Genomic DNA, 115,112 nt, shown 5'->3' with positions numbered 1-115,112 from the left:
AAAACAGCAGGAAAAGATTAGAATCTCAGACTGTGGTCGAGAATAAGCCTTGAAATGTTAGCAACGCTACCTAATCAGCTTTGTTGAATCATCATCATAATTCTGTGAAAGGATATTTCAGGAGCAAAGAAAAATACAATTTGCTACATCATTATTATATAAAGTACGTAAACAGCTTTTAAAACCTGCTGCGACCGCCTAGAACACTTGATGCAACTGGAATTTCGTGCAAAGCCCCCAAAATAGAGCAACTAATGAGGCAGGATAAACAAAATATCCACAGTGTTGAAAGTGTTAAGTAATGATAACAGAGCCAAATTCAATGAAGGAGAGGTTGATGTGTGGCTCTAGAGCTGAGTAATGTTACAGGCTCTGGGCACTACAAATTACAGTTGAAAATGTTTAACATAAATACGTAGTACATCGATATTCATGAAGAGCAGCAACTGTCTCTCTCATTGGACAACCTTGGACAACATCAAGCCTGTTGCAAGGAATCTTGGTGTCTGGTTTGGCAGTAACTTGAGTTTTGAGCAGCATACCACACAACTGGTGCAATCATGTTTTTATCATCTTAAAAAATATATAAAAAATACGACCCATGTTAACTTTTAAAAGACACAGAGACTATTTTACATGCTTTTATCTCATCACGCCTTAATTATTGCAACAGCCATTTTACTGGTTTGAACCATAAATCTGTTAATCAACTCCAGACTGTGCAGAACTCAGCTGCCAGGCTTTAACCAGAACCAAGAGACGTGATCACATCACTTCTGTTTTAGCCTCGCTACACTGGCTCCCAGTATTTTTTAGAATAGATTTTAAGATTTTACTGATCACTTTTAGGGCTCTTCATGGCCAGCTGAGTCAGTGATCTCTTTTAAGTCACTCCCTTCTTAAAAACTACTTTTCTACTTTACCTTTCCTGATTTTATTTGAGCTTGAACCTCCTTGAACTGTCTTTTATTCTTTTAAAATTGTTCTTTTATTTTCTTACCTACACTGTACAGTTTTTTTTTTACACACCAAATTAGGTTTTATTTGTTGTTTTATAAACTCTGTTGTTTTTATGACTGGCTTGTTTTCATTTTTTGTGACGCACTTTGTTTGAGTTTGAAAAGTGCTCTATAAATAACGATTATTATTATTATTATTATTATTATTATTATTATTATTATTATCAGAAACCTGAGGAATATGGCTTGGAGCTGTGATGATCTTTAGACAATGAACTACAGTAAAATGTAGGTTCTGTTGGAATTTGAGTGTTTGAGTCCATCTTATGATGTGGCTTAAATCCTCCCACAAGTTGTTTAGATTTTATCAAGTGTTGGTCATTTATAATTGGTTGCAGTGACATGGAGCCATTTAGCCAGAACCAGATTCTATACAATTCTGTCTTGTGGTTAGTTACCTTATTGGGCTGTCTTGTAGTTAGTTGGGCTTCAAAAGTGTATTTGAAATGTATTTTGTCTAAAAATATATATTCAAAATGCTTAAACCTGTAATAACTACAGTAGGTTGTCAACACACGCTGACATATCCTTTTAAATTGATGTGGCGACCATGTTGGCAAACACATCCAATAGTTACAGATAGGCCTGTAACGATAGTCAATAAATCAATTAATTGCACGATAAAAAAAAATTAGCTCGATAATTTTTTCGGCCGCGATAATTACCATTTGCATGCTTGTTTGTTTTCCTTGTCTCTCTCTCTCTACCAAAGAGACTGGAGGACCACTCTTGGTCCCTTAGCGTAACGAGGAGTGAACCATCTTGTCAGTCGCATGGTCTTTGTGTGGGCGGGACTCCAGGCGGAGAGAGAGAGACAGAAAACGCTAGTTGAGAGTTGGAGCAGGGTTATCTATGGGGTTTCCCGCAGCACTTTGCAGTTAAGGCGCCGTCAAAAAACATAAAAGTATATGAGCGATATCCGCCGTGTTACTCGGCGTCCCGTTTTCTCCCTTTCATTCCAAAGCACAACCTGCTTTTTTGCAGTTGACAACCTGCAGGTGGAAGCGGTGGAGACAGGCTCGGACATACACACCGCTGCGGACTTGTCAGTCTCGCAAGCGGTTTAAGGAAAGTGGCTGCATGTGTCCGACAATGCACAGAACATTAACGGTACAAGCCTACAGCCGTCCGCAGACAGTGCGGAAAGTGTGTGTGTGTGTGTGTGTGTGTGTGTGTGTGTGTGTGTGTGTGTGTGTGTGTGTGTGTCGGCCCGCCCCCACGAAGCTCCGACCTGAAGAGAAGCAGAAGCTGCACCTTCGCCAAAATGAAGACTGAAAAACAGAACTATTTCACTACAAACATTTACTCGCCATGTGGCAGATAGCCATATAGATAGATTTAATTTATTAATTATATATTATTTAAATTTAATATTTAGTGTTAAATAATTGTTAAATGTAGTACAGAGTCTGTAGTCTATCGCACAAACACTCGAGGAATGCTGCAAACGTTTGACAGCCAGTAGGCTAGGAATTGCCTGGGAGAACATACGTGTCACAAACGGCAATTCCACAACTGTACAACAGCGTGAAAGACGACATACTAAAGGAGATCAAAGACATATTGTGGATATTTAAAATGTCTTCCAGTTCCAGTGTTAAATATTCTTTAGAAATAAAAGTGTATTGATCTTTGAAAAGGTGTACCTGCATTATTATGCCATTATCATTATATTAGATGAAAATGGTCTCGGAACGACAATATTATCGTTAATCACAATAATTTCCGGGACAATTTATCAATTTGTTATCGTGACAGGCCTAGTTACAGAGCATCATTCTCATTAATTCCGAGTTGTGTTTCACTCTCTTTTAGCTCTGGTTTTGGTCTCTACCAACACCTGAGGTAAATATATGTGGCTTTTTAGCTACTAAATGCTCCACTATGTTCACCGGCTAGTCTCTCTGTCTGCTGCATGCTGCTGAGCACCTAACGTACAGTGGGTTTTAAGAGCTTTTTTGCTTAAAACAGCTGCCTGCTGCATCTGGAAAAAAACACTATGAGAGCTTGAGAGTAAAAAAACAGTAAACTTGTGATCCGAATAGCTAAATAATTAGCTGAAGCTGATTAGAAAGCACCGTTAAGCCAAGCTGCAGCTTCAGTTGATAATTCTCTAGGTTCATCACTACATCATGCAACCCCTGTCACACTGTCATTTGATACATTGTTATTATAAAACTATAATTTATAGCCGCTTTAACATATCGTTGTACTACTTTTTAACCCTAGTACCCAGAACTACACATATCACACAAATGCTGCTCTATTGAGCTTTAAAGGTATAATATGTAGGAGGTACAGCGTTCAAAGTTGGCCCCCTTCTCCCGGGCGGTACCTGATAATGAGAACGGGCTGCACAACCTGAACGCTGTTATTGGCTGGGGGTTACACACCCACGTGGGGCCCAAAGAGCAGGGTCTCTGCAGATAAAGACACCGCCACACACTTAGTGGGTCAGTGATGATTGAGAGGAATTTTTGTATTAGTCTTTACATTGTTTTTTTAGTAAAATACTGCATATTATACCTTTAAATGAGCTGGAGGTTTAAATATGCACGGGCACGTGTGTGCATTGATTTTGTGCTCAGTAGAGGTCAATTCAAGGTCAAGTCATTTTTGTTCACATACAGTATTTAGTATGACAATAAAACAAATGATTAAATTCTGTAGTTTTCATTTAAACAAAAAATGGAAAGCAAAAGGTCTTCCTCCAGCTATACTGCGGACTGCTTACTACATATTAATCCTATCCTTTCATCCTTGATTTTGTCTAGCCTATGTCTTAAAAATATTACAGCGTTTTCTAACATGAGCTTTATTTGTTAATTCTCCACAGTGGGCTTGTAAATCTGTGCAGTTGTTTTGCAAATACATCAAAAACAGCAGCAGATACACCAGTGATATCAACAACAACCACTGCACCCGATGATGGTGGACTGCCAGCACCAACACAGATTTATTTTGTGAACTAATTTCAAAAAGAGAAAGCTTTACTGGCTGATAAAAGGTTGGGTACCTGGCTATTTAACAGCAGTATCACAGCACTCGACAGTATCAGCATTCCTACCAATACCTCTGTTAAATGTCAACTCCAAGACAGAAATCACACCCAGCATTGAATGCACACCAGAACCACCAATGACCAGCACATGTGGTTCCATCCACTAATTCCCTCCCAGCCTATGCAAACTAATAGGGGTTCTATTACAAAATAGGACGAAGAGGAAGAGGAAGAAGAAGAAGAAGAAGAGAATGTGTAATTTGCTTTGAGACACGTTTACATAGACCTGCAAAGAATCATGCCCAGAAAACTAAATTAGCCTTGTTTAATGTGCATGGACTTAGTATCTTCTTTAGAAACACAAAATCTCTTTCCTCCATGACCAATTTCATTATGTTTAAGAGCACAGAGTGAAACATTAAGCAGAAAGGTGGCCTAAAACAAACTCAAGATGAATCTTCAGAAGCTAAATGGATCCTTGCAATGTCAGGAAGGCATTTGCAGAGGAAGTTTTTCCTCATTTTGATGAGACTGCACATATGATTTTACCAAGAGAGCCATGCTCTGCTAGTGACCAGTGCCTGAGGCGATGGCTCTAAATGATCACTGGTTAAACACAAACTTAGGTCAGATCAAGCTGAGGTCAGATGGCAATGGGACAAAGCAAACAACAGATGGCTGTATTGTATTGAGGAAATGAGTAGAAACCAACATGCACACCACTTGCTTTTTTTCCTTTGTGGTGCAGGGAATTAATTCCCCCAAAGATCCTGCACACTTGTCACCTGCATTGGTGTTTTGGTCATGAACGTTTCGGTCACAAGGAACATTCTCAAGACATGAATGCAGAGGTGTAGGTATTGAGGCTCATACAATTCGGTCGTTTTTAACGTTTCTCTGCACTTTAGAAAGCTCCCTCCAGAGCCACAGAGGACATTATATAACTGTTTTCATATGCAGGCTGAGTCGTACTGCTCATGAATAGTGCCAATTCTAAGTAAATGTTGTGGCTGTAAGGTGGTAGTATAGCAGCTGTTTTCTGCCTTCTTTAGGCAGAGTGCAGTGCATATTTGTTTGATAAATAGGCCAGCTCACTAATTAATAACTAACAGTATCAAACAACCAGTCAGTAAGCAGCTCTGAGGTCACTGCCTTCATTTAAATGAACCCATATAAGTATTTCTTACACCTGGGTTAGGCAGTTTGTTTATGGCGTCATTGGGCAAAAATTCCATAATAATCATTCAGCATATTGTAATTCAAGTGGTTTGAGAGAAAAATAGACTTTTGCAACTCATCCTTGGCTCGGTTTTCAGGCTTTAGAAAATCTAGCCCATGACGGGAGACTTTGGCCAATTACAGGTCATTTCAGAGAAAAAGAGCGTTCCTATTGGCTGTTCTACTAATGCAGATGCATGTTAGCCTTTAGCCTAAATTGGCTCGTTTTCCATGTTTAGGTTTCCTCTCACACCGCCTCAGGTGTCTTTTCGTTTGGATGGCAGCAGTAGGCGGTACCGTGGCTTCGGCCTCTGGTCCTCATTGCCATCCAAACAAGAAGACACCGGAGGCGATGTGTAGTTTAGCCTTCTGCTAACCATAGACAGAGAGAGAGCTGCAGGAGAAAGAGGTCTCACTCTACTTTAAATTTACTTTACATGTTTTGCATTCTGCCTCCCACAGCTATAACTGATCATTTTACTGAGAAATCTTTCACTCTAATGAGCCTTAAACTTCACTCTAATAGCCACACGACCAGAGTCGGTGGAATCTGTTTTCAGTACTGCATGGGGAAAAAAAGGCCAGTACACATTGTCAGCAACACAACATATAGTCTGCAATGGTGGAGCGGGGGGGATGGCTTCGGAGGCATAGTAAAACAAAAATAGGTTTCAAGATTATAAATGCTGTTGATGCCAAATTCCTACCCTATGTTATGCAACTTAAAAACTTAAAAAAACATCAATTTTGTCTCTCTTTAGGTGACAATAAGAGTGAAAATAAGTAATCTTCAACATTTGTTGTGTTCTGGTTTCAGAATGATGAAGACAGTTCTAGAATTTTTTTATATAAAATAGGATGTAGGCTCTACAGGATTATTATTATTATTATTTTTCCTTGGCAACTATCATGTTTTTTTTTTACTAAACTATGTACAGGTTTTTAAATAGTAATTGTATATAGTGCATATAGCTGCACTGTGAGCATTGGGTGGATGCCCCCTGGACCTCTCCTGGATGTTTACAACATCTGGCCCTGCTCCTGATTGTATGTGCTCTATATGTATTCTTCCTTGTGTTCTCAGTCATAAACAGAATATCATACAAAACTGCAATTTCAAAGCAGCACATTCCCAATCCTACACAATCAGAACAAAAGCAACATAATGCAGTGTAAGAAGAACTAGTGTCTTTCATAGTCAGTGCAACAATGCCATGTTGAACCGTATGCTATTAGCCACAGGAAACATAATTGCTTAAGATGCAAAATATGCTTTAAAAGACTCCCTGTATGCCCAGAATTTGTCACCCTATCCTAAATAGACCAGGAGGACCACTGAATAAAGGCAGTCTCAATATCTTAATAAAGATTCCCATCTCCCCATGTTCACCTGCTTTACTTCACTGGTCCAACCTTCATTCAACTGGATTCATTCACAACATGCAATCCTGCGGTTCAGCCTGGCCAAATGGATTAGAGAATATTTTGTGGAGAGGGAAACATTTATTTGAGCTTTCTAGCGAAATTAGTTTGAACCAGGAAATAAATCTCAATACCCAGAAAATGGCCCTGGATCCTGTAAGTGCCCGAGAGTCGATTTATTATCAGTCAGACAGCTTACAGCAGAATTAACAAGAAAACATCGCAGATTAAAGTATTGTTGGGGTTGCTTCTAGTGTTGGAGGAGCTACAAATCTCGGCTCAACTGTCCAGATCCACAGAGAGACAATCTTCACAATGAGGACCCTATATTTGACTATTATTTGTTTATCAGCTTTTTGATTTCATTCTGAGCTGAACACAAGAGAAAGACTTTTAGACCTGATGATAAATAGGCATCCCTTGGTATGCATGCTTGACTTTCAGGTAGTCATGTGCCAAGTTAAAGGAGTGGTGTGGAAAACTAAGATTTCAGTATTATATATATTTTTATATATATATTTTTTTAACACCAGCAACATTAGGACTATATCTCCAAAGGCCCATTGAAGATATTGATTGAAGTGGCAGCAGCAGCTACAGGCAGGACTTTATTTTATCTCTCTCCCTACTGACAACTACAAACATATGAACAATATGTCATTCTTTCTGTAAAACATTTTTGAAAATACATTTTGGTTGTCATTAGGCTTCATTTTCTACCAATCTGTCATAGACCAATGTGTTAATGTGATTGTTGCAGTCCTGACACCAAGACCTAGCCTGACATCATCATACGTTTATCTGTGTTTTTTTGCCCCCAACGGCTCCTTCCAGGCAGCGCTGCCTGGAAGGCACTAGGATTAGGCACTGGTTATGGTTATGGTTAGGGTTAAGGTTAGGGTTAGGGTTAAGGTTAGGGTTAAGGTTAGGTGTCTTGAAGGCAGCGGTCGCAGTGCTGCCTGGAAGGAGCAGTTGGGGGCAAAAAACACAATCGAGCATCGTCATACTCAGATTCCAGTCAGAATATGAGTCTGATACCGCTCCACTGGGCTGTTATTATGGGGCGTGTTTCAACCGAACCAGGAAAGAAAATGCCTCTGCACTCAACTGGATATAGCTACAACCAATCAGAGCAACGGAGACAGACGTCACAGAAGCTGCAAGTCAAAGGCAGGCTTTGACAGAGCAAAGGCAGAGGTTTCCGTGTCGTGTGGACGGGTGTGGCAATGTGTATACATACGTGATCGTGGTTCTCTGTTCCTCTTTTAAAATGAATGCGCTGTTGATATCTTCTATAACAGACGCGATGGCGAAATCTACACATCTTAATTCTCCAGCGGCAGCCACCTTTGTTGTAAACGAATTCAACCCAAGCGCTCTTTGGTGACGTGGTTGATTACGTTACTGTTGCTAATCTGTCCATCATCGTATAAAGCCCACCCTGACAATTTGATTGGTCCGAACAGCTCTGGTTCGAGCATAGTTGCTCCACAACGGATCAAGTCCAGACCGAACTCTCCAACCTCAAATGTTGTGGGCGGGGCTAAATTCGGCTGGCATCCAGGCTAACCAAGACCACATCGGCTGATCAAATGAAAATGTTTATGAAAATGAAGAACTGCAGTTCTTTCTAGCTACAGAGACACATTTCCAAATATAAAACATTACGCAGGACAATGGTGAGTCAGCATCTTGTAATTCTCACACAATTCTTAAAAAATATCATAAAAACGGCATAGAAAAAGGCAGACTTGCAGATGCAATCTTGGGATTATTCTCAATACTGACTTTATACATTCTGTCGCTCTCTAATCCCATTATGCTTTCAGATGTATGTTTTGGGGATACAACTAGTGATTCTTACAAATGAGCAACACCATAGGGTTAAACAGAAATGTACATAGAGCGCACATGTTCAATGAATGGCACAACATTTAAAGATTAAAGTAAAATGTTTATTGTTCTTAACAGATGTATGTTGCTTTCGCTTCTTCCCGATACACTGTGCGATAACAGCAGTGTTGCAGATTCATTGCATGTCACACTGTATGAGATGGTTTTCATAAAATATTTGTCACAATCTGTATCAGACTGTAAGAAACAAATTTTGAGGCATGCCAAATTAATGTCTGGTGAATTGTTGCGCTGATTTAATTTGTTTTAGAGAATATGCAAGCAGAGAAGCTGATCATCAACTCGCATCATCTATCTGCACTGGTCATGTTTTAGTAAAAGTAAGTTTTATTTTACACAGAGTGCTTAGCTACATTGTTGCACCGGCCAGCCTATTCTACATCATTTTATGGCATATTTGAATTGCTCAGTTTGTAGATGTGGTTTATAGCAGCAAGTCACTTCATGAGGAATTTAGTCCTACATTTATGACATTATCAGAATTTTGACACAAGCCATTTTCGGTTGCCAAATCTTTTTAAGAAAGAACAGAGTCAAGAAAACAAGAAACGCATTGAATCACAAATTAGTTTAAATGCCCTTGCAAAGTGTTGTAAAAATCCTACTGCATAAATAAATCAGGTTTGTTACATGACTGTAGCCCACAGAACTGCAGCTTTCACCGTATGAGTCAGTGCAGCTGAAGCCCAATCCTAAGTTTCTTACTGTGTGCTCCATTTCCTCTCCTCTCGAGCCCTGTGGGACGTCAGAAAACTCTGTATCGCAGTGCTGCGAAGAAGCGGATGAACAGCACAGCACACTTGTATCTCTACTCTGTTACCTGCTTTAGTCACACACCCCTGGGATGAGATCGAGAGAAGCAGTATGTTATGTGACCCATATTCACTTACAGCAGAGAGAGCAAGAGGATGAGAGGGTGGAGCAGCAGAGCAATAGGTGGAGTATAAGAAGCAGAGAAAGGAGACATTTACAGCTTTATGTACATATCTATCGACAGTATCTATCTATCTATCTATAGTATCTATCTATCTATCTACAGTATATATATATATATCTCTATCTATCCATCCATCTATAGTATATATCTATCTATCTATCTATTTACAGTATCTATCTACAGTATATATCTATCTATCTACAGTATCTATCTATCGTATCAATCCATCCATCTAGCACTATAGTCTTCTAAATATTCTGTTTATATACAACTAATTTGCAATAGCAAGTATGTGTTGTGGGACACATAATGCTGTCCGTATCACGTTTTTAGCCATGCAAGCAGCCTGGCTCTAGGGATGGAAATGTTGGTCTCTCTACCACTTTGGTCCAGGCTGTCATATCTCAACAACTACTGGCTGGATTGACATGAAACGTTGTACAGACACTCATATCCCCCAGAGGAGGAATCCTACTGCCTTTGGTGATCCTCTGACTTTTCTTTAAGCCCCACTATGAGGTTCACATTTGTGGTTTTAAATGAAAAGTCTCAACAACTGTTGAATAGGTTGACATGAATTGTGTTTAGACATCCATGTCATTTCATTTATTTCCATACAACTAAAGTGTGATTCACATTTTTATAGTTATATATTTATGCAACTCAAAGCATTAAGCTAGTGGAAGGGAAAGACCATGTTTGGGTTAGTCTGGCTCAACAGATGTGCCTTGCTGGGATAAAGCCTGACATCCAGTGCATTTTTCACGTGCCGGATGTCCCTCCCCTTTCGCTATCTCCGCTATCTATTTTGCAAGGGCACCGTTACTGCAGCCCAGGACGTTTGTGATTGGTTAAAAGAAAAACAAGCCAGAAAGTTTTTTCCCTATCCCTGAATAGATAAGCAGTGTAGCCAGACCATACTCCAGCGCCGACACAGCGCTGTGGAGACAGGTCAGGTAATGCAAGACTACATTTGGTTAAATGTTTTAAAAAAGCCAACACTGGTTGAAACTGAAGACTTTTTGAATATTCAACCAAAAACAAGTAATGCTAAAACAATTAGTAGATTAATTGGTTAGTCGATCATGGGGAAACTAATCGACAGCAGCCAACAAAATTTTCAAAAAGTTAAAGCAAAAGTGGAAAAAAATGTGAGGATCTGCTTCTCCTCTCTGTTTTGGATCATTGTAAATTGATTAGATTTGGGTTTTGGTCTGTTGACCCCACAAAACAAGACATTTGAAACCCAAACCCTAACCCATTGGACTTTTCTTTTTTGTGCTGTTTTCTACTTTTTTACTAAGCTTCGCATAGTCAGACCTCCACTGTCAGCGCTGTCTATGGAGGTCTGGCTACACCACATATCTATTCTGGGATAGGGCTCTGGCTTGTTTGTATTTCTTTAAACCAATCACAACCGTTCTGGGCGATGCTAAGCCCCAATAGCGGAGATAGTGAGAGGGTTGGAGGCTAATCCATTGGTTCTCAAACGTTTTCTGTAACGCCTTCATTTAAAGCTAAAAGCAAGCGAACATTATCTTAATATAACATTGTCTAGAACATGAACTAAGTGTGGGAAAACTCCAACCTACGGTGTCATAGTCCTGCTCTGTGTCTGAATGTCACACATCCTAAATTAGAAAAAAAAAAGCATTGCCAGCAAATCTAATCAAGGCAGCAATTACATTTTCTTCCACAACATACTTGAAGAGCAATTCATTAGTATATAAACATATTATGTAGGAGACAGGGTTGCTATCTATCTATCTATCTATCTATCTATCTATCTCTCTGCAGAGACAGAATGCAACGGACAGAGTCAAGACTAAAGGGGCGGGAGTGAAAAAGGCGAAGTGAGAGAGGGCGAAGGGAATAAATCCTCACTGCTGCAGTATTAATTCTTAATTGGAAAGAGATGCTGTTCTACAGCGTAGAGATTCTGCTTCATTTAGCTTACATGAAGAGACCCAGGGCAGAGGGCTATGTAGCTGTTTCAAAGCACTCAGCAGAAAAATCTACAGGAAAGGAGGAGGAGGTGGAGAAAACAACGGCTATACCCTACTTGAAATAATCTAATTCATCATAAAACACTCACATTCACACACCTCCCTGATTCATAGATCCCTTTTCTAATTGGTAAATACACCTCGAATCTCCAGTTGTGATTGGCCAGAAATCCCTCACTGTGAGCCCTGAAGATGAGTGGACCATCTGGCCTGTTCCTCCCTCCAGAGCAGCCTGATTGCAGAGCCTGGAGGTGGGCCCAGATAACTGTAGTCTCAAGTTAAGTGCCAGCTGTACTTAACAGCAACGAGTTAAAGGTTACTAATTAAGAACTAAGCATGGGATTGATTAAAAGAGAGAGAAAATGCTCATTTTAAAGCCACTCTCACAGTAAAACCACACCTTTCTTCTTCTATGCAACATGGTAGGCCTACTGCTACTGAACATGCTGTACTATTACTAGAAGCTGTTACTGCACTGTTGATTTTCTCAGGGGGTAGCGAGAGAAGCGACTGTTTCACAAAATAAATAAACTTGAAAGCCTGCATGGAAAATTCTAGCACTGGCGCACAAGAACAGCTGGGGGAAAGCTGGGTGGGGGGGGGAGAATCGCCTTTTCAGTTTCACAACTGCACACTTAATGTTGCCTGTCAAATACATGAGCCTCTGGCCGCTTTAACTAATAAAAGCAATGACCAGCCTCACCTATAACTTCACTGGCATTACAAGCGTCACCATTACCATTGTTTGTGTTAAAAAAAACGAGTAATGAGATTCATTTTACATTAAATTAACAATCACATTACATTAACATTAATCTGATTTGAGGCAATATGTCAATATATCTATAGCGTTGAGTGTTCAGACAATTTAGGCATAACTTATCATTAATAATGGAGAGACTACATTATTGTTGAAAAAGTACATATTTATCTCATGTGATAAAAAGGCCAACTTGATTAAAAAAAAACAACAACATTGAGGTATTCTGTTTAACTGAGACACTGATGTGATTGTTCACATATAAATATATCCCTGTAAATGATCTGAATAGCTTTCCCATAGATAAGAGCTTTCCTATGTATGCCCAGCCAGACAGTGAACTACACCTTACACAGCAATGAGCTTTAAGGTTTACATGGATGTAATCGCCAACACTGTCAAATTATATAACAGCAGAAAATAAAACAGGATGACTGAAGTATCTCTTGACACCAGAGCTGAGTGGACAAGCCCAAAGTTGCCTCCCATCAAAAGCCCCGGTATGTTTTCAATCAGGGTAAGCGTCACTTACGTGTATTGCTGGGGGAATGTGAGACCCGTTGCTCCAGGCCACGATGCGCTGGAAATCAAGATAATCTGGATAGATACCAAGCAGACGATGCTGCAAGACCCTTTGCCTATCGCCATTTTCCATTAACAATTCTCGTCACGGGGTTTCTGTGCTTGGATGAAGCGCTCCGGGGCATATAGCTAGCTAGCGAGTGTGAGTCCGGCTCAGTTTCCCAACGAGTTCATATCGGTTTCTGTTGTCAAGTGGACGCGGAGGAGGCAGGCATTGGCCGCGGAGGCATCGCGGACGGTGGGAGATGCTCTAATGCAGCTGCCAAGACACTGCAGAGTCTCTCCTCCTGCTCCTACATATACACCACCACCAACACACAGGCCGGCGCGTCCACAACAGCTCTCTCTCTCTCTCTCTCTCTCTCTCTCTCTCTCTCTCTCTCTCTCTCTCTCTCTCTCATCAGCAGCGCGTGGAGACAGGCGCGTTCACGCTCACCAGGCAACAGAGGAGCAGAAGAAGAATCTAGTTTAGGCTTTATTTATCTCTGCAGAGCCACGTGGGATTTGTCATCGGCATAAATTTTGTCTTTATACAAGACTGACCGCTGCTCTTCTGTGTGGTGTACTGTAAGACAGGAGGATGCAACAGTTAAGTACTAAAAGGGTCCCTGAATGCAACAAAATAAAGAAACTGTTATATATGCTTTCACTACCCCTCAAGGCTGCATTAGGCCTACACACCGTGCCCCGAACCCCAGAGGCCCCACGAAGGCAAGTCAAGTGGTTTTGGTAATTTCATTGATATAGTTACTTTAAAACCTAAGATTTGGCATTAAAATCATATGATAAGCTTATAAAATACAATGCAGTGATAGGCTATCAAACCTGCTTGGTTTGTGACCCTACAAAAAAAAAGCTTTGTCTAGTTGGGGCCCCTGTTGGCTGTGTACTGAACAAAATGCAGTAAAAGCTTACCAGACAAATCAAAAATATATATCAATAAATAATATTGATAATTAAACAATTAGTTTACTATTAGAGTGTAAAAATAAATGTAAAGCTTCATTCTTTTCCCTTAAACTTCTCAGACAGATCAGTTGATAAAATACATTAAACTATTTATCTTTCATTACCACATTTTATATTTCAGCTCCAGTCAGCAAATATTATTTATTGATGTATTCAGTATTCATTATTTTTGACTTGTCTGATAAACCTTTAGACCATTTAGCCAGTTTTGGGGTTACCACATCCCCAAGGGACCCAAAAGTCTTAGTCTCACCACCTAATTTGAATAATTATAATGTGTACTACTAAAGTAGCTACAACTGTCATAACAAATTATACTACACACAAATGCTAAGCAGGGTCTGAGTATAATGTGTTCACATTGGAATCGTGACAAAATAAAATATACTAAAGTATAATTTTATTGAAGTATGATGTTGCACATACTGATAATTTCCTGTTTGTATAAAATAGTAAATGTATTATACCTGCTAAAATAGTAAACCATGACAATTAGTGGTACATACTGCATAAAATTAGTATGAAGTAGTGTGGATTTCAGACATATGCCTTTTTCAGATTTTAACTTAAAACACAAGTGTGACTTATAACATTAATGATGTATCTTCTCCATTTAAATGCCCAGAGAGCCAGGGCCATGAAACTGGGACACCTAAAACTGAAAGCAGTCATTGTTGTTGTTCCATTTGTGCTTCTCCTACAATGACATGTCAACATGTCTGCTGTAAAAAAAAAAGACCTATTGAAACTGCTATGAATAGTCTGCTGTGGGCATTGTACAGTAAATGGGAACTTGGAGGCGACAGGTACATATGTGGTAGGTAGGGTGTCAACAGGGGGCCCAACAGCAAATTATTCTCCTGGGGCTCCCTAACAGGTTATTCCACCATGTACTCCCCAGAGGTGAGCATGTAAAGCAGTAAATTATGGAGACCCAGATGTGAAAAATGTGGCAATATAAGGTAAAAAAAGTATTAGTGAATACATAAGTGCATATACCTGTATATTGCTTTTCAGTCCAGTATGGTTCTGGGAGTGTGTAGATGAATTGGTTCACCTGCATCTGGCCTAAATATAGGATGAAAAGTGCACACACCTACCCTTTTGCATTCTTACATATACATACATGATAGATTGTGTTAAATTATTTAAGGAGATTCAAAAAAAAAAAAAAAAAAAGTCAAGTTAATAGTCAATAGCCCCAAATCAAAGTGCTGAAAGACAAAAATATATAAATAAACGACGGCCTGCATAAAAAAAATAGCACTAGATAAAAATATCAAATTGATTTCTTCCTTTAATTTTCTATCATTTAAAAATAATTTACATTTTCTCTCCTGTTTACCTTTTACTGGGTCTTTTTATTTGTCCCCTCCTTACTATTAATAGCATACATTTAATCAGTAGACATTTTGGACTTGTTAAACACAGGTGTAACTAATAACACCAATAACATCCATTTAGCTGCGACAGTGCTTCGGCGCTGGTGTTGAGCAGGTTGGCTCTACACCTAAATGGAACAGAGGCATTGTGAATGTTATTCGTGTGAAATAAGTCAGTTATCTATTTCTCATTTTGCCTACATAGTATTATATTATAAAATATTTAATAATAAGGACATGTCTAAGTATCATCGGAGAATCGGCACAGCAGGTGCGGTATTACATTCAATTTATCGCACCGTTGTGACGAAAAGAGAGCTGAGCCAGAAGGCAAAGCTCTCAATCTACCGGTCAGTTTTTGTTCCTACCCTCACCTATGGTCATGAAGGCTGGGTCATGACCGAAAGAACAAGATCCAGGGTACAAGCGGCCGAAATGGGTTTCCTCAGGAGGGTAGCTGGCGTCTCCCTTAGAGATAGGGTGAGAAGCTCAGTTATCCGTGAGGAGCTCGGAGTAGAGCCGCTGCTCCTTCGCGTCGAAAGGAGCCAGTTCAGGTGGTTCAGGCATCTGGTAAGGATGCCCCCTGGGCGCCTCCCTAGGGAGGTGTTCCAGGCACGTCCAGCTGGGAGGAGGCCTCGGGGGAGACCCAGGACTAGGTGGAGGGATTATATCTCTAACCTGGCCTGGGAACACCTCGGGATCCCCCAGTCGGAGCTGGTTAATGTGGCTCGGGAAAGGGAAGTTTGGGGTCCCCTGCTGGAGCTGCTACCCCCGCGACCCGACCCCGGATAAGCGGATGAAGATGGATGGATGGATGGATGGATGTCTAAGTATGTCTCCCATGTCCAGCCTGTTATAGTCAAACATCAGTACAGAATACAGATTAAAGCAATTGCAAGGGTGATGAAAGTGGTAGACGACATTTGGTTGAATATTTATAATATCACTCACCTCTACGACTAATAATAATAGTGGCTCTGATCGTTGTACCAATGATCTCACTGCTGTGCAGGAACAACACAGAGTATAGAGATACGTCTGGCAATGGGAGATCTCAAAATAACCTAACACATACTGCATTTGTCAGACATTTTAGACATGCTATGCAAAAAAGAAATTGAGAACTGTTGCATGGAAAATAAAAAATGAATAAAATGTGTAGTAGGACAAAAAACATAGGAAACAGAGGAGTTGAAAATAAAAACAAGTGTGTGAACATGAGAATGCCATTTATTTAATCAACGGCTAGGAGGCAATAGAAAAATATAAATGTTTTTAATTCTTTCACAACCCATTTAATTATTTCAACTAATGTACTTAATTATTGACATATTTAGGCTATCTATGGCAATCTATTTCTCTATCTTTATCTATTTTTCTACTGTAAACTTTCAGATTATGTGAAATAATTCTTAACTAAAACAATGATGAAAAATGGTGTAACAGGACAACATATTGACCACAATAGTGATGGTGGAACTGCAATCGCTGACAGACTACAATTAATTCCCCCTTCAGGGAAAATCTTTGGTTGTAATTACCTCCAGATGACAGTAGTTGCACAGCAGGAGAGCACAGTAGAGAGAAATGCCATTCAGCTGAAGATTTACAATATGCATGTTTCTTCCTTCATACACTGTAGCATCTGTAAAACATAAACAGCTCTCCCCAGTAGCAAGAAAACCAGGAAGCTGAGACTCAACACTGTAATGTTAAAGATGTAAAATATAGCTGCTGTAAGGACAGCGACATTGAGATTGATTTTTGTGGATTCGGATTGTTTCTGCCACTTCTATGTATATGATCTGTTTTATTTCACATTAGTGTAAAGAAAGTACCCCTTTTTCTCCCTTGTGCTTTCTTACCTTCTCATTTCATCCCTATAGTCACAGCCATTTTAGGCACAAGTCAGACCTTTGTTGCCATATGTCTTTGAGAGCTGTTTGTTTGTAAATTATAATATTGATGCTGATGAGACCACAGTAGGGTATATGTGGAGACTGCAGGAGTCTGGATAAATCTCTCCATGTGGGTAAGCCCCCTGCTCAGGCATCCTCGACCAAGACTTGAATCCCCACCTCCCCTTGCCTCAGAGTTGCTGTTATTGAATGTGATCCTGACCCCTGACCGAGGCAGCGAGAGTAAGAGGGAGCAACTGTCAAGGGAATTTTATTTCCTGAGAAATCACATGCATATTTAATCACTTTGGCCTAAAACCAGGACCTGGCGGCAATTTTGCAGTGGAGATGCTTGTACCAAATTCATGAAAAGCCCTCCTGAAACAGTGACTTTTTCTTTGATGAACTGTATAACAGCACCTCTGTTTTCCGCAGCCAGGCATTGAGATGCTCGACAGCTCACCCGACAGGATGACTGCACCTATTCCTGCCTCCTCTGGGAGGAAGGATGTGGGTTCAGCTTTTAGTCGTCTCTCTGATGGCCCCATGTGCTAATACTGCTGTCATGTCCTGGGGAGAGAGAAGACTAATTACTGACTACACAGTCTTCCTGCCAGTCCCCCTTGGAGAGCCATACACTGTTAATTGGACGACAACTCCAAAGGGAGCTGAACTGTAGAGTATGACCTTTTCCTCATGTAAACAGCATTACATATGAGACATTTACAATTTCTCATTTCCCTTATTGCACCTCCATTACACAACATCCTTGTTTACAACAACTCTCCATTTTATCTACATAATTTAAGGCACGTTCTCTCGAATAAATGTAAATAACCTTTTGTTTAGAGGATTTGATGTAGAAACTGTTTTAGCTGTAAGCAGCAGAGAGCATTTTCTACTAAATATTGGATATTTGACTGCATTAATATTAGTATAGTCTTAGTCTGGCATTGCCAGATCTATCTCAACAGCGCTGTGGAGAATGACAAGACGAGAGTCTGAAACTGCAGGCACAGCAGTGCTTTTAGCTAAATGCTAACATTAACATGCTAACATTTTCAAAATGGCAATGCTAGCATGCTGATTTTTAGCAGGTATAATGTTTTCCATGTTCAAAATCTTAGTTTAGCGTGTTAGCATGCAAACATTTGCTAAATAGCACTAAAAGTACAACTTAGCGTGATCGGGATGTTGGTAGTTTTGCAGTTTTTTGGTTATAAACCAAAGAGAAATGAAAATTGGGCCCAGATGATGGTGCTAGATGAAAAGTTAAAAGATGTCACCAAAGTGATTAGAATTCATGATAAATGTCTGTCAAAGTTTGTGTTAATCCATCAGGTAGATGTAGAGAAATTTCACTTAAAGCCAAAAATGTCAACCTGCTGGCAGTAGAGAAAAAGTCAGTGGATCACCAGTTAGTAGGATTCATCCTCTGGGGAGCTGATCCATCCAATAGTTTAAATATTTCACTCTGGTGGTGGAGCAACCAACATTGTCATCCATGGAGCCATGTTGCTGCCATGGCTAAAATTGTATTTTATAACGTTGTATTCAGCCTCTCTGCTTCCGTTAGGACACTTTGTGTAATACTTACTAGCTAGCTTTAAAAGGCATACTATGTAACTTTTCCCTCTTCCGTTTCCCTACAGGTTGTCTCATTGGAACTACAGCTCGCGCGACTGTAGTTCAATAACACTACCTGTAGGGGGCCCAAAGAGGGAACGTTACATAGAATGCCTTTAATTACGACTTGCTCTTTGTTAACAGCTGGTACATAATGCTGAAAGTCATTTTGGTGCATAGGCTGAACTCTCCATCACAACACACAACATGGAAGTAATGAACAAAAATAGTTATTCAATTCCAGTTTATTAAATAAAAATATCTGTGGAATGAGTTTCAAAATCAAGCTAAATTTAAAAAAGCGGCAACTAAATGACGTTTGATCTAAGAGTTGATCAAAGTCGTCTTCACATTTTAGTAAGATGATTTTTCCATATGGAGAAAACATTGTTTACACAATAGGTGATATATTTTTAAGACTGCATAGACACAGGCAAACTAAATCAACAATGTTGACATGCAGTAAGTATGTTAAAATTCTGCCGCAATACTGAGTAATGCAAAGCTTACTGCGCCTATATCCTGAGATTCATCAAATAAAAGAAAAAAAAAGGCTAGGTGCTCAGTTTGGCCTAATGATATACATGTTATCATTCTTTGGTAATCTCTGCAAAATAGCAAAGTAAAATATTCAAATCATCATTGACATACATTTTAGAGAGGATTAAAATTAAGATCTGTCTAGGCCTCATCAGGAAAGGCAGGAACACTGGTGAGAGCTGAAATGAGCCTCTCGAACACGCTGATGCCTTTCAGGAAAACATGCTCGTTCAGATACTCGTTGTGATCGTGCAGCAGAATTGGCGTCCGGTTCATTGGGGAAAAGCCGATAGCAGGGATGCCCACCTAGATTCAACAAAGAAACCTATTACCAGGCACAGAACTGCAGGAGCGATATGTCATGATAAATCCTGAATAAAAAGTCAAACTGATTCCCTTCTGTCATATCCAGTTCTTATACTCACCGCTCGAATAAAACGGCTATCTGTAGCAGCTGGAAATATCTCCTTTTCCAGAGTAATGTTCCTACAATGGAGATATTGATGTAGTATTGATATTGAAGTTTTCATGATACAAGGACAGATTCAGCACAGTCCTTTGCTAGAATTATCTGGATAATAATTTCAAAAACATATCCTAAAAGTGCTACAGCCTTTGTTAGACAGGCATGACCAAAATATCCTATATACATTTACAGTAGAATACATATTAAATGAAAAAAGAAAATCAGCTTTTCTTCAGATGCTAAGACAAGTCACTGTTGACAGGACAGACGGCGCAGTTCTTTCTAAACTAAAAGAATTACCGCCTCACAGTTGTATGCCTCAGCCCACCAGTCAAGTTGCAGTTTACATCCATGTCTGTCCAGACTCATATAATGTATGTAGTGAAGACTCTGAAGCAATTCAATAAAAAGTATTATTAACGTGGATGCTTCACACACATCTTTAACCAGCAACACAGAAGATCTATACAATCACCACAGTTTCAAGATTTGTGTTGCCAATTCAGTATCCAACCAAATGTCTCCCCTTCTGTTCCTGAATATAGTGCTGAATAATGGCCAGAAAAGTAGACAGATTTTATTCTTAAGAAATCTGAGTATTTCTACTACTGTCTACTATCTACTGTAAAAAGATGTAAAATTACTCAGCAAGACTCAACAGAAAATGCACATACACACTGATGAGGACTGTCGAATTAGATACATTGGTAGGTGTAGATGGAGCCTTAATTAAGATGTTACAATGTATTGTAGCTTTTACTAACTTTTATAGTAGATAGTGTCAATAGAAAATTATATTGTAAGTTTTTTTGCACAAGATCGAACATTTGCACTCTAACGTGCAAAAGAAAAGTTGAAATCACATTCAGATGTATGGTGTACTCACATTGCCTTGCAGGCTGCACTGAAGGCGCTCCACCAAGGATCATTCTCCTCTGTAGAAGTCAAGTTCTGGTTCATATGTTTCTGCAATGGATGGCGGCTAATTTAATCTCTTTGACAACAGGAACAAGGCAACAGCTATTTTATAATTGAGTGGGCGCTCACTGACCTGAGCAAATTCGTAAGTGACATCTTCTCCTGCTTCTTTACACCACTCTTTGATCTGTCTTTCAAACTCCTGGTAGGATTATAATAATTTAGAGTTAACATTGAGCTGTAGGTCATTTCACATGGACACATCTGCCTGAGATCAGATGTCTGAGACACACACACACACATACACACACACACACACACACACACACACACACACCTGTAGGTTTACTGTAGGTGGTATTCTTAGGTCAAAGCTGACGTCCATTTCAGCTGGGATGACGTTGTAGGCCACGCCTCCTTTGACCATGGTCATATTCACTGTGGTGACATCACCAAGAGTGAAACACTCGCTGGTATTTAACCTGAAAAAAAAAAATAAAAATCACACACACACACACACACACACGTAAGGACATTACTGCAATTAAAGCTAAAGCAGTATTGCATTTTTTGCAAGGCCAACACTAAAATTGAACTTGACTTTTAATCAAAGAAATCTACATCAAATCTGTTATTCTTTGTACCAAAGAATTTACACACAATTTACACACACTAGCACACACACACACACACACACACAACCTGCATAACATAATCACTATTTCATGAGTGTCACTTCATTTTTTGTGTCATTATTCTGTTAAATGGGTTTTCCTACATTCTTCAGCTTTGAATGTGGCATTTTACTGTACACATTGTTCATTAAAACATCTCGGTAGCATTACTCTTGGGAGGAACAAGCCATAAACAGGCACAAAAGCCATTCAGAGCAACTCTTGCATAAATAGAATAGTCAAAAAGACAATATGTTTACAGCCATTAAGAGATGCTTTCAGCATATCATTTGTATCTACTATATGAAAAGCAGCATAGAGGACTTTTGATACTGGGACTTCATGTAGGTAGTCAAACCTTAAAGCACACATTTGGAGAATAACTGCACCATGCAGATCCAATGTTAGTAAATATGCTTATGATTGAAGAGAAAATACACTCACCTAAAGGATTATTAGGAACACCATACTAATACCGTGTTTGACCCCATTTCACCTTCAGAACTGCCTTTATTCTTTGTGGCACTGATTCAACAAAGTGCTGGAAGCATTCTTTAGAAATGTTGGCCCATATTGATAGGATAGCATCCCCACACTATTACACCACCACCAGCAGCAGCAGCCTGCACAGTGGTAACAAGGCATCCGGATCCATGTTCTCATTCTGTTTACGCCAAATTCTGACTCTACCATCTGAATGTCTCAACAGAAATCGAGACTCATCAGACCAGGCAACATTTTTCCAGTCTTCAACTGTCCAATTTTGGTGAGCACGTGCAAATTGTAGCCTCATTTTCCTATTTTTAGTGGCGATGAGTGGTACCCGGTGGGGTCTTCTGCTGGTGTAGCCCATCCGCCTCAAGGCTGTGCGTGTTGTGGCTTCACAAATGCTTTGCTGCATACCTCGGTGGTAACGAGTGGTTATTTGAGTCAAAGTTGATCTTCTATCAGCATGAATCAGTCGGCCCATTCTCCTCTGACCTCTAGCGTCATCAAGGCATTTTCGCAGAAGTGGTTGTGGGTGAAAATCCCAGTAACTGAGCAGATTGTGAAATACTCAGACCAGCACGTCTGGCACCTACAACCATGCCACGCTCAAAGTTGCTTAGATCACCTTTCGTTCCCATTCTGACATTCAGTTTGGAGTTCAGGAGATTGTCTTGACCTGGACGACACCCCTAAATGCATTGAAGCAGCTGCCATGTGATTGATTGATTGGATAATTGCATTAACGAGAAATTTTACAGGTGTTCCTAATAATCCTTTAGGTGAGTGTATGTCTCGCCATAAACATTATGTGATAAGTCGAGATGAAAAACAGTTCAATCTCACCTGTGTTTCTCCTTCTGTCTGAAGTCCAGGAAGGAGTTTATGACATGGCGCTGAGAAGTATAAGGCAGTATGGTCACTGATACTGTTCTACTTAGTCCTTGTAACAACAGATTTTATGATTAAACAGTTTTATTAACTGGTTGCATAACATTGACACTTACCAGCTTCTCAGCAGCTGTGTTCTCCACAAACCTCGACCCATGGCCTGGACTGCCTGGGCAGTGGATTGTAATCCCTGGAAAGATTAAGTAATTCTGCTTGATTCATGTTCGATTTTATCAACCTTTCACAAATCCTTAAATCTGATAAGATGGTGGAAGTTTTTTTACTGTATGTGTTTTATACTCACACCAGGGGTTCCTCTCTCCATAAAACACAGTGAAGGCATCGCCAGGGTTGGCCAGACCTACAGAACACATGCAGACACATAAAACACTTAACATTTAACATTAGTCTAGTGCATAAAGATAACTACAAAAAGGAAAACTCTGGGGTAAAGGACAGAAGATGATGATGTACAGATTAGCAACTAAACCACAGGAGGATTTACGAATCTCCACAAGCAGGGACTGAATTTCAGCACACATTTGCCATTGGCTTCAAAATCAATAAGGGTCATTTGGCACAGTCTGTAACATAATAACTTCTAAATATTTGGTTGTCAGACTTTGACCCCGACGACCATAGCACATCCAACATCTGACTTTGTGCACATCAGAACAAATTATATACTGGCTCGGAATCAATACCAATATGTGGACAGCTTCATTTTGGACACGTCAAACATTCGCCTAGGGATGCACAATAAATACATTAATCAAATTAATGATATTATAGATTTCTCACAGACCTAAATGTATTCCTATTGCAATGTTTTAATACATTTTCTCAAAGACATCCAACCAAAATTCTAACCATCCAATTACCTCCTCCTTTATCTGATCATACTGTAATTCATTAGGATTGACATCACAAGTAAACTCTCAAGGAAATAAAAGCATCTCTAAAAAAAAATAAAAAATAAAAATGATCAAGGGGTCAAGCTGCTAACTATGAGCTAATGTTCCCAGTTCAAGTCCAGCTGGGGACCTGTGTTGCATCTCTCTCTACCTCATTTGCTATGCTCTTTCTACTGTCTTTAATAAATGCCCCAAAACACTTTAAAAAAGGTTAATTATTATGTTTAATTTATTTTATAAATTATGGTTTTATAGATTTAAAATCATATCATCCAGCCCTAGTTTAGTCTGTATGAATAACCCATAAGAAAGTGATAATGGCTTTTTATCTCCTTTATTTATTTATATTTTATTTCTTCTTTCTTTTGTATATGTATCTGTATGTATACAGATGCACATATGTGCGTACATGTGTCATATATATTCATCTTATTGCATTATGTGTACAGACATATGTAGGAGTACAAATAATTCCCCTGTTGTTATACTGGCAAAATGATATGTGGGACTTGGGGTTGGGGGTGAAAATGCAAGAAAAAAAGGCCTTTATGTTTATTGTAACATTTCCTGTGGAATCAATAAAAACATTAAAAAGGGAAGGAAAAAAAAAAAAATGATAATGCCTGACAAGATGTCTTGATATGGGAATATGACTGATGAACGTTAAGGATGCCACAACAATAAGTGAAGTAAAGTTTCCTTCTTTGAATCCTTCATTTTACCTTGGAGGGCAATAAACCAAATAGTCCTACCAAAGGAAAAAAAAAAAGAGGTTTAAATGTAGTCACTTCATTTCACCAGTGACTGGTAATGTAGCATAAAGCAAATGTGTTGCTACTAATAACCTGCAGTTTAATAAACTGTACCTTGCCCAATGACCTAAAGTGATCATTCAATATTGGCAGGAATGTTTGAGGTGTCAAGACATACAATTTTAAACAGACAACTGCCGACTAAACAGAAAACTGAATTTTCCATGGTCATAGTAGAAACGCAATAACTCCACCCGGTTTCAACTTATTAAGTAACTAAGTGACCTGCAGAGTCCAGACCCTTATTCATCACATTTTGAAAAGATGTTGCAAACAGTTATTTATTTACCTTCATCAAGCGCAAAGCCAATGTTTAATTTTTGGAACTCCGGATGCTTCACAAATGTTTCCATTCCCTTGTGACCTCCAACTTCTTCATCTAAAAAGAAAGAAAATATATTTTAGTTGTTAATGTCATATTTTCATTTGCCAAAATGCTATAAAAGGATATACAGTAGCTTGACTTCTGCTTAACCTATAGTAGTAGTAGTAGTAGTAGTAGTAGTTTTGGAGAACAAATTATATTTTAATTAAAGGCTCTGAATACCTACACAGGTGTTTTCAATTATTCTGGCTGATTAGACCTCTCCTCAGGTTGGGAATTACATAAAGTCACCAAACTCCACATACCAATAGGTGCGCTCTAAGCCCAACTCACACAGTGCTGGTTTGTGCCGGTTGTCTACTTCAATTGGGCAGGCAAAACAGCACATGTTGCTTATACACATGAATCAAAGGCTTTGTGCAGTAAATAGACAAAAAGATCACATGTACCAACAGCCTTAAAAGCAATATAGACTATTAAACACATATTTAACATGGCTGTAGTGGCTGAATCTAAATGGAAAGGGTCCTGTACTGTATTTAACAATTCAAACGAATTGTAAAAAGATTAAAGTTCATATATATCTCCACCCCCGGCTGTGGTTTGATTATCAGCTGATAGAGGAGGAATGCAATCAAATACCTTACCAGGAACAAACATTAAGTGCACAGTGCGCATCACTTTCCGTCCCTCTGCCTTCAGCCTTCTGACTGCCTGGATGTACCTGCAAAGAACAAAAGAAAACACGGCAGAGTTATGACAGAAATGAGAGATGTCTGAACTGACAGTATGCAGGGTGAGTGAGTGGGTTTTAAAAACCGGTGTTTCTCACAGAACATCATTTAAAGTGAAGATCACAACACTAGAGTACAAATCCTGTTTAATAGAACAAGTTATCAAGGCAGTTAATACCCACTGTATAGTTACACATTTCATGTCCTGTGATCCCCGGGCATAAATGTTGCCCTCTGCATCTTTGAAAGCACTGAAAGCATCGTATTTCCAATGTTCCTGGAGAAGAGATTGATAGCAAATCTATTTTTTTCATGTCTATTACAAATAATAACAGGATTGTAACGCCATAAACAGAGACAGATGCCATACCTGGTAAACGGGTACAACATCTGTGTGGGAATTCAGTAAGATGGATTTCAAGGTCGGGTTCGTCCCTTCCCATGTCATAATCGCCACAACTCTGCCTGGACAAATCTACAGGGAGAGGGAAGAGCAGATAAGGCCCACTGTTTTAATATTACTAATGCATGTACTGTATTTACAGCATGTACACAAATGTTTGCTGCATGAATTATATTATCATCACTGACACATACCTCAATCTTTCTCATGGGTAGCTCAAGCTCGTCTGCTATTCTGTCCAGGAACCGAAGAGCAGCATCTATAAATGAATAAACAGAGTAGAACAATCTGTTTAAATACTAATAATTGTATAAAACCTTCACAGGGCAGTAGACAGTAAGAATTTCTGCTGCTGCTAGTTGTGGCAATACTATTGGACTTCAGTAAGGTCACAGAAAACCAAGAATGAAAATCAAGCCCTAAATCACCTATCCATTTTCAGCAGGGCTTGACATAAGCAATGGCCCGATGGCCCCGTGGATGGCCCGGGGCCAGTAAAAAAGTATGTCGGGCTAGTTGATTGGCCAGTCAGCAAACGTCATACAGAGTGGCGCGAAGCATGTGAATGTTAGCTAACATTTCACATATTCACCTCAGGTAATTTATAACGTTAGTTAAAATGTCAAAGAACTATGAAGCTAATGTGAGAAAGAGGGCATTCCTAATGTCATGGAAAACACAGTACACCTGGGTGGAGAAAGGCGATGATGGCATGTACTATTTTGTTTGCCGGCAACTTCCAACAAAAGCCGACCAGGCAAACCAGCAAAATGCCATGCAGCTTCAAACACAAATTATTTGGATACAAACGTTGCATTTTGGAAGATAGACGGGATTCTGTACAGCAGTGCCCGCACTGCGCACGCACGCACACTTATCAATACCCACCTACCTGTTCTACAGGCATAAACATGTAGAAACCGATATTTCAGTCTGCTCTGTCCACTCTTGTCCACCGCGCTGTGCATACACAGCTCTACTCTGCAAATAGAGACTTTTTACAAACAAGCTAAAATGAAAGATGCCAGTTTGTAGTCTAATTGTTTATCTTAGTTTGCAACGAATCTTGAACTTTGGACAAACTCTTGTAAACGTAGCTGCTGCCTTAACGAACCATCCTCTCCGCTGGAGCGGTAAACCTTTGGATGTATTATAAGACCAAAACAGATGCATGTGGCTACTTAATATGCACGTGAATGACGCAGGGATTTTTTTTAATGTTGAGCCCTGATTTTCAGCCACTTTCAGGTCAGTGTGAGGAGACAAACGGGTGAGAAACATAGCCTAAAGGTCCTTTACCTAGCTAGCTCTCACTACTCGGGGATCCCAGATGCTCCCTGGCCAGCTGGAAGATATACTGCCTCCACCATGCAAGGTCCTGAAAATTAACCTGAGCAAACACAAATGGCTAAGGGCTATCATGAAGAGTGAGGCCAAACTTCCTGCAGACAAAACAATCTCAGCTGCCACTATGTGCAATCCCATTCTGTTGGTCAGGGCCACAGTTTGTTTTGGTTGACCAGTGAAGTGAGAGCCTTGCTCAGCAGCTTAGCTTTCTTTTCAAGACTACGTGTCTTATACATAACTGGAAGTATTTAATGTCTAACTGACCCAGATAAGAATTGGACTTTGATAAGTCATAGAACATAAGATGATACAAGTGATATAGGCAAATACAACTAATACTGGGCATAGAAGGTTTACTTTTAAAAACATCTACAAACATTTATTTTAAGTAAAATGACATAGAAATACTGTAAAACGGAGTGGAGCACTTTTTGGGCATTTTATTACAACAGCTGTTTTGACTCTGATCTCCAACAAACTGGGTTAAATAAACAGTGTCTTGTGATGGAGATATCTCACCATAGTCAGGGTCTGGGTGGACAGTTTTGAGACGGAGGTACTCTCTGAACAGACTCACAGAGAGATCCTCTCCCTCAGGAAAGCTCTTCCCGCCTCCAACAACTGGACCATCTTTGTCAGGCAGCATGGTGTGATTTATTTACTCCCTACACATTGAGGACACACAGATAACGCCATTACAAAAACAAGACATTACAATAGAACATAATAACCAACACGCCAGGATCAAATGAGAAATACATAGATTAAAAGATTCAGAATCCTTTATTAATCGCACAAGGGGCAATATAACTTGTCACTTTAACTTATCACTTACCTTGTAACTTTAATACCATTGCTCTTATATAGTTCATATATTGTGTTTTTCTTCTACTGTTACCTCTTACTTTATTTATTCTTATTTTTTATTTTATTTTTACTTCTCTGTTTAGCTATTTCTGTCTTTGTGTTGCTGCTGCGACATCTGAATTTAAATAAAGGCTTATCTTATATCTACTCATTGTGTCTTTTCTCTGGCAGAGTAAACCAACAGAGCGAACGCACTGTGACGTTAACTAACGGTAGCTCCAGTCCATCTGCTGTCTCAAAGACCAGGCCAGCTGCCTTACATCAACGTTAGCTGTCGTTACCTGCTTGTCGAAGCTGGGTGGACCAATTTTATGCTAAAATAGCTAACGTTAACGTTAGCTAGTTAACTTATTCTGTCTTTAGTTGTAGAATAAGCTATGACTGCGTCTTAACCGCTGTGTCACTTAACGCTGTGGTAGTAAACAAAGATTACACGACTGCGTACAAGGTAGATTTATTTAATCTTTTTTTTTTTTAGCTAACGTTAGTTATTACCACAATACTCACCCTGTCCAGTCAGGTAAGCAGCATCAGTTTGTGTGTGTTTTTTTTTTAGCTAACGTTAGTTATTACCAAAATACTCACCCTGTCCAGTCAGATAAGCAGCACCAGTTTGTGATTTCTTTAGCTAACGTTAGTTATTGCACAATACTGTCCAGTCAGGTAAGCAGCGTCAGTTTGTGTCACAGTGTGTCAGCTGACCGCTGCTGAACGGGACTGTTCCTGCCCTTCAAAATAAAAGACCTGTCTTCTGTTTTGAGGCATTTACACATAGATATAGAACAATAAATATGACATGTAATTCTGACTTGCCATTCCAGGATGGAACCACTTGGCGGCCATTTTACCAGGGTTAAGTTTTAGAATTGCTTCAATTGGAACCAATGGGGAAAGAGGCTCATGTTGTCTTTATAATCCTTATATTTTTCTACCAATACATCAATAGTGGTTTAATTTAAAGTAATGACTGTAAGACAACTGTGCCTTTCTAGAACGAAACAAAAAATAGAGATTTGGGTGGAATTTTGATTGATATATCTCCAAGACAAGTCATTTGTTCAATCATAAAGATAATCTCATAATTTTGCATTTATATTTAATACATTTTTATATTTTGCCTGAACTTAATATGTAAAAACTGTCTTTGGTATTCTGAATAGCAAATATACATTAAACAACTTTTTTTTTTTTTTATGTAGAAATCCTAAATAGATTCAGTATTATGACCTATAGAGAGGTAGTTACGATAAGACACATGAGAGAAACATCCAACTGTAATTTATTAATACATTTATTTATGTCATAAATTGCTTTACATAAGTGCAAGATACATTTTTCTCTCACACAAGCACACTCGCATACACAGAAACTACATACATACACATTTTTGTGAGTTTTTGAGCATCCTACTGGCCCTTAAACAGGATGATCTTGTTCAGTCTGTTCCTCAGACTCTGGCCATGTATTGTAAGGTTGTACTGGCTTGTGATATGGTGTTGCCGTAGTGTAAAATAAAAAAAATGGTGACGCTGCTGGAGAGAATAATCTTTTTTGGGCCAGCTCAGGTTTTTTGTCTACATGTAAACGTGTGTGTGCTTATTATAGGCCTATAGCCTATTTTGCAATAGCTTATTTTTTACATATAAATAATATTTAACGACTGGATTCCGTTGAATTCATGGATTGCATTTCAAAGTCTATACTGATTTTATCTCAACTATAAAGACCATATTTCCCATCAACACCGCTACTTCCTGTTTTGGCAGGATTTCTTCTTACTGTCAACCATAGACAACCGGCCGGGCATGGAGTTTGTTTTGACGATGAGCGGAGTAACTAGTTGAAGAGCCTTGCTAGCTACAATTAGTTTTTGTTGATAAAGGCTATATAATGACTTCACCAGAACTGCTGATGGACTTGTCGCAATTGTCTTTAATTTTCATTGCGCTAATGTCATGGAAATTACATTTACGATAGTAATGCGATGACTTTGCTGCTGAACTAGGAATCCTTTCTGGATTTACGTTACTTTACCTCATCAAGACATGGATTATTAAGTTTTAATTTGCTTTACTGAAAGACAAACCGTGTAAAGGCATGAGGTAAGCTGACAACAGTATATGTTATGATGACTGACAGCAGGATTCAACATGGCTAATATTTGGGGAGTTAACGTTAGGTGGTGAAAATGAGTGCGGCTGGTCGGTTAGGGTTCCGTGTTGCTGGATGTGGCTACTGTTGATTTGTGTAACGTAACTTTACTCTATGTGTAACGTTACATTTTAACGTACCGTTAGATTGCTGGATTTCTCTTGCGATATTATAAAATGAGATTTAGGAGTAAAGAAGAGCAGCTAGCTATTTTTCGTTAACGTTAATTTAACTGAAAACGTAGCTAACTGAGTGAAATCAGCCGCATAGCAGTCAATGTAGTGGTAATATTAACGACCAAGGGCGTAAATCCCATTGAAGTCGGGGGGGTCAGGACCCCCCCCCATCTAAGGGTTGTCCCCCCCTAGAAAACCATTCTGTGTATTGTAAATAACATAAACATGTTTATTTAAAATATCTGTGTAAGTAGTAAAACAATACAAACCCCAAAAAATGCTTTTTAAGTTTTTGAGTTCCCCCTCCTTTGCCTCACAGTGGTTTGGTCCACTGCCTGCTGTACTTTACGAATCGGATCTTGACTCACAGTCACATCGGTAGTGACAGGAATGTAGCTAGTAAGTAGGCGGTTCAAGGCTATTTTATTCACATTAAACATGTTCTTTTCTCAAATGGAAATTATGCTGAGTAATTAATGAATTAGTCATGACAAAAAGTTTGCTACGTTAGTAATATTATGTAACGTTACCTAGCTTGTTTAATAGCTTGTTGGATAGAAATGCACCCACTACAACTAACGTTACCACGGCGATAAGCCTAGTTATGTGTGTGAACTGATATTAGGGTTATTATCACAGACTGTAAATTGAAGATCTACAGTTGTGTTTTGTTCAATATGATGTTAAGTGGCTGATCAGTGGGTTTGCTGCAGACAGTGTGGCTCATGTGGCTGTCAGGGTTAGCAGATGAGCTTGATCAGCTAATTTAACAAGCGTACAAAAGTATTGTATTTCTTTTATATGGGGACACTTTCAAAATAAGTCATTATGTTTTGTTATTTTTGTGGCTTGATTGTAAACAACTTAAAATAAATACATGGTTTTAAAGAAGAATATTTTGGTCAATTTACAAAACAAACAAATCGAGTGAGTAATCGATTCAATGTATTTTGGTTGGTTTGGTTTGTAAAATTTCAGACAATTGTGTCCCTTTCACAATGTTTGTTTTGTCCAAGCAATAGTCCAAATCTTTTCTAAAATCCTCACACTTGTAGCTGAAACAATGAAAAATGACTAAACAATTGTGAAAATAATTGTAGGGTAGTAAAAAATTGTATTTTACTCTGAAATGCAGTGGGGTAGAAGTATCAAGTAGCATGAAAAAAAAATACTCAAGTAAAGTACAAGTACCTCAAATTTGTACTTAAGTACAGTATTTGACTAACTGTACTTAGTTACTTTTCACCACTGAACTGACCAAGCAAACTACAAAAAGGGTCACCTTTGAAAATAAAAACAGATTTAATTTCATTATATAGGCTATATTATGGTAGCAAAAATACGTTTTAAATGAATACGTATGTTTTTTTACAGTATGTATAATAATGTATAGAAATGAGGAGGAGGAAAGGAGGACAAGATTGCTTAAAATATATTATTTAAATGACGGTGGGTAAACAAAAAAAATATTTTACAACCAATTAAATCTTGGGCAAACGCTTTATTTTGAAAATATTTGGTGGCAAACGTGTGAATCAGTTTTCGAATAAGGGTAAAACCATTGATTGTAAATATTAATGGACAAAGCATCTGGTTCGGCGAAGTGCTGCAAATGCGGAAGTGCCTTAAACCTGCATTCTATCTGAATTCCAGCAGGGGGCGACATGTGCAGTTGCAAAAGGAGGTCGATTTCTGTAGAAGTCTATGAGAAAGTGACCCCCTTCTCACTTGATTTATTACCTCAGTAAACATTTTCATAATGAGTTTATGGTCTCAATCGCTAGTTTTAAGTCTTCTGCAACACAGAATGATGTTCATTTTTTTAATTATGGTCTCGATTTTAAAATCGGCAATAAAGCGGGGGTGTTTTAGGGTGTGGCTATGCTATGATGTGATTGCCAGTGAAAGTGTAACGTAACATGGCTCCTCCCTCACTCCTCTCTCTCGTCTAAAATCGTAACCAGCATGGCTGCGCCTGTAACGGCAAACTCGATGATGGATAGCAGATCTCCACAAACCAATGGGTGACGTCACACATGCTCTGTCCATTAATATTAGTCTATGGGTAAAACCAACACAAAACCGAAGGAAGCCAGAACGAAAAGCAGCAACATATAAAAAACATTGGTTACAAATTATGAATAATTCCCAGCTTTACCAGAGGCTCACCTGGGTCCTGATCCTCTCCTCCTCATCCACAGTCAGCACACCATCCCTGGTCATCTGGTCCATCAGGTATGTCCTGCTCCTGCTCAAGATAGAACAGCAGACAGCTCCTTTCTAGGCGGCGAGCTACATAGGCCTACTGTGCACCCTATACTGCTTCCTGGTAAGTGACTACAATTAATATAGTTAAGGCCTTACGTTGATTTAATGAGCCCATTTCCTATATACAACATGCACACACACACAATAACTATATACAAGAACTACATACAGCATGGAAAAGAACTATATACAGCATACACACAGACACACATAAACACACAAGAACTATATACAAGAAATATATACAGCATCCACACACATGCTGTAAAAGAACTATACAGCATTTCCCTTTCCCAAAGAAACACTGAACAAATAGTAGGTATAATGACCTACTATTAGGGTAATATGTTTTACCAATCAATACATGCATCTTTTATACATATGTCAGGTGTAACATGACACTCAAACTGTTTTTCAATCCTGGTCTGACTCAGAGTTGTCATCATCAGGTAAGTACTGTTCATGTGTTACGCTATCATCATCCGATTCATCTTCCTCATCCCTGCCACTCAGATTCAATAATATCTGCCAATTGCTGTGGGAGAACACATCCCTCGTACCACAGAGGCTCAATCTTTTGGTCAACCAGTGTCCAACCATGTCCATTGCAAGCATCAGGGATGTCAGGGTTGGCAATATGGGCTCCCTTCCATATTCCAACCTGGTAGTTAACCCTCCTGCTGTGTTGCTCCAAACTTCTCCCACATGGGGGAAGTGTAGCCAGGTCCACATTGCTTGAGTGGGCACAGCTCACTCATTCGCAAGAAACGCAACTCATCAACACTTCGTACTCGTGGTCTACTAAACAGAGCACAGATGAACTCATTGAGGTGATCAACGAGATCCCTCGGTACATCCCTGATGCTTGCAATGGACACGGTTGGACAATGGTTGACTAAAAGATTGAGCCTCTGTGGTATGAGGGATGTGTTCTCCCACAGCAATTGCCAGATATTATTGAATCTGTGAGTGGCAGGGATGAGGAAGATTAATTCGATGATGATAGCGTAACAGATGAACAGTACTTACCTGATGATGACAACTCTGAGTCAGACCAGGATTGAAAAACAGTTTGCGTGTCAAGTCTTTAAACGCTTCAGATGTAAAGTTATTCGCTGTCAAAGTGGCGCCAAAATGAATGGCAGTCAATGGGAGGCTAACGGCGGGTGAATGCTTGTTAGCATCAAAATGGCGCCATAGGATCTACGGGTTGTTGACAGACACTTACCATGGATGTATTGACGCTTACCCCCTTGCATAGAGCCATAGACATATATAAAATGGACCAACAGAACCCGTTGCTCTGGACGGAGACCAGTGAAGGTTATTAGAAGCACTTTTCCGGTGATGGCTGAGCGTTACTGCGCAGCCTCCAACTGAGAGAGACGACGTAGATGTGACGTGAGCAACCTGTCTGAAAGTTGTAAGTCTTCTGGTAGCTGTGCCAAGAGAAATCTCTGTCATTCCGAATCTTGCAGAGAAAGAGAGCGTAGGTATATGTAAGGAGATAACATAGGCACAGGCTAATTATTGCTAACTAAAATGCTAGTTAACATTAGTAATTAAACTTAAACAGCTAATGTAAGTCGAAACTGCCTGCGAGCTTCTCCTGTACTATACGGTAATTCCTCTACTATGCGACAGTAAGTTGCGTGGTTATGACACAATCGTTAGCCTGTTTTTATAAAAACGTCTGCTACGGAGCCATAACGTGAGGTACAAGGTAATGGAGCCTTTTATACATTGTTGTGTTTCTTTAGAAATAAACAATGGACAAATAGAGTCTTTAAACACTTCAGATGTAAAGTTATTCGCTGTCAAAGTGGCGCCAAAATGAATGGCAGTCAATGGGAATGCTAACGGCGGGTGATGGCTTGTTAGCATCAAAATGGCGCCATAGGATCTACGGGTTGTTGACAGACGCTTACCATGGATGTATTGACGCTTACCCCCCTTGCATAGAGCCATAGACATATATAAAATGGACCAACAGAACCCGTTGCTCTGGACGGAGACCAGTGAAGGTTATTAGAAGCACTTTTCCGGTGATGGCTGAGCGTTACTGCGCAGCCTCCAACTGAGAGAGACGACGTAGATGTGACGTGAGCAACCTGTCTGAAAGTTGTAAGTCTTCTGGTAGCTGTGCCAAGAGAAATCTCTGTCATTCCGAATCTTGCAGAGAAAGAGAGCGTAGGTATATGTAAGGAGATAACATAGGCACAGGCTAATTATTGCTAACTAAAATGCTAGTTAACATTAGTAATTAAACTTAAACAGCTAATGTAAGTCGAAACTGCCTGCGAGCTTCTCCTGTACCATACGGTAATTCCTCTACTATGCGACAGTAAGTTGCGTGGTTATGACACAATCGTTAGCCAGTTTTTATAAAAACGTCTGCTACGGAGCCATAACGTGAGGTACAAGGTAATGGAGCCTTTTATACATTGTCGTGTTTCTTTAGAAATAAACAATGGACAAATAGTCTTTAAACACTTCAGATGTAAAGTTATTCGCTGTCAAAGTGACGTCAAAATGAATGGCAGTCAATGGAATGCTAACGGGAGGTGATGGCTTGGTAGCATCAAAATGGCGCCATAGGAGCTACGCGTTCTGGGGAGAGGCTTAGGATCTTCCTACGAAGTCATGGATGTATCAAGAGAACGTACGAAGTGCTCTGCTGTGATTTTTCCCTGACGACGGTCTCCTAGCAACCTGCTCATTACAGGATATTTTAGGTAAGCAGAAAACTGTCCTCTCAGCAACTTGATTAGAGCAACAAACAGGCAAGTAAAATACACACAAAAGCAGCACCAGCTTTTTTGTTGTTGTAATTTCTCTGTAATGTTATCATACAATTCTTGAAACTGTGCGTCCCTTCCTGCTAGTGTGCAACGTGGAGCGAGCATAGACAGCTTTGAGGAGCATGAAGAGCCATTGCCAATTTACCAACGTGACACTACCCCCCTGCTGGCCACCTGCTCCAACGACAAGTTCTTGAATGTCAAGGTGTGCGAGTGCAACTGTTTTGCATGCAAATAATTGTGACTTGCTTTTTGTCATTACCTTCCCTCCTTTGTGTGTCTCCTTTCTAAATATGTATTTTCTTCATAAATTGCCCTCTAAAGAGTAAAATATACAGTGGTCCTGAGAGTTCAATGCACTGTAACTTTAGAAAACATAAGCAGCAAATTGACAAAATACAAACAAATTAAGAAAACTACCAAAACATGACAGCATTTAGGGAAAATGCTGCAAAGTGAGAAAACGCAACTACGTCTGTGCTGCAGTGTTTCTGTATTTGGTTGTTTTATCACTTTAAGGCAAGGTGGGGACCAAGTGAAACCTAACTAACCTTCTCCAAGGAAAAGCCAGTGGCAAAACATGGCACTTTATCAACTGAAAGATACAAAACGCACAATTTTATTTTTTATTTTAAGCTATGCACAGCTCTTATTCTAAGTTTGTTTTTTGCACGATTGTCCAAACTAATTGCAAATATATTACATATAACTTTATCATAATTATTTACATACTGTAAATGTGAGCTACTTTTTTATTTTATTTCATATAGTCCATAGTCTACATTTTAGTTTATTACAGTGTGTATCAATTCTGTTTTCTTTTGTTGAGCAAATGTTTTCTTGGAAACTGGAATGGTTACCAGATCTTAATATACAAATCTGTTTGTCAAATGTGAAGTTAATAGAAGCTATTCTAACACAGGCACCTGCTACATTTGCATATTTACAGCAACCTACATGTCGCCTACACAAATGGTAACAGTGAAGCAAACACATTCCATGTTTTTACAAGCAAAGAAAGACATGAGACAAAACTCACCACTATACAAATCTGAAGCTATTTTACAACATGCTGAGCTGAACTAGTATTTTTGGGTGACACTATTGAAAATGTATAAATAAATACTTTTATAATGGAACCATATTATAAATGTCACTACAAGGTTTTACATGCCATGTTCCATGTATTAAAACCTACTCCCATGCCAATGGTCTTTGCTTCAGGTGATTATGATAATATGAGAATAATGTAGATCTTAGAACATTTTAGCAAAATTGTCACCACACTAAACCATTGATGAGGGGACTAGTGTTCCTCTGACTATTTCCACCTTTCTTTTCCTCTTCCTCTGCCACAAATCTCACTTCAGTTTGCTGAGGAAGTCGATCAACCCTTGGTGAAATTCTCTGGGTTTGTCCATGTAGCAGGCATGGCGAGCTCCTTCTAACTTAAGTACAAAGTGATGTGGAAGTTGTATGAGGTTCTTGTGGGACTGGGCACCCAGATTTGTGTCGAGGGATCCAAACACAATTAGAGTGGGAATCTAAAAAAAAAAAAACACGTAGGAGTGAGAAAACGATGAGACTACACAGAGTAAAACCTGTTTTCACAGTCACACATACGACATACACATACAATATCAGCACACAGCTGTGTAAAGATACACTAAGCCCACATACCTGTGGGTGGTAAATCTACTATAATTGGCTAAATTGTTGGTGGCTCTTGTATACTTATTGCATAACAAAGGTGTTGCTTTCTGGCTGTCTTATGTTAAGATAGTAAACTGAATATCTTTGTTAGTTGGACAAAACGTGTAGATGTCACTTTCGACTTTTTAGGAAATTGTAAGTGTTTCTGACATTTTATAGACCAAACAAGGTAAAGAAAATAAATGGCAGACTGATACTGAAAATAATTGTTAGTTAACAGCCCTAAAATGATTAATTCTTCACCACTGAGTAAGCAATACTTAACAGCTGTGAAAAACATGCATTGATTATGTCTCACTGAGTGGCTGGTTTACTGACTGGCCAAAATTTACAACTGTACCAGGGCCCAGACCCCTAGGAGCCCCCAGACTATTCCTGTGTGTCAACGGGTTTCTTGCACCACTAAAGCACCGCATCAACTGGGTCTCGTGGAGGGGCCTGTGTCAAATTTGGTTTAAGAACTTCATCCATGCAGTAATTACTGTGCTTGTATGGTACACATACCTTAATAAAGTTGTGCTTCTTTAGAATAACAAACTGCAAACCTGTGGTCAGGTAGTATTACATCACTGTACTTTGCCAGTATTTAAAGAGACATGTTCCATACACAAGGCCCCCTAGTGGGTTATTGTGGTCAAGCATCAAGCCGCCTACCCATGATCCGCGGCAAAACTGCGAGGTAGCACAGAGAAAAGAGGCAAAGCACAGCGCAGGAACGTTGAGGAATTGGTTGCGCCTCGAAAGGTCAGTGGCAACGAGGTCAAAGTTGAAATAATTTGAACAGCATTCCTCGGCAGCCATACCCGAGGAATGCGCGACCCCAAAGGTAGTGCTGCGCCTAGTTGGGCGCCACTGCTCTCCCCATAGGCAAGGCAAGGCAGCTGTATTTGTATAGCACGTTTCAGCAACAAGGCAATTCAAAGTGCTTTACATAAAAATGATTAAAACAAAATTAAAAACCGATAAAATACGACAATGAAAGTTACAGTGCAGTATAAGAAATTAAACATTAAAGAGCAGATTAAAAACAGTTAAACATTTTTTGTCATCATATCCACTATTGGTCCCTCATAGGAAAACATTGGAACGGCCAGCGCAGAGCGGTTTTGCCTGCGGCTTCAGTGTTGTGTTCCCCATTTAAAGCACAGTTCACCCAAAAATGAAATGTTAACCATAATGTCATGAGAAACATCAGCAAAGTTTGTTTACTTAACTAAACTCCATTGTTTGTTTACTGTTGTTTCTGTTTGAATACACACAATCTTTACCTCCCTCACCTGAATATCTTGGTACTGCTGTGAAGTGTAACTCCGAGTACCGACTGGTGCTATGGAAATGAAGGCTTGTAGCTGAGCGCTGTTCGTCATGAGGAAGGGGATGGAGTAATGTCCACTCATGGAGGGGCTTAAGAGCACAGCTGCCCTGACACCCAAAGACTCCATGAACCTTGAAAGGAGGTCCACTCGATTCTGATCAGTCTTCAAAGACCCCGAATCCGGTGATTTTCCATACCCTCCAAGAAGAAGAACAATTTGTGAAACACAATTGTAAACATAATTATAAAATGAATGTGCTCAGATCAACATCCACTCACACAAGTTTGCTTTTAAATGTGTACACACATTGTTTTGAGTTATTCTAATTAGACCTCTGTTTAGATTGATGTGGGGTGGAGTCGTGCTGGGAATTGCCTGAGGTCACCCAGCTCCATGGACTAATTTAAAGTAAGTTCTCAACACTGCAAACTCTGTAAAGACTAAAACATGTATACACCTCACACAATGATAACACATCGTGTTAAACTGTCATGTGTTATCATTAGTTAGTTTTTTCATCTCAGCGTTGGGAAACTAGCATTCAATGTGCCCTGTTCAGACCTAATCTATGCTCAATGTAAGAACAAGACTACATTCTGGTATTGATAAAAAAACATTTTCTGATTTTCGACCACAAGAGTGCACTATTAGCTCATGAAACACAAGCCAGAGATCGAGCTCTCTAAAAGTAATCTAGTTCATTAGTGTATCAGACAATACATGTTTTTATAAAAAAAAGTTTGTGTATAATCCAGTTTTAGGTGATATCATCATTACAGTCACTAGCATGAGCAAGATGATTATGTGAAAGACTCAAGTTCTACCTGGAAGGTCCATCGCTAAGGCCTGATAACCATTAGTTGCCAGCAGGGCCATCGTACCGAGCTCTTCCCAGGTTTTGGACGTGAAGGCCTGGCCATGCAGAAGGACCACTTGCAACCTGCACAGATAAACAATTTTGTTTCTCAGGATTGTATTACAGGCCAGGCAATTACCATATGTTAGAGCTGTAGGTTAGCATCACTACAGTTGAAAGTAAGAAAAAAGTGTCTAACTAAACACTGTTAAGTCTACTTCCAGTGATCAGCACATCACGACATCCCTTGGTGTGAGTACTTTTCTACATTAGCATCACTACTGTACCTGTGTTTGTATGCACAATTGCACTTCCTAAAAACATTTAATATTTCATCCTTGCTGTCTGGTTTGTTTACTCTGGTTATGATTACAAGGCATGTTATACTCTCAGATGTTTTAAATAGGTCACTCCACCTGTCAACTCACCTTGGCAATATCTGCCGTCCAGCTCCGTCAATGGGTAAAGCTTCTCTGAAGAACAATGGAGGGTCCCCAGGTAGCTGTCCGGTGCGAATAGACACATTGATGGTTGGAAGTGGTAGAGGAGGGGTGGCCATCAGCCCCATTCTTTGAGCTTCTAGGGACGGCTCCATGCTGCCCTGGCGAATGGATGGCAGCAGCAGGTACAGCAGTACCGTGGCCAACAACACCAGGCCCAGAACAACAAGACGATTACGCAAGAAATTCATTTTGTCAAGATGAACGATCTAGGAAAAGAGGTAGACAGTGCATTGTTGGATAGCCCATCATATGGATCCTGATCATACAGGTATTTCTAATTGTTTAACACTGGATATATAAATTGCCAACCATCAGGACCATTGTGGTTCAACCTATGGTTTTTTTCTTCACAATCTTTTGGTTTTTAAATGTATTTTTATAGATTTTAACCATCATTACCATCGACATAGTCACCATCTGCATTGTTACAATATGAGGAACAAGAACACAAGCTTTGTGTACACTAATGTTGCCACATCTCTAGACGTCAGCAATTGACCTGATGAGTTAAATTAAGAACAACACGTAGGAATGATGGCCAAAACTATGAAAACACTAAAAAATTAAACTTTGTTTCCTTACTGCTGGGCAGTTCTACCTTGATTAGGTGAATTATGTGTCTGAAGCTTAGATATAGAAAGAAATATTTGCCTAAAAAGGTAAAAGTGTCACAGTTTGGTCCTTGGCAAATAAGGTGAATCCTTCAAATGTCCACACACCATCTACAATTATAGACTTTCAATCATTCCAGCTAACAATGTTAACCAGGTTAATATGTTTCAACAGTTAGAACTAGAGGTGGCACAAGAAGAAAACTAAATAAAACTAATAAAAATGTAATTATGTAAGTGAACGTTAAGCCTCCAGGATGAAGGGCGGAAAATCTGTAGTATTGCAGAGCAAAAAACGTTAGCTGAATATGCAAAATACTAGACATCAGCTCGATGTGTCGCTCTTTTACTACTAGCTAAATCTCTGTAACGTTACAGGATACATTAAGGATGCAGCACCAGAAAAAAACATACCAACACAGAGGAGATAATTGTTGGACACGTTCACTGACAGGTGGACGAGGGTGTCTGCTTTATCGTCATGTCTTCTGCATTGCTGGTTGCCAGTGATGGTAAATGTTGCAGAGAGGCTTCGGGTCGATGCTGGTGGTAGCTAACGTTAGCTTTTCAAACTGAGAGGAGAAATAGCTTAACGCCAGCGAGACATCGTTTTACTGACAAGAAACTACCTTTACATTCAACGTTCCTTCGATAGAAAGTGCCCGACCAATAAGCAGGTAAAAACTGAATAGAAACTGTCACTCGAGAAATGCATAGGAATTTTGATGAATAAACTGTTTCAGTCAGTCGTCTGTTCCTCGTCGGAGCACATTACGAGCTGCACATAACAACACTAAGCACCATACGCACTTTCCTGCTGAAGCTATCAGAAAATACATCTGCCAAAGATAAACAGTTTCTTTTAAAATTGTGCCTTATGTTATCCAGTGAAAATAAGTTGGATTGTCATACTTAGTGTGCTCTAAAAATAAAACTTAACACCTACAGTAAACTACTTTAAGAAATTTTCACAAAGAAAAACTTTCTTTCCTTCTCTGTTGATTTAAAAGACACATTTGTGCTTTTAGGTGTAGTGAAGGATATATCATCCTCTACATTATCAACCTGCTTTGGATTAGAAGTTTTTTTGAGTATCCCATTCATCAAATCATGTACTATGTATAGTATACTATGTATTTCATGCCACTTTTAGTATCCATCTGGATAGCCTTTAACTTTAGACTTGGCATTTGCAAGGCCAAATAAACTGTCAAACCCTCAGGCATCATGACATTCTTTGTTTTTTAACTTTCTTTAATATTTACTTGCTTTGGTATCAACTTTGAATATCTGGTTTTCTCTATCTTTGTTGTAAAGAAAACACAGATCAATTTAAGTCATCAATATATTTGATACAGATACAGCACATCCACTGTTTTATTTCCATTTTATATATATATATATATATATATATATATATATATATATATATATATATATATATATATATATATTTTCCACAAAGAGAAAAAATGTTTTGTTAAATGGATGGAATCACAGTATCATATAGTCCCCAGAAAATAATGAAAACATAAAAAAAATACATTAAAGTAATATTTAAATAATTAAATGATCTGATGTCAAATGTAAATATGAATTGTTTTCAAAATACAAAACCCTTTGATGTTCTTAAACACTAAAGCTGCTTCTAAAACCTCATTTTACCCTCCAGGCACCAACTGCTTTTCACTTTTCAACTAGACTGGAATCTTGCTTGAGTAAGATATTCATATAATGTGCTGCCTGTCTTGGCCAAGACACTCTTGAAAAAGAGATTTTTAATCTCAATGAGTCTCTTCCTGGTTAAATAAAGGTAAACTAAAATAAAATAAAAACATTTAAGTTAGGTTATCTATGCATTGTCATGTGGGTAAAATAGTAGATAGTTCAGATCAGTATCACATTGATATTCATACTGTTGTGCAATAAATGAAAGGCAATGGCTGCCTAAAAGATTATTATTATTATTATTATTATTATTATGGTATGCCTTTGAAAAGGGTTAGCAGTAAATGCCCTAATTTAATACATACTTATTTACCTTACTACTGAAACATAAACAGTCAATAGTTATAGTACTATGGGCAAAATTTGCATGATACATGTGTGACATCTTCACTTTCTATACCATAAACTGTGTTTTAGTTTATAGTCACTGTTTCAGACCTGGTTTTCTAAATCTGATTAATATGTTAAGGAGTCTTTGCTCCAACACAACATAATGTTAAAGGTAACGACAAATACAACCTAAAATTATTCTTATAATGCAACTAAGTTGAAAGCCAAGGGATGTATAACAAGCATAGAAGCACTTTTTTTTTTTACAAGATTCACAGTAAAACAAATATCCAACATTAAATGCGTTAACACATTAACTGGGATAAAAAGAGAACAGGATTTTCACTTCAACATGAAATAAAGCCAGATCCACCTCAACTAAAAAAGTAATTAAAGTGCAGTATTTTAAAATGGTTTGCAGCATACATAAAACGCTCTAATGGAATTCTATTTAGTCTGTTAAAAACAGCACAAACCACCACCTGCGCACTAGTATCATAACTCATTTTGGGGGATTAAATACTTTTCTGAGCAATGCCATGGAGAATAAATACAGAACCTATTGTATAAATATGAAACTGCTCAGCTAGCTTCGGTATAGCAAATATATATTTACTTGGCAATAAACGAATATAAAGTTGTATGTACAGTAGTTGCTATCAACCCATGTGACTGGTAGGAACCCAGACACAAGCTGATGTACAAGCAAGTCAAACTACACAAAAACAAATCTAAACTAAAATTATTTATAGAGCCAGAGCATTACTGGATTTCTGAGGCTGATATCAATATTTGAATTTAAAGAAAATCTGATAACAGCATTAGCCACTTTTTATTTTAACATAAACACAACCATGTTCAAAAGGATCCCTTACATATCAAATAATTGTAAAAAAAGACATGTGCTTAGAGTAACACATAATTGAAGAATTAACATATATTTGGCATTTATCAGCATATATATATATATATATATATATATATATATATATATATTTTTTTTTTCCCCTTGTTAATTAAAATGAAAACTGGTCGGCATTTTGAGTTAATTTTAGTATAAAGCAGTAGCCCTGTGCCCAGCAAAGGGCTGAGATGAACACTGCTGTAAAAACCTCAACAGTCAAAACTTGTCAACAAAGGCAACCATAAAAAGAGCACTTCATAGACCAGGTAAGGCACCATTTGGAATTGAAACAGGCAGGTTCAGCCATGTTGTTTCTATTAGCCAAAAATATTTAAGACTCCATTTCTCATAATTTATCACTATCTGGCATAATTAACTATTTATTTTTCATTCATAAAGCTAACATTTAACAGCTTAATCGACCAAAAGTTACAAACTATGATGTTTGAAGTGGACAGCAGTATGGAACTGCAGAATATATATATATATAAAAAACTTTTAGGTTAAGCAGTCTTTTTTTCATAATGCATTTTATCCTCTACTTACACTATAGTCCCATTCAATGTGGAGTGATGGTATACAGCATCTACTCATCTGGAGGTCAGGGTCAGCATGGAGCATGACACACGCCTTTAACAGATAGGATTTTTGACATCATTTGCTACAAGTTAATGACCAGTTGCAATATTGACAGATGGACATTAGTTCCAGGAGGCGGTCATGAGGTTGGAGCTCTGCCAGTGCAGGAGCTCGTCAGACACAAATATTCCTGTTAGATAGGTCTGTGTGCTGGGATAAAAAGCTCCCATCATACTGGGAGATCTCTGACACCACATACTCTGTACTGCACACTTATTTTACCATATATGTTATATTGTGTGGAAGTTTGGGGAAATACCTACAAAAGCACCTTACAAAATATTTCACATTGCAAAAAAGAGCAATCAGGATAATAAATCACACCGGGTATTACGAGCACCCTAATCATCTGATTTTGAATTCACATTTGCTGAAATTTATAGACATTGTTACATTCAAAACTGCACAATTAATGTTTCAAGTTAAAGAAAATAATTGACCGTGTAACATACGGGCAATGTTATGTGAAATAGACGGGGGATATCATCTAAGAGGACAATGTATGTTCCAACAACCTCTTGTGCAAACTGCTGTTAAAAGCATGTGCGTTTCAGTTTGTGGGGCGAACTTATGGAACGGACTGAACAATGACATCAAACAGAGCCATAATATCATTCAGTTCAAAAATAGATTAAAGAAATCAATACTTAACCAATACAGAAAGGAATAGACTGAAACATAGGAATGGAATTGTAATGAAAAGGTATTGTTATATTGTTGCAAGTTATTGTAAGACCTGAAAGATTGTATGCTGTATTTGCATATCTATTTGTTTTGTAATAATATTGTGAAGTAGGGGCAGGACCTAATAAGCTGTATGCTTCCGCCTGCTCCTTCTCGAACTTATCCTTTTTTATTATTCATTTTGTTGGTCTTTGGTAAATTCAGATTGTTTGCGTTTTAATTTTTTTGTTTTGTTTTGCAACATTGTTGACTGTTTAAGATAAATAATAAAAATAAAAAAATAAATAAAAATGACAGGAGTGACTCTCTGCTGTTGTCAATGCATCAGCATTACTAATGTGCAGTAACTTATCACCTTTATGTTGAAAAGTCTGAACTGTCCTTTTCAGGGCTGGCAGAAGCAGTGAATAGTTTGGGGCTACTCAGTTTCCTCAGTGTAGCAGAGTGAGGAGTCCTAGTGGGAGTAAAAGGCAAAGAGGCCAGGTCCCTAAGACAGAGGAGGCTCTATTCTGCCCTTTTTCTTTCTGAGCACAGGCCTCACCCCTGTACCCACTGTAGCATTGGCACTGGAAGTGTGTGCGGAAAAGAGCCAGCTCTGCTTGGCCAGGCACGCCTGTAACCTTCAGCCGGCCACCCTGACTGGTGATGCTGTGCGTTAAAGGGCTGAGATGCAGGTACACATCATTGTCTGGTATTTTGCGCAGGCAGCGGCCGTGTGATTTACACACCACCTGACTGCACTGTTCTGCTGCTGTAGACACATTGAGGAGGTACCGGCCCAGTTGTCCCTGAAGATACTCATTCAGGATGGAGCAGCTGGCCTGTAGGCAAAGAAGAAAATTATTTTAACCCCAAAACAAATAAGCAAGGCTATTCAGCATCAAATGAGCAGAGAGGGTATGACACTTACACTGCTGCTTGCATAGGAGGTGTCCCCCCAGAAAATTACACCTGCAGCTCCAAGTGCAACACTCTCACCAATGGTGGAGACCAGATCTGTCTACAAAACATTTACACAAACAGTTCAGTGGTGTACCATACAATGAGGGGAATATTATCACATAGTAAACAAACATTCAACATTACAGTCAATATGTTAAATGGTCACTAAACTAATACACTTTTAAATAGGGGTGGGACAAAATATCGATACGGCAATATATCATTGTCCTTTTTCGTGCGATACGAGAATCGATACACCTGCGCCAAATATTGCTATTTTAATTAATAAAATAAGGAGCTCTAAATAGATTTCCCTGCTCCCAGCGTCACTACTTCATGGCTCCTCGAGGTGGCGCTCAACACATTAATGAGGTAAACTTGAACAAAAGTTAACTAGTCAAAGAGGAAGAGGTTTTCAGCGGGATGGAAGACAGCAGTTTGGGGAAAATAACAGATGCCCCAGCCACGTTTAAGTCCAAAGTCTGGACCCATAGTTGTTCTGTAATTTTAATTTACAGACTGAAAAACTTGAAAAAAAGTGTTCTAACAGTTTGGACTTGCAGTGAATAAAGAGAGAAAACCTGCACTTAATCTTTTCACAGGCATTTTGTATTCATAGTTAGACCGTTATTATGATGCATCATAGGATTGTCCAGCGCTATACTGATTATCGCAGAATTGCTGTATAGTGATATTATCGGTATTGTGAGCGGTGTATCGTATCGTGAGGTACCCTGTGATTCCCACCCCTACTTTTAACAAAGTATAACGTTAACCTGTATTTTATCTCAAGGCAGTGATGTTATCATAGTGTCAAGCACAGCCCAAGCTGAAACAATAATGATGTTGTGTAACATCATGTAATGTTGATTTCATTGAGTGCTACCCATAGCAATGTGTGGTCTCCTGGCGACTGCATCCTCTCATCCAATGGTTAAATAATAACAGAACTTATAGATAACGTAATAAATGTATAAGCCTCCTGTACTTATAAATTGTTGCTCTAGCCAACTAACCTGAGTTAGGAGGGTCATCTGATTGATGTAAGTAGGACGGGTATAAACAAAAACAGGCCGTGCTAATCCATCCCCAACAGATGCCAGGCGCATCGCCTCCTTTACCCTGTTTCGGACAAAGAGGCGTCCATCATTTGTAGAGCCTAGTACAGAACCTATGTATATAGATGGGAAGAATGCTGTACATTCCATCCATAACCAGTTCAGTTGATCATTGCGGGCCATCTCCACAACAGGACAGCGGCCTGTGTAGTTCTTCAGACCACTCCTGTAGTCATGGTTGTAACAATCTGGAAACAGGTAGAAGCCCCACAGTTGATTGGGCCTCAAATTCTTGGCAAATTTCAGAGTCTCCAGCATAAATTTGCGAGCTGATAGCTCAAATTCCTGCTGTGCAACTTTTCCCACTTGTTCTGGGGTCCACTTAGGGTTCTTTTTGACCACCATTTCACGAGATTTATTTCGATATATATCTTTAATATCCCAATTTCGGATCCACAATGGTCGCCACTCCTCCCAGTCAATTACAGCCAAACCTTTTGCCTCTGGCTCACGTATATATTTTTGCAAACCTTCAGGCATCTTTTCATAGTGCTGAGTAAGGCTGGCAAGCTGTGGAAGCCCTCCATTCACTGCAGCGCCACTACGCTCATAATAGGGATACAACCCAAGGCGCTCCTTATAGAAAATGGTGAGGTTCTGCCGGACAAAGCCCTCATTGGGGGATGCCACGATGTCAAACTGGTCCAAAGATAAAGTTACGCGATGTCGCGGGGCACACTCCTGTGTTGGGGCATTCCAGGCAAGAAGAACTGGCTTCTGGGAATATAATGGCCATCTTGTCTGCTTTATATCTGCTGAACACAAGACTGTCAATGATGTCAACAGAGTCAGAAGCAACCAAGGCAGCTGGCCAGCTGTGGTGAAGAGAGAGTGAAATCCAGGCTCCATGGTCACTGCTAGCCTTCTCTCCTCTTTCTCTTGAGAACAAAAATAAAGAAGTTTTGTTAAATTCGGCAAAAAACAATAATTAAACCAAAACAATTCTAAATATTATAAGGTGGTCCAGGTCCAACACTTTTCTAATGATGTCACCCATATTAAATCTGTGGAAATAGGAAATCTTTAGTTCGACTGCTGGGTAATGTTTTATAGTTTCAGGTAAGTTAGTAAAAGCAAGATGGTTTCATAGGTCGACTGAGTTTCAGTGAACAAACACAGTGATAGGATAACGTTTAAGCGTAAACAGTACGTATAACATGTATGACGTTACGTTCAATTATAAGAAACTGCTTATTACCAAGTATGGTTAATAGCAGTCACCTCCTGTTTGATAGACGATACCGTTAACGTTACATGAGTAATTTTCTTCGGGATCAGTTTGTGGCAAATAAGTTTCACGTTGGTTAGAGCGAGATGTAAAGAAAAAAACTAACGAAAACATCTACTTTTAACATTTAACAGCGCACATTTAGGTTCTCTCCGACTACTTCTTCCGTACACGAACTCAGCAAACGTAGATGGCCAAATTAGCTCAAAGTTTCATTGAAACTGACGAACGTGCTAAGTTAGCTAACATCTTGTTCGTTCTCCCTGTCGAGTCTGACCTGTTGTGATGAAGCTGAGGACAGGAGCTTATTCCACTCATGTAACCGTCAGATAAGTTACTTTTCCACCGCGCTGCCATGTGAAAGATAACAGTCAGAGTTCGTTCAATCCATGTTGATGACTGGCTAGTCTCACATTGCAGACCTATCTCCACAGCGATGTAATGATTGACACATCTGCCAGCTAAGCTAAAGGAAGGAGCGACGATGATCATAGACGATGACGGGTAAACCACTGAGCAACAACAGTTCAGTGCATTTAGTTCCTGAGTAGGGGGTTATATATTTATGAAATACATAATTATTCTTGTTTTGCAGTTTCTATTAAAATAGCACGAGATTCTACTTGAGAAAGAATATTATTTAGCACTTAAGTATTATCATAACCCTGTCTAGTATTAATTTGACTGTAAAATTACATTCCAGTGCCGCTTATACACCCCTTGAATAACGAGCAAAGTAGTCTGTTCGCCAAGTTGTGCTCTGAATGGCTCTTAATTGACTGCTGACATCCATGCTGCAGAGGCAAGTTTAATTGATAAGGCCAAATATGAAACAGATTCCTCACACGTTATGTTTGATGGTTGTTGTATTTTGTTCCTGAAGCCTATTTTAGCTAAGTTCAAGTTTCTACAGTGTAAACGTTTCAATCGAACCTGAATGCATGAATGAATGAATGAATGAATGAATGAATGGGGCATTAGACACTAGGCACTTTTCTTTTTTATATAATGGCATTTAGCAAAAGCAGGTGGAAGGTTTACAACATTTTTTATTTGTATTTTCTGTGACCATATGTATTTCATAGAATGAATTAAACAAGCTTGACCATCATTTACAAAAAATCCAGGCTACTTGCATCTTGCTCAGAATAGGCATACTTTTAGTATTACAAAATTGAAGTAAGTACGGAACGGAAGTACATTTCCAGGATACTTGCCTGGGGCACTTTCAATCTCAAAACGTTGAAACAAAAATTTGAATCGTGCAATAAAGCAGGCCTGCTTGTTTTTTTCGGTGAATGAATGTAAGGATTTACTAAGAATACGTTTACGGCATTTACTATCTAACTGGGACGTTTTGGTCCGAAGTACACACGGCGATACTGGTAAGAGCAAATTACGGTTAACCATGTATCCAGCACATTTAAATAGCTCACGTTACCGTATTGTTACTGGTTTAAAGAAATGCAAACAACCCAGAGCGTTTTTTTCTCCTATCCTAGAATGTATGTGTGATAGCCAGACCTTACTCCACAGCGCTGTGGTGATAGGTCTGGCAATGCAAGACTACAACATTCGTAATGGTGCTTTGGAAATGAATCAGATTTATATCTTGCATCTGCTCTGAGAAAAGTCACTTAAAAGCTCTCATGTTATTCTTCTATACATTTTTAGCTTGAATATGAGCTAGCTCGGAATAGTAACAAATGCAGTCCAACTGTGAGAAAAAAAATGTTTTATGTTGATGCGGCACAATTAACATTAATACGTTTTAAAATATGTAATTTCTGGCTGTGTCCAAACAATGTCTCTTACCAGCAACCTTTTCCTCTCTAATCTTCGGATGAAAGTAGTTCAGTCAAGCTGTTCGAGTTGTTTGGATCAGGGTGCATATAGCTCAAGCTTCTTATTGTGCTTCATCATTAAAGTCTGTGAGTTCCCCTCAACAGAGCAGACAAAGACAGTTGTAGATTCTGGGTTAAAATCCACCAGCAACTGGTATTTAAACTTCCAGCAGGCTCCACCTCTGTTGAGGAGTTTCTTTTTTGCCTGCTTCTCTGACATCATCCAGTTGAGACCATAGACTGTTATGGTTGAGACAGACTCAAATCTATAGGCCTACTGTTTAAAGCACATTGTTCGGATGTCATTGACAGGGCACACACAGATTTTCTATTAAGCTTTATAACTTTTTTTTTACCAGTTTGAACACCAAAGCAGCAGATAGCACAGTAAACAGAGTTTACCATGACTCAGCTGAAAACATTTGAAACCAATTCACAGCTGTAACAGGATGTATTGTAGTTATGGCTTACTTATGATCCTCGTGAAGTTTGGGATATAGCAATAAAGGCTTTAGAATCCATTCTAAAGATTTTTAGCACACATTTCTGAGTTGATGTGTTAAAACATGCAACAATTTGTTCATCATTATATGCAGCTAAAAAGTGATTTCAAATCAATGTTATGTTGAGTTTTATTTTCAAACACAAGGTTGTTTGTCTGTTTTGTTAAGTGTGTAAAGAAATATCTTATACGAGGGCCATCAAATTGTCTCTAAAAGTTATTACCACAGGCTAGTTTCTCAAAAGGTTCCGAATACCGGGGAAAGTTCATGCGGTCGAAAAGTGGTTAAAATGTAAAGGTCAGCAAAAGCAAAAAGTGACTTCACCATATATGGACTTGATGTAGGCTAGACGCCAAGACTCATGCATCATAAAAATAGCAATTGATTATTTTTTGTTGTTGAACTAAATGGGGTCATTGTACCTCTGAGAGTTGAATTACTCTTGGTTTGCACCTAACTAATACACATTAAGGTGCTTATATTGACAGTTTGTATTTTCACACAATTGACCTCATTGTCCCATTATTACCTTTTTCTAATACTCATTCAGACCTCATGACTAATAGACAGCTCCTCCAGAGTACATAGGTAAATCAGCTAAGCTATTCTTAATTTCTCCGTTTCCAAAATAAAATAAAAACGTACAGCTTTGTAAGAAAGTAGAATTACTTTTTTTTTTTTAATGACAAGGTAAACAATAATATGGAGATAATATATATATATAAAAGGTAATGGTTTATGTGGTTAATAGCTTACTTTCATTTCCTGTCCTAAAATGTGCTGAGACGTTAGTCAGCAAAGCCAAAATACGGGTGGTTTGCTGAGTCAAATCTGTTCTTTGAACCTCAATAATGCTATTCACCTCGTGGCCTTGCATATTATTACAGCTTTATTAAGTAAACAACAAAAAGTAATTGTGCAGCCATGTCTCCCCCTAGATGCTGCTGGAAAAGATACGTATCCAGAGGTTAAAAAAATAAAAATACAAAAAGGCTTGTGTAGAGTAAAATCATTTCATGGAAGCAATAAAGTGGAGTGGGTTTTGGTACAGCCCTCTTTATCCTCTGAATTGAACAATATCACAGACAGCTTTGTAGAAACCCCTTTCCCATGGAGATTGCGTTGGTACACTTCACTCCTCTCTTACCTTCACCCAGGCTTCATTAGCAGACACACATGCACACACTTCACCTCCCAACGGTTTGCAATTTCCTATGCAGGTGGCTAATTTCATCACAGGTGGAGGTCAGGAGCGTTAATTCCACTACATGGGTGAACAGGTCCTGTCAGTTCATTTTATTATTTACAACCTTTGCAAAAAAGCTAAATTATCCGTCTGTAAGTTATTTGATTACTAGCTCTTATAAGCTTGCCAAATAATTGTTATAAAAAGACTTGGCGTAGCAAGACATATTTGACGCTAATTAAAAGAGATTTCCTCCGGTAACTTCCTTCATCTTTTTAAACATTTCAGTTTTCATCAGCTGAATGTGGTGTGTATCAGGGGTTTAGTCCATTTAAAGCCACAGATTTAGATTCTGTAAATATTTCCCACCATGCAGGTCTAACTTCCCAGACCTAAGTTTAGTTCTTAGGTCATGTCATTACAGGCAGTCATACAGTACATGGTGGGGGAGAATGTAACCATTGAAAAAACTCCTACGTAGTAAATGCATCTTGAGTTGGAAATATTTTCAGATTATTTTTTAAACTAGAATCAGCCAATTAAGCACCCACCACATAACTTTTCAGTTGTAGAATGTAAGCCTGCAGGAGTTAAGGCCATGATTAGAAAACGTGTCTTTCCCCTTTTGTCTTGACAGCTTGTGAGAAAGTATAGGCTCTTTGATAAGCTGTTCAGCTATAATGCATTAATATAAAAAACCAGACCATGACACAGTTGAGTATTTGATATTGTAATTAAAAAAACAGTTATAATAAATTAAAAGTGAAACATAATATGCCAAAGCAGCAAACGAAACAACAGGATCTCTTACTAGACTCACTGCTGCTGTGTACATGTGTGGCTCTGAGGTCACTGAAGCCAGTCAATCCAACATTATAATATGACATTAATCCACTTCAGATTTTGTGGGCCACTGATTGTCAACTCCCTAGGCTATTATCGATAAGCAAATCCTGTTCTTTGCATAATAAAGCAAGTCATGTTGGTGTCAAAAAACAAGTGTGCACTCAAAACTTTCCCACTCTAGATATGATCGTGACAGAGGGAAGAACTGGTTACATTCTCCTCTAACTCCTAAAGTTCTATGAATCATACCAGAAAACAATCCGCAGCGATAAAGTCAGGACTCTGTCTGCACACACATTCACGCTTACATGCACACAAACCATGATCTGTAAACTGAGCAGGTTTTGCCAAATAGGCACCCTTCTAGATCTTCATTGGTGACCTATTCTGTGTCTAACCGCACACAAGCCAAAACAGATCACATGCAGAGGCTCAGCACACATTGCATCAGCCTGTCCACATAAGGGCATCACATATATCAAGAGATCATGTTATTTTAAAAGGTGGTTCAGGCTTCCAGCTGTAGGGGAAACCACAGGACGGAGTTGACACAGTGGCTAGTCTGAGACACTGCTCAGACATCATCAGGCTTCACAGAGGACAACTGGGAAATCTACATGGATGCAAGGGATGTCCAGCTTTATAATTCCCTGGAAGGACACAAGAGAGATTACAATTATTTGGACTGATAATACAGAGAACTACTGATGGTAAGTAAGGGATAATTCATTTAGGGATTATAATTTCCTCACCTGAGGTGTTAGGTTTTTTTGAATCCTCTTCAGCTTGGCTTTTTTACGTCCATTTTTTGTCACAATGGCCTCTTCATAGAACTCATGGGCCAGGTCGCCATCTTCATCAAAGTACATAGAGCTGCGGCAGAGAGACCAAATTAATTAGCCGTACATACATAATATGTCTGTGTGTATCCAAACCTTCAGAAGATACTAAAACGACAACATTACAAGAGTCATATTATCAGTAATTCTTAATCACACAACGTACGATGACGTGAATATCAAACATTATTGTGGACCATTGTGATGCTCACCACCTTAATGTGAAAAAAACTGGGGAGATGACAATCGATTCAAAGTCAATTGGTGACCATAGTCCAGCAATCATTCACATATCACATCATTCATGTCCCCATAAATCAAGTTTATAATATAAATATCTTGGTGTCCGCATTCAGCTCGCTCAAATGGCATGTACATTTTGAAAAACTTTTGTTCTAGGTTGCAACAGAGGATGTTTTTTTCTGTTTTTTGTTGAGAAGGCTTAGATCTATGATGTAAATAGTAAACTCATGATTTGATCTTATCAAACAATTTTGGAGAGTGTAAATCACAACGGCAAGTATGTTATGGTAACCTGTCAGCACAGTTAAAGTCTAAGCTTGCACGTCTTACTCAAACGGCCAAGAAGATCATAAAGGGGAAAAGAAAAGCCTTGAAAAATCTGTGCTCAGGGAGGCACAAAAGAGTCGGACTGACCCAACACACATTCTAAACCCAGAATTCAAGGTGTTGCCTTCAGGCCGACAGTTGCGAAAGTGCCAAATTGCAGGCTAAACTGATACAAAAATTCATTAATCACTCAAAATATGAAATCGCACCAAGTTGTAGTATTATATGATATAGATTTTAGTGGATGACTATGATATTGCAACTTGATTATTTATTATCTGGTTTGATTATAACTGGTTTTATTATTTGAAACTATTGTCTTGACACTCAACATGTGAATTTAAGCACTTTTATGCATGAGTGTATGATATATGTTCTATGCGTGTATGTGCATTGTTGGCAAGATTGTTGTGTGTTGCAGTGGCTTAGAGCCAAAGATACATTTACCTGCGGGACAATAAAGTATATCTTATCTAGTTTTTGCATACAGGCTACTATTTGGTGCGACACAAAGAGAGTTAGTCAATTAAAAAAAAGCCACTAAAGATACACAACCAAAAAAGAATTGGTTTTAGGGGGTCTAGTCCACAAATGTGTGAGCATTTAAAAACCTATAACGAGCTGCTTAGTTTGCTTATGCCTTGGCTTCATCAGTAAACCTCTTTGGAATTTTTTACATTACAATAAGTAGTTTACATAAAAAATAAAAAATAAAAACATTCAGTCAGCTGTCTTCCTGTGGGTAAAATGCCTGGTTTTGAAAACTCAGAAGAGTACTGTAACAGCTCAGTACAGCAGCGGTGTGCAGCAGCCGAACACTATGCTTGTGTCCACTCCTGTCAAATAAAAACGAGGGGAATGAAGATAGAGTGGGCACATTATCCATCCATATTTTCCATATTAGGAACTTGGCTGATGGAATAGACATCAACTGATCTGACAAATTCTGGTTTACGGTATAATGCAACAGAGGATGGGTCAGAATTGTTGTGCAAACAACGTGAATTTATGGCTCCATTTTGCTCAGTGTCAACAACACAGGCTGAAGGTAAATGTGTGGGAACGTTTTCTGTGCAAACACAGGTGCGTCTCTCGATGGTCTTGACACCATGTCATAAAACATTCTCGAGTTCTGTCCAAGAACTTTAACCACATTGGCTAACTCCGACAGCCGTCTTCATACCCACGTTTCAGCTCAATAGTACACCATTTTAGGCGAGGTTGGGCATGATGTTTAAAGCATGTAGTGGAGTGGTGGAGGTGGCACAGCCTTGTACCGTCATTGTTCCGTTGACCCCATGTTAACCTACATACTGTATGACTAATAAAGTAAAACTAAAAATGAATCTATATGCATTGCCACATCGGCAGGAACTGCGAGATGCCATCACATCAATATGGAGCTATTTTTCTTTGAAACATTCTGGGTGCAAAGGGACCAGGACCCCAAAAAAATAAACTAATAAAACTATAAACTCCAAATTAATACAGTAAACAAAACAAAAATCTGCTTTTACTGGGAACTAAGAGGAATATCAATATGGGTATTTGTGTTGTAAGCCGGCAATATGCTTATTGGAACAGATCTCTGTATATGAGTCTATGAATGTCCTGAAGAAAGCATGATGGAGGCTACATGCTGCTGAGGCTATATTTACCTTCGTCTAGTTAACACAAAAGGTGTTGCACTTGGGAAACTTCGAACTCTCGCCATTGACTGCTCGTTTCCATCTTTGGTTGGATCGTCCGTACTACCTGAGCCAGAAAAAGGCCAAAATCCTTTGGATTTGGAGCCGCTACCACCCATCTTCAGCTGCAGCACATTATTTTCTTGGGTCACAGGACTGCCAGTAGTGTTACAGTGTTACTGTACCAGATGAAATGTGACGTTCAGAATATGAAACCTTTGAAAAGTGACACATGAAAGGGAGGCGTTAAGTCATTTGAGGCCATATATTATAACACAAGCAAAACAATCTACAATTAACATCCTTTTTTTCAGCGTACGCTGGGAACCCAGTTTTCTGTGGACAAGAAAGGTGATACCAGAGAAAGATCATAACTCTACCTTAAATATGAAAATGACAACAAATAGGCTATACTGCAACACCTGTGCATTTGCTAAAATTCGAGTCATTTGACCATATGTGCCAGAATATAGCAGGCCATCTAAATTACATGTAATATGTAACATATATTATAATGCAAAGCCTGCCAAGGTCGCAAACCTGACCACCCTTCTATGTCCTATCATTATCAAGTTGAAATGGTAACGTTATTTGAAAACAAGACAATCCTGAATAACGTTAGTCAGCTTTGCTTAGAGGGCTCGGGCATTAGCATAGGTTATCTGGACAGGAAGATGAACGCGGCTAGCTAGCTTTGACCGACAAGACCATTAAGAAATTGGTCCTGCTTGCGTTAGTTACAGTGGATTTTATGTCTCTTTATGTCCTGGCTGCTAGCATTACCACTAGCTAGCTAAAGACAGGTTGGTTAGCACTCGGTTAACGTTACTATCATTAGCCAGGTCAACATGTTTCTATCTGGTTTAACGTTACAAAATAACGTTTACAGCCGCTGCCAAAGGCTAACGTTAGCTGTTTCGATAATTGGCGTTTGTCGCTTCCGCTTAGCTGGTTGAAAACATACCTAAAGTGGGGTTTGGTGTGTTCGCAGGTATGAAATGTTCTTTGATGAATTTGTCTTGGTGGGTTGCTAAATCTATACAAGATAACGCTAGCTGTTTATGCCAACTAACGTTGCACGTTCTTCTTCTCCGTGTTTTTCTCTGCCGGCTGGTAAAGAGATTGTGGTGAGCTACCGCCACCACATGGACAGAATGTGCTAAACACAAGAGTCAAAACGTACTGTAAACCTCTGCCTGTTCTCTTAATACATCCATGTGCCCATAGACATATATCTATATTATGCATGGATGTATTAAGATATTATGTCTATGCATGTGCCTGTCCCATTCTTCTTCTTCTTCTTCTTCTTCTTCTTCTTCTTCTTCTTCTTCTTTGGGGTTTTACGACATCCGGCATCCAAAAAGTTGCATTGCTGCCATCTATGGAACTAGCACCTTAGTGCACTATATCCTGTTATACAGTCCAGTGTCTATTAAAAATTTGAAAAAACAACGTTTTCCCCTCCCACTTGACCCTACTTCTAAAATACTTTTCAGAGATACTTCTTCCAAGCCAATTTCTCGTAATTCTCTGAGTAGATCTAGTCTTTGGCGGTCATGCACTGTCTCAAGTTCCTGACATGAACACAAGCCACTCTGGTGTTTTCCTAAAATAAATAAAGTGCTGTTCAAAAACGTGACCAATCCTCATTCTAGAAATAATAACCTCTTCCTTACGTCTAACCTCCCCTCTTTTACAAACATTAACTGAGTCAGTTACCCTAGACTACTAGATATTGAGAATAGGTGCTAGAGCTCCCTTTGTTTTCTTGCTCCCAGAGATGTTGCCATTTTAAAATTGTTCCCTGCCACACAATACTTTTACCTTCCGCCTTGGATAGATTAATGTTGACATCTATGGTTTTCTTTTGAGCAGCTTCCTTGACCAGCTTATCAACCTTTTCATTTGTTGCAATATCTACATGAGCTGGGAGGGACCCATACAAATGATATTTCTACCCCTCTCCTTTTCACATCTTTAATTGCCAGAAGACTATCATATACAAGGTCTTGTTGACTCTTTGATGACCCTTTCCAAATACTATTGATAGCTGACACAGAGTGACTATCAACACTTTATGGTTCTGAATCTGCTCATATAACTCCACTGTGAATACACTTAGGAAATTTGAGGTTCCCTTACAAGCTTGGGCATTCCACCTCTGAACAACAAAAGCTGCTCCTGTAGCACCTGTTTCTTGATCCTTTGAACCATCAGTAAAAATGAATATGTGTTCCTGATATCTTTCTATTATATAACACTGGAATTCATACACCAAATCTGATTCAGGATTTTCAGGTAAAAAACATAGCCTTAGTCTTCTCAATAGAGAATCTAAACCCCCATTTCCATCCCCAATCCTCCACTAGCATTAGCTTCCTGCACCTTCTTCAGGGTATACTTCACATTTTTCCCCTTTTCCATAGGCTACCATCGTCTGCAAATAGTGACTTTCCAATTCCTGGCTGAACATTACAAAAAACATAATTAATCAATAACACTACCTTGTGGTGTCCCATTTTCTACCAAACACCTTCTAGATGTTTCTGTCCCTATTTTCACCTGAATACTTCTATTATTTAAAAGGTCAATTTGCCTGTCCCATTAACTATTAACCATAGACGTATACAGTCTATGCTATTAACTAGACATTAAAAGAGAACGCTGTGGTACACTACAGCCAAAAGTATATGGACACCTCATACACTACCACAAACGAGGAGTCTCCCCATTACAGACATGCCCACTTTATGTTAAACTCATGCAGTTTGGGGCAAATGTGTTATTTTCGCCTATTCTAAAATGATGTATTTGAATATTTCTGCATACCGGGGTCCCTAAACAGTCTTGGAATTGCATAAATTAGGTATGACTGAGACTTGTGGATTTAGTGAGCCCAATTGTATTCATGTGTGATGATGACGTTCCCCAAAGTAGCCACTTCATTGTAGTGAAACCACTTTTTGAAACTTGACCTCGCTGTATAAAACCTATTATATGACTTCTAAGATATCACAGCCTCATGAACCTTTACAACCACAAACTAGACACCTAGGGCATTCAGAGGAGGTATGGCGTTCCTAGGTATATTAACAATAAGGGGGTTCTTCTCAGCAGTTTCCAGAACAGAAGTGCTCGTCATCCAGTTACCGAAAATGTGGTATTTTGGAGGTATTATTGACAATTTCTTTAGTCAATTCTTGAATGGTTAAAATTGTCAAATTTAGCATCAAATCTGGGAAACAAATGGTATCAACCCAAAAATTGCTGAAACAAATTTTGAGACATACATGAGCATGGGAATGGCCATCATATACTTCCATTATAATGTGCTAAGCCCTTATACACTTTCACAATTTATTTTAAATAATTAATACATTTTTATTTCAGATTTATGACTAGAACATCTTGACACACACTGCTGAGCTGCATCTGAAATTAACAGGTTCCTAGTTTTCAGATGATGTACACCACTTTTATGTGGCATCTACTGTTGTCCTTTTATCTACCCCTGAACAGCCCCCCCCCCTGTAAAAAAAAGGTGGGCGGAATGCTAAGAGGTTAAAAGCAAATCCCTGGCTGTTACAACAACATATACATTACTATGGTTTTGAATGACATGTTCAGTTGTAACATATGGATGAAATGTATTAGGTGTCAACATACTTTTATATAGTGTAGCTTACTTCAGCTTTGGCACATTAGAATGTGGACTACTGGTCTATCAAACTTACTACTTCATATAGGCTATAATTTAAACAATAACACCAGAATGACCATTATCATCAGTTTATTAAATAGTTAGAATGTAAACACATTGTTTCACATTTTAACTTGCCAAAAATCCAATTTACAGGTTCATTAAAGTGCCAACATTTTTCAAACAGCTTCACAGAATATAAATGAAACTAAATATGATAAATGCCCAGAGAGACTAAAAGTTATTACCACTATAAATAATCCAGTCAAGCAGCATCGTTTTTTAAAGAAAGAACTGCATCCAATTAAGTCCAAGATAATCTATTGCTTCTCCCAACAGTGGCTCTGCTTGCACAAAATTAACAGGGCCTACAGTAAGCCTTGTCAATGTCATTGTCTGAGCTATTTCCTTCCCTTTTACATTGCTAATCAACAACAGTATTCAAAGTGGCAAAAGTTTCTTCATCATATTAAAATACGAAGATCAGTTGAATCGCTCAAAGTCAACCAGGAGTAGTAATCCTTGCCATGGCCTGCTTCATTGTGTCTCTAGCAAGAGCGTACCGCTTCACAATCTGCCGCACATGCTCTTCTTCCTCACGCTTCAGGATTCGCAAAAAGTTGCACAACTCAGGAAAACTAAATGCGTCCCACTGTGGAGGAGAGCAATGTTTCACTTTAGAATATGTTGTATATACGGTACATTTATTTGCTTTTCAGCATATATTGACATGTTTATCATATGTATTAGTTCTCAGAGCCAAATGGACACTTACATTCACTTCCCCTGTCTCATTCTCTTTCAAAACCAGACTCAAGACTTTTTCACTGGGGCCAGCACACAAGCGCAGGTAGAGAGGGCACTCATCATCAGGCAGTTTACGCATGTACACTAAACAAAATAAAATTCAGCATTTTCAATTCAATACATGGTTCTGTATTGTTTTACAGTAACTGCACATTATTGACGATTCTACCTTGACTTTGTCTCTCAGCGCGTTCAAACAGGGCAAACTTGGCCGGGTTGTCCACCACGGTGAACTTGTTAAGCAATGCCTCGATGACTTCCCGCACACGTGTCTGGGAGCTTATATGCAGGTGCTTGGCAGCATCTTTGGGGAGGTAGAAAGATGTCCGCCGTTTCAGCCTTCTGCCCTGCTGATCTTCCTCCTGTGTTGAGCACAGGCTCTGAGAGGGAGGGAGGGAGATTGGACGGACTAACTGAAAGTGAACCTTGATGAAGCCAGTGTAGGACCCGTCTTTATTCTGCAAGGTAGACAAATATATATTGTGAAAATGGGATTGAAGTGGTCCACAAACTATTAAATACTAACAGTGTTGTGACCAAGTCATCTTTGTTCAAGTCCCAAGTAAGGCTCAAGTCATTTGGTCCAGGTCTCAAGAAAGTCTTAAGTTATTTTTTTTTTTTTTGGGCAAGTCAAGTCACAGGTTATATCAAATCAAGGCGAGTCCTTAGTTAAGGCAAGTCAAGTCCCAAATCAAGTCACTTTTTTTCACACCCAAGATAAAGCACTCTTACCTGTAGTATCAGGTCTTTATAAAGCGAAAAGACAAGGTATTAGTAGCTCATCTAATAAAATGATTGGCTAGTTTAACTTAGTAACTTAACTTAATAACTAGTACAAAAAGTATGACAATGAATTGAATCTGTATTATATCTGAATTTCAGTGAAATTAATGTAATCAAAGCAAAAGTAATTATTACTTATTTATTTCATATTCCCTCCCCATCACTTTTGAAACAGTGAAATAGTGACAGCCAGTCTACAACATCATTCTACAACTTGGTACATCTATATTTATTTGACAGATCGAGCTCTTAAGCCGCATAAGTATTTGGATTTCTTATTCCCACTTACTATTTAAAAAGGTGCTGTAAGTGATATAACTTTTGTCAAAATAAGTGTGTAATAGCTACATTGATCTCAGTCATCAAGTCATTTATTTTTTGTCAAGTCAAGTTGCAAGTCATCGAAACAGTAGTCTTGCTTTGCCAGACCCTCCTCCACAGCGCTGCGAAGGAGGGTCTGGCTAGTCCACACAGCATTGAACATGTACGTTCAAAAGTTGTTTTTAGTCGTGTAACAGAAAACTCAGATAGTCTAGCTAGCTGTCTGGATTTACCCTGCAGAGATCTGAGGAGCAGTTAACCATAGTCCTCATGAATATATAAAAAGAATTCCAACACAAACAAAACGGTAGGTAACGGACATCCGGCTGAAAAGAGTTAAATTTGGAATTTCCGAAGTGGAACGTCATGGATGTAGACTATCAAAACAGTGACTACAGTCGACCAGAGTCCAAGTCACCAAGTCTCAAGTACACATCTCTGAATGTTGTTACAATTTAAATACAGTTCAAGTACACATTTGTGCATGGATGAATGTTCGGAGAAAAAAAGTTTATTAGTCACTCACAACCATCATGTACAGATTGCTGTTGATCTGTGCATTATACTCCTTAACCTTCTGTTGAATCTCACTAACAGTCAACGCCCGGTTACCCCAATCGATCTGTTCATCCTAAAAAGAAAAGAGCAGCAAATAGGCCACATAATGTCAGCAGAAAGCTTGTCCTCACAAGTGAGCGTTGAGGATGGAGAGAAAGTGACAGAGAACAGGTGCATGGAAATAAAAGTAAAAGCCAATTCAAGCTTTTTATCTGTGGTTAGAAAATAAATACATGATTTTGTATAGTTAACCAGAAAGTGAAAACAGCTTTGTGCCTTTGAATCATGCCATAGCCTCACTGCTGATCTTCTTACCTTGTGAAAGAAAGACGTATATTTAGTCAAATACGGTTCCAGCTCTGAGCTGCTGTCCTCCTGACTGCAGAATGTGTTAGTACTTGCTGTGCTTCCCCAGGTCATCTCCAAGGTTCAGTTGAACTTTATTAGATTTTTGTCATTGCCAAAATCATAAAATAATTTCTGGAGTTATATGTCAGAATTTACTTAGCTCTCCTCTGTCCTTTCTTCTGCCTCAAGAGATCTGATTCTGCTAACAGCTCTTTTGACCTCAGCATTTCCATTTGCTCCTCCCTGACAATAAAACCTCACAAAGCCCACCCCCAGAGGAGATCTGCTCAAATTGTCCTATATGAAAAACATTCACCCAATGTTATTGCTGATGTGCGTGTACACATTCACATTAAAATGTAGTTTCCATATATAACTGATCATATCACAACTCCACCAATAGCTTTATTTCTTAAAAAAAAATAACTATTCTGCCACATCTTCATGCTGTGCTTTAAAGGGGACATAAAATGCAAATTTTCATGTTCATACTTGTATATTGGGTTTCTACTAGAAAATGTTTACATGCTTTAATGTTAAAAAAACACATTATTTTTATATACTGTCTGTCTGAATATAGTGTACCTGTGTTCATTCTCTGTCTGAAATGCTCCGTTTTGGCGCCTGTGTCTTTAAGCCATCCTCCTGAAAAAGCCCAGTCTGCTCTGATTGGCTTGTGAGAAAAATATGGCGTACCTTTGCAAAGGTAGTTCTAAGCCATGGGTGGAGATACTCAGCTGGGGGCCAGTATATCCTAATGAGCCTGCATGAGACATAGGTATGTGCACAAGCATTGAAAAAGTGAGTTTTCCATAATATGTCCCATTTTACACAGTCTAGTTAAGCAATCTATTAGGACTTTAAAAATCATGATAAATCAACTTTTCTGATTTTTGCTGAATGCCCCATTGGACATGATGGTAGACTTCATATTAATATGGTCTGAGCAAGCTGAAAAACGGTGAACCAATCCTTTAATTATCTGATAACTTGTGTTGGTCCCAGATTTGTTTTGTGTGGTTCTGAAATAAAGGCAGCTGTTTTATTGTAAAGTTGTTAAGTTATCCCCTCCCCTTAGCTCTCTCCTAAATTACGTTCTCTATAGATGCATTGACAATGAGGAGGTAATAAAACCAGCATCTTTGAGGACATATGGCACAGTGACACTCAGTGGACAGCAGTGGACAATCTGGTAGCCTCCGTCTGCTTTGACCTATACTCACCTAAAACAATCCAATAAAGACAGCTTTCTATACAAATGTACTATTGATAAAATATGTGATTGTAGCTTTGTTTCTCACCACATTTGTGTCTGTCTCGAGGGAGTCGATAGAGGAATCTTCCTTGTTTGTTAACAAATTATCTGTGCTGCAGTCCAGCTGGATGAATGGTCGGCAGCGGTAGTGACAAGTGTAACTGCAGTCTGAGAAAGAGAGAGAGAGAGAGAGAGGGAGAGAGAGAGAGTAAATTCTCAATTATACTTTGGCTAGCGGTCAACGTTTGTTGTGTAGAGCCCTCTGTGAATTTTGTTCAGTAATCTGTCCCTGTGCTGAAAAACATCACCCAAAACACACTAACCTAGATGCATTATCTACATGTATGTTATGTAAGCAACATGCCAAAATGTTTGTATCTACAAAATAAAAATTGCCCATGTTTGAGATTTAATGGGATGTTAATTATAAGCAGTTATCACTCTGTCAACTGTTTGTTTCTAAGTGTGACAGCAGTTCATTTCTTGGTTGAACTGGGACAGGAATGTTCCAACATGAAGCTTGCCAGAGCTTCCTACAGATTAGTACAAACTCTGTGATAAAGTTTCTCATGAATCGAAAAATAACATGAGCATCCTGCATTCTGGTGATACTGGAAAGTGAAGACTACGTCACTGCTCTGTGAGCTTTGGATGGACATCACTTAGTTATTATGGGGCTACAGAGCTGATTTGGGCTTTTATTTGAGGGCATTTTAAAGGGGTGATAGAATGCAAAACCGATTCGACCTTGTTATAGTTGAATAAAGACAGTTTGGTGGGTAAATAGGACACACATAGAACCTCAAAATCCCATTGATACCTCTTTCCTCTGCAAATCTCACAATTTGAAACTGCCTCTGAAAACGGGCAAATCTCAACGAAGCTAATAGTTGACGTCAACTCGGTGGCTCCTCCTTATTTGGCTTTGTCACGCCCCAACATTTACATAGGCTACACCACTGATCTGAGATCAGGTAGTCTTCTGAATAGGTTGCGCACATCTCAGAAATTGTATACATTGTTCATCTGCTATTTTATCACTAAATTCACTTCTGAGACTTTTTATGCTTGAAATCAACTATGCAGAGGTCAAATATGGGCCGTTTTACAAAAAGTGATGGCTAATTGCAAATTTTGTCCAACTGTGTGTTGGAGTTCAGTGGCCGGTGCTCCCTGGGTTGCTGCCTCGCCGCCCGGCCTGACCTCCTTCACAGACCCCGGCCCGCTGTGCGCTAGATGGAGCTCCGTCACGGCCCGCAGCCCGCGGTGCTCCATACCCGCGCAAAGTCACCGTTTCTGGGTTACTGGACTACCAAATTCCGCTGCCCTGACAGAGCTCCACGCCCTGCAGCTCCCCTCTTCCTGCTAAATGGCCGGTGTGTGTGAGTGAGAGCGCGGTCAGCGAGCTTGTTACGCCCGCAATCTCTTACCACAGGTTCCAGTTAATCTTGTGTGTTGAGTTATTTAAACAAACGATCGGGGAAATAAACGCCTCTTGTCAGCTAGTGAGCTGGATGGAGCTCTATCAATAAGAGCTAGCTTGACTCCTCCTAACGAGACCTCTGAAATTCACAAAAATGCATTAAATTGAAATCAGACCAGTAACACAGAAACGGTGACTTTGCCCTGGGTATGGAGCCCAGCAGGCTGCTGCTTTCTCGTCAGACTGTGTGGACCTCCTGAAGTCCGACACGTCTTACCAAATCTGCAATTAGCCATCAATTTTCTTAAAACGGCCCATATTTGAGCTTTATATCGTTGATTTCCTGCATAAAAAAGTCTCAGAAGTGAATTTAATAACGAAATAGCAGACAAAGAATGTATAACCTGTTGCAGTTTCTGTAATATGAGACCTTCTGTCTCGTCTCCAATATATGTGTATGTGGTTCGCTCAACCAATCAGCGCGCAGCTCATCTAAATATTCATGAGCATACCAAATTTGGAAGAAAAGCTCTTGTCCGAAATAGGGCCATATTCACAGGGTAGTTAAGGCCCCATAGAATAGCACCTGGTCCATTTTCAGCCCAACCAATGTTACATACCCTATTAGGAGACCTTAAGGAACAGTGTGAAATACCCTATATAATCATTCTATCACCCCTTTAAGCCATTTCTAATAAGGCTAAAGGATTTATCTTAATTGATTGTGTCACATGCAATAACGATGAAGTGGCTGGTTGCGTCTCTTTGCTTTGTTTTTAGGTCAACGGTTGTAGAAAAATATTCTCATCATTTACGCATCAAACATAAAGGACAAGGCTAGTGTTATTCTACATTTTTCTTATACCCAAAATCAAATATCCCACCGTGTCTCCATACTTCCCAACCTGTCTGTGGCTCTCAGCACCAAGCCCATTTGTTCCTACTAAAGACTTAAATCTTAAAAAAAAAAGAATTTCTAATATTTACTTTCATTTTTAAATATGGCTAAATAATGTACTTGCAATGTATAGTTTTAACAAATGTTACAAACAGGAGTAAATAATGAGTTTGTTGGGGACTATTTAATTTAATAATGCACATTTGGTGCTCTAGTGAGCATATCTGGCAGCAGGACGGTGAATGTGGGCCTGACTCAAAATAAACTACAGTGCACATGTTAATGGTATTAAAGGAACATGTCGCTCATTGATGTGCTTTTAATAACAACAAAGGTCTATGGCAAAAGGGGAAAATATTACCAGACTTATACTTTAAACAAATTGACATGTACAAGTTACTTACTGGCGCAGCGTAAACTTTGCTTATAAAGACCCCAGATGAATTCTCCACACAGGTCACACCAGGTGAGATGGGTGTGACTGTACGGCTGGAAGTCATGACCCACTCCAGCCTCTTCTATCTGGCACTGGGTAGCCTCGATGCTGACGCTGTCTCCGACCAGACGGACGACATGGAAGTGGCTTGGCTGACCCAGGTTTACAGGTGGTGGGGCTGCACGGGCCGCAGGAGCAGCCAGCTCAATTGGATCATTTACACTGAGGTCCTTCAGCTCAATCAGCTCACATTTAGACATCCTGTTGCTGATACAGACTCTGACATGTCAAGTGAGCACTTGCTGCCCATGAGCTAGTAGGCTATGGGTATACATCCAGCCCAAAGAGGAAACAGCATTATGTGCACCCTTGCATCCTTAATAAGGATGTTGTGAATGTCGGGCTTTGATTAAATGTACAGTATTTGGAGCGAGGAAAGCACCAGGTCAGTATTTTGACACCGTCCACATTGGTGTGTTGTGCAGAGGAACAGGGGGTCACTAAGTCCTTAGGAGCTGCAAGACAGTTTAAAAGCATACACAAGTACAATACAATTAATACATGTATGGATCAGTTTCACATAAAATAATCTAAAACATTTGAATCAGTTTCAGTTCAGACAATAACATTCATTAAATCAACATCCATGCTTACAGATGGGCTTTACAAATGAAAAAACAAGAGATTAACCTTTATTATCTGATGCCAGGATTGCTATTATTATTATAAAATGTGGGACAAGATGACATGGTATAATCCTGTGCAATCCTGCACTCATACTGTCTTTCTGTGCGTGACACTGAAACAAACCTGCATAAAAGTGGGCCAGTAACATTTCAATAATTAATTCCAGAAAGCACAAAACAACCTTGAATCCATTTTTTCATAAATAACTGGCAACACAATGGAAATACAAAGCCTGCAGCCATGGTTTTAAGTTTTTAAACAAGTATAATGTAATGTATGCAGCAACAGGTGCTGAGTGTGTGACAAACAGTAGTGGAATGTTTACTCATATACTGTACAAATGTAAGGTACTTGTACTTTACTTGAGTAGTTCTATTTTACGCTACTTTATACTTCTTCTCCACTGTGTTTCTAGGAAAATGTCCTACATTTCCTCCACTGTTTATTATACAGCTATGGTAGTTTTGTAGGTTAAGATTATACATAGAAAACATATGATCATTTTATAAACATTATATATTAACATTGAAAATGCTGCTTATACGTTTATGAATCAGTGATATTAATCAATTAATATAATTAATAAAACCTATAACACTGACAGGGGTCATTCTGCTGCATAATGAGTATGCCTACTTTTAGTTGTGAAATTTTAAGTACATTTTATGATACCTGTCTTGTAGCCTACTTTTACCCGGGGAAGGTTTTGAGTTCTGGACCTTCACTTGCAATGGAGTATTTTTACATTGTGGTATTGCTACTTTTACTTAAGTAAAGCATCTGATTACTTATTCCAGCCCTTGTGACAGATAGTACAGACAGGGATTGATAAGCAAACACCACTTTTCTTTGCTGTAGAACTGAATACATTCCTCTATATCACCAGGAAGAATAATACAATCTTCACAGGTGCATTAGAAACTTTAAACGTTTCATTAGTTTCCCTGTGGAGCTGCATTGTGACTTGAATATGAACAACCCGGGGCTCTATCTGCCAAGTGGGTCACCACACGGCGCAATTATCCACACAGGGCAACACATTGTACCAGGGATCATTCATGCATATTCTGCTGGTTTTCTCTTAAATTACTTTCGTGTGAAACTGAGCAAACGTGGCTTAAACTATAAAGTTTAGACTCCACTTTATTTGTCATTTGTTGCAAACTGCAGCTCAGCCTGTAACGGGACAACCCGGTTCAATCCTGTCTGAAACGGGACGACAAACTCAGTTGACACACCAGAATAAATGTTCGGATTTGCTGACAGACAAACCGTTAAAAAAAGACCTTACCTCGTATAATTCATCATCGCCACTTCTGGTACAGGAGATTTGGAGAGTGAACGCAGTTTACTGTTTATATTAACACCGAAACGTCCCTCGTCCGTCGCACGCACTTTAGTTTGCGCATGCACATTGTGAGTGTGGGATTACCGTCTAATCTGGTATGTGTATTAAACCATCGTGAGAGCAGCACCACAGGAGGAACATCCTCTGTTGTCTCACTCTCACAGTACAAGTAGCCTATAGACTGTAGCCTACTGTAGCCTATATGTGTACACTGATGGAGGGGTCAATAAAAGATAACACAGCCTACGCTATAATAAACATGGAGTCCATACATTGTAGTTTTCTAATAAAACACACTTTATGAAGTATTTTTAATGGTTAATAAATTATGTTCTAATGCTTTGAAGATCACTAATAAACCATTAATTAAATCAACTTCTGTTTTATTAACATGTATAACTGCAGACTTTAGGGTCTATTACACTGTATTTGTTTATGCATTACCAATAGTATTGTGTTTTTACAAAATACAAAAGGATAAACACCATGAAATGGGGGATTTTCCCCAACCTGGCAACCATTGCTCTTATAACTAATTTATAAAGTAGGCTATTAGTAAATGATTTATGAACCATTCATAAAGACATTAGTTACAATTTATAAGCCCTTTATAAAGGATATCATATTAAAAAGTGAGTTGAATGTTTGGATAAATCACACTTCAAACCTCTATATGATAGGTTAACCATTAATAAACAAATTCACAACTTAATTAACAAAATCATAGTCTGTAAAATATTAGAATATTGTAAAAAGGGATTGAAATTAGTCAGTGTAATGTGCTTTAATTTCCGAATGAATGATACTAACGATCAATCTGAAAAAGAGGGAGTCACTTTTCTCAAATGATGGATATTTCCGTTTGGAATGAATAGACTGTTTAATGTTTAAGGGCCAATTGGAATTCACTCAATGCAGAAAAAAGCCTCCAGGCTTAAACATGGGGGCAGATAAAGAAGGGCCTATGTTGGAAAACCATGGTTGAGAGGGCCACTCTCTTATTTTCTTCATTCAGTCTTTATAGAGAGAGGAAAGCAATATCCCATTGTGACAGATAGGGAATGTAAGAGGTGTGAGTAAATCTGAACAGTGTACTTTCTCTACTACTACTGCTACCAATACTGGTAATTCTAAAACAATGCACTTGTACTAAGTCAATGTGCCCTGCACCAGTTTTGGTGTTAGCCAAAACACTGTTAAAGCCTCTTTTTATTTAAACAAAAAACATGTTTAAACGTGTTGGAAAGTAACTAAGCACATCAACTGAGTACTCAAGTACATTTTGTTGCTAATACTTATGTACTTACTTCAGTGAAATTTAGAATGCAAGCATTTTTATACTGTGGTATTGCTGCTTTGAATTATTTGTATATTTCTTCCACCACTTCCACCAAAAGTAAATAAAATAGAGTAACAATTGAAGTGAGTGCCATATCAACTGGACTCACAATATGGGAGTTAGGACTTATTATACTAGGCTACTTATTATTACTTTAGTGCCACCATCTGGACAACACACGTGACTTTATTTAATGAGCATGGGTTATAACAGGAACCCACATGGCAAGTCTGGCTCCTCTGGAAAAACTTAAAAATTAGCAAAGAAAGAAACACACAATGTACACAAACACAGTAAACTTTGTCAATCTATAATTAGACTTCATTTTTATATGCTCAAGCATGAAGAGACCATTTGGCACTGGGTTTGGTGGGCATAATATGTCTATAATATGTGTGTGAAAGACAGACAGAGAAAAACAAAGAGGGGGATGTCCTGAATGAGCATGTTGTTGTTTTCTTGCTCTGTATGCCCAGTGTGTGGAGGCCCTGTGGAGTCACAAGCAAATGAGAGAGTAACTGGAGCACAATAACCTATGAACAGCTGACTAGTGTCCACTATACTCCTGGATGTGGAATGGGTGATATCCGAGACATCCCATCCTTAGCCGTACGGATGAACCAACAACATGCACCCAAACTGAAATAATTTACCCTCACTAAATAGGCTAGGCCTACTTGCATATCCGTGGTAGTTGACTACACGGTTTTGAGATTTTTCGAGTAGCAAAACTATTTAAATTATATTCCAACGAATGGGTAGGCAACAACTGTAAATGCAACTTTGCTCTAGGGCTGATGCAAACAGAAAAAAGTGTGTTTTCCCTAAATGCATGTAGGTAATCATTCAAGGAAACATCCACGTCAGCCAGGAGCAGGTTCGTTAAATTAACCAGAATAAACAAAGATCATTTCCGGGCATTCAAATTTCAGAATAAAAGCGTGACCTAGTTTGGAAACTATAACTATTTGTGTTCAAAAAGATATGGACTCACTGCTACAACTATTCTCCACCTACAACAAATCTGAATAATATTCGTTGGGCTGATTGAGGCATGGTAATATCACTATCTAGATGGTTTGGGCGTTCAATTAAAAAACTGGGGATAATATGACCATAAAAACATGCAGTGTGGTGGTATTTTGAGGTTTTTGTAGTTTATTGAGACGATGGATTGGCAAGACGATTTATTCTGAAAATAACTAACCGGAAGTTGTATTTATTTCTAGCTGGCGGAGACCATGGATGAGAGGACGAGGAGATACATACAGTTACCGCTATTTGACAGTTTCTACCCTGACTCTTCTGTTATTAAAGCCCCGTATTCTAACTTTTAATCCACAAGACTTTAGCACGAAGAGGTAACGATTACTTTGTTACTTTCACCATCACTTCCGCTTCTCTTTGGCGGAAACTGCGAGTTCACTTTAGGTGACAAGCTGTGGTGTGGGTCGGTCGCAAGTGAGCTGCCGAAGTCCACTTAAATTGTCTTTAACATGGTTCACAACAAAGAGACCGAAAGTGAGCCTCGTATCTACGGTTTTGCCAGAACAGCTTCCGCAGTGCTGACCCACTTTATCTGCATCGTCTTCACTGTGTTCATCGCAGTTCTGTCTCGACCGGGTACCAGTGAGTGCTCTTATTCAATAATCTTCGTGATGGTAGTAAGTTACTTGATAGCATAGCATTTGTTAATTAGATTTTATCTGTTTGTTTTATTTTAGGTTGGTTTTCCTGGCATCCCTTCTTTATGACACTAGCTGTAAGTTAAAAGCTTTCATAATGAATATTTCCAGCTATAAACACATTAATTACACAGAAATAAGTTCATTCAGACATTTAAATTCTCCTTTTTAGAGCTGAAACAATCAGTTAATCAGTTGGTATATCAATAGAAATATATTTAGCAACTTTTTTGTTAAGAAAAATGCTAACAATTCACTAGTCCTAACTTCTCAAGCGTGCAATTTGAATTTGTCAACTTGGGCTTTGGGAAATTGTATATTTTACAGAACAAAAGATGAATTGACAATGAAAATACTCTTGAGTAGCAGCCCCATTTAATTGTTTTTCCTTTCCCACTAGTTCTCCTTCTTCATGACAGAAGCCGTACTCATCTTCTCCCCGTATGGCTCCCCCATCAAAAGGTTTCCACACAAGACAAAAGGTCGTGTTCACTGGATCCTGCAGTGCCTCTGTGTGTCCTGTGCAGTCCTGGGTCTGACAGCCATCTCTTACAACAAACACCTGAATGGTAAACCCCACTTCACCTCGTGGCACGGTCTGCTGGGCCTGCTCACAGTGTGTGTGGTGGGGCTGCAGTCTTTGGCAGCTGTGCCTCTCATCTACCACTCTCTGGCCAAAGGCTGGTCCCTGGCCAAACTCAAACGGTACCATGCTGCGTCGGGACTCGTCACATACCTGCTGGCCACTGCCAGCCTACTCTTCGGCCTGAGCTCTGCTTGGTTCACTGCATCTGTCGGGGAATACACCTGGTACCTGTCGGCACTCTGTTCTACTCTCAATGCCCTCGTCATAATGAACCAAGTCAGCAGTGCGTACACGGCTAAAAAACGGTTGCAGTACTGACAGAAGACACAGTATTGACACTTTAACAACACTCATTGAATACTTGCCATGTTTGATTTGCCTCTGAAGGTCTTGTCATATCATTAAGCACCAGTGCCAAATGTGAATAATGTAACACTTTTATGCCTTTTTACATGGTATACACGGCACCACTGAGTATACTGAGGTAATGTCTTCTGTATATCTTTTCCAGGAATTTGGGTTGGCTTGACAATTACACACATATTCCACACATTGGGCTTTAAGTTGTGATCAAATACTTCCAAAAATTAACAACATTCTTATCAGCCTCTGCTCTTCTAATTAACAAATGCTTGCATGCTAGCATGCTTAACTAAACTGGTGACCATGGTAAACAGTATACTTGCTAAAAATCAGTATGTAAGCATGCTAGCATTAGTATTTTACAAAGCATCACTGTGTAGCCTCACAGAGCTGCTAGCATGGCTGTAGACTGTTTTTGACTAAATGGCTTGAAATTTTAGTCTCAGAAATTCAATTAAGTAAGAAATAAAGTGGTTGAATATTCTCTGGCATTGCAAACCATACAGTGTGAAGGTTTTGACAGATTTCAGACCATCATATTGGAAGATCAGATACAATTTGCAGAATACTAGTTAAATATAAAACAATTTTCTAGATGGATTGAAAGTTTGTTTTATTCATGACCTCAGTATTTCTAGAATCCTGCCATTGGTCCTGAATATACAGGTGCTGGTCATATAATTAGAATATCATGAAAAAGTTGATTTATTTCAGTAATTCCATTCAAAAAGTGAAACTTGTATAATGTATACATTCATTCCACACAGACTGATATATTTCACGTGTTTATTTCTTTTAATTTTGATGATTATAACTGACAACTAATGAAAACCCCAAATTCAGTATCTCAGAAAATTAGAATATTGTGAAAAGGTTCAATATTGAAGACACCTGGTGCCACACTCTGATCAGCTAATTAACTCAAAACACCTGCAAAGGCCTTTAAATGGTCTCTCAGTCTAGTTCTGTAGGCTACACAATCATGGGGAAGACTGCTGACTTGACAGCTCTCCAAAAGATGACCATTGATACCTTGCACAAGGAGGGCAAGACACAAAAGGTCATTGCTAAAGAGGCTGGCTGTTCACAGAGCTCTGTGTCCAAGCACATTAATAGAGAGGCGAAGGAAAGGAAAAGATGTGGTAGAAAAAAGTGTACAAGCAATATGGATAACAGCACCCTGGAGAGGATTGTGAAACAAAACCCATTCAAAAATGTGGGGGAGATTCACAAAGAGTGGACTGTAGCTGGAGTCAGTGCTTCAAGAATCACCACGCACAGACGTATGCAAGACATGGGTTTTAGCTGTCGTATTCCTTGTGTCAAGCCACTCCTGAACAAGACACAGCGTCAGAAGCGTCTCGCCTGGGCTAAAGACAAAAAGGACTGGACTGCTGCTGAGTGGTCCAAAGTTATGTTCTCTGATGAAAGTAAATTTTGCATTTCCTTTGGAAATCAAGGTCCCAGAGTCTGGAGGAAGAGAGGAGAGGCACAGAATCCACGTTGCTTGAAGTCCAGTGTAAAGTTTCCAATCAGTGATGGTTTGGGGTGCCATGTCATCTGCTGGTGTTGGTCCACTGTGTTTTCTGAGGTCCAGGGTCAACGCAGCCGTCTACCAGGAAGTTTTAGAGCACTTCATGCTTCCTGCTGCTGACCGACTTTATGGAGATGCAGATTTCATTTTCCAACAGGACTTGGCACCTGCACACAGTGCCAAAGCTACCAGTACCTGGTTTAAGGACCATGGTATCCCTGTTCTTAATTGGCCAGCAAAGTCGCCTGACCTTAACCCCATAGAAAATCTATGGGGTATTGTGAAGAGGAAAATACGATACGCCAGACCCAACAATGCAGAAGAGCTGAAGGCCACTATCAGAGCAACCTGGGCTCTCATAACACCTGAGTAGTGCCACAGACTGATCGACTCCATGCCACACCGCATTTCTGCAGTAATTCAGGCAAAAGGAGCCCCAACTAAGTATTGAGTGCTGTACATGCTCATACTTTTCATGTTCATACCTTTTCAGTTGGCCAACATTTCTAAAAATCCTTTTTTGTATTGGTCTTAAGTAATATTCTAATTTTCGGAGATACTGAATTTGGGATTTTCATTAGTTGTCAGTTATAATCATCACAATTAAAAGAAATGAACATTTTGAAATATCACTGTGTGTGATGAATGAATATAATATACAAATTTCACTTTGAATGGAATTACTGACAAATCAACAAAGGAGCAGCGGCTCTACTCCGAGCTCCTCGCGGATAACTGAGCTTCTCACCCTATCTCTAAGGGAGACGCCAGCTACCCTCCTGAGGAAACCCATTTCGGCCGCTTGTACCCTGGATCTTGTTCTTTCGGTCATGACCCAGCCTTCATGACCATAGGTGAGGGTAGGAACAAAAACTGACCGGTAGATTGAGAGCTTTGCCTTCTGGCTCAGCTCTCTTTTCGTCACAACGGTGCGATAAATTGAATGTAATACCGCACCTGCTGTGCCGATTCTCCAACCAATCTCCCGCTCCATTGTCCCCTCACTCGCGAACAAGACCCCAAGGTACTTGAACTCCTTCACTTGGGGTAAGGACTCATTCCCTACCTGGAGAAGGCACTCCATCGGTTTCCTGCTGCGAACCATGGCCTCCGATTTAGAGGTGCTGATCCTCATCCCAGCCGCTTCACACTCGGCTGCGAACCGATCCAGTGAGTGCTGAAGGTCACAGGCCGATGATGCCATCAGGACCACATCATCTGCAAAAAGCAGCGACGAGATCCCCAGCCCACCGAACTGCAACCCCTCTCCACCCCGACTACGCCTCGATATCCTGTCCATAAATACTACAAACCGGATTGGTGACAAAGCGCAGCCCTGGCGGAGGCCAACTCTCACCTGAAACGAGTCCGACTTACGGCCGAGAACCCGGACACAGTTCTCGCTTTGGTCGTACAGAGATTGGATGGCCCTGAGAAGGGACCCCCTCACCCCGTACTCCCGCAGCACCTCCCACAGTATCTCCCGGGGCACCCGGTCATATGCCTTCTCCAGATCCACAAAACACATGTAGACTGGTTGGGCATACTCCCAGGCTCCCTCCAGGATCCTTGAGAGAGTAAAGAGCTGGTCCGTTGTTCCACGACCAGGACGGAATCCGCATTGTTCCTCTTCAACCTGAGATTCGACCATCGACCGAACCCTCCTTTCCAGCACCTTGGAGTAGACTTTACCGGGGAGGCTGAGAAGTGTGATACCCCTGTAATTGGCACACACCCTCTGGTCCCCCTTTTTAAAAAGGGGAACCACCACCCCGGTCTGCCACTCCTTAGGCACCGTCCCAGACTTGCACGCAATGTTGAAGAGGCGTGTCAACCAAGACAACCCCTCCACACCCAGAGCTTTAAGCATTTCTGGACGGATCTCATCAATTCCTGGGGCTTTGCCACTGTGGAGTTGTTTAACTACCTCAGCAACCTCCACCAGGGAAATTGATGCCAATCCCCCCTCATCCTCCAGCTCTGCCTCTACCATAGAGGGCATATTAGTCGGATTTAGGAGTTCCTCAAAGTGCTCCTTCCACCGCCCCCTATTACCTCCTCAGTTGAGGTCAACAGCGTCCCATCCTTACTGTACACAGCTTGGATGGTTCCCTGCTTCCCCCTCCTGAGGTGGCGAACGGTTTTCCAGAAGTACCTTGGTGCCGACCGAAAGTCCTTCTCCATGTCTTCTCCCACACACGCTGCTTTGCCTCTTTCATGGCAGAGGCTGCAGCCCTTCGGGCCCTTCGGTACCTTGCAACTTCCTCCGGAGTCGTCTGGGATAACATATCCCGGAAAGACTCCTCCTTCAGTCGGACGGCTTCCCTGACCACCGGTGTCCACCACAGTGTTCGTGGGTTACCGCCCCTTGAGGCACCTAAGACCCTAAAACCACAGCTCCTCAACTTTTTCATGATATTCTAATTATATGACCAGCACTTGTACTATATGTTGAATTATTGTATCTCAGGTTACTTATCCTGCCTTTTGACTATTTATGCTGCCTTTGATTACTTTTGTAGCAACATGTTTGAATACAACATAATAAATCATACTAAAGATATGTTGTAAATTAAAAGCGTTTGTAAATGATTCACACTGCAATAGAAGAGTGTTTTATTGTTAAAATAACATTGATAACACAGTCATATTTTGCTTCGATCTAGGCTGCATGTACGAAATTCTTACTGGATCAGCCGTCAATGGGTCAAAGTGAACAAAAGGTTAAAAAATGTAATTGCAAAAAAAGAATGTATTTCCATCATAAATACATTTCAGACGCTTACATGAAAAGTGAAACAACTGCCAGGCCAGTGAACACCAATAAGAAGTTATAAAAAAACATTAAAAAAAATTTTTTTTGCATGAAACACAAAAATGCACATAACTGACAAGAAATGGCAGACAGGTTTTGTTTTATAAACTGATTCACAAGATTCGAATGCAAAGTGTTTCCAACGGACTGAGAATAAAGACAATTCAGTTCACAAACAGATATTATCATTTTTCAAAGAGCCAGCTCCACCTTCAAATCTGAAACTAACCAGCCCAAGACATGCTGAAGACAACTGGAGACATCCTTGATGATAGAAACATAGCATCCAGAACAACAGGGAAGGAGGCAGTAAGTAACAAAATGTGAACAGTACTCTTGACTGTAGGAGCAAAAGATCCTCAGAAGAAAACAAACCTACCAAAAAATTGTCTCAGGTTATCCAGTGTTACAGTCTACATACCTTGAGGTGTCCTCACAACACAGAAACACAAGGCTACAGAGAACAGCAAAGGCCTAAACTCCCTAAAGCATCGCAGACCTACACCGACTGACTACTGACAGAAGCTACTTACACTGCACAGGTTTTAAAGACGCACCTCTGTGAAAAGCTACCACATGTTGGCACTCTCAGTTTGGTAAGGCCACCACCGGTCCACAGTCATGTTCGATATCTGTTTTGATGGTTGGTGGCTTCATTGACTTAAGGTTTTAAACACTCAGGCCGTGTGAATGCAATGTTTTCTACAGTTTAGGTAATATTTGTTCTCAGCGAGGTTCTAAAAAATAATCCATTAGAAAATTAAGAGTCAAAACTACATGTAGGGTGTAGGCTGACTGATGGTGGGGGACACTTCAGTAAAAACTGCAACAAAAGAGGTGGATGATTTAGCAACATTTGTGCTCCTTTTAGCTTTCAGACTTGGTGCTTTTAATCACAATGCTGAATCAGCCCAATGCTTGTGTTTTGAGTTTGACACTGACTGTCTAAATGCTCAGTAGTTCCAATAGATTTGTAAAAGGGATGTACTACGATAAATGCTAAGACTCAAGACCCCTTTGTGTTATTTAAGGCTAAAAATGAAAGAACACAGTCCGAATCCATGTCCCTGCCTCTGTTTTATCAAAGGCCAACAATAAAGTACATTCATTTTAGTTTTATGGGGGGGGTAAATTATAAAGAACATACATTTGTTTCCCCAGCATCAATGCAAAAGCGTGTTTATCATCATGATAGTCACTGTAATAATAAACCATCTTTCTACAACCAAAATCTACACACTGCACAGTATTGACTTGCAATATAAACAATGGTAATGACTGCTATTTACAAAGTATCAACATGTTCAGTTATAGTATCACACATAATATCCATTCAACAGGGGATGCTACAATGTCTATCAAATTGCTAAAGACTAAAATATGCTCTGAAAGCCTAAGATTCTGTTATTCAAGGTAAGCCTCGAAGGATTTTCTCTAAATATATTGTCAGGTGGATTTTAACAACGCTCTGTAGTCGCTGTGAGTTATTTACTATGTAACTTACCAGTATTATTTACTAGAAACAGTGCTGAAATAAAATGAGTATATTTGTGTTCAGCAGGTGAGTACTGCGGAAACATCAGATTTTGGTTTGCACCAGACTGTTTCACAGCAATATATCATGAGACAATCCAACATGAAGCAGTTTTTACTCACATTATTCCATCTGCATTCAGGGAGAACAAAAAACTAACAGTGAGGCCTTGTTTAAAGTGTAGCAGGAGATGCTGTGGTTAAAAAGCCCCCAAAAATGTCAGCTGGTCCCCGAACAATGGTCTGTTCCCACTAGTCTGATGCTCCAGCTGAACAAGTAGAAGATATTCAGCATAACGATTTGTTACTCTGTGTACAGTCATTAAGGTAATAGTTGATTCTCTCAGTTGCAGGTGAGAGTCTGTGTGTGTGTGTGTGTGTGTGTGTGTGTGTGTGTGTGTTGTTTCAATGAGAACATTAGGAATGGGAATGCAGTTAATTTCACTGGTAAATATGTGAATGATATAAACCGTTTTAATGGCTAGTCTAACAGCAAGGCCGAAACACATTTAACTTATCACAATCTTTTCCAACTTCACAGTATGTGTTCAGGATTAAAATTGATTTAAAAAAAAAAAAAAAAACTTTTTTAAATTAGATGACCAGTCACTTCATCATTGTAGAATTTCCCTTTTTTCTCTTGAACACCCATGCATTCTGATGCGCTCACACAATCAGACTATAACAATGCATCTGGCCTTCAATTATCCGTTCATAGGTTAGGGTAGATACTGTAACAGAATCAGTTTTGTTGATTTAGTAACTGTGTAATCATTCCCGTCCCTAATGTAAATTATGTGTGAAACTGCCTCTCTGGGACTTCTTGAGTCTCTACTGTCCCGTCACCTCTATTACATCATCATCTGAACTACTGCCGCCGTTGTCCGTACTCTGATGTATGTCCGGCTGGGTCAGAGCTGCCCCCAACAGACTTGAAGTGGGATTGTTGAAATGGGAGAGGAAACTGGATGCAGTAGAGCTGGAGTTAGGCGTGGGGAATCCCCCTGACCCAGAGAGGAGAGAAGTGGGGAACATCCTCGGCTCAGAGAGCAGCGACGGACTGTAGTTGAGAGGGAAGCCTGACGAAAGCAGGCCAGCCATGTTGGGATTCATCAAGTACGAAGGCAGGGAACCTGACGCCAGGGAGGAAGAAGTTGCTGCCGAGGGTGTAGATGACATGGGGATGGTGGTGGAAGCAGAGGAGAAAACAGTGGACAGAGAGGACGAGGAGGGGGTGGGAAGGTGTCCTGTGGCAGACTGTCTCAGTAGGTCCGAGCCTGCAGAGGGGAACATGGTCTGTAGGTCAGCCAGTGTTTGTCCTGGTGTCTGAAGGAATGATGATCCACCACTACCATCCATCAGAAGTGGATGACTTATGTGACCTAGGTTCCCCAGTAGGGAGGTAGTGTTCAGACCCACAGGGGGAAAACTGAGCCCACTGGAGCCCATTGACAGTCCAGGGAAACGTGTTGCAGCAGAAGTGCGTTTTCCTCCCATTTGTGTGTTGCCATGGCTTTCAGTACTCCTGCGCTTGCTGCCTCGCATCTCTAAAGCTGAGCTCAAGAGGTCTTCACCGAGTTGCCTACTGAGGTCAGCAGTCTGATTGTTTTGCGAACTTCCTTCATCCCCTTCTGGTACAGCCACCATTTCTGATGGTGACGGCAGTTCATTCCCCATGCCCGCAGTGACATCACTTGTGGATGCAGCATAGCGGCTGAACTCTCTGAGAATCTCAGAGTTTAAGGGAGAGGAGGGCCGCTGCTCCCCGTTGGGGGAGCCCTGCTGTTGATCCATAGGCGATGAACAGCCATTACTGAGTGGGTGGATCAGGGAACCCTGGGTGTCTGTGGAGGAGAGAGAAATGCAAGCTGAGTAGAAAGCAACACACACACCACTTGCTTTGTCTCCTTTGTGGTGCCGGGAACTAAATCCCCCAAAAAATCAATTTCCAAAGAAGCTCTCTGTCTGTGCGTGTGTGTGTGTGTGTGTGTGTGTGTGTGTGTGTAAGAATTTTTATTTTTTCTTTGGAGAGAGAAATGGAGTCATGAAATGTGGGGAGACATGTAAAGTGTCTCAGTGCCTCTGAATAATCTTTTCTTGGAAGGTCAATCCTGGAAAAAAGATGGTGTAGCCAAATATGTACAAATAATATTAAAAAACAAATAACCAAATCCCTGCACAAATGATTAACAGTGATTCCTCATTGTTTCCTCCTTTAAATCCAGAGTAAGGGTCACGCCCCCAAATACCTCCAACTTGATCATGTCTTTCATCAAACCTCCACACCTCCTAAAAGGCCCACATCTTTAAAACTCCACATCTCCAGTTTGTAAGGCAGGCTTTCCGTTATAGTCTCAACCAAAACTGAGATGACCCTTATGACATCATCCAAGTTATTTTTTCAGACTTCTGAAAGTTTCCTGCAGAGCCACGGAAGACAGTATACAACTGTTGTCACGGATTGTACTGTACGGATAGTACTTCTCATGAAAAGTAAGATGAACTTCATGTGTAAAAGAACACTGCCCAACGTTGTATGAGTTGTTTGGATGGCTGTAATGCAAAACTATGCAGCAGGAACCAAGAATAATAAAGATGTTTGTACCTCTTGCAGCAGCAGAGCCCCCGACTGCTGGCCTACTGATCTTTCCAGAACGAATAGCAAAAATCCTTCCATCATTTGTCCTAATGTAGGTACCTGTGGTGGAGAAAACATCAAGTGATGGAGGCAGTGACATACAATGCTTTGTAGGCAGAGAGCAATTATTGCATTGTTGCAACTACCTTTCGATCCTCTGATAACATGGATGCTCTCCCCTGCACTAATTCGAGCTTGAACATCTGTTGTGCTGTTGGCTCCTGGGATTACAATATCTGTAGATCCGGACAAAATGGCGGATGTTATTGTCTGCTCATTACATTACAAAGACATAATTAATTTTTCTTCTCTTTAAAGATGAATTGGTCAATTCAAAATGTAACATTTCGGAGTCGGTGTGGTACTTTCAATGATTTAAGCATTCACAAATATTACACATTACCGGTTGTGGTGACGATCCTCTGTACATAAACTCCAGCTTTCTGCAGGAAGTTGACAGGCAGGCTGCCGGCAGAGCTGGAGCCAGCCATGCCCATGCCGACCTGGCGAGGCATCATAGGGATCGGAGTTGACTGGATGGGCCTGACACTTGCCACAGGCTTGTCATCTGGTCGTGCCATGGGACGCCTGAAAATTTGAGGCCTGAACTCATGAGATGATCACACACATACACACATAACAGGCTTGTCTAGTATGATGGGAAATGTATTTAAAAAAGAAGAGAAATTCATGTAGCGCTACAACGTCAAACAAACCACAGTTTTATTTTTGGACCTGTGCTTTTTCCAGTAAGCAAGGTAGGACAGTCATTTTCAGATTCTAAGGGGATTTTGTCCAAAGTGGATGCAACTGCACATTTTGGTGGAGGAAAGCATAAATTGTAGCGCATTGCATCACAGAACATCAGGAAAACACTGCTGGTTAGTTTGTGGTTCTAGCTGTCGAGCTGAGCTACTCAGGAAAAGGGCTAACTGTTTACAGTCAAACAAACCATTAGCATCCGTTTGCCACCACGCAAACAATTAAATGAGATAGCCGAAGGGAATGCAAGCGCAAACATGCAGTCTGAAACCCACCAGCCGCGTTGGTTAAATGCTGGTATGTTTGTTAGCGTCTGATCACTGGTTGGGTAATAGGGGGCATATGATGGGCGAGAGTAGGGCACCGAGGCTCGTTTCTCATCCTCATAGCTCTTCTTGGCGGCTCTCTTCTCTGCTTTGGTCAGTTTCGACTCCTTCCGGTCCACCAGCAGAGACTCGTGATGAAAAGGTTGCTAAGGAGCCAAATGGAAAGAGGGACATTTAATTACAGATCAACCATCAGATCGAACATGCAAGTGGCAGGTTGATCTTATTTATTTCCCCACAGACAGACTTCAGCCCTTTTCAGATAGGATTTTAGTTCTACTAGGTAAGCTAGGGAAATGTAATGGTTACTAGAATTTCTGTGTGTACTCAGTCTTGTGTTTCTTTCGGTAAGTACTGAGGCATTCAGAAGTTTGCGTTTCTGCAGCCCAAGACCACTGGCTTACCTGGACATAAAGTGAACAAATACTAAAAACACACCAGAGCATCAAAACAGTCTCAGTAGTACTCAACAGAAAGCCCATACTTGTGCCACTGTTAGGGTTAAGTTTTCAAACAGCTAAATTCAAACCACAAAAACTGCCTTATTTGCGTCTAGTCTAGACTTGTTTCAAGTAACGCCGATCATGCAACTGTACCTTGGTGATGAGGTGTGGATAAAGCTGACAAGCTGTATACATCACTATTTCAAATTCCCCCCGGGATTCCAGAGAGATTTTATCAGGTTCCTCTTCCACAAAATGCAGCAGCGACTCCACTTCCTTACGAGTGAAGTTCAGCACTGGGTTCAGGTCATCAACCACACGGTCTTTAAACAAACACACAGGCACAACATCGTAAGACTGGATATTATTCAGGTAGATGTTAATTACTGCCCACATTAGATCTGGTTAGGTATGTGCTAATAGTACTTGGACAAGGTTTTCATAACAGTCCCCTGACACAATAGTATCAATATTTATTCAAGAATTACTAGTGAAACCAAGAATTAAAGTAAAGTACCAACTTTAACTGATATTAACTGCACTTTACCATGTAACTAGTAATAGCTGGAACTTGCTCTGCTTTATGAAACAGACCCCTCTAGTACTGATTGGATAATAAAAAAAGGGATTGTGCAAATGCAATAAAAATGCAATGTCTAACAAACACAAGGTTCACATGTACTAATCTCTTACCGGACATGCCCTGTTTGGAGACTTGTCTGTCATAGATCTTCTTCTCCAAGGTGAAATCACAGACAAGGCGGTAAATGTAGCAGGGTTTCCTCTGACCATAGCGGTACACCCTACACACCGCCTGAGCATCATGACATGGGTTCCAGGAGGCATCAAACACAACGACACGGTTGGCCCCAATCAGGTTTACCCCCAAGCAGCCCGCTCTGAAAGGAACACAGCAAATTATTCTGCCAGTGTTCCCAGGAAGTGTGACAATTATTAGAAAACAGAGAGCAGAGACACATACCTTGTTGAAAGGAGAAAGACCCACGTTGTGCTGTTTTCTGGGTCATTAAACTGATTTATAAGTCGCTCTCTTTCTGAGGCAGAAGTACTCCCATCCAGTCCTGTAGAGAGACACACATCATCTCTCAACACTGAAGCATTGAAGCACCTGAACGCACTTTACCTCACAGTGGATCATGGTAATATGTTTCATTGAATACTTAAGACAAGATAAAGCTGGGATATTTTTAATCATGGATATTTCTATCAGTTCTTTTTGAAAAAGTATTTTTTCATCTTGGCAGAGCAGTAAAAAGACTGGAAGAATCTAACTATCCATGGGGGATATATGTACATTTTATATAAGTATATCATTCAAATTGCAAATAGATTGCTCTTCAACTTGTTTCAAGATAAGATAAAATAAGATATACTTTATTAATCCCCCAAATCCCTGTGCTACAGCAAGAGCACAGAGTGTAAAGACAAATGATCAAATTGAAGAACTTGAGAAATTACAGCCAGTGATACAGAAACAATAATCACAGGCTTCAGGCTTCAGTGGTGGTGACCAAACTTTCTGCAGAGCGGCTGGGTTGGAAGAGAGAGAAGAGCGAGCACAGATTGGATGACTCACTGTAGTAATTGAGGTTGCGAACCCAGTTTTGGCTCTGGGCGTCAGAGGAGGCGATGCCTTTCGGCATGGCTCTCTTCGATAAGAAGTCCTCAATGACCGTCAGGGTGGACAAACTTTGACTAGTGGGTACAGAGTGGAAACAGATAATAAGGGGTAAGAAAAGTAAGTGCACTATGGTATGAAATAATTACCATATATATATATATATATATATATATATATATATATATGATAATAATAATAATAACATAATCATGAAATAAAACAGTTTTGTGGGGACTGGTATACTCAAAGTTAAGACTTACAATTAATCCGTCAAAATGTTGTTGTTTTTTATAGTCACAGACAGTACACTGCTGTACGCACATGAATGGCTACAAGCAACAATTAATTTTGTTTCATTAAAAGGTCATCATTTTGGTTAAATGTTAAATTCGTGCTTACAAGAGTAACTTGAAAGGGAAGCAGAAAACCCTCATAAGATGTAGGAGGATTATAATGTTAATTTCCTACAGTTTGTAAAAGGCTCTGAAAGCTCCAAATAAGTGAGTAATTAGCAGAAATGCAAAGTCTGTCTACCTCTTTTCTAATCCGCTTACTAGTGGATTTGTGTTTAACGCAATGTAAGTTGGACTTACCTAAAGACCAAAATCTTGTCTCTTCTTCCTACACTGTCATCAATCAAATGAAAGAGCAGAATCATCTTGGCAGAGTTCTCCAGAACTCCTGTGCTGTAGTTTGACATTATGCCCTTTGCCTGAAACATAGAATGTGGAATAAAAAAACAACAACTGTTGAATTAAAAAGGCAGCGCGACTTCAGGCCTGGAGGAACGAATCAACAAACCCATATACAGACATGACAACAAAGATTACGGGGAGTATTTTAACGATCTAAGCGCACGGCATGAGGCGACTGGCGCAGGTGGGTTTAGGGTGTGTACGAATCCCCTTTTGCTAGTTTAACGGCAGAAAAAAGGGTCTGTGCGCCAGGCGCATAGCTCAAGAGGGTTGTACTTTGTGTCTAAAAGCTGATTTATACTTGCTACGCACGTAGGTATATGAAGACACAAGCATACGCCGGACCCTACGCCGTAGCCCGACGTGCACCTCTTGAAAAATGTAACTACACGTCGCAGCGACGCATGTCGCTCGGCCGTGGCTTGGTAGCGTTGCATTTCCCCTGACTCATTTCCTGGTTCTCCTTCTCCATAAACAACATGAAATCAAGGAGAGGGTTAACTTTTCCTGCTAAAGATTTCCCACCGTGGTCAGAAAGAACAGGGGAGACACTTTGTTTCTCTCACTATGACTCTAGAGTCGCTACTCGCTCCGAAGCTAATCGCCGTCACTCTCTCACTGATCCCTCGCTCTACCACGCACTCCCCACACACGCCGGCTCGACGCACACACCAGTACACAAGTATAAACATCAGGTCACTTACGTTGGCTACGGCGAAAGCTCTGCGTGGAGCCTCCGGAGAAACAGTGTCATCTCCCATTCCCTTTAAAAGCCAGGCGCGTTTGTACCTTGGCGCATTGCTATTATAATGGCGGATTTGCTAAGCAGGAAGGAGAGATTTTCAGGAGAAGAAACTGATCTGCTTGTGCGTGAAATGAAAGCGCACGAGCAGATCATATCATAATACTATTTGACATTGTAATATTTTTTATTTTTAATCGTTTGCATGTTTGTGTGCTACTGCGCGTCCCTGTGTGTGTAACAAGCATAGTGTGCGCGCGCTGTGCACGAGCTTAGGGCACATTTTACTCATGCGCTGTTAAAATAATGAAATGCTGCACTATTGACTTTAGACCAGGTTTTTGTTGGTCAATGGCGCAATTACTTTCCGCTGCCTCAAGATAGCAATACGCCAAGAATGCACCTGAACACACCTCCCTGTAAGACGAGCACAGATGGGCGCAGGTGCATTCGCTATTTAAACGGCATGGGCGCTGGACGGGAAATTGACAACTGCGTCGGTCTTAAACTAGCAAAGACACTTGCGTCAGGCTTTGTGCTGCGCTGCACTGCGCCGGGTGCAAGTTAGGGCCCTACATGTTGGTATAGTGGACATAGCAGCACAAAACAAAGAAGTATATTTCAATATTTAAAACTTTACTCATTTGGTGCTTGAGGTCTGAAACAAAACAAGTGGACTATTTTAGCTGTATTTGTTATGTAGAGTATATAAACAGCTTTACAGCATATGGACTGTCATGACATACCCATTCATATGTGATGACTTGATTGGCTCTTTCCTGAGAGTGATTGAGTGGTGGCAGGGTGTTGTTGCCTTTGCTGTTGCTCGAGTCGGTCACTTTGGCTTTGAGGCCAGAACCTGGTGCAGGGCAGCGGGGGTTACTAGTTGAGGTGATGTCATCGAGGTCCAGGTCCTGCTCGTTTGCCTGATTCTCCTTCTGCAGGGCTTCATAGAGGACATCTGGGTGATTCCAGATCTGGAGGGATCCAGGGAAAAAAGAAAAAAGGAGGCTTACCTGATCAAGAATTAACCTGATTCCTCAGTAATGCGTCTCTGGAAAACAGGTTGGGCTGGCCCTGCAGTGCAAGAGGTTTCTACCTAAGAGCAAGAAAAACAGACTCACCTTGCAGCAGACACAGAAGGCTTTGAGTGGGTTTAGACCCAGCCAGCCACTGTTCCCTGCTTCTCGAAAGCGTTTCATGAACTCGGTATACAGCGCCCTCTGAATGGGAGAGAGTCGCACCAAGATCACATGCTCCTCCTTGGAGGGGAGCTGGTCTCGCAGCACATCATGACCTCGTCTGTAACCCCGAAAAGCACCACAGAGAACATTGACAGGTTAGCATCATCCAGCCTACTATGCTTTTTCTTCATGATGTCAAATTTCAAAATTTCCAGAACTAACAGAAAGATTACCTCTGGACAAACCCCTCCAGCAGGCTGTGCAGCACATGGCTACGGTAGCGCATCAAGCGGACATCTTGAGGTGTGCTGTCCACGCACTGCCCGTTCAGAATGGGCCGCTCAAACATGTTGCTGAACTCCTGACGTGTGCCTAAAAAGTCAGGCCTAACAAAGTCCACCATGCACCAGTATTCAATCAGGTTGTTCTGCAACGGGTAACCGGTCAGCACTACTCTGCGCCGGGAGCGGATGTTCTTCAGAGCCTGTGATGTGCTGGCATGGTAGTTTTTAATACGATGACCCTCGTCACATATCACCACATCTGGGCCAGGCCGCGCTATGGCCCTTTCAATACCTGAAAAGAGAAAGTAATGAAAGTAATTTACATTTAATGTAAATTAAATAATTCATTTTTTTAAAGATTTTTTTTGTGTGGCATTTTTAGGCCTTTATTTAGGACACGAAAGGGGAGAGAGAGGGGGAAGGACATGCAGCAGTTCCAACCTGCGGCCACTGCGTCAAGGATCTGTTAGGCCTCTGTATATAGACGCGCGCGCTACCAGGCGAGCTACCCAGGCACCTCATTTGAGTTTTTAAAATGGCACACAGACAACTTTGTTTAGGCCACTGCTCCCTTAAACTGATGACTTTTGCTGACCTTTCATGAGTTCCTGCTGTCTATCTTCTTCGTCCAGGTCAATGATGATTGGTCCTGCGGGCTTCTTTGATTTCCTCTTCTTGCCCATCACAAAGCTTTTCTTCATGGACAGCAGGCGGTACATCTCATAACCCATCAGCAACACCCCTCCATCTCTGGACCAGTGCTCCACAACTTTGGCCCTGGCCAGCGTCGTCCTGCAGGTCACACAGTCAACGTGATTAACAGCTCAAATGTTTGACAATGAATGCTTAACCTGGCACACAACATGGCATGTTACATACTTGTGCTCATCGTTGAGAATGTGAACTTTGAATGTGCGGCCGGTGACGAATGCAGGGTCAGTGTCAGGGGAAAGGGATTCTTGTGGTGGGAGCCAGAGGTTAAACTCTGTCAGCCAGTTCTGAAGTGTGTTCACCTTTTCACAAAGGAAACAAAGATTTCGGAGGTTAATTTAATCAAAATAAGATAGTAACTTCAGGGAACATGAATGAGTACTCCACATCATTTCTTTTAACATAATATACACTTTAATTACTCACAGGAACAATGGCCAGCACAGTGTGAGCCTCAGTATTCTTCAGTAGGATGTCAGTGAAGGAAATGACCTGCAGTGTCTTGCCCAACCCCATGCTGTGAGCGAGGATGCAGCCAAAGCCACTGCTGGTCTTATACCGCTCCAGAGACTCAATGAGGTTATCATAGAGGAACCGGATTCCCCCGATCTTAGAAATGAGGAGACAAATGTTTGCGGGAAAACAAGCTGGACTGTGGGTTTCTGCTACCGAGCATTTATGTTTTGAGAGTTCGAGAGAGAGGGAGATGGTGGGCATACCTGGTGAGGTTTGACGGCCTTGGCCAGCTGTGGAGCGAGGTAAATGTCTTTCTCCTCTGCAGGGTGACCGATATTAACCAGCACTCGACCCTGGGCGTCAGGCAGATTCATGGCGTCGTTGATGTGTGCCCCGCTGCTCTCCTCTGAGGCGGCGGTGCCATCAGCATCCTCTTCGGCAGACTCGCTGCTTATCTGCAGGGCATCCTCGTCCCCAGAACTAAGCTCAATTATATCTGCATCATCATAGGAGAAGTGAACACTGTGTGAGAGCTTGCCAATTTATACATAGTCTGGAATATCTCAGGGGGAGGGCATCATAGTTAGAAGTATCATATATCTTACCATCTCTAATGGCAAGTGAAGGCAGCTTGGGGTCCACCTTTTCATCTTCATCCCCACTGCTGTCCAGACAGATCACATCCTGCTTGCTCAGGAGAGCAGGGACCAAGTGAGATACTTCTAAAATTGAAGCAGTGTCGACTTTTGGAGAGATGGGATGGTATTGGAAAATAAGATAGAAAGTACACAAAAGAAATGTCAAACTTTAAGTATGACTGGAAGGTGCAGCTTCACTGATAGAGGCGGACAGTCACCTAGCTGAGAGTCTGGGACAGTCGAGGCTGGTGTAGGGAAGTCCTTCCTCTGCTGCTCCAGACGCTTCCGCCTGTCCATCTCCTCCTGTTGAGCAGCTTTGGTCCCCGCCTCCAGCTGATCCTCTTTCAGCAGCTTTCTGTTAGCACAAGGAAAAAATTCAGTTTACATAAGACTGGAAAATATATTACGTAATATACCAGAGGAGCAATATCAAGATAAATGTACCTGATATTCTTCCTCATGTGTGCAGGCTTAGATGGCTGGGAGCCTTTTGAAGACTTAGAAGATTTGGTTAATTTAGAGGCTTTATGTTTCTTTGTTTTGCTGGAAGGTGGCTTGCTCTGGCTTGAGTTTTCCGGGCTGATTGGAGGCTGAGAGCGAGAAGGGGGTCTGGAGGACGGGCGGGACGCGGGCTCAGACGGAGGCCCTGAGGACGGCTCTCCAGAGGTAGCTGAGGTGGAGTCCCTGCCATCCTGAGCTGTGTCTGTCCTGCCCTGGGCACTCACAGGCCGTCCTTGAGAGAGAGAATAGACAGTATTTCAGCTGATGTCTTCAAAGACTCGTTAACAAGCACACATTTATTTTCTTTCTTTAGCATTGTCTGTGAATGCATTGGAGTAATAAGAGGCACAAGAGAAGTTCATTTGTCACTCACCAACACTATCATCTTCTTCATCGTCTCCATCATTTTCATCCTCATCTTCCTCCATGTCCTCATTGTCCTCCTCTTCCGAATACTCCTCTTCACTGTTAAGGCTGGGCTCCAGGTCACTTTCTGAAATTGCCTCTTCAGACATGGCGTCTTACAAGGCTCTCAAACTATTACCTACACACCTTCATCAGGAGCTCTAAAATAATAAAAGACATCACATTTTAACATTACAAAAGTAAACAGTTATCTGACAATGACATTTTACGACCAAAATATTAAGTACTTTTAATTGATGAAATAGTTGCACTGTTAATCAACTGTCTGTCCATCTATTAATTGATTAACAGTAATTCTTTACACACACACACACAAATAGCAAGAGAGGGAAGAAACTCCCCAAAATATATTATTATATATAAATCGGCAGATTTTAAATGTACTCATGAAATATGAAAGCAACAATTGATGTGTGACCTGGGAAAGCTCTTGGATTGGTAGACCTCAAACATGTCTGATATATAATCTGGGGCTAGACCATTTGGAGCTTTGGACACCAGGAACATCTTAAAGTCACTTCTGTAATGAACAGGTACCCGGCAAAGATGTTGGAGAACTGGGGGATCGGTTTAAAATAATTTGGTGAGATGACAGCTGCAAACCTTATGTCTCACAGCAAAAATACTTTAAAAAGTTGGGTGTACATATTATATTGAAATTAGTCCTTTTTGTGGTCTATCCAAATTAGCCTATTATTCTAAGGTTCCTAAAGTCCTTATACAGTATGTTTACATTAGTATATCAAACACTTAATGTCAGGCATCTGAGTCCATGTGTTTCTTATTTTTATTTATTTATCTGGGAGGTCATACATAGTTCAAGATTCAAAAGACTGCAAATGTTTCAATTAGATGTGACACGTGATTTAATCCAAAGGCTTTTGAATCGAGGGTGGAGGCAGCTAGCAAAGTAACGTTAGCACGAAGCTACCTATGCATCTTATCTATTATCATGTTGTTATTGTTGTTAATTAACGTTAACATCAAACAGCTGTGGTTAGTTGGCTTAATGGGTTACCTAATTGAATGCATATAAATATTATTGTTTCTCAGACTGAGTCAGCAGACCAATATGCCAATTACACAACAATAAACGCAAATTCAAACGCTACAACCCACGTAATTGTTGAACTGTTCATTGTCCATTGGTGGCAGCAAAACAGAGTAGCTGGATGAAACTTGGGCTGGAAGAAAAACAGCTTTTCGGGCCGAATCGACTGTTTTGTCGGCTGTCGCAGCAAGATAACAATCGTATATTGTTCAGGTGTAACGTTGACGTAGCTAATGCTAGTCTGAATTACAAACAGGCTAACACTGTCGGTAAGGTAAGACGCGCCAGTTGAACTCAAACATCGGGTCGTTGTTGGATCTTACCGTGAATGCGGCTTCGCTGTACTCTTCAAGAAACCTCGCTATGCATACAACGACCAATAAATTAATTCGCACAGTCCTGTGTAAATGAACGGATAAACGTTGCTAATTTCTATTTTTTCCAGTGTTACCATAAACACTGTCCCCGTAGAGGTAGCTCCAACTAAAGTTCCGGTGTTGTGAAAAGCCAAGCTAAAAAAAAAAAACGGGTTAACTCTTAATGTTCGCAACACTTCATGTCCGAATTACTAGGCCTTTAAACGTAAAAACTGGAACATTTTTAAATAGTGTATATATACACATTACATGACTAGTACTGTTTGTGTGTTCGGCTGGCATTAAATATGCCCTAATTTGACTATTTCTTATGGCACGTTCAGAAAGTACTGTGGAGCAGTTAGGGAGAAAAGTCGTGATTTTATGGCCACACTTACGAAAAATATAATATTTACTTTATTTTGTATATCACACTCACTATTATTTAGAATTGTATGTGTATTGTTTTACATACACGTTATCATCATTTAATAAAAAGCACACATAATAAACAAAACTACTGATTTAATTTTGACTACAGGAAGTTGCAGAGAGGACTGTGTTTTTTGCGACCACCCGTCGTTTCTTGATGACGTAGTTTGTAGGCGGCCAATTCTGTCTATTGTGTTTATCTTGAGCTCTCCACAGTTGTCTCGTGAATGGATACACCATTATCGTTTAAGATTATTACCTCTCTTTCGGACATGGACTGGAACACATCTTAAATATTAGTCAGCTGTGCACACATTTGAAAATGAATAAAGGATGGCTGGAGCTCGAGAGTGATCCAGGTGAGAAACACAGCTAACAAATGTTAGCTTCCACATGAAGCCAAATGGACAGTTAGCCTCTTAAGCAGCTTGACTTATTAGGCTTTGAAACTTGTAGAGATGCAAATGCCAGATTAAAACAATGTTGAATAGAATATTTATTTGTATTGTGTTATGCAAGTTGATGGAAATCAAAGGCGAAATACGAGAAGCAGTAATGTTATTAGAAAAAATAATACACTGGTCTTTCATTTGTTTTCTGTTGTATTATATGTAATTGAACCCTAAATAAAACGTTTAATAATTTCAGGACTCTTCACTTTGCTGGTTGAAGATTTTGGTGAGTAGCTCATATACAGTAGCTAAATCTCTTAGAGTGTACAATGTGAATTACCAACATATACAACTCCGAGTTGGAGTCCTGGGGCTAATAAAGCAAATAAAATGTTTCTTTGTGTATTTTCTGTAGGTATCAAAGGTGTACAAGTAGAGGAAATTTATGATCTTCAAAGCAAGTGTCAAAGGTATGTAACCTTTAACCAATCAAATTTATTCAAGTCTGTTTTGGTGTACAATCATTGCAAGTAAATCAAGAATGAAACTACCTGGCAGATATGTCAGGTAGTGACGTCCAAGCTCATGTCTGAATACAAACAGTGTTCCTTTGCTTACATGGACTGTAGCAACAACATGTAAAAAGCGTTTGGCATCATTTTATTTTTTAGTCCTGTCTATGGCTTCATCTTCCTGTTCAAGTGGATTGAGGAACGTCGATCCAGGAGGAAAGTTAACACTTTGGTGGATGAGACCTCTGTCATTGACGAGGAAATTGTAAATGATATGTTCTTTGCTCATCAGGTAAGTGTTTATGTGATGATAGATGTTGGCAGTGATTGTAGTTATTGCTGGGATGTTAAGTATATTGACTAATGAGCAACTGATCTGTGTTTGAAGTCATAAAACACATAGCAGATTTCTTAATATGTTGTCAGTATTCGTGCTGTCCATAATTTAAATACAATGCTCCTGAGCAATAAATAAATAAATATATATATATATATATATATATATAACATTCATAGTCAAAATGTTAATCTGGACAAAAATCCATTTAACATCACATTTAGATAGCAATTGTTTTAGTTTTAAGTTGTTACATATTCATTCAATTTATCAGGCCTGAAAGTCATTTGTGAAAATAGATAGCTCATTTTGACTATTAGTCAAAATTATTCATTTTACAAATTGTATGAAATTGTGAATAGCCAGTAAATTGTGGTACTTCTAAACAGCTAAAGTTTAGTGTTTTCACATGATATAATATATATTGTAAAATGTGTACATGTATGCAGTAATACCTCAAATTAAATTAAATATAACAATTCTGAAAATGTTCTGTTGATGAACTACTATTACTATTTATGTTGATAGTATTAAACTATTACTACTTTAAAATGAAATGTCCTTATCTCAACAGACTGTCCTGGTAAAATTACATATAATAAAACCACAATATATGAAACCACAGATCATAATATTCCATAATAATGAAAGGACATATAGTCCTTTAATATACATTTATGAAACTTTAAAAATGCAAAGCTGGATCCAACCGACCAAAGTAGAGGTCATAAGACAATTCTAGCCTGTGTATTCATATCTTGCAATAATGCCCAAACAAACATAGTTAATAAAATGCATATTCTGTCTTTGACTTGTGTTTATGCTGTCATTTTGAATCTAGCTAATACCAAATTCATGTGCCACCCACGCTTTGTTGAGTGTGCTTCTGAACTGCAGTGGCGTTGAGCTTGGCACCACCCTTAGTCGCATGAAGGCTTTCACCAAAGGCTTTAGTCCAGAGGTAAGATGTTTCTCACACTCACTCATTTATTTCTGTTATTTTAGTGTAAGTTAATAGTGTGCTTTATATTCACAGTTTTAACTTGAAAATCAGCTCTCAGATTTGTTTTTCCTTTGATTCTTGACAGGCTAAGAAATCCTAGTAAGTTGACAAAAACTATATAGGTACTTGGTGGGAATTAGTCTGGGTTACCTGATGTACATTGCTGGGATAAAGACATCCCGCACATGTTCTGCTATCTCCTCTATCTGTTTTGCAAGTGCACCAAGGTGGCATTCAGGACTTACTGCCGCCCAAGACGATTGTGATTGGTTTAAAGAAATGCAAACAAACCAGAGTTTATTTTCCGCCTATCCCAGAATAGAGAAGCTGTGTAGCCAGACCATACCCCCCTGGTGAATTATGCAATGCAAGACTAGGTGGAAATAGATTAGGTAATCAGAATTATGTTTCGCAAACCTATCAAATATATAAGAGCAGACAATGGTCAAGGTAACAAAAAATGGCCCAAAGAGCTTGCCAAACACATTCAACTAGTTTTTGTACCTTTTAAATATAATTTCAAATCACGCTCTCGATCTCTCCTTCCTCGTCTCCCACTTTCATGTTTAACTTTTGATTTTTATATATTTTTCAGAGTAAAGGTTACGCAATAGGAAATGCCCCAGAGCTTGCCAGAGCACATAATAGCCATGCCAGGTAGGTTACAGTCTGGTTTCTTTTTAAATTATTAGGTGTCTCTGATTCTGTGAAGGAAATCCTCTTTGATTGGTCTACCATATTTTTAAAGATGTCAGGCTTTGAGCAATCATCAGTTTCTTAAGCTCTCTTTCCGTGTTTCTATGGAGACCGGAGCCAAGGCATCTGCCGGAGAAACAGAATGGGATCAGTGCAGTGCGGACCATGGAGGCCTTCCACTTTGTTAGCTATGTGCCCATCAAAGACCGCCTGTTTGAGCTCGATGGACTCAAGGCTTACCCCATTGACCACGGTATGAGTACACACTGACAGAGAAATAGATCAAATAAAGGAGTCCTGTTCTTGTCACACTGTCACATTTTGGCAGCCATGGAACCAGGGTGTGCATATGTTGAGAATAGGTTTGTCTGCATCAGTGATGCTGACAGAATTTTCTAGAATCATTATTCTGATTTCTTCTCCTTTTAGAGTTTACTTTTGTTTGTTATGTTTCATCATTATTTTCAGCTGCTTTTATTCCAGTGTGTAGTCTGAAATCAGGCCTCATTCGTCATGGGATAAAACCTTGTTATGGCATATTTGCTATTATTGCATTTAGTGTTGTTTTATTACACCCTTGTATTTTGGAAATTGCTGCCTAAATAAATCATAATATTGCACTCTATTTCAGGGCCCTGGGGAGAGGAGGAGGAATGGACCGATAAAGCTCGGCGGGTTATCATGGAGAGGATTGGACTGGCCACTGCTGGGTGAGTCCTGAGCCAGTTAGCTTAAGCTATGGTGATTCACCTTCTACACACACCCTCACAGCTTCATTCATATGCTGCTGCTCTGCTCTTTTTCAGTGAACCGTACCATGACATTCGCTTCAACCTGATGGCAGTGGTGCCTGACCGCAGGATGAAATACGAGTCCAAACTGGAAATTCTAAAGAGGAATCGACAGACTGTTCTGGAGGGTCTACAGAAGGTTAGGAACTGCTAGAAGTTTCACCAAAGGCCGAAACAGAATAAAAATAGATTACTTGTTATAACCTCTGCTGCAGCATGTCCGAGGTGACACTTGGTTTTGTGTCCTAATGTGACATTCCCAATAAGTGTGTATTATGTATACATTTCCTTTGGGAAGGAAATGTGATGGAGCCGAGATTTAGCAGAATCTCCTTAGTCATGTCCACTGGCATTGGTGAGTATGTTGTAGAATACCTTTTTGTGTGTTGTCCTGTCTTCAGATGATCCGGCTCAGTCAGCCCGAGCATGTCCATGACAAGAAGCAGCAGGAGTCTTCCTCCCCTGATGATAGCACCACTGCGATTAAGAAAGAGGCAGATGTGGAGCCAGTTACAACCCAGGGCGCTGATCCAGGTACTTAGGTTGCCTTTATTTCCCCAGTCCTTGTTAAAATACGTCTTGTGAATTGCTCACCATAAACATTCAACTGAAATACACTCTCATTTTGGATTCAGCGAATGAGTCCAAGGATGCCCCTAGCCCCTCAGGAAACTCTAAGGTCATGGGCAAACCCCCAGTCCCCACAGGAGGAGGACCACAGGAAGTCACCAGTCCCAACCACATTGTTCAACGGCTACCTGCTTTCCTGGACAACCACAACTATGCCAAGTCTCCAATGCAGGTAGAAGGAGAAGTAAAGTGTATAAGTCCTGGTTCAGAAAGGTCTTTTGGTTATATCCAGTGTGTGTCATGTGCTTTCTTCACACATTTTGGCCGCTAAAGATCTTTGTTAGAAGCTTTGGTTGTATTGTATGATTAGGTTTGTTCTGGCTGCAAGTAATGATTATTGTTATCATCAGTTATTGCTGCTCCATAAGATGTCAGAAAATAGGGGGAAATACTCATCACAACTTACCCATAGCTTTTGTCCCCGAACTACATAGTTTATCATCATATACAGCAAAGAAAGGCAGCAAAACTTCACATTTGAGAAGAAACAAAAGTTTTTACTTAAACGATCTGTTGCCAATAAGTTTTCAGTTTATTCGCTAATTGACTAAATGTTTCAGATTGTGTTCAGGACTTTGGCGGTGTTAGAACTATTTTTTGACATATCTTTTACAAAATACATTATACAATTGTTTTTTTTTAATTTTGTTTTCACAATACAAATCAACAAACAAACCACACACACCAACATCATCCCCAGAACTTTTACCAAATACAGAATACTTACTAAATACTAGGCTTTATAATTCTATATTCTAAAGTTTCAAGGGAACGGTTAGATTAAAGGGTGTTTTTGTATATAATTGTGACTGTTTTCCAGTATTTGTTTTGGATGATGCTAATTTTCTTTCCATGTAAATAAATCTGTGAATTTTTATAGTCCAAAATATATACAGCATATAACACCATATATCCATTTGCTAGAACAGAGTCAGGTGTTTCATTGAGAGTTATGTGAAAACATTACTATTCAACTCAGCTGGCAACTAGGACAAGATCATACATTGTTTTCTGTCTGTCTCAGATCTGACTGAGGGACAGTTCACTGTGCGTGTTATTTCTCTTGGCTTGCTGAGTCTCAATCACTCCCTCTTGCTCATTAGATGTGTAGAATGCTTCTTTACTCAGAAAATGCAAACCACTATACTGTTAACTGAAATCCTCTTTTGTATCAGTTTTTCATTTTTTCTCCCTTCCTGTTGTTACGACAACGATTATGCGGATGTTTTTTTTTTTTTAAAGATTCTCTGATTAACAGGAAGAAGAGGATCTTGCTGCTGGGGTTAGTCGCTCTCGAGCGGCAGGGCCTCCCCAACCCCCATACTCCGACGATGAAGATGACTATGAGGATGATGAGGAGGAAGTAACTGCTTCCGCAGGCACATCCAACAGGTTAGCATCGTAATCTGTACATACTGTATGTATACTTTCTTTATATGTTAGTGGGTATGACCTGACTGAAGGAAGCTAAAGCTCTTTAATGCTTTTACATTTTGGTCTTGTGTTTCAAATCACTGTTTTTTAGGTTTAGACGGAAGGCAAGTCTGCGATCACGACCAGGACGTGTTGGGGCTGGAATGGAGAGCCAGATTGCCCTCACTGTATTGGCTGAGAAACTGAAGAAGGAGGCCCAAAGGAAAGATGCCCTAAATACACCCCTTTCTGTACGCACAGAAGGGCGCACAGGAGGCATTTGCATTACATCTGCTTCACAGCCTTCCCCCACACCCAGCAATGAAAGCACTGACACAGCCTCTGAGATTGGCAGTGCCTTCAACTCCCCGCTGCGCTCACCTGCACGCTCCCAGGCTGCCACACGCCCATCCAGTCCAGTTGCATCCCATCTGTCTCGTGTGCTGTTCGGAGAAGATGAAATGCTGAGGCTAGACTCCAGACATAACCGCGCTGTAAGAGAGCTGGGTCCCTCTGTCAGCGCAGCCTTGTTACACCTGCAGGAGGATGGAGTCATCTATGCTCTCGCTCCATCTGGTGAGTACAAGAGGTCGTTACTGTCGTCCATGTTATTTACAAAGGTGGTTTAAAAGCCTCTGCTGAAGTAAGCATTCGAGTCTATCACTTGATATTTACAGTGCAGTCAGAGCATATTAATCATCTCAGACAATGGAAGTAAACAGTTTGGAGGGACCTTTAATGAGAATAGCATACACTACTTTTAATAATGGATTGTCTCAGTTTAGCTAATTTTTAATAGATTGTTTATTTGTCTGTACGGTAGATTTGGCTGCTGATGGCACAAAGCGGCCTTGCACTCCAGAGAAGATGAAAGAAAAAGGGAAAGCAGACCCCCCATCAGTAGAGAAGGAACGAGTGAAAGAGGGAAAGGAGGGACCGTCTGTGGAGGTGAAAGAAGAGAGCAAAGATGGGGGAGAGGGGAGCAAGGAAAAGCCCAACACTCTGGAAACTGCTGCAGACAACAAGCCCCCTGGGGATAAGTACTCTCCCAAAGTAAGTCCAAGAATTTTCTTGTGTTATAATGCACAAAGTATGTGCTTTGCTATTTTTTTTTAATATATATATATAAAAATCTTGGCAGGCTGATAAAAATAGCAATGTGTATATATATATATTATCACATTAATCTCACATGTTTTGCTTGTGCTGTCAATTAGGTAGCTGTTTCTGAAGCTGTATACATTTAATAAACAAACACAGAGCGGTTAATCTTATGCTGTCTCTTGCAGGAGCTGCTCGCACTACTTAAGTGTGTGGAGGCCGACATTGCCAATTATGAGGTGTACCTAAAGGAGGAAGTAGAAAAGAGAAAGAAATACAAAGTAGGTTTTGTTTACCACCAACAACCCAATATATATAATTTGTTTTTATTGGCTTTTAATCAAAATATTTTGTTTTCATTTAATCAGATTGATGATCAGAGGAGGACCCATAATTACGATGAGTTCATCTGCACCTTTATATCAATGCTGGCCCAAGAAGGTAAATCTCATTATCTTGAGGATTATTTCTTTTTTTTTGTTTCTCTCTCTCTCTCGCTGTTTTTGCCCCCTTTTTGCCCTAGTATTTGGCACTAGTTGTGTGCATCCCCAAAACAATGAGTTTTACTAGTCCCTGTTGAAAAACTCACACAGATTGGTCTACATGTCAAGACAAATATTAGACCAATATACACATTCTTTAATTTAAGGTTCTCAGTGTTAACAGTTAAAATACGTACAGGGTCACACTTTTCCTCTTAACCAGCTGTACACACAAAGATACAACAGTTATGACGTTACTACACATGTACATAAAAAGAAGAAAGAAAAGACTAAAAATAAATCATAAAAATTCCCACCAGACTTATGCAAAAACCTAATTGCATGCTAAAAATCTGCTTATTTTTACTGTTGGTATTTTTATGATTTCTTTGCTCCTTCATTCATTCTGACCGGATGTCTTCCTCAGGCATGTTGGCCAGCCTTGTGGAGCAAAACATTTCCGTGCGTCGTCGGCAGGGAGTGAGTATTGGCCGCTTGCACAAACAGAGGAAGCCTGATCGCAGGAAACGCTCCCGGCCATACAAAGCCAAACGCCAGTAGTTACAAACAATCATAACTTCTGTAAGAAACTTGCACCTGTGAGCACCGAGCAATCACCACAGAGAAAATGAAAATTGATGCAGTCCTGAAACTCTTATAAAAGCAGTCTAGTGTTGTATTTTAGCCAGAGCCTCCCCTCCTTCATGAAATCGACCATGTGTTTGGTCAGTTCTTTTATCATTTATGTATATAAGTACTACCATTTTAGCCTCAATGTAAAAAAAAATTCTTTCTCGTGCCACTGCTATTGACGGTTTGTAAATATGAAAAAAGGCATGTGCCCAATGGTGCATCTGAAAGCTTTTACATCTGGCAAAGTATTCATTCTTATTAAAAGATCTACTCTACAGTCTTATGGTCAGTACAGTTTAGTATGTCACTAAATATACGATTTGGTAACTAAGTCGATATTTCCTCAAATGTATCCCTTATTCGTGTTTTTATGGTGCCAATGAAGTATTGAATGTTTTCACAAAAAAGGCCATGTGTTATATTCATCCATAGCATTTCAGTTCTCTTCACTGTTAGTGTTTCACTATATAACATAAAAAGAATCTTTTAATCACATTCTTCGGGGGCAATTTTTAAACTCAAGAAGAAGAAAGTCATGATGCATCTAGTTTTCTTCTTTTCATCTAAGGGTCTCTAGCTGTGTATGAATATCTCTTGAGGTCCTGCAAATGAAAAACAAGCTCTTGTGTTATTTTTGTACCTGAAATGGATCTGAAAGTCAGTGAATATTATGTCTGATGTGTGCACTTGTGTGTTTTTGTACATATGTATCTGTTAATTGGCTCACTTGTACACTGAGTTCCATTGTTCTTTGTGCTTGTCAATTCATACTATAATAAAATCAATGAAAATAGCTTGCTATAATCCAGATTTCTTTCTTCTTTATTTTTTTTTTTAAAGTAATATGACTACAGTGTTTGGGGTTTACAGCCCTGAGTGCTCCGATTACTACTGGAACCACTGTTGCCTTCACTTTCCACATCATCTCTAGCTCCTCTCTAAGCCCTTGGTATTTTTCAAGCCTCTCATGTTCCTTCTTCTTGATGTTGCTGTTGCTTGGGATTGCTACCACTATCACAACTGCCTTCTTCTGCTGTTTGTCAACCACCACAATGTCTGGATGGCCATCACCATTTTATCGGTCTGGATCTGGAAGTCCCACAGGATTGTAGCTCTGTCATTCTCTGCCACCTTTGGAGGTGCCTCCTACTTTGACCTTGGGACTTCCGGCCAATACTTAGCACAGATGTTTCCGTACACTATGCCTGCCACTTGGTTATGGCGTTCCATGTACGCTGTACCTGCCTGCATTTTACACCCCGCTGTTATGTGCTAGACTGTCTCAGGGGCATCTTTACATAGCCTGTACCTGGGGTCCTGTCTGGTATGGTAGACCCCGGCCTCTATTGATCTTGTACTCAGTGGCATATATATATATGAGATAGATAGATAAACCCATTTAACAGAATAATTACACAAAAAATGAAGTGACACTCATGAAATAGTGATTATGTTATGCAGGTAGTGTGTGTAAATAGTTATTGTTTTACTGACATGTGGCTTATCTTGTAATTTTGCTTATTAATGCTTTATTTTACAGGGCTGTCATTTCTTTATTCCCAGGAAGTTATGAACTCCAGACAACTTACATCTAACTAAAATACCAGTTTTAGAACATTGCCTCTATGAATATGAGTGGAAATTCTTTGGTACAAAGAATACCAGTCAAGTTAATTTTCAGTGTTAGCCTTGCAAAAATGCAATACTGCTTTAGATGTAATTACAGTGTAATTGCAGTAATTTTCTTACCACCGTGCGCGGTCGTGTGTGTGTGTGTGTGTGTGTGTGTGTGTGTGTGTGTGTGTGTGTGTGTTTTTTAGGTTTATTAGATCAGAATAAGTGTTTTATTGTAGTGACAGTTGGTGTACACTAGGGAGAGCAATCCTTCAGGGACAAGTGGGACCATCTCAGAATCATCTCCTTTACTATGCTGTAAAGAGAGCCAATCACAATAAAATGGACTTTGGACTTTCTGCAGAGGGATTGTGTTGTGGTACCATGACTGTGATATAGCCCACATATGTATTTAGATGAATATGTAGAATTCTAAGTATAATTAAACTGGTGTTTTGCAACTGTTTTTTGTTACATTTCATTTCTAATAAATTACTGTGGAGCTACTATTTAGTACTTCTGCTAAATGAAATAACATTAATTTGACATTATCTAAATTAGTGAACAGTCTTTGTAATATATAACCATCAATCTTAACATGACTTTTTGATTCTATCTTGCCAGGAATTTGGGCCGTTTATTTTATTTTACATCTGACAGTGTTTATCACATGTTTGAGCACTGGTGTGATCATCTTGCAATAATGCCACTGGCTCTCTGGCAGAGTGGTCAAGTACACATAGCCTATGTGGGAGTGGGAGCTAATAAAAAACTACCCCTCAGCCACACATCCTTTGAGTTAAAAAAAACAGCATACAGCATGGTTTTATTTTAACTCAAAGGTAGTGTTATGTCACCACTGGTTTCCTGTAATTTGGTTTAAAGACACACATCTTTAGATTTAAGAATATTAGGTCTGCAACTTGCAGTTATTTTCATTATGAATTCATACATTTTCACTTTTCTCAATTAGTTAATTAATCATTTGGTTTATGTCAGAAAATAGTTTTTTTTAAATGGCGTCAATTTCCAGAATTTCCCAAAGTCCTATAGCTACTAATTATGAGTCAAAACCCCCAAGTATTTAATTTAATATCGCAAAAGACTAAAAAAAACCCAGCAATATTTACATTTCAGAAGCTGGAACCAATGGTGTACTGGTTTTTGTTTGAATAACTATTTTGATTATCCTAATCGATTATTAAAATAGTTTCTGATTAATTAATTTAATATAAAAAATATAGACAAATTTGAGACAAAAAGGATTGTCACATTTCGAACATGCAGCCAATAATGTGTAATAATTGTGTATGTGTCTGGTCATTAAGGTTAAAAAACAAGTGGTCAATGAGATAAAGACGTGAATTGAATCAGGGAGGTCCCAGTGGTCTCCAGTCATGTGTCATAGAGGGCTTAGAGGTATTTGCGTGGTGACCGTGGATGTATTAGGTGGTGACTTGAGATAACCGAGCGTCGTGAACGCGCACGTATGAGCCATTCAAATTCCCACCCATTGCGTCAGCGCGCTCCCTCGCCCTCTCCGTCAGCGCGCGTGCTCCGTGCGGGATGCTGAATTGTAGGTGATGATGGCGGAAGGGGAGCAGCGCTGAGTTTCATCTGAGTTTTTACAGTCGCTGTAGAACCATCTACAACATCGTTTCTCCCCGTCGAGACCTTTCCCGAGGCGATGGGGAACGAGGCCAGTATGGAAGGGGAGGGACAGGCGGGACAGCCCGGCCCCGCCGTCCCTGTAGCAGGGGCTCCGGCTTCCATTTCAGCACCACCGGACTCTGGACAGCTCATCAAGCCGAGCAATGGAGCGCCAGCCGGAGGAAGTGGGGCTGGACCCCGGCCGGGGATTAACAGGTAGCCGCGATAGCTAGGACGCTTCTCCGCCAAACTATGGAGAGAAATCAGGGAGGCTACACGGCAGCGTGGCGTGTATGGTACATCTGTACGATGTGGAGCGTAGATAGGCTATAGGATCAACCGAGATAGACTTGACTAGGTGCTTAATTATTTATTTCAATATCCTTGTCAACACAATTCACCACCACCCCTTTTGAGACCCATTTCTGCTTTTTAGTAGCACCACCCTATTACTCAACGCCAATTTGGCTCGAAGTCAAATTTAATATGCAACGCTTTCGATGTAGAATCAATAATAAATAATTTTAAACGTTTCAGTAGGATTTTTCACGGTGTCTGTCCTCGGGCATCAGTAGCTAGTATCATGAATGAATGATCGACATTTTTCTCCTCATAGTGAGGCAGTGCCAAGTAAATATGAATACTTCGGAATGGGTCTTAGAGATTAATGTCCCCCATAGCTCCAGGTAATACATTAGAAATGCAAATGATGCAAAGTGCACTGGATCTCTCGTTAAATGGCTTACTCGTTTCCATTACAGGTTGATTATCTGAACATGCCTCGACATGAAAACCAGTACATACAAAGTCATTCTGAGAAATCACCTTCCTGCTGGTGAGGAGGCGTCTGTATCATGATGACAGCGTTGTGTAGGGTGACAATGCTACCATCAGACAGCGTCATTGTGAGCACAGGACCGTAACGCATATGCCATATAACTGCCTCGCTCATCAGATCTCAAACTAAATCAATATGCAGCTAGTGGAAATTGTTTTTCACCACTACAGAAAAAGGAAGAGTGGTATTGCATCTCTCCATAAGAAATCCAGACACTGAGTCCAGACATACAGTATATGGCAGCTTTACATGACAATATTTCTGTTATTCTGACAGTTACATATTGAAACTTGTTGTCCTATAACAAGCCAATATAATCAGATAAAATAATAGCCTTTTCCAAAATCCAGCTGAGATACTCAGCATATAATCACAAGTAGTAGTGGCCTGTAAGGCTGTATTTTCTGTGTGGGTGTGTGGGAAGGATAACCCTTTCTACAAGATCTGATATTGCCTTAATTACACAGTTCAACAGTTGTAGACCTGAATACACACATGCAGAGGCACAGCTGCGCCTTGGATTTGCCACACCTGCTTACAGTCTCTGTGTACTTGCCATTTTAGCCTGCCATCCAAGAAGCGGTATATATTTCTTCATGCTACATACCTTCCTTCAAGGCTAAAAAGATTATTTGGAAAATCTGTCTTGCCTGATTTGTGTCATTACAGAAAGTGATCGTAAGGCATTATGTAGATGTGTTCTGCCACTCTAGCTAGAAAATCATATGCCTTTATTAATGTTTTAGTCCTCCCTATGTTTCTATTTGGAAAAAAAGCACCCACTCTTCATCCTGTATATTCACTGCGGGGCAGATTTAAAGGCTCATAGCTCCCATGTAACCTCATGATTTTTTCAAATCTTGATTTGCCTCTTGTATCCACCTGATGGGGAGTGCTGAGAGACTGAGCGTGCTAAGAGACAGACATGGTGAAAGAGGGAGTACATCATATGGCTGATTAAAATGGTTTTCTTAAGATCAGTGCCCCCACATTCAGTCTGAATCTTCCTTTAAAATACTCTTCCACAAAGAACTTGTGAGAGTGTAAGAAACAATGAGACGGTGGCTGTGTTGAGACTTTAGATAGAAATAGCAGATAGACTTTCATTTTAATTAAAATGAGTTGCTGCGTTTTATGAATTCTATTCTATTAGAGTCTGTTAATATAAGTGGGGACATATAACCATATTCAGAAGTGGGTTCCATATGGGCATTTTTTCTCCATATGATATTTTATTCATCGCAGTCAAAGAGCTAAATCTGAAGCTATGGGAGTCACCCTACCCTTCTGCTCCACAAAGCACTACAATGGTTGTTTACTGCTCTAATCATAACAGCTTTGACTAAGTGCACAGTCATCCTGACCTTATGCCCATAACTGACAAGCATTCCGAATTGTAAGAAATACTCCATGCTCCAGATATTTCATATGTTTACAACAATGTGCTCAATGTGCTGCTGCTATATTATCGTCTCACTTTTTCCTTTGCAAGCTGTACTTGCTCCATCGTGCAATAGCACATGTGATAAAGTGCTGAGAGTTACTTGATTCAGTCTTTTCAAACATTTAGATCATTACGCAAGTTAAATCAACATAAATCAAAATCCAATTACAAACCTGAACAAAGCTATAGTTCATAAAACCCATGAACATGATGGAGTCACTCATGTTCTAAGACAGAGTGCGCAAACAGTATGCCCTCATAATTATTTTACCTTCAGCAATGAAAGCACTGTTCATTGTGCAGCCTGCAATACCAAATGGTTATCACAACTCAAACAAATAATGCAAAACCAGTTCTTATTATTGATGACATTATAATACAGAAAATTAGTCTTACTGAACTTACCCTATATTTTTCCTTATTCTGTATTCAAATTCAAATAGATTTGAATATTACATTTTAATTTATTGAGTCAGGAACCGGAGACTCATTTTTCCAAAAATGTTGAACTATTCCTTTAAGTGACACTGAGATATTGTTTCACAGGGAGCTCCCATTACAAAGGATTGGCCATATGATACAGAAAATAAATGGCTACCTATGAGTCAATGGTAGTGTAGCATTGTTTCCAGATGTCCAACAAAGTTGACATTAGCTGAAAGTTTGTGTCACAGTGACTTGCTCAAAATTATTCGAGATACTCTATCAGGGGTGTCAAACTCAATTTCACTAAGGGCCACACTGGAAAATGAGAATCACATTAAGAGCCAGACATATTATATCTATATATATAAAAAATATTTTTGTATAGACCTCAAATAGCCTTCTCACTTACAGTTTGGTCCACATAAAGCCCTAAAAAAAGTCAGCAAAAAGGTTAGCCATCATAGAATTTAGCAAATCAAGCAAAACAATGATTACATTTTTAAAAGTAGGCTACCACACAGCCGACTCACAACAACGAGTCTCAAAGTCGGCAAATCTTCCAAATTCAGCTTTGAGTGTCGCCTAATTGCAGTTTGACAAAAATTTCCCGTCTTTTTGGTTTGGTGCACAACTAGGCGGACCAAAATTTATTGTGAACCTAAATTGATATGCTGACCGGATCAAAATTTGCGAGTAGATGGTCCATCTCAAATACACTGAGACTAAACTATGGCTGAAGCTGAAGTCTGCTCAACTTCTCTATGTCACTCACACTTTTGACAGAATGGACACTGTGGTTGGTGCTGTTAGAGGCAAACACATTGGTGCACGTAGCCCCATTGTGTACCTCTTATTACATTAGAGACACAGAGCTTAGCTTATCTGATTTTCTGGAAAATATACACAGACAATCTTTGAAAAACCCAGATGGTTGTTTAATGTTTGCCACTGTTCAGAATGTATTTCCAGAATCCTCAAAGACTCTTTTAACAATGTGGATGAAACAAATATGTTATATGTTGCACGATAAACAAGATTAAGAGTTATTCTGTATGAAAATTTGAAATATTGGAAGGAAACATTAATATAGCAATATAACTCATAATAATCATTTTGGTTCATGTTGTACAAATTGAGCAATTAAGTCTGGCTTCCATCTCTATTATGATGAGGAAAAAGTTGCAACTTGGGAAAAATATTAAAAATGCAGTTGTGCAGTAGACTGGATATTTCTTTTATCTACTGTAGATGGTTTAGAGAATCTTTAAAGTTTCTGGAAACACCTTCAGAATAGTGGCAAGGGTTGTTAAACGACCTCCTGTGTTTTCCAAAGAACACAAGGTATATATTTTTTAGGGTAATCAAATGCTTAGCTCCTGGACTTAAATGTATTGTCATTACATGAGAGGCACAAACCGGGGCTATGGTGCAGCCTGCCACTCATCTGAATAACTCGAACAATCACCATCAAACAAAACACATAGCTGTAACACACACTGTGTGTGCTGTCTTTGTTTAAGGGCCACTTGTCGTGATTTTGATGTAGTCTGCTTCATGTGACAAGCCTTTTCTCGTGTGACGCACTGCAGGTGGGAGATTTAAAGTTTCAGCACTACAGCTCCTGCATTCGCATTTGACCAACATGATGAGGTGTGTGATGATGATTGTCTCTCCAGTAATCTCTCGTCCATGTCTTGGCTGCTCATCAATTATTTTTTGAGGGTTTGCCAAACTAGTATGACACTAAATGAGGAAACGGCTGCAAATAATGGAAACAGAAGATGCTGTGGCCTATAACACTGCTATCCACCTCTGTTAGGGATTGGGATAATTTGTTTAGTGAATATTGTAACAGCCTTTATGAATTTGTCATCATTTTTTACACAAATCACTTGAATGTGTGTCAAGTCTTCTTTGTCCCACTTTAACCCTGGCAATAGGAGCTGATAAAAAAAAACACTTTAACACATTAAACCTCTTGTCTAACAAGCAAGGTGTCCTGCAACCACAGTATGGCAAAATTAAAACTACCCTGCTGAATAATTACAAAGTTGAAAATGTTTCCCTATGGGGAAAAATCATTACCTTTTTCCATTTTACTTTGGATTTTTCCTACATAACATGAGTGGTCACTGACATTCCTAAAAACTTAACACAACAGTGCTAGTCCGGTGTCAATGAGCATTTCACGCAGATGTATGCTCCACTTCATGCCTTTAACGTGCATTTGGCCATCACAAACAATGATGCATTCAAACATGTTCAAGTCTGATGCATCAACTTCCCCTCTGGTTTGACCTTTAAATATTACTAAATGGACGGCAGGAGATAGGTTTCATTAAGAAGCCTTAGGTAACCAGATTTCATTTCCAATGGACAGAGGAATAAATCAATAAGAAACATAAAGAATTCCATTATAGGGATACTGACACAGTAGGCTAAAATGAAGTACCTTAGTATTAGTATTTCTTATGAAGTATCTTAATCCAACCATTTCAAAGTAATGCAGTGGGTCGCTACTTGAACCATCCAATACTTTAATTTATGCCCTCAGAATTGGTATCGCCAGTTATACCGTGGTATTGGTGCAAGAGAAATGGGCGCACCTGGCTGCTGAAATGTTACTGAACTTACCCTATATTTTTCCTTATTCTGTATTCAAATTCAAATAGATTTGAATATTACATTTTAATTTATTGAGTCAGGAACCGGAAACTCATTTTTCCAAAAATGTTGAACTATTCCTTTAAGTGACACTGAGATATTGTTTCACAGGGAGCTCCCATTACAAAGGATTGGCAGCTTACAAACCCTTCACTCTCCACTTTGTGATAAAGCAAGCAAGTTGTACTACTTTAGACACACAAGTTGGTGGACTCCTATTTGTTGATGGATGAGACTATCTAAAGATTTTTTTTTAAAAGGTGTCTTCCAGTTTAAACTCTTTTAAACATTTGAGTCTCATTAAGCCATGCCCGAGGCTTTGCATAAATGACAAGATTGGTGTCTTTGCCATTCAAGTGATGATTATTATGTGAAACTACCTTCTATCTTGTGAGGACAGAAGGGAGATTTATACTTCCACTCCATGTATGTCAGTGGTCAGTAGCTTTAACAATATCCCCAAAAGTCCAGTTTAGCCTTAGAGTGACAAGGTTAGAGTGAAGCAGTTTTCGGCTGGGACTCATAATTGCTAACATGCTCTATTTTAACTCCTTTATTCATCTCTTTATTTCCAACATTCTCTCACTGGATGCAGAACTGCTGCTCAAACTGTCTTTGAAGATGATTAGCATGACAAAACAAGGTCTAAGTTGTTATGACAGTGGAAATCCTCCATTCCTATTTAACTATTGGCACTAATGCCTAAGGGCTGGAAAAAAGCAAGAGAAAGAAAGTTTACAATGCTGTTGTCTGATACACCAACTTTGTTCCACCCTAAACACATCACTGAGGCCAGTACAGAACAGCTTCAAAGAGTGAAAACAAGCCACAAGGAGCACTTCACAGAAACGGATATAGCCAATATAAAATATTCAACATATGCCTCTCTGTTGGCCAAGGTTTTGAGTCTGATATTAGGGTTGGGCAATATACATGTATCAATATTATATCGATATCGTGATATGAGACCAGATATCGTCTTAGATTTTTGGATATCGTAATATCGTGATATGACATAAGTGTTGTCTTTTACTGGTTTTAAAGGCTGCATAACAGTAAAGTGATGTACTTTTCTGAACTTACCAGACTGTTCTAGCTGTTCTGTTATTTGCCTTTTCACCACTTAGACATTATGTCCACATTACCGATGATTATTTATCTAAAATCTAAGTGTGAAGATATTTTGTTAAAGCACCAATTGTCAACTCTAGAATATCGCCGCAATATAGATATTGAGGTATTTGGTCAAGAATATCGTGATATCTGATTTTCTCCCTATCACCCAGCCCTATCTGAGATCACATTATGAACAACAATAAAACTATTTTAATGACATGTGGACCTAGTGCAACTCACAGCTGAAGGCATCAAAAATATACCACTGAAGATGCAGTACTGCTCCTTTATGAAATTAAGTAGAAATCACCAGTATAAAACCTAGTAAATGATATCTGTGTGTGTGTGTGTGTGTGTGTGTGTGTGTGTGTGTGTGTGTGTGTGTGTGCATTGTGACTGAAGAGAACTTTTCCGAACCGTTTTGAAGAAGTGAACCTAGTATACAGAAATGTGTGTTATCAATTGTAATCCAAATCCACTTTGTGTTCTTTTTATCATCTCTACCAGACCACCTCCGTCAGACCTGGGACCTAAAGCAGGAGTTGAGACTGGTCATGGGACAGGGGACAGGTTGGCCTCCCACGACACCCATCAGCAAAAAGGAGAGCAGGGCCAGGGCCATGTGGCCAGGAAGAGTCTGCATGTGGATGTGGGTAGCAACAGGACAGGAAGGTCCCCTTCCGTGTCCCCGGACCGAGGCAGTGTCCCCACATCCCCTTACTCTGTGCCACAAATTGCACCCATGCCGAGCAGCAAACTGTGCCCCGTCTGTAAAACCACCGACCTGACGGGCACTGGGGACGACAAGCCGAACTTCAACACCTGCACACAGTGCTGCTCCATGGTGTGCAGCCAGTGTGGCTTCAACCCCAACCCTCACCTCACAGAGGTAAGCAGTGCATTCTTTATAGGGACATTTTTCAATTTTTTTCTATCGTAGTTTACTCCACAACTGACCTAATACATAAATATGGTATACATGGTATGTAAGGGAAGACACCACTGTCACTCTGCCCTGAACTACAAACACAGGCAGCATCTGCCATGTTGCATTCAAATGGAAAACAAAAACATCTGAAACACGTCCACAAAATGGTAACAAAAAAAAGCTGTTGTACAATCGACTGCACAAACAGATTCCGAATGAATTCAGGCATATGGTATTATAAACTGCCTCTGAACGCTAAATTGAAGAGAAGCAGTGGGGTGGCTGTGTGACGTTGACTTACCAAGCACGTGGTTTACCGAATGAAACAATAAAATTTTAATATTTTACAAACCCGTCCACAGACAACCAGGATATTCTTCAAAGTCCTTGTAATTGTGATGACAGATCCTGCTTCAAATAGAATGAAGTGTCTCTTTGTTACATAAACATACTATATATCAGTCATATATGAATATTGACTGTCTGGCACATCAACCAGATCGCTGTTTAATTCATTCATAGTTTTTCATTTGCTTCCTCCCAACAGCTCTACCCATTCATAGCATCCATAGTGGGTGGTGGTGAGGGAGGTGGTATGTGAAAAGTGACATCAGTGCATACCTTTAAACCATTTAAAATTGTTGATCAAAGTGGTTGATTCAGGTGCTTCATTGTGGTTGAATTTGTCCCGGGGTAATTATTTCTCATTGACATTTGTGAGTATTGTCGTTAATGACTATTGTTGTCAAGTTGGCTGTAACTGGCTAGCAGACTGGATTGCACCAACTGAAACTGAACGAGGATGTGAATTAGTTGCACTCTGATTGAGAGCTGTGAACTTCCTAGCTCTAGCCATTGTTTGCCTCGAATGATGAAGTGTTTAATGATCTGTTGGGCTCATGATCTTACATCCCCAAAGACCTGGTTATCACACAACTATGTGCCTAGTAACATATTGGTCACTTCCTATTAGCTGTAATGAATTGTAGGCCCTTATCTTGAACAAGTGCTACGTTCTTTTCTAGCTGATGTTCATAGTAAATGCACACAACACTTGAACAAAGCTCTATCCATCCTTTTTGACAGGCACTAGTGAGCATCCAAATCATGCCCAAAGCCTCTCCCAAACAAAGCTTTTTTTTTCACACCGCTGAACACATCTCCCCATCATTCACAATCATTCAGATGTATCTAAACAGTCATCACTGTTAACAGGTAGCTGAGGAAGCTTATTGCCTTCATCCTAAAATAAATCACTTGCCTAAATTGAATTAGTCTATGCTTTGCTGTTACTGTGAGTCAAGTGTGGCTGTGTCATCTGTCACAAAATTTCACATCAACTCCAGTGAGTCATGTTGCACATTGTAGCCAAGATGCAATGTCAGTTAAGCTGGCCTACATAAATACTAGAATTTAGGGAGTAAATGTTTCATGTTTTGACTGTAGATGCGCTGGCATGTAAATGTATTGACTAATGTGTGTGTGCAAGCTTGAATACATGCTTGCATAAGCGCATATTGGTGTGTGTAGGAAGGGAGACTGCAAAAGTTGGAAAGAGGAAGTCGTGGGAGATGGAAGAACTAGAAAAAAATGCTTGGACCAAAGTGGAGACAGACAGTAAGGAATAGATCATGATAGGGAGTGAAGGAGAGCATGGCAGTAAAGAGAACCACGGAGGTGGATGTTATGGGTATTTTTCATCTTAGCCTTGGTGAGCTTGTCAGATGCTGACAGGGAGAGAGACTCGGAGGGAAAACGCTCAGCCTCTGGAGACCTGAAGATTTACCCCCTTAACTTACTTAGCATGGATTGGGCCTTTGCCTCACTGCAGCAGATCTAACACAGTGAAATTGACGATGGGCCTGTTGTTGCCGATCAAGGTGATGATAACGCTGAAGACGACGATGACTGGAATTACGATTACAGTGATGGTGAGGACCTGGGGAAAAGGATAGCCATGCTAAGGAAGTTGAAGTGAAACGTTCCTCCTATGCAGGAGCAGATATTCTTATACCTGTGATGAAATGGAGATAGACTTTCAGGATTTTCTAGGATTATACTTTTTTTCATCTGGTGTTTTGATGAAAAAAATCACCTGTGGCATTTTGTATTACATATCTGTACAATCTATACAATCTTCTCATTTAATGCCGTTCGTCTGCAGGATCGTCTCTTCATTACAACACAGGCTCAGTCTGGGTTCATGTTGTTTCTGTTTACAAATAGTTTAGACACTGATTGAACTGTCCCGGATTATAGGGATAATATGAACAAAATCTGGTATTGAAGAGGATTTCCCATCAAATTACAGAAAGATGGCACTGCTGATTAAAGTGTTGATAACCGAGGGCGATTCCATATTTGGAAAGATTATGCTTATTCACCACAAAGTCCCAAATGGTATCTCCAGCCCGGCATAAAAAATATAAATTAGAGCAGTTTTTTTTAAACATTTAGCAAGAAGTCACCTTATCAGTTGAATTTCTCATGAAGACAGTCCCTGCTCATGCAGGATTGTTTGAGGAATGGTAACAATTGTTAAACAACCTGGTGATGGGAATGCAATTTAGAGAGATGTAAACAGCGAGCAACAAATGGGTGTTATATGCCACAGGCTGTTACAGGGCTGTCAGTCAAGCTGAGACAACACGGTTTATTTTGATATTTTTGCTGTGAATGTGCAAGCAGTCATACACGTGAGCTTGTAAGGAACATGTGCGCATGACGTACACAACAGCAAGATAAAGAAATATTAGTTGAAAAAAGTTGATGATGAAAGAGTTAAGGAGAGAGGTAGACAGCGTGAGAGAAACAAGACAGTTATAAACAGACTGAGAGACAGAGAATAAAACTAGAGAGAACAAGAGTTCAGAGAAATAGTGAAAGTACCACAGACACCCCCCGCCACTGACAGTGTTCTCCCACCATCATACAGGCAAACATCTGTTTTATAATTGGTCCAATTTCTATTTATACATAGATCCTACCCTCCTTCTGTCTACAATGGCCCGGACCTGAGAAGCCACAGCTGAAAGAGAGAGAGGGAGGGAGAGAGAGAGAGAGAGAGAGAGAGAGAGAGAGAGAGAGAGAGAGAGAGAGAGAGAGAGAGCGCTGTGTGAAAGAGTTCTGTGTAGCAGGGGTAGACATAATAGTCTGGGTGTTCATACTAACGCATTTATTCAGCTCCAAGTGCCCTAATACAAAAATACAAAATAAAGAGATAAATCAAAAAGTAATTTTGCTGCACTTTTGTGTGCAGTTTGGTGTGTTTCTATGATGAAGGCATCAGCATTGCCAAATCACTCTGAAGATGGAGATGAGCATTTTTTTGTCGTGAAATTATGACTTTTTAATACTTTTGTTTAAAGAGTGCCTTGGAACAGATTCTTTTATTTTAACCAACAATCCCACACGTTTTAACAAATGCTCCCACACAAAAGACTCTGCAGAGGCACTCTTTATATTTCCTCTTCCCTGATCAAAAATGTAGGTAGGTGGCCAGTTGCACTAGATATATTTAGCAACCCAAGAAATGTGGAATCTATTTTAACTCCAAAAACAATATTTTACATCCAAGCTAATATTTCATTAGTATGGATACTTTTATCCAGAAGCATGTTCATATTTTATAATTGAAATTTGCATTAATCAATCATTTTAAATTACCAATGGATTACATGACTTGCATGCAGTGTTGCCACAGTTACTTTGAAAAAGTAATCTGATTACTGATTACTCCTTTAAAAAGTAACTTAGTTACTTTACAGATTACTTGATTTTAAAAGTAACTAAGTTAGATTGCAAGTTACTTACTTAGTTAGAAGAGACAGCTGGCCATCACTTTCATTCTCAGCTGAGAGGATTTCTGACAGATCTAAAAAGGTGACATCATCATCATCTGTGGGGGTGGACTCTCCCTCCTCCGTCTCATCGTCGGATTCTGTGACAGGCTGATGAACTTTACACGCCTTGACAAAGTTGGATCCATTATTACTGTTGCAACTACTTTGTTGAGTTGTCTATATGAAGAGTGAATGTTTTTGATTTCTGCACCAATAACATACGTGTGTCTACCGCGAATTCTCCTACATGCCAATGCAGCCTTGTTGCTCTCTAATGTGGATCTACTGATCCAGTGGAGCGTTACTCCCATATAACTTCTGTTGTTGGCAGTCCAAATATCCGTGGTAGTTGACACAAAGTCAACCTCATTCAGCGCGGCCTTCAGATTTCTTTCCATCACTGCATACTCCTCCATGTAAGAAGAAAAAGCTGTTCTGTGAGGCAGCTCGGCATTGACAGCAGTAGGGATCTTGTTTATTATGGCACGAAACAAGGGCGAATCAACCGTGTTTAAGGGCAGCATTTCCTCTAAAACATACTGCCCGACCAACTTCTTCAACTTTCCTCCACTTACTGGTTTTGCACCGAAGTCCAGCTTTTGTTGTTTGGGTGGTGGGGGACCTTCTGCTCTCTGCTTCGCACCACCTGGCGGGACTTGCTCTGTAAGTTTGACTGTGCAGTGCTGCGACTCCAAATGTTTCTTCAAATTTGACATGGTGTTTTTGTACCTAGATAGCACTTTGTCGCCACCAGCACAGAGTGTACAACGAACCTTAATATTGCCATCTTTAGCTGACACAAACTCAAAATAGTGACTGTATTTCCAGCTAGAAAACGCGCATCTCTCTCCTCCCTCCATTGTTGTTTACGTTTGTGTCGCTGCGCGGTATGTATTACACGTGAACTGTCCTCATGCTGAAAAACGTGACTTGTCGCATACGTGACTTCACTCCCCGAGACGAAAGAAGAAAGCATATATTTTTACTAAGGAAAATGACAAAAATAGTAACCCACAGTGACTTGGATAAGTAACTTTAATCTGATTACTGGTTTGGAAATAGTAACGCGTTGGATTACTCGTTACTGAAAAAACTGGTCAGATTAGAGTAACGCGTTACTGGCATCACTGCTTGCATGTGAAAAGGGTTTTGCTCGTAGTGACGAATCCACAGATAAGTATCCCCCTCAGCTCTACGGAGCATTTTAGCATCTTTCAGTTCATGGTTTTGGTTTAATGGCCCACAACTTTAATGTTTTGGTTCAGTCCCCTCGTTTCCAGTTGCAGCAGGTAGCTGTTTTCAGCGAAATATCTTAGATAACCCACTGTACTCTACC

The 115,112-nt window shown here is 39.8% G+C and overlaps 9 protein-coding genes and 1 long non-coding RNA gene across 17 annotated transcripts in view; 4 read left to right on the top strand and 6 right to left on the bottom strand.

Annotated features, from left to right (window-relative positions):
• Positions 1 to 18,963: 18,963 nt before the first annotated feature.
• Positions 18,964 to 28,806, bottom strand: LOC144516913 (aminoacylase-1-like). 5 transcript variants are annotated; one of them, XR_013501883.1, is made up of 16 exons: positions 28,697 to 28,806; positions 27,764 to 27,909; positions 26,092 to 26,156; positions 25,865 to 25,969; positions 25,677 to 25,771; positions 25,408 to 25,484; positions 24,725 to 24,814; positions 23,014 to 23,070; positions 22,826 to 22,899; positions 22,665 to 22,714; positions 20,996 to 21,140; positions 20,792 to 20,860; positions 20,627 to 20,706; positions 20,041 to 20,130; positions 19,700 to 19,760; positions 19,562 to 19,580 (listed from the first exon to the last, which is right to left on the bottom strand). XR_013501883.1 is itself a non-coding variant. In XM_078248606.1 (15 exons), the coding sequence occupies exons 2-15, from the start codon at positions 27,888 to 27,890 to the stop codon at positions 19,416 to 19,418; spliced, it is 1,260 nt and encodes a 419-aa protein (XP_078104732.1). In that variant the 5' UTR covers positions 27,891 to 27,909; positions 28,697 to 28,806; the 3' UTR covers positions 18,964 to 19,415. The 5 variants fall into 5 exon arrangements, 2 of the variants coding, with proteins under 2 accessions (XP_078104732.1, XP_078104733.1); XM_078248606.1 differs by lacking the exon at positions 20,041 to 20,130 and having other exon boundaries at positions 18,964 to 19,580; XM_078248607.1 differs by lacking the exons at positions 20,041 to 20,130; positions 28,697 to 28,806 and adding an exon at positions 28,619 to 28,658 and having other exon boundaries at positions 18,964 to 19,580.
• Positions 28,807 to 29,880: 1,074 nt separating this feature from the next.
• Positions 29,881 to 35,728, top strand: LOC144516912 (uncharacterized). The gene is made up of 3 exons (XR_013501881.1): positions 29,881 to 30,213; positions 32,640 to 32,767; positions 35,286 to 35,728. It is a non-coding gene; the product is annotated as an uncharacterized LOC144516912 (long non-coding RNA).
• Positions 35,729 to 36,103: 375 nt separating this feature from the next.
• Positions 36,104 to 41,282, bottom strand: abhd14a (abhydrolase domain containing 14A). The gene is made up of 5 exons (XM_078248605.1): positions 40,921 to 41,282; positions 39,821 to 40,101; positions 39,361 to 39,476; positions 38,498 to 38,733; positions 36,104 to 37,051 (listed from the first exon to the last, which is right to left on the bottom strand). The coding sequence occupies exons 2-5, from the start codon at positions 40,081 to 40,083 to the stop codon at positions 36,869 to 36,871; spliced, it is 798 nt and encodes a 265-aa protein (XP_078104731.1). The 5' UTR covers positions 40,084 to 40,101; positions 40,921 to 41,282; the 3' UTR covers positions 36,104 to 36,868.
• Positions 41,283 to 43,372: 2,090 nt separating this feature from the next.
• Positions 43,373 to 50,016, bottom strand: hyal2b (hyaluronidase 2b). Of its 2 annotated transcripts, none has more exons than XM_078248604.1 (4): positions 49,895 to 50,016; positions 46,750 to 47,729; positions 45,702 to 45,791; positions 43,373 to 45,612 (listed from the first exon to the last, which is right to left on the bottom strand). In XM_078248604.1, exons 2-4 carry the CDS (start codon positions 47,698 to 47,700, stop codon positions 45,223 to 45,225), a joined length of 1,431 nt encoding a protein of 476 aa, XP_078104730.1. In that variant the 5' UTR covers positions 47,701 to 47,729; positions 49,895 to 50,016; the 3' UTR covers positions 43,373 to 45,222. The 2 variants fall into 2 exon arrangements, with proteins under 2 accessions (XP_078104730.1, XP_078104729.1); XM_078248603.1 differs by lacking the exon at positions 49,895 to 50,016 and adding an exon at positions 48,357 to 48,572.
• A 2,310-nt stretch (positions 50,017 to 52,326) lies between these two features.
• On the bottom strand, positions 52,327 to 56,869 carry tusc2b (tumor suppressor 2, mitochondrial calcium regulator b). Its single transcript, XM_078248602.1, has 4 exons — positions 56,520 to 56,869; positions 55,526 to 55,771; positions 53,211 to 53,331; positions 52,327 to 53,108 (listed from the first exon to the last, which is right to left on the bottom strand). The coding sequence occupies exons 2-4, from the start codon at positions 55,672 to 55,674 to the stop codon at positions 53,043 to 53,045; spliced, it is 336 nt and encodes a 111-aa protein (XP_078104728.1). The 5' UTR covers positions 55,675 to 55,771; positions 56,520 to 56,869; the 3' UTR covers positions 52,327 to 53,042.
• Positions 56,870 to 59,760: 2,891 nt separating this feature from the next.
• On the bottom strand, positions 59,761 to 66,347 carry rassf1 (Ras association domain family member 1). 2 transcript variants are annotated; one of them, XM_078247456.1, is made up of 6 exons: positions 66,056 to 66,347; positions 63,377 to 63,498; positions 61,696 to 61,800; positions 60,235 to 60,523; positions 60,034 to 60,149; positions 59,761 to 59,910 (listed from the first exon to the last, which is right to left on the bottom strand). In XM_078247456.1, exons 1-6 carry the CDS (start codon positions 66,345 to 66,347, stop codon positions 59,761 to 59,763), a joined length of 1,074 nt encoding a protein of 357 aa, XP_078103582.1. The 2 variants fall into 2 exon arrangements, with proteins under 2 accessions (XP_078103582.1, XP_078103583.1); XM_078247457.1 differs by lacking the exons at positions 63,377 to 63,498; positions 66,056 to 66,347 and adding an exon at positions 62,028 to 62,147.
• A 4,338-nt stretch (positions 66,348 to 70,685) lies between these two features.
• On the top strand, positions 70,686 to 72,689 carry cyb561d2 (cytochrome b561 family, member D2). 2 transcript variants are annotated; one of them, XM_078248599.1, is made up of 3 exons: positions 70,686 to 71,090; positions 71,186 to 71,223; positions 71,547 to 72,689. In XM_078248599.1, the coding sequence occupies exons 1-3, from the start codon at positions 70,958 to 70,960 to the stop codon at positions 72,048 to 72,050; spliced, it is 675 nt and encodes a 224-aa protein (XP_078104725.1). In that variant the 5' UTR covers positions 70,686 to 70,957; the 3' UTR covers positions 72,051 to 72,689. The 2 variants fall into 2 exon arrangements, with proteins under 2 accessions (XP_078104725.1, XP_078104727.1); XM_078248601.1 differs by lacking the exon at positions 71,186 to 71,223 and having other exon boundaries at positions 70,686 to 71,125.
• A 3,539-nt stretch (positions 72,690 to 76,228) lies between these two features.
• On the bottom strand, positions 76,229 to 90,945 carry rad54l2 (RAD54 like 2). The gene is made up of 22 exons (XM_078248598.1): positions 90,800 to 90,945; positions 89,373 to 89,565; positions 88,943 to 89,231; positions 88,717 to 88,853; positions 88,466 to 88,603; positions 88,124 to 88,356; positions 87,831 to 88,013; positions 87,573 to 87,706; positions 87,289 to 87,485; positions 86,643 to 86,985; positions 86,350 to 86,527; positions 85,972 to 86,202; positions 84,382 to 84,500; positions 83,744 to 83,862; positions 83,129 to 83,228; positions 82,840 to 83,045; positions 82,300 to 82,469; positions 81,653 to 81,849; positions 81,019 to 81,203; positions 80,762 to 80,851; positions 80,583 to 80,675; positions 76,229 to 79,821 (listed from the first exon to the last, which is right to left on the bottom strand). Exons 2-22 carry the CDS (start codon positions 89,512 to 89,514, stop codon positions 78,809 to 78,811), a joined length of 4,497 nt encoding a protein of 1,498 aa, XP_078104724.1. The 5' UTR covers positions 89,515 to 89,565; positions 90,800 to 90,945; the 3' UTR covers positions 76,229 to 78,808.
• A 471-nt stretch (positions 90,946 to 91,416) lies between these two features.
• Positions 91,417 to 100,058, top strand: bap1 (BRCA1 associated deubiquitinase 1). Its single transcript, XM_078248597.1, has 17 exons — positions 91,417 to 91,623; positions 91,913 to 91,942; positions 92,072 to 92,126; positions 92,328 to 92,460; positions 93,347 to 93,466; positions 94,104 to 94,165; positions 94,315 to 94,457; positions 94,836 to 94,914; positions 95,011 to 95,134; positions 95,397 to 95,529; positions 95,631 to 95,797; positions 96,884 to 97,017; positions 97,151 to 97,614; positions 97,862 to 98,091; positions 98,328 to 98,420; positions 98,508 to 98,580; positions 99,049 to 100,058. The coding sequence occupies exons 1-17, from the start codon at positions 91,587 to 91,589 to the stop codon at positions 99,180 to 99,182; spliced, it is 2,211 nt and encodes a 736-aa protein (XP_078104723.1). The 5' UTR covers positions 91,417 to 91,586; the 3' UTR covers positions 99,183 to 100,058.
• A 2,497-nt stretch (positions 100,059 to 102,555) lies between these two features.
• The window catches only part of bsnb (bassoon (presynaptic cytomatrix protein) b), a 70,568-nt gene continuing 58,011 nt past the window's right edge, over positions 102,556 to 115,112 (top strand). The window contains exons 1-2 of the mRNA XM_078247455.1: positions 102,556 to 102,734; positions 109,514 to 109,895. Coding sequence (XP_078103581.1) covers positions 102,556 to 102,734; positions 109,514 to 109,895 — 561 coding nt within the window. The remainder of the gene's footprint in view (positions 102,735 to 109,513; positions 109,896 to 115,112) is intronic.

Source organism: Sander vitreus, chromosome 4 (genome assembly GCF_031162955.1).
Source record: "Sander vitreus isolate 19-12246 chromosome 4, sanVit1, whole genome shotgun sequence".
Taxonomy (NCBI): domain Eukaryota; kingdom Metazoa; phylum Chordata; class Actinopteri; order Perciformes; family Percidae; genus Sander; species Sander vitreus.
Note: the sequence above shows the minus strand (reverse complement) of the source record. Positions and strands in the feature narration are given on the sequence as shown.

What these genes read in the sequence shown, in the direction of transcription:
- LOC144516913 (XM_078248606.1), bottom strand. Translation starts at nt 27,890, where the DNA reads ATGCTGCCTGACAAAGATGGTCCAGTTGTTGGAGGCGGGAAGAGCTTT. An exon ending in ACACAGCTGCTGAGAAGCTG is followed by an intron (nt 22,715 to 22,825) that starts GTAAGTGTCAAT and finishes TATACTTCTCAG; the next exon opens with CGCCATGTCATAAACTCCTT. An exon ending in TCACTTACGAATTTGCTCAG is followed by an intron (nt 20,707 to 20,791) that starts GTCAGTGAGCGC and finishes CATCCATTGCAG; the next exon opens with AAACATATGAACCAGAACTT.
- abhd14a (XM_078248605.1), bottom strand. Translation starts at nt 40,083, where the DNA reads ATGAATTTCTTGCGTAATCGTCTTGTTGTTCTGGGCCTGGTGTTGTTG. An exon ending in CTTAGCGATGGACCTTCCAG is followed by an intron (nt 38,734 to 39,360) that starts GTAGAACTTGAG and finishes TTCTTCTTGGAG; the next exon opens with GGTATGGAAAATCACCGGAT. An exon ending in AGCAGTACCAAGATATTCAG is followed by an intron (nt 37,052 to 38,497) that starts GTGAGGGAGGTA and finishes TTTTTTTTTTAG; the next exon opens with ATTCCCACTCTAATTGTGTT.
- hyal2b (XM_078248604.1), bottom strand. Translation starts at nt 47,700, where the DNA reads ATGGAGCCTGGATTTCACTCTCTCTTCACCACAGCTGGCCAGCTGCCT. An exon ending in AGATGACCCTCCTAACTCAG is followed by an intron (nt 45,792 to 46,749) that starts GTTAGTTGGCTA and finishes AATGTTTTGTAG; the next exon opens with ACAGATCTGGTCTCCACCAT. An exon ending in CCTCCTATGCAAGCAGCAGT is followed by an intron (nt 45,613 to 45,701) that starts GTAAGTGTCATA and finishes CTTTGCCTACAG; the next exon opens with GCCAGCTGCTCCATCCTGAA.
- tusc2b (XM_078248602.1), bottom strand. Translation starts at nt 55,674, where the DNA reads ATGGGTGGTAGCGGCTCCAAATCCAAAGGATTTTGGCCTTTTTCTGGC. An exon ending in TTTGTGTTAACTAGACGAAG is followed by an intron (nt 53,332 to 55,525) that starts GTAAATATAGCC and finishes TCTCTGCCGCAG; the next exon opens with CTCTATGTACTTTGATGAAG. An exon ending in AAAAAAACCTAACACCTCAG is followed by an intron (nt 53,109 to 53,210) that starts GTGAGGAAATTA and finishes GTGTCCTTCCAG; the next exon opens with GGAATTATAAAGCTGGACAT.
- rassf1 (XM_078247456.1), bottom strand. Translation starts at nt 66,347, where the DNA reads ATGTCTAAATGTGAGCTGATTGAGCTGAAGGACCTCAGTGTAAATGAT. An exon ending in GCAATCTGTACATGATGGTT is followed by an intron (nt 60,524 to 61,695) that starts GTGAGTGACTAA and finishes TCTACCTTGCAG; the next exon opens with AATAAAGACGGGTCCTACAC. An exon ending in CGCTGAGAGACAAAGTCAAG is followed by an intron (nt 60,150 to 60,234) that starts GTAGAATCGTCA and finishes TATTTTGTTTAG; the next exon opens with TGTACATGCGTAAACTGCCT.
- cyb561d2 (XM_078248599.1), top strand. Translation starts at nt 70,958, where the DNA reads ATGGTTCACAACAAAGAGACCGAAAGTGAGCCTCGTATCTACGGTTTT. An exon ending in TCTGTCTCGACCGGGTACCA is followed by an intron (nt 71,091 to 71,185) that starts GTGAGTGCTCTT and finishes GTTTTATTTTAG; the next exon opens with GTTGGTTTTCCTGGCATCCC. An exon ending in CCTTCTTTATGACACTAGCT is followed by an intron (nt 71,224 to 71,546) that starts GTAAGTTAAAAG and finishes CTTTCCCACTAG; the next exon opens with TTCTCCTTCTTCATGACAGA.
- rad54l2 (XM_078248598.1), bottom strand. Translation starts at nt 89,514, where the DNA reads ATGTCTGAAGAGGCAATTTCAGAAAGTGACCTGGAGCCCAGCCTTAAC. An exon ending in CTCCAAACAGGGCATGTCCG is followed by an intron (nt 82,470 to 82,839) that starts GTAAGAGATTAG and finishes GTTTGTTTAAAG; the next exon opens with ACCGTGTGGTTGATGACCTG. An exon ending in GGGCTCTGCTGCTGCAAGAG is followed by an intron (nt 79,822 to 80,582) that starts GTACAAACATCT and finishes TCTCCTCCACAG; the next exon opens with ACACCCAGGGTTCCCTGATC.
- bap1 (XM_078248597.1), top strand. Translation starts at nt 91,587, where the DNA reads ATGAATAAAGGATGGCTGGAGCTCGAGAGTGATCCAG. An exon ending in ATTGGACTGGCCACTGCTGG is followed by an intron (nt 94,915 to 95,010) that starts GTGAGTCCTGAG and finishes GCTCTTTTTCAG; the next exon opens with TGAACCGTACCATGACATTC. An exon ending in AACCCAGGGCGCTGATCCAG is followed by an intron (nt 95,530 to 95,630) that starts GTACTTAGGTTG and finishes TTTTGGATTCAG; the next exon opens with CGAATGAGTCCAAGGATGCC.